The sequence below is a fragment of the Narcine bancroftii genome, chromosome 7 (genome assembly GCF_036971445.1).
Source record: "Narcine bancroftii isolate sNarBan1 chromosome 7, sNarBan1.hap1, whole genome shotgun sequence".
NCBI classification, from domain to species: Eukaryota; Metazoa; Chordata; class Chondrichthyes; order Torpediniformes; family Narcinidae; genus Narcine; species Narcine bancroftii.
The window spans coordinates 208,362,219-208,506,397 of record NC_091475.1 but is presented as its reverse complement, the minus strand read 5'-3'; the positions used below and the strand labels follow the sequence as shown (position 1 = coordinate 208,506,397).

The 144,179-nt window shown below is 43.7% G+C and overlaps 1 protein-coding gene across 3 annotated transcripts; it reads right to left on the bottom strand.

The window, feature by feature from the left end:
- Positions 1-72,860: 72,860 nt before the first annotated feature.
- Positions 72,861-140,307, bottom strand: LOC138739645 (52 kDa repressor of the inhibitor of the protein kinase-like). 3 transcript variants are annotated; one of them, XM_069892119.1, is made up of 5 exons: positions 139,979-140,307; positions 113,983-114,103; positions 102,788-102,901; positions 99,978-100,014; positions 72,861-97,091 (listed from the first exon to the last, which is right to left on the bottom strand). In XM_069892119.1, the coding sequence occupies exons 1-5, from the start codon at positions 140,290-140,292 to the stop codon at positions 93,775-93,777; spliced, it is 3,903 nt and encodes a 1,300-aa protein (XP_069748220.1). In that variant the 5' UTR covers positions 140,293-140,307; the 3' UTR covers positions 72,861-93,774. The 3 variants fall into 3 exon arrangements, with proteins under 3 accessions (XP_069748220.1, XP_069748221.1, XP_069748222.1); XM_069892120.1 differs by lacking the exon at positions 139,979-140,307 and adding an exon at positions 118,979-119,227; XM_069892121.1 differs by lacking the exon at positions 139,979-140,307 and adding an exon at positions 118,272-118,518.
- Between the last annotated feature and the right edge of the window lie 3,872 nt (positions 140,308-144,179).

Here is a 144,179-nt window from a genome sequence, read left to right as displayed (position 1 = left end):
AAAACCTATCCTTCACACACTTTACAAACTCCAACCCATCCAGCCCTTTCACAGAATGGGTTTCCTAATCTATATTTGGAAAATTAAAATCTCCCACTATCACAACCCTGTGCTCACTTCTCTACTGACCAGAAACCTCTCCTCTTGACCAGCACGTGGGTTTTGGGCTTCTCCCTTTCCTTGGGTTAGGGTCTGCCTCAATTTAGCTAGTTCTAGCTCATGTTTCCGTTCTTTCTCTCTCTCCTCCCTTGCGGCTGCCCTTTCCTCCATTTCTGCCTGCCTTACTGCTTCCCGCTCAGCTTTCCTTTCTACCTCTCTTTTTTCCTCTCTCTCTTCCCTTTCTGCCTGCCTTACTGCTTCCCGCTCGGCTTTCCTTTCTACCTCTCTTTTTTCCTCTCTCTCTTCCCTTTCTGCCTGCCTTTCTGCTTCCCGTTCGGCTTTCCTTTCTGCCTCTCTTTTTTCCTCTAACTCTAGTTTTCTCAAAGCCAACTTTACTTCCTCTGAAGTTTTCTCCTTTGGAAACTGTTCTAATGCAGCTTCTTCAAATACCCCCTTTCCTACAAAGAGCTTAACAATTTTTCAGGCAATTTCCTTTTTTTTCATCCCAGCTCTTACTGTAAGAAGTTTTAACTTGCCAACTATAACCATCAGTTCTGACTTTTCAGCCATTTTTAAATTAACCACTGAAGGGTTCGCTATGAACTGGACAATATTCATAGTTGCTGGTTTTCCTGCTGGTGATTTATACACTCACCGTTTATTTTTAATTTCAAGCTGGGGGTTGAGTCAAACTCTGACGACTGATAACTAAGCACAAGTCAATCACCCCTAAAGCTTCCAAATTGGTTTGATCCCAGATGAATCCCCCAAATTATGTTACAAGATCAAACCAGCAACCACAAAGAAGGCAGATCACACAGGGGTAAATATAAACAATTACTTTATTAACAAAAAATTCACCTTCAAACTTCAATTCAAAATCCCTCCTTTTATAACAATGCCCACTGGTTACTATGCAAATCTCTATAACAGTGTAAAACTAATAAATTCCCCAGCCTAAATATAACATATGTAATTAAAGTCTAAGTTATATTTCCAACCAGCCCACAGAAAAACTTAGACACAAAACAAACACAAAACACACAAGACTCACAAAACTTCGATCTCGACCGAAGCAAAGATCATGAACAAAATTCAGTTTGTTTGGTAAACTGAAGCCAAAAGATCTTTGAGAGAGAGAGAGAGAGCACAAAATTCAAAGTTGTCTTGTGTTGTTTGCAGAGAGAGGAACCACTGGCTTGGTCCAGATCCTTCTGGCTGTCTTCAAAATGTTCATCCTTTTTGAAATCCCAACATCCTAAACTGTCCTCCAGACCATGACTCATGCTCTGGGCCTCCTTCCACTCCACAGCACCACCCAGTGGTGGTTTATTGTCCAAGTCCAGAAATTTTAAAATCATTTTCTGCACATGCTCAGTCCACCTTCTACTCTCTCAGCAGTCCACCTTCACCTTGGCTCTCTAAGGCAAACTATCACTTTTTAACATAAAACCACACAACACATAGGCCAATACACAACACAGAACTCTGTAACACCTCCAATTTTATCACCTAAAGCAACGAAATCCAGTAATATTTAGCTGCCAGTCACATCTCTCCTGCAACCATGTTTCACTAATCGCTACCACATCAAACTGCTAAGTGTCTATCCACACCCTCAGCTCATCCACCTTCCTTATTATGCTCCTAGCATTAAAGTATTGTAGCGGTACACTTGGAGGGACTGGGCAGAACCAGTGCTAACACCTCCTGTCTTGTGACAGCTGGACACAACAGCCTCCTATCTACAGGCAACTAGCCACTACAGCCATGAGGCATAGTGACTCAGCAGCACTTGTAGGCTCACTGAGAAGCCCTGGCCTACTCAACGTAGCTACATCATGAGGTTGATAGCACTTCAAATGTCAGGACGCCAGGTCACATGTTGTGTGTCTATATAAAGCCTGATAACACTGTAATCAATGCTTTGCTCTTCACTGGCCGACAACCTCAGGTGTGGTCTCGTTATGATGGCATATGATCACAAACATTACCCACCACATTGATGACCTCGATGGGTCTAGCCAGTGCCTAGACACATCCAACAGCAACGTGCCCAATGAAACAGCCATAAATAACAGACATGCTCAACGGCAACGCTCCAATGAGCCAGGAACAAATGATGGACTACCTGACCCAGATGAGCCTACATTCACACTGCTCCAGCCGACAGTAGCTACGATTGACTGCAAATCAATCAGTGTCACACCACAGGTCAGAAAATAAATTACCAGGAGGCCAGTTGCTCTTTCTTTCATGGTCGACCGAACGAACATCAAGGGACGTCGTAGAAGGTAACTGTTTGGAAATTTGAAAGACTGTTTTGCAACCTAGTCACTCACTTTGGTGACTCGGAGTGAGCTAAGTTGTTGTCTAGTGTGGCTCGTGAACTGTGCAACAAGGCTGGCCAATGAGTTGCAAGGTTAGGGAAGTGCTTATCAGCAACATTTTAAACTGCCTGAAGACGGCAAAAGGCTGCGTGTTTTTGCTCGACACAGCAGAGCATTAGCGCCTCAGTTTCTCCAGAATGTTACCGCACCCCGCACTCCATTACGCGGAAGTGGTTGTTTACCAGCAAGTTATCTGCAGGCAGCGGCACAGACATTTAAAACTTGCCTGTTCAACCTCAGCGGTTGTGACCGGAGGAAACAGCCCCCATATTTCACCAGCCTCCCCCAAAGACCCGGGAACGACTAGTAACCCCTCCTCGAGAGAAGAAGCCCGCGATCGGGGGGGACAGCCACTTACTCTCCCGTGGCAAAATCGCGCGACCCGGGGGGCAGCCAGCCACCCCCCGATGGAAGATTCTGTGACCCAGGAATTAACCTGCGAACTAAAGCATTTAAAAAAAAACACCTGTCGTTGATGCTACTGAGACCTTTTCCTGCCAACCAGGCAGATGGTACAGGTTTTTCAGTCCCAGCACAGCACTGCTCAGCGGAGCACAGCTTACCAGCCTGGCGGCCAGCCAGCACAATGGACAGTCGCTCAGCACAGCGCCACCTACCAGCTCTTGTGTGTCATTGCAGACTTTAGCTGCTTCTTGACTCTTTGCCACTGGACTTTGAGATTAGCGCTACGGATCTCACAATTACCAACAACCTGCTTACAGTATGGACTTTTCAGTTTTGGTAAAAGCATCTCAAATGCTTGATTGACACTGTTCTGATTTTTTCATGTGCCTTAACTGTATTTATCTGCAATCAACTCTGACCTTTTGCAACTGTCTGTGATTACCTTTTGCATACATTAAATGTCTCAAATGGTTCCTACTGTATTTATTCGTGTTGTCAATAATTGTTTGTGGCTTTCTACTAGATTGAGCCCTGTCAGGATGTATGGTACATATCACTTCCTCCTCCAGCAGCCTTCATACACGATGCTCCGACACGGCACCACGAATGGCAAGTCGGTTTCGCTCTCCCTGCTCGGTTCTACGGCAGAACGTCAGCATTAATTCGGAACCGCTGAGCCAGTTGGTCGGTTACCGCTGGTTCTGGGGGGGGGGGCTGTGTAGCATCATCAGGGGCATGAATAAAGTGAATGTTCATCGCCTTTTCTCCAGGGTAGACAATTCTCGGGTAATAACGGTGCTGGAGAAACTCAGCAGGTCAGTGTCCCTTATGTAGCAAAGATAAAAATACAGAACTGACATTTCAGACTTGAGCCCTTCTTCAGGGTATGGAAAAATGTCGGCAGGTGTCCGAATATAAAGGTGAGGGGGGGGGGAGGGGGAGACATGGTCGCAAAGGCAGGAGGTGATAGGTGGAGAAGGGAGGGAAGGCAGGGGGCGGAGGAGGGATGGCTGGGTGAATAGAGAGGGAAGGGGGCGGGGAGCCGACAGGGGGAAGGGAAGGGAGGGGGACAGGAGAGCAGGTCAGCAGAAACCAGAAAGGTTGATGTCATCCGACTGGAGATCACACCCAATTTTCCGTCTGGGCACTCTCCTGCCGGATGGCATTGATGCCGACTTTTCCGGCACACAGGGTTGGGAGGCATCCATGGAGAGAAAGGGCGAGCAAACGATGAGAAGTTGGAGCGATCAGAAGTTCTGTTCGCACATCCGATATCTAATCACCAACAGGTGCAGGAGCAGTGTCGACACATCATTCCGATTATGTTGTGACCTCTGACCTCAGGAGAAAGATTGATGCACGACGGCCACAACAACAAACAAGGAATTAAAAATGCTGAATCCTCAAGAACACACAAGTGAAACAGACTCAATCGCAGCCAGTATTTTAGAACTACTGCAGTCCAGGAACTGGTCCTTCAACCCATCTAGTCTGTGCCAAACTATTTTTTCCCACCTGGTCCCACTGACCTGCACCTGGACTTTGGCCCTGCATTCCCCTCCCATCCTTCGAATATCCAATCTGCTCTTAAATGTCAAAATCAAACCCACATCCACCACCTCTGCTGGAAGCTCATTCCAGACTCACACAACTGTCTGAGTGAAGCAGATCCTCATCAGGTTTCCCTTAAACATATTACCTTTCATCACAGCACAGTACAGGCCCTTCGGCCCTCAATGTTGCGCCGACCTATATATTCCTACCAAAATAAAGACTATTAAGCCCTTTCTACCTCATAACCCTCTATTTTTCTTCCAACCGTGTGCCTGTCTAAGAGTCTCTTAAACGCCCCTAATGTTCCAGCCTCAACCACCACCCCGCGGCAAGGCATTCCAGGTGCCCTCAGCTCTCAGTGTAAAAAGAAATGACCCCTGACGTCTCCCCTAACTTCCCTCCCTTCACTTTGTACACACGTCCTCTGGTGTTTTCTGATCTTGCCCTGGGAAGCAGGTGCTGGGTGTCCACCCTATCTATGCTTTTCATAATCTTATAGACCTTTAGTAAGTTGTCCTCTCATTCTTATGTGCCTCCGGCTCTGCTAACCATAAAGACTTAGACAATAGACAATAGACAATAGACAATAGGAGCTGGAGTAGGCCCTTCGGCCCGTCGAGCCAGCACCGCCATTTTACAGATCATGGCTGATCACTACCATCAGTACCCCTTTCCAGCCTTATCCCCATAACCCTTAACTCCTTTGCCCACTAGAGTCTTATCTAACTCTCTTTTGAACATAATCAGCGAATCTGCCTCTACCACCCTCTGTGGCAGAGCATTCCACAGATTCACACTTCTCTGGGTAAAAAAATGTTTTCTCATCTCCATCCTAAAGGGCCTTCCCTGTATTCTTAAACTATGCCCTCTAGTCCTCGTCTCCCCCATCACTGGGAACAAGTAATCCGACTTCACCCTGTCCATCCCCCTGATGATTTTGTAGACCTCAATCATGTCCCCCCTCATCCTTCTAAACTCCATCGGATACAAGTCCAGTTTTTCTAGCCTTTCCGCATATGTCAACCCCGCCATCCCTGGAACTAACCTTGTAAATCTGCGCTGCACACCCTCTATAGCTAATAAGTCCTTCCTCAAAATTGGAGACCAGAACTGGACGCAATACTCCAGGTGGGGTCTCACCAGGACCCTGTACAACTGCAACATCCAGGCAACATCCTGGTAAATCTCTTCTGCACCTTTAACCCATGTCCCCTCGTTCTTGGCTCATCTAATCTCAGTAGAGAAAAGCCAGTTAGCACTTACTGATACCCCTTCATCATTTTCATATACACTCAAGGAAGCAAAGCTTTCCTTTCCCCTTCCTCCTTTAGTTTGTAGAAAGCGACGCTCTTCTCACTGGCCCGTTGAAATGTCATCAGCTAGCATCTGCTCCTTCAAGGCAAAGCAGGATCAAGTGGTGCACTCAGTGGCACAAGGTCACTTCTTCCCCGCTGCCATCAGATTCCTGAATGATCAATGAACCAAAGACACGGCCTTTCTTTGACTTTTCGTCCACTATTTCTATAGTTACAAAATCTTTTATCCATAATTCTGAAAACCGAACTTTTTTCTATGGATGTTGTCTGTGCACCAAAGCTCGCGTTTGGTACCAAACATAACCTGACGCGACCCACACTCAACTCATGCTTGAATATCCCGCATCGGTCCATGTCGGTAATTAGTGGAACCCTCGGGAATCCTTACTTTATAGGTGCCAGCGGAAAAACCCGCGTCTAGCACCTCCAATTTGCCAAATACAGACAGCCAATTCGTTGTGGACGACCTGACACTTGTACGCGGCCCCCCCCATCCAGCACTGCCCCTACATCTACACCCATCCAGCAACATGTCTCAGTGCCTGTTCTTTTTGGGCTGCCCACTGTCGGTCTCCGCGCTGATCCAGCACCGCCACAACCCCCCACCCTGCCCAGCACCGCCGCCACACCCCCTATCATCATCCACAGACCTTTCCAGTTGAAGTGTGTCTTTGTTTTTGTGGAAATCTGAAATCAGTGCAATCAACGCAATGACTTAACGTACCGCCATCACTATTCTATTATCAGAAAAATTCCGAATTCCGATAAATGTCTGGTCCCAAGGGTTTTGGATAAAAGATTCTGTACCTGTATTTATTTCATAAGGTGCTTTACATAAATGTTTTCACTGTGATGTTTCCGCAAAACAACAAATTTTGTGGCACGTTCATGACGATAAATTCTGATTCAGATTCAGTGTGGCGTGAATACCAGGCTGGGCTTGGCACGGATTTCACGCCAGCAAGAAGGTCCCAGTGATACTAAAGGAGGCCAGATCTGTGCCTGCTGTCAATGCTCAATCACAGTCCAGCCGAGAACTATCCGACGCTGCTTGCTACCCCCCTGGGAAGCTTACCGTGACGAGGGCCTGTCACACACCTCCTGTAACGAACATTTTGAGGAGAACGCAGAGGGAAATGAATTGGCTGTGAGTAAAGAGTATTTCCTGACAGCAACCAAGCAGAAAGCTTTTGTTCTGTGTTCCCGAGCCAGCACTTGACTGCTGCTACAAAGCTGAGCCTCGTGTTCCACCGCCTGTTTGTAATTTGCCGCCTTTCCTGATGTCTATTGACTGTCTGTTGCAAACTGGCATAAACCATGCTCTGGGATCAAGACGTTTGAAAACGTATTAAAGGTCAGCTCTATGACTCCAAGGGGGAGTTGGCAATTGACTAGTAATAAACTCAATGCAGATATATGTGCAAAATCTGAATGTATCTACAAGCAACTGTGAATATTTATAATTATTTGTTTTTATCCTCTTTCCTTTAATATTATGATATTTTTCTCTTTTAATGTATTGTGTGTTTTATCCACTTGGGAAGCTGCAGCAAGTAAGACTTTAATTATAAAAACACAATGCTGGAGAAACTCAGCAGGTCAAACATTGTACTATGGATACAGATTTCAGATTTATTGTCTGAATACTTACTTCACATCACATACAACCCTAAGATTCTTTTTTCCTGCAGGCAAGGCAGAAATAACATTTACTGGCAGAGAAAAAAAATAACTGTACACAGTATACACATGTAAACAAATAAAGAATTGTAAACAGATAGCGAAAGTAAACTGACTGTGCAATACTGAGTAAAAAAAATCAATACACAAGAGTCCTTAAATGAGTCCCTGATTGAGTTTGTTGTTGAGGAGTCTGATGGTGGAGGGGGAGCAGCTGGTGATGCAAGTCTTCCCTGATGGCAGCAGCAAGAACAGAGCATGTGCTGGGTGGTGTGGGTCCTCGATGATTGCTGCTGCTCTCTGACGGCAGCGTCCCCTTTAGATGTTCTTGGTTTATATTTATTTATAGCTTTATAGAGCAAAGATATAAAGATACGTAACCAACGTTTCGGACTTGATCAAGGTGTGAAAAAAATGTAGGCAGGCACCTGAACAAAATGGTGACTTTGATTGTGTTTGAGCTTCATACTGGTGTAAACGAGCGACACAAGAGACTGCAGATCCTGGAATCCGAAGCCACACACTCTCTGCTGGAGGAACTCTGTGGGCCGACCAGTGCCAGTGGGAGAAAAAGAATGGTCAGCGTTTTGGGCTGGAGTCCTTCAGTCAAGACTGAGAGCGCCGAGAGCTGATGGCCAGGAATGGGAAGGGGTTAGACGGGGTCGATAGGGGACTGGTAAATCAGGAAGGGGTGAAAGAAGCCACAGAGGGGGAACAGTGAGAGAGGGACTCAGCAAAGTCCCATCGAAGGGCTAGGGCAGTGGTTCTCAACCTTTCTTTTCACTTACATACCACCTTAAGTACTAACCACAGAGCATCAATGGCATCTGAGAGTGGTAGGTGCCTGGAATGCATGGCTGGGGTGGTGGTGGAGTCTGAAACAATAGGGACACTTAAAAGACTTAGACAAGCAGATGGATGCAAGAAAAATAGAGGGTTATGGGTGCGAGGTGCAGAAGGTTTAGATTGTTGTGGAGTAGGTTTACATACATTGGTAAAACATCCTGGGCTGAAGAGCCTGTACTCTGCTCTCAAATATTTCTACAGGTGTACCACGGAGAGCATTCTGACTGGTTGCATCATTGTCTGGTACGGAGGTGCCAATGCACGGGGCAGGAAAACACTCCAGAGAGTTGTAACTAGGCTAGGACTATCATGGGCATCACTCCATCGAGGACACCTACATGAGGCGGTGTCTAAAGAAAGCAGCCTCTATCCTCAAGTACCCCCACCACCCAGGCCATGCCCTCCTACCACCGGGAAAAAAGGTATAGGAGCCTGAAGACGAGCACCCAGAGGCATAAAGTCAGCTTCTTCCCCTCTGCCATCTGATTTCTGAATGGACAATGAACCACAGACACAACCTCAACTTCTCCTATTTTCTTGCACTACTTGTTTATTTTTGAAATGTAATTAATAGGAATATTTGCACGGTAACGCTGCCACAAAACAAAGAAATTCCAAGACATGTTCATGACAATAAATTCTTATTCCAATTGTAAAGTTCGCTATTTGATATATGTTTTATATTCTATCGAGAGGGGAGGAGAACCAAAGTCAGCATGTCTTTGCAGTTGAGTAGTAAAATGGAGGCACACTGGAGTCTGCAGATGCTGGAACCTGAGGCCAAACAGACGGAGAAACTCAACGGGTGGAGCAGCACCCGTGGGGGGAAAAGATAGGTCGACGTTTCTAGTCAACACTCTTCATCAGGAATGCAGTACAGCTTTCTATCCAGACGGAAGTTTGTCATCTTTACACTGTGTTCTGTGCAATGTTTCCACAGACCTGATGTGGAGTTTCAGCCCGAAACATCGACCATTCTCTTTCTCCCACTGACGTTGCTCGACACGCTGACTTCCTCCAGCAGATTGCGTTTGGAATCGTACCTGTGTGTGTGTGGTGCTACTCCACAGGCTGGCCCGCCACCCTGAACCTGTGAGTCCTCCCTCCCAGATATCCCCATATGCCCAAACCCCGCCCACAGTACCTGCCTTGGAACTGGGCCAGCAACATGCAAGCTGTGCTGACACTTTAAAGTGATTAAAGCCTATTAATCACAATTCTCTGTCTGATTGCGGTTGATTGGTAGGTATATAATGTGATGATAAACTTCAAACTTCAAAGCAACCAGCTGGAAACATCTGGTCCAACTGAATAAAAACTTGTATGGAAAATTAAACTAACTTTATCTTTTGAAATGCCTATCTGGGGAAATAAATGACACATAAATGCCTCCATAGAAATGCTGGAGGAACTCAAGAGGTCTCACAGTGCCCAGAGGAGGTAAAGATATATAACTGATTGTGGATGCTGCGAGACCTGCTGAGTTAGACCATTGGAGCAGAAATAGGCCATTCAGCCCATTGAATCTGCCCTGCCGTTTACTCAGGAGCTGATCCATTTTTCCACTCACCCCCACTCCCCATAACCTTTGATGCCCTGGCTAATGAATTACTTCCTTAAATGCACTCAATGACCAGGCCTCCGCAACCGCCTGAGGGAACAAATTCCACAGATTCACCACCCTCTGGCTGAAGAAATCCCTCCGCATCTCTGTTCTAAGTGGACGTTAAGTGTGAGGCAGCATGCACAGAAAGGGAAACAGTTAACTTTTCTGGTCCAAGTTCCTTCTGCATTAGGAATGGTGTCAGTTGTGTTACAGGTTGCATTAATCTTCAGTCACTACCCCAGCTGCCTCCTCTGGTGGATGTTAACGTTTCAATGGCATGTCGTTAAAAATCAGCAGGGGTCGCTGTATCCTACATCCTGGCTAACGCTCATCCATCAGAGGCCACCAGTGCAACTGACAAAATGGCTATGAATCTTATTTGTCAACTGCGTGATCTTCCTCTGCACCAATTAAGTCATGGAGTTACGGCATCCAAACTGGTCCATCAGCCCAAGCAGGTTTTCTACCTGAGTTAGTCCCATTTGCCTGGGTTTGGCCCAAATCCATTTGAATCCTTCCTATCCGTCCATCTGTCCCAAAGGTTGTAATTGTAACCATATCGACAGCTTCCTCTGGAAGCTTGTTCCAGATGAGGAGTGCCCTCTAAGGGAAAAAGATGCTCCCTCCGGTCTCCCCTCTCATGTTAAACCTATGACTTTGAGTTCTGGAATCATCTAAGTGAAACACGATAGGCTGCAGACGTTGTGATTGTAGTAAACACACCAAAATGCTGGAGGAACTCAGCCAGTCTTTTCCGTGTTCGTAAGAGACAAAGATATATTGCCAATGTTTCGGGCCTGAGCCCCTTCTTCAAGCAAAATTCAGAAAAGGTAGAAGCAGGAGATATCAGAAAGTCTCAGAATTCAAACAATGGGGGAGGAATCCAGACCAACAAAAGGTGTTTATTGGATGTGATAAGGGCCTAGGTAGAATTGATCATGTCTGGGTGAAAGGAGACAGGGAATAGAGAGGTGACAGGGGAAGAAGGGGGTGGGGTTGTTTTCAACAAAAGCCAGAGAGGTCAATATTAAAGCCACCCGGTTTGACGGTGCCCAGGAAGGTGAGGTGTTGTTCCACCAACTTGCAGGTGGTCTCAGTCTGAGGGAGTACATCTACCCTGGGAAAAGGGCATTCACCGGGAATATTGTTCAAATGGGGCTCAGAATTATCGAGGACCCCTTCCATCTATCATACAGTAGGTTTGACCCACTAACACCAAGTAGGCAAAAGAGCATCAAAGTTAGGAGTGGCAGACTGGGAAATAGGCTTTTGCTGCAGGTTGTGAGAGTGATAAAAAACAATGCTGGAGTAACTCAGCTGGTCAAACAGTCCCCTTTATATAGCAAAGATTGTGACGATGTATTATTATTAATCTTTAGGTAATATTTTTTATATATTTATTAGTAAAGTTACTGGGTGGGTTTAAACAGGGAAACACACACAAAGCCACTTACACACAGAGAACACCATTTTGAAAGACACTGTGTCTCCTACATCCAGCTGAAAACAGGCTTGCATCATTGTTCAGTTGAAAGTTGTAAATAGCCATAAAAGGCATAGAATTGTTCTCCTTTGAAAACCTAAGGCAATGAATGTTTGTTAAGGAGAAGCAACTGTATAAACAGAAAACCATTTGCTTGTTGACTCATCTTTCTGAAGAAAATGAAACTTAAGAGTCAGGACTGATGTCATGTCATGTGATTATGACACTCCAAGAAGGCATCTTTAATATTGAAGTGAGAGATGCAGTAACCTTTAGTGAGAAAGGTACTGTTGTGCAATCTCCCTTTTGACAGGAAGGGAACTCAGAATCAGTGGCTTCGAAGAAAAGGGCCACTTCGACTGTCTCTTTGTCAAGAGTGGGCAGTTCTGCATGTAATTTAACCCTTGCTTGGGTTTGTGAAATCATCATGGAAATTCCGTAACCTCCAACGGAAATTGTGGAAAAATCGTTCGTCTGGAGAAACATTTCTCTGAAAGCAACTATACAAGAATTTGTGAGAAATCTGATGCCTCACACACTCCATAATTACTTTTGAACATCAATTTAAAGACTCAAGTTTTCAACACAAGTTGTTTAAGACTGAACTTTAAATTGGAACTTTGAAATTGCCTGAGCTGTAATAGTGGGGTTAAGTTTAGAGTTAAGTACGATTTGATATTATTGACAGTTATAAATAAAAATATTGTTTTGAAGAATCCATTGTCTTGCTGCTGTTCTATGTCACAGCAGGGATAAAAATACAGAACTGATGTTTCGGGCTTGAGCCCTTCAACAAGGTATGGAAAAATGTTGGCAGGTGAAGGGCTCAGGCCCAAAACGTTGGTTCTGTATCTTTATCTTTGCTATATAAAGGTCACTATTTGGCCTGCTGAGTTTCTCCAGAGTTGTGTTTTTATTTCATCCATGGTGCCTGCAGACTTTCATATTTTACTTGTGAGTAACTCAACCTGAACTGTGCGTTGTGTGTGAGTATTACGTGTGTATTGTTGTCTGGAGAAACGCCGTCTTGCTTGGTTGTAAATGTACAGTTGGATGATAACTTCAACTTGAAAGAGTGGTGGTATTTTATCCCATCAATCATTTGGTCTGAAAAGCCAGATTCCAAAGATCTAACATCAAAAACACCATGTGTCCTCTTTCTCCTTTGCACACACTCGTGCATCTTATGTTTTTGGGAAAAGGGCCAAGAGAGGGCCCACATCAGCAATGTAGTCATGGCTACAAGACCCTCAAGAGGTTCAACACGGCCTGTTTGTAAGGGATACCATCTTTTGCCCACCAGCCCCAACTCCCCATCACACACGACCAGATGCCGCTGGGAGGAGCTGAGGCTGTGATGAGCATCACCCTCAGTGCTTCAGTGAAATGAGAGGTTGGCAAGGTGCTGAGCATAAAGGAGGTGTGCTCCATCTCTCCCTCTCTCTCTCTCTCGCTGTCTCTGCCAAGTCCCACATATCGCAACACAGGGCCTCTTTTAGAACCCGCGCTTCCCAGCCAAAATTTCTGCTGCAGAGATCAAAGGCGGCTTGAATCGGAGTTGGCAACTGTCCATCAGTTCTCTTCATGTTTTAGCAGGAGAATAAACCATCTCTCTGGTGACTGAAGCCATAGCATTTTCAAGGCAGGGGAGGATTTTAGTCTCCGAATGGATTTTCCCCACATCCCTCTATCTCTGCTTCTGCATTGCCTCGATTAAATAAAAGCTGCAACAAAATTTAACCTGAAAACAGATTCTTACTTTTGAAGACTTTGCTAATCTAAAGATCCAGGGTGTTTCCCCTTCTCTATTTTGGAAACAACCAATTATCTCCTCAGTCTGAAACATTATGGCTCATAAACAACTGAAACTTATTCCAAGCAATTCAATTTATTTAATCGGCCTTTCTATCTTCCTCTCTCTCTCTCTCTCTGTGTTCATCTCTCCTCTCTTTCTTTCTCTGTCCACCTCTCCTTGTATTTCTCCTTCTCTCTGTTCATCTCCTCGCTCTCCGTTTCCATCTCTCCTTGCCTTTCTCTTTCTGTTCATCTTCTTTCTCTCTCTGTTTGTGGTGCGCTGTTAGACAGAATCAGACACACACAAGGTAAAGACTGTACAACAGGCTTTAATCCACAAAGACTTCCACAGAGCCAGGCTGGCTGTAGCTGCAGTAACTCTGAGTGAGCTTCAGGAGGCCTATATCCCCGGAGGGTGATTGACACCCGACTGGGTGGGGCTTGATCCCTTAAGGCCAACCAATTGACAGCTGGCCAGGTGTTGTCCTGTCCCCTTACACTACAGGTACAGAGGTTTCCCCCTGCAGTAGGCCAGTGGCATACCACCACATTCACCCCCTTCTTTAAAATTGTCCCGGTCGGGTGGGGGGGATTGAGATGATCCAGCAGCCGCGGGGGTCTCTGTGACTGTCGTAGGACTGGCTCCTGGTCACTGGTCAGAGGGGAAGTGGGGGAGCTGGCAGTAGGGGTCTGTGTGGCTGGTGAGGTGCCATGCAGAGGGGTGGCCAGAGGGGTGGGCTGGGGTCGACATATGAGGGTTGTATTGGATGGGTGGGGGTGGGTTCGTCTCCCAAGGCTGAAGCGGGCCCTTGGTGGTCAAGGAGGTCCTGCGTGCCTCATAGCTGCCTGGGGACAGGGACGTATGCCAGGTCAGTGTCATCTTGGGCTGGAGTGTGGCATGGTGTGGTGGGTGCTCCTGCTGGTGCCAGGTCCCTGGTTGAGACGGTGTCCTCCCTGCCAGTGCCGAACCTAACGTAAGCGTAGTTATGGTTCGCATGAATGAGGAAAACCTGCTCTACCAGGGCTTTGGCCTTGTGTGTCCGTACATGCTTACACAGAAGCACCGGTCCCAGGAATGTGAGCCATGCTGGGAGGGACATTCCGGTTGCTGACCTCCTGGGGAATGAGAACAGATGTTCATGAGGGGTCTTGTTGGCAGCTGTGCACAGCAGCAACCGAATGGCATGGAGCGCCTCGGGCAGGACGTCCTGTCAGTACACAACAGCCCACCCTTTTGACCTGACAGCCTGGAGGACTGCCTTCCAGCCCACCCCGTTCTTGCGTTCCACTTGCCCATTGCCTCTCGGGTTATAGCTTGTTGTGCGACTGGTCGCGATGCCCCCTGCCATCAGGTACTGGCGCAGCTCGTCACTCATGAAACTAGACCCCCGGTCGTTGTGGATGAAGGCAGGGTAACTAAACATGGTGAAAATCTCCCCCAGGGCCCTCATGATGGTGGCTGTGGAGGTGTCTGGACAAGGGATGGCAAAAGGAAAGCATGAGTACTTGTCTAATACTGTGAGGAAGTAGACGTTTTGGTTCATGGAAGGCAGGGGTCTTTTGAAGTCCATGCCGAGATGCTCGAAAGGCCGAGTAGCCTTTACAACATGGGCCTGAGGTGGGCGGAAGAAGCGGGGTTTACACTCCGCGCATACCCGACAGGCCTTGGTCATGTCCTTGACGTCCCTGATGGTGTACGGCAGGTTTCGGGACAATGAAATGGTACAACCTGGTGACACCCGGATGGCAGAAGGACTCATGCAATGCCTACAGCCTGTCATCGTGCATCGACGCGCAGGTGCGAGAGAGGGCATCGGGGGGAGTCGTTAAACTTCCTGGGGCAGTACTAGATGTTGTAGCTTTAAGTTTCCAGCTCAACTCTCCAGCGCAGGATCTTGTTGTTCTTGATCTTGCTCTTGTGGGTAGTGTTAAACATGAACGCCATGGCCCGCTGGTCCATGAGGAGGGTGAATCTCCTGCTGGCCAGGTAGTGGCGCCAGTGGCGGACCACTTTCACAATCGCCTGGGCCTCCTTTTCAATGGCGGAGTGCCCTAGCTTGGAGCCATGGAGGGTCCTGGAGAAGAAAGCGACGGGGCGCCCTCCTTGGTTGAGGGTAGCAGCGGGGGCCACCTCAGAGACATCTACCTGGAAGGGGGAGTCCTCATCCACAGCCTGCATCATCAATGTCTTGCCTGATGCGGATGCCTGCGCCTCGGGTGGGAGTGGAAAAGTTGTAGCTTGGGCCAGTGGGCGGACCTTGTCCGAGAAGCGAGGGACCCACTGCGAGTAATAAGAGAACAGGCCCAGGCACCTGCGGAGGGTCTTTAGTGTGGAGGGAGGGGTAACTCCATTAATGGGCGCATCCTTTATGGATCTGGGCCAACGACTCCATGGGCCACGATGTACCCCAGGATGGTGAGGCGGGTGGTGCTAAACACACACTTCTCCTTGTTGTAAGTAAGCTTCAGCTCCCCGGCTGTCTGGAGGATTTTTCCAGGTTAGCATCGTGGTCCTGCTGGTCACGGCCGCAGATAGTGACGTTATCCAGATACGGGAACATCGCCTTCAGCTTGTGCCGGTCTACCATACGATCCATCTCCCGCTGGAAAACGGAGACCCCGTTCGTGACTCCAAAGGGAACTCGGCGGAACTGGTACAGGTGCCCATCCACCTCAAAGGCGGTGTAGGGCTTGTCCTTTGGGTGGATGGGGATTTGGTGATACGCTGACTTCAGGTCAATCGTGGAGAAAACCCGGTAGCGGGCTATCTCATTAACCATGTCGGCGATCCTCGGCAGGGAGTAGGCATCTAGCTGGGTGTACCGGTTAATGGTCTGTCTGTAATCCACGACCATCCTCTGCACGACCATCCTTTGACCACCAGGACTTGGGCTCTCCAAGGGCTGTTACTGGGCTCTATGACGCCTTCTGCCAGGAGTCGCCGCACTTCCGCCTTGATGAAGTCTCTGTTTGCGGCGCAATAGCGCCTACTTCTGGTAGTGATTGGCTTCCAGCCTACCGCAAGATGTGGGAAGAGCAGGGTGATGTGCAGTGTGGAGAGGCCACAGGTTGGCCGGGGCTGGTAGGTTGGCGTGCTGTGTAACGTGAGTGGAGGTTGGGGCCCCCTGAAGGCAAGGGTGACACTCTGCAGGTGGCACTGGAAATCTAGGCCCAGGAGGATTGGGGCGCAGAGTTTGGGCATGTCCAGGAGCCTGAACCCTGTGTAAGTCTCCCCTTCCACAGTTATATCGGCTGAGCAGCGCCCGAGGGTACCAACAGTCTTATCCTTGACGGCGAGGGTGATCGAGCAGGTGGTGGGGTAGACTTTTAATCTCAGGGAGTGGGCCACGCTTGGGTGAATGAAGCTCTCGGTGCTGCCACTGTCGAACGGCACTTCGTGACCTCCCCGTTGACTTGCACGTTCATCATCGAGCACCAGAGGTCATGAGGGACATCACTGGTCAGCATGGTGGCGGCCAGGGCCGTCTCGGAGTCGGAGTTGTCGCTCTCCGGCTGTGCGCAGCCAGAACAGCGAGAACTGAGGAGGTGATGTGGATACTTGATGATTGTTGCTACTCTCCGACAGCGGTTCCATGTAGGTGGTCTAGATTGTGGGGAGGGTTTTGCCTGAGATGTCCTGGGGCTGAGTCCACTACCTTTTGGAGGCTTTATGCTCAGGGGTATTGGTGTCCCTATACTAGGCTGATGCAGCCGGTCAGCATGCTTTCCACCACACATCTATAGAAATTCGCCAGGGTTTCTGCTGTCATGCCAAACCTCTGCAAACTCCTGAAGATGTAGAGGCGCTGATGTGCTTTCTTCATGACGCCTTTGGTGTGTTGGGCCCAGGAAAGCTCAACCTCTCCACCTCTGATCCCCCAATATTATTACAACTGCCTAGACTTTCCCTACTGTATAAACCCGAAACGTCGGTTATGTATTTTTGCTACATAAAGGACACTGTTACTGTTAACAATCAGGCTTTTGAAAATATGGAATCAAATGGGGATTTAAAAAGCTGAAGATTGTTTTGAAGCAGGGAAGTTTTTATATTTCAATCAAATGAAGGAGAAGTTTCAAGTTCCTGATAATACTTTCTTTAGTTATGATCAGGTTAAACATTTTTTTGTTGGAGAAATTAGGCCATAGTTTAAAATTACCTAGGCAATCTGCTTTAGAGTTATTAATCACTAAGGAAAAGATTCAAATAAATTTATCTCTGAGATGTATAAGTTATTACAAAAAAAATGCCTAAATTGAATGTTCATAAATCAAGAATGAAATGGGTTCTTGATTTGTATAGAAAGAGAGATGAAAGTGTTTGGAGAAATTTGTGTAAAGACCGTATGACTAAGGTTATAAATGTACGATATAGATTGGTAATTTTTTACATCAATTGTATTTAACTCCTCAAAAATTAAAGACATTTGAATTAAATTCTTCAGATTTTTGTTTTTTTAGATGTGGACAAGAAATAGGTACTTTTTAAATTCGACTTGGACTTGTTCGAAGGCTAAGAATTTTTGGTCACAAGTTAAATTGTTTTTGGAGCAGGTATTAAAAGTAAGTTTACTGTTTGATCCAATGTTGTTTTTATTAGGGGATATTAAGTCGATTGCTTTAGGGCTGAGATTGTACCAAATTGAATTTTTACGTTTAGCTTTGGCTGTTTCTAAAAAATGTCTGGCTCTTACATGGAAATCTGATTTAGTTTTAGGAATGCAAAGATGGATTACTGAAATGATATCTTGTATTCCTTTAGAAAAGTTAACGTATAATTTGAGGAATAAATATCATTTTTTGGTTAAAGTATGGAGCCCATATTTAAAAACTCTTGGTATTAAAATTTGATCTCCCACTCGCTCCGGTGGACATCTCGGTTTCTAGAGTTAAAAAGTTGATTGAGACTGTTTTTTAGAGATGATCTCCTTGTTTCTTTCTTTGTAGGTGGGTAGGGGAGGAGGGAGGGTGTTAGTGGGGTGGACAAGGGAGGTTGGGGGGGGTGTTTCATTTAATTATATAATGTTTGTATCGATATATTATAACTATTGTCATATGATTTAAAATTGTAAATAAAATATTTTTAAAAATAAAGGACACTGACCTGCTGAGATTCTCCAGCATTTTGTGTTTTTACTCCAATTTCCTCAGTACCTAAGGAGACTGGCTTGTGGGAACCAGGTATAGGAATTGGGATTGGAGAGGGTGCAGAGGGCTAGCAGGGCTCCCAAAGGGCCTCGGGCGCTGAAGGCTTCCTGATCATGTCGGAGGCTTGGACCTGGAGCTCAGGGCGGCCGATGGATCGAACAGGAATCCTTGCGGCTGCAGAGGCCACGGGAGCGTTGAAAGCGAATCCACGGGCACTCAGTGTATCTGAAGGGACTCTCTTTGGCTTCTCTTTCTCTTATTATTGGGGACTCCAGGCAATGCTCCTGGTGAATCTTTGTTTGCCTTTATGACGGCAAAAGTTGACGTATATCTTGCATATTACATCTTTGTACCTTGATTAAGCCAAAGAAGGTACCAAGGAAAAAACAAGCATTGGAGATCTATTGGTACAGGGAGAGACTGGATAGGCTAAGTCTGTTTTCCTTGGACTGAAGGAGGCTGAGAGGTGACAGAATATAATTATGTGAGGCCTAGATAGGGCAGATAGCCAGTGTTTGTTTCCCATGGTAGGGGTGTCTGAAAATAGAGGGTGTTAAGGTGAGATGATGGAAGATTAAATGGGGAATGACGGGCAAATCCTTTGCACAGAGAATAGCTGGTGCAATTGGCACAAAAGTGCTGGAGAAGCTCTGCAGGTCTCGCAGCATCTATAGGAACTAAAAGGTTTCAGGCCTGAAGTCTTCCCCAGGAATAACAGGTAGACAAAGGAGGAGGAGAGGAAAGAGGAAGGGGGCGGGGAGAAGCCCAGGCTAACAGTTAAGATGCAATAGGCTGATACATGCTGGAGGGTAGAAGAGGCTGGAATGAGTGGCCAGAGGGGGTGGTGGAGGCAGGAACAGGAACAAGAATGAAGAGTCATTTTAATCGAAACTTGAATAAGGTTATGGAAGGATATGGTGTTAGTACAGGCAAGTGGGGTTAGTATAGATAGGCAAGATTGCGAGCGTTGACCCAAGGGCTAAGGGTCTCGACATGACTCCATCACTGACATAGTTTTGGTTACTTTCAGTGAATTTGGAGGATTTTGCAGAGACAGAATTGCAGTGACCTGAGGTGTCTGCTGTAGGTAGTCCAGGTCAGGGGAACAGAGGAGAGCCAAGATCACTCGTGCCCATCAGACTATGAAGTTATCATTCAACATTTAAAGCTACAGCTTACAGATGTGAGGAAACAGTTGCTTGCTGGAAGAGATTGGAAACTCAATCCACCAAAGACACTTGACATTGAGTCAACTGTTAAATTTCAATTTGAAATTTTTGAATGAAGTTGCTCCAACCTGAAACGGTGACCATTTTCTTTCTCCATCGGACACTGCTCGACCTGCTGATTCCTCCAGCAGATTGAGTTCAGATTCAGATTCCAGTGTCTACAGTCTCTTGTAGATAACCAGAGAAAGCATCTTATCAGGGTGTATTTCTGCACGATATGGGAAATGCTCCGTTCAAGACCATAGAGGGGTGTGAACACAGCTCAGTCCATCACACACGGTCCCCTCCTCTCCATCGACTCCAACCATACCTCCCACTGCCTTGGAAAAGAGGTCAACATATTAAAAGACTCTCTTCACTCCCCTCCTTAAGGAGAGAAGATTCACCATTTTCAATAACAGTTTCTTTTCCCACTGTTATCAGACTCCTGAATGAACCCTGCACCCAGTAAAATTGTGCTTCCTCTCTCTGTCACTCTTCACTTGCTGAACTATATATGAGATATCCACTGCTCTGCTCACACAACAATCTTTATCACTGTATCTTGGTACAGGTGACAATAACCGATGTCTCTGGGATCTGAGAATGCATCATGTTTCCCACATCAGATCGTTTCAATGGTATTTGATTGACTGGGATCTGGGAGTATTGACATGCTATTGATAGGAATGAGTGATTGTTTCAAAAGTTATGTTCACCCATCTCTTCTAATTCACTCGTTTACTTTGTTTCCATAACTCTGGTCGATCAGTCCCGGAGTCTAATTAATAACCAGCATTGACGATTTATTGGTGGAGGGGTGGGGAGAACGTTTTGGAGTTCCATCCCATCCCACAAGTCCCACTCCACCTCCTCCAGCCAGTGTTTCCCCTTCTGACATTTCCCCAACCTCGATTGACATTTTCAATGACTTTGAGGGTCAGAAATTTGCTCAGGGAGTTCCCTTTTGTCTATGAGTAATCCCACTTAAATGCTCACTTTGTTCTAAGCCTAAATTTTCCTTCAATTAGTTTCTATGGAAACATGCGGTAGGTAATGGACACAATGCATTCTCGTTTAATGGCTCAGTTTTGCATGTTTGCAATAACAAGATCTGTTAATGGCATATCTGACTGAGCAAGTCAACACTTTTTTTATCTATCCATGTCTGCTCTACATATAGAACATAGATCAGTGGGGCACAAGAACAGGCCCTTTGTCCCAGGATCTCTGCAAACATCATCCCACTCATCTAGAAAGGAGGGAGGCAGCAGAAAGAAATGAAATTATAGACCGGTTAGCCCGACGTCAGTGGTTGGGAAGATGTTGGAGTTGATTGTCAAGGATGAGGTTGTGGAGTACTTGGAGGCACATGACAAGCTAGGGCAAACCAATTGGAATTCTTGGAAGAAGTGACCAGAGGCTGGATAAAGGAGATGCGGCGGATGTGGTGCATTTGGATTTTCAGAAGGCGTTTGACCAGGTACCTCACACGAGGCTACTGATCAAGATATAACAGGAAACATACTAGTGTGGGTAGAGCACTGACCGACTGGCAGGAAGGCGAGAGTCGGAATACAGGGATCACATTCTGGTTGGCTGCTAGTGGTGTGCACAGGCGTCGGTGTTGGGGCTTTACGTTATATACGGTATTAATGATTTAGATTATAGAATGAAAGGGCTGGTGGCCAAGTATGCAGATGACATGGAGGTCAGTGGAGGAGCAGGAAGTGTAGAGGGAATAGGGAGCCTGTAGAAGGATTTAGACCAATTAAGACAGGGGTGTCAAACTCAAATTCACAGAGGGCCAAAATTAAAAACTTGGACTAAGTCGAGGGCCGAACTAAATATTTATTGAAAATTTTCAACAACATCTGCATGTTTTCTCTTCTTTCAACATATGTAATGTTAAACTTTTTCTTATTAAAATAAATGTTTAATAATAGTTTTGGATAAACTCTTTCCAGAAGCATTAACAAATGAGAAATAAAATATTCAATAAATAATATTTCTCTATAGAGGATTTGTCAAATGTTGCTAGTGTGCTGTCGAATAGTAAAATCTGAGGGCTATTGAGAATGTGGGAGAATAGCATGATTCCTGAAACAATCCAATGGGTGACTGATTGTGGGCATGAACTCTAGCAGGGTTATTTGCCATGCCCTTTTTCCATTGGTACAGATATCCTTTGATTTACACACTTTTCAAGTTTTATGCCTAATGAGCTTGTATCCAGGTGCAGGGCCATTTTTAACCAGGAATATATTGATCACTGTGACATGAAACTATTGGAAGATCGTTTTATCCTGAGATTAAAGTTCATAATCCTTACTCATATGTGTGCGGGAGGGCGGGGTTTGCAGGTGATCGGGTTGGACAACGACAGTGCAGGGGCATCGGCTCTCGCTGCAGGGCGGCATCTCGGCGGATCAGTGGCCCCGTCACCGTGAGTCGCGGGTCGGCCTGCGGCAGGGAGGGGGAGTGGGCAACGGTCCTGGCGAAGTTAGGCCCGAAGCCTCTGGTTCCGGGCGCTGGGAAGTGGCCTTGGCTTCCCCTGACACCGGCCAGGCCTCAAAGCCAGAGTCCACAGTGAGACGCTGCAACGTAAACAGAGGAAGTGGGGGCGATTAGCAGGCTGACGCCAATGCATTCTGGGATTTGTTGTATTACTGTGCATGCGCTATACTGGAGCGGCGGCCTGTGGGCCACCTCTAATACATTTTTGAAATGATCTTGCGGGCCAAATATAATTATATCGCGGGCCAAATTTGGCAGAGTTTGACATGTGTGAATTAGGAGAATGAACAGGGGTGACAACTGAAGTCAATGTACGGTCATGGACCTTGGTAGAAAAATTAAATGGGCAGAATATTTTCTTTCTTTCTTTTTCAATATTTTAATTAACATTGAAATTTCACATCAGAAATACAGAGTAGTTTTATTATTAAAATTTGATAAATTAGTAAGTCGCCTTCCTTGGGCAGAAATGGAACTGAACTTTTCTAAGAAATCATCGATGTTGGCAGTTTTAGGGTCCGCTTTACCCTTTTACATATGGATATATGTTAAAATTCAAAAAGAATCATATCACTTCATCCAAGGTATTCCACATTTTAATCAAACAGATGACACCACTACCACGAAAGACCGAATTCTTATCAGAGTTATAAATTACCTCATTAGTCAACTCCTCTACTTTCATAACAAATCAGTAATTCAGAAAGGGACCCCCACAGTGTTTGAAAATTTACATTCAAATCAGAAACTGAGCATCTAATCTTCTCGAAATGTTAACATGACATGACGTCACGTAGCCATTGAGCATGAGTAGGTGGGGTAACGGCCCTCCATCTGAGCAACACCGCCCGCCTAGCCATGTGAGAAATAAAAGCGAATACATGCAGCTTAGATGCCATCAACGTAATGTCACTGGGGAGAAAACTGAAAATACCCAGATGCAAAAGGACCTGGGAGCCCTTGTGCAGGAGAGCCTGAAAGTGAACTTCCAGTTGAGTCGGAAGAAGGCATTTATTTGAGGAGGAATAGAATCAAAGAGCAGTTGTGATGGTAAGGATTTATAGGGCACTGGTGAGACTTCGCTTGGAGTACTGTGAGCAGTGTTGGGCTACTCATTTAAAGAAAGGATGTATTGGAGAGGGATCAGAGGAGGTTCATAAGGATGGTTCCGGGAATGAATTGGACGGCACAGTTAGAGTAGCGGTTAGGGCAACGCCTATGATCGGGTCCAAATCTCGCCCTGCCTGTTTGTACGCTCTCCCCGTGTCTGCATGGGCTTCCTCCAGGGACTCCGGTCTCCTCCCACTTCAAAACATACTGGGGGTTGTAGATTAATTGGGTGCAATTGGGCGGCATGGGCTTGTGGGTCGAAAAGCTGTACGTCTAAATTAAAATTTTAAATAAAAAAAAATTAAATGTAAATTAAAAAATGAAAGGGTAATCATATGAGGAGTGTTTGACAACTCTTGGCCAGGACTCTTTGGAATTTATGAGAATGAGGGGGGAATCTCGTTGAAAAATTTTGAATGTTGAAGGGCGTGGACAGAGTAGATGTAGAAAGGTTGTTTCCCATGGTGGGAGAGTTGAGGACAAAAGGGCACAAAGTCAGGATTGAAGGGTGTCCACTTAGAACAGAGAGATAGAGGAATTTCTTCAGCCAGAGGGTGGTAAATCTCTGGAATTTGTTGATCAGGCAGTTGTGGAGGCCAAGTCATTAAGAAGAGATTGATTAGCCAGGGCTTCAAAGGTTATGGGGAGACGACTGGGCAGTGGGGCTGAGTGGAGAAATGGATCAGCTCATGATTAAATAGTGGGCCAGACTCGACGGGCTGAATAGCCTATTTCTGCTCCTATGTCTTATGGTCTGTGCTGAACATCACACCAACTTAAAGTAAATCTCTGCTGCTTCCACATGATACACATCCTTCTGGAAAAACTCAGCAGGTCACTCAGCAACGATAGGTAGTAGAGGGCAACCAACATTTCAGGCCTGGGCCCAATGTCGGGTGTGGAAGTCAGGGTGAAAATGAACAGCAAAGTAGATAAAGTACAGGAGATATCATTGAAAAGCAAAGGTAGAGTTGAGATGCCTTGTCTTTGTAGCCTGGATTGTATCCTTCCATCCCCTGCATGTCTTTGTTCTGATGCGTATATCCAGGGACTATTCTGAAATATGGTGAGGTCAAACCTGGAGTACTGTGTGCTATTTTGGTCATCTAACTACAGGAAAGATATCAATAGGATAGAAAGAGTGCAGAGAAGATTTACTAGGATGTTGCTGGGACTTCAGGAACTGTTACTGGAACAGGTTAGGACTTTATTCCGTGGAGTGAAGAATGAGGGGAGATTTGATAAAGGCACTTAAAATTATGAGATGGATAGACGGAGTAAATTTAGGTTGGCTTTTTCACTGAGGCTAGTTGAGATACAAACCAGTAGACATGGGTTAAGGTTGAAAGGGGAAAAGTTTAGGGAGAATGTCTTCACACAGAGAGTGGTGGGAGTATGGAACAAGCTTCCATCTGAAGGGGAGAATACAGGCTCAATTTTAACATTTAAGAATTTGGACAGGTACATGGATGGGAGGGGTATGGAGGGCTGTGGACTGGGTACAGGCAGAATAACAGCTCAGCACGGACTAGGAGGGCCTGTTTTCTGTGCTGTAATGTTCTGTGGTTCTTTGCTCTACACCCTACTCATATATGCAGAATAATCCCTCTTAATCTGGAATAAAATAAAAGTATTGCCGGAGGAACCCAGATGGTGAGGCGGTATTGACAGAATAAAAGAGGGAGTTCACATTTTGTGTCTGGACTCTTCACCAAGAGCCTCCTCCTTCCCAACGACCTTGGGTGGCTTGGAATTGAATGATCTCTTGTCATGCGTGGAATTGAATGATCTCTTGTCATGCGTGGAATTGAATGATCTCTTGTCATGATGTAGTGATCCAAGTAAGTCAACTCATACTTAAATACACCCTATCCAGGCAAGTTAGTTTTTCCATAGACCTGGCTGGAAGTGCTGGAGGCTGGTGGGATGAGGGGGCGGGGGGTATTATTTGACTTGTACTGATCCCAATCAGGCAAAGGTTCAACCTACACTTGGATCCATGGGACCCAACACACTAATGGCATCATGAAGAAAGCACGTCAGCGCCTCTACTTCCTCGTTAGCTTCCAGGGGTCTTGAATGACACCAGAAACCCTAGCAAAAGTCTAGAGAGGTGTGGCATCACGGTCTGGTACAGGGACACCAATACCCTTGAGTGTAAAGTTCTCCAAGAGGTAGGAGACACAGCCCAGGACATCACAGGCTAAACCCTCCCCACTATTGAGTACATCTATAGGGGACACTGCCGTCAGAGAGCAGCAGCAATCATCAAAGTCCCACACCACTCAGCACACGCTCTGTTCTCACTGTGGCTATCAGAAAAGGGGTATCGGTGCCACAGGCCTCGCACCACCAGGTTCAGGAACAGCTGCTCCCCTTCCCCCATCAGACTCCTCAACAACAAACTCAATCAGGGCTCATTTAAGGACTCGTACTTGTGCACTTTATTGATTTTCTTTTTTATTCTCCCTGTATTGAACAGTCATTTTGCTTACCGTTCTTTATTTGTTTACATGTATATGCTGTGTACAGTTTTTTTGCTCCACCAATTAGTGGAAATTCTGCCGCGCCTGCTGTAAAAAGAATCTTAAGGTTTAATGTGGTGTCATGTACGCACTCTGACAACAAATCTGAATCTGAATCTGATCCTACTGTCGAGCCAGTCCTCACTTTCTCTGTAACTTCCACTTGCCCCAAGACCCTGAGCGACCTCTGAACTCCAAATCCAGTGAAGCGCACTTCATCTGAATAATCGAATAGAAATGAATTGTTTATGGTCATGTGCGAAAAAGTGTATTTTTTTCGACATAAAGCACGGTAACAGGCCCTACCAGCCCATGAGCCCGTGACCCTCGAATACATCCAACTAACCTGCGTCCCCATACGTTTTGGAGGAAACCGGAGCACCCGATGGAAACCCACGGGGAGCACGTACCAAGTCTTTATAGTCGGCACTGGATCCCGGGTCCACTCTCAGAGAACCTGGGTCTCTGGCGCTACAGCAGCATCGCGCTAACTGCTACGCTAACCGTGCCACCCTTTGTTTCTGCCTGCCCTCCGGGTAAGTCAACTCATACTTCACACTTGTGCGAGTAATGGAACAATAAAACAGAAGCGCAGGGATACACGGCGTTCCTTGGAATCTGTACGCAGTTTGTCCACAATCTCAGCCAAGTGCCACTGGTCCTGGGACAGAAAGATCCATCGGAAAAGATAATGAGATAATGAGCAGGAATGATTCCTGGCTGAGGAGTTCAGTATGAGCCATGGTTAGAAAAAGGATTGTGCTCCATCTGGAAGTCCCTTCCAGATGAAAACTATTAAACAATATTTCACACATGTTGACTGTTACTTTTCTATTCTTTCCATACAGTTTATCAGTCATTTAACTGTCAAACACTTGGCAGTGTTTAAACTTCATTCTGTTTTCAAAATTTCCAAAGTTTTTTCTCCCCCTCTGCTTCAGGCTGCTGAGAACTTTAATCAATGAACAGGTCCCAAGGCTCTCCTCTGAGGTAGGACAATGGCAGGTGGGCTCTCCGGATTTTATTCCCATTGCAAACACTTTATGAAGAACTTTCCAGGGGACTGGAAGAACTTCTTTCAGTGGGGTCCCCCTCCCTCCTATTTATGCCATACACTGAGAGCCCAGAGCATCAGTGAGGATTCTGCCCATCCATTCTATAATCTCTCTCATCAATGAAACTTGGCTGCAGGAAGGGCATGTTTGGCAGTAAAATATTCCAGGATTCTGTTGTTTAGCCATGATAGAATGGGGGGGGGGAATAAAAGGTGGAGGAGTTGCATTGCTTATTAGAGAGAACATTATTACAACAGTGCTGTGGAAGGATGGTTTGGTGGGATCGTCCAGCGAGGCTATTTGGGTAGAATTGAGGAATGGCAGAGGCACGAATACATTAATGGGAGTGTATTGTAGACCACCGAATAGGCTGAGGGAATTAGAGGAGAGAATTTGGAAGGAGATTGTGTATATGTGTACTAAACACAAGGTGGTATTTGTGGGGGATTTCCACTTTCCGAACATTAACTTGGACGCCCATACAGTAAGAGGGCTGGATGGGGTAGAGTTTAAGTGTGTTCAGGAAAGTTTTCTTAATCAATATGTAGAAGAACAGATTTGAGAGGGGGGCTGTATTGGATCTCCTATTAGGGAACGAGATAGGTCAGGTGACAGAGGTTTGTGTTGGGGAACACTTTGGGTCCAGTGATCACAAAACTATTAGTTTTAGGCTAGTAATGGAAAAGAATGAGCTTGCAGGCACCTCAGATTGAAGAGACTGCCATCCATGCGGTACCGGATGTAAACCAAGACACAAGAGCAACTTGTCCGTGAACTACTCTTTGCAGACGATGCCGCTTTAGTTGCCCATTCAGAGCCAGCTCTTCAGCGCTTGACGTCCTGTTTTGCAGAAACTGCCAAAATGTTTGGCCTGGAAGTCAGCCTGAAGAAAACTGAGGTCCTCCATCAGCCAGCTCCCCCCATGACTACCGGCCCCCCCACATCTCCATCGGGCACACAAAACTCAAAACGGTCAACCAGTTTACCTATCTCGGCTGCACCATTTCATCGGATGCAAGGATCGACAACGAGATAGACAACAGACTCGCCAAGGTAAATAGCGCCTTTGGAAGACTACACAGGAGAGTCTGGAAAAACAACCAACTGAAAAACCTCACAAAGATTAGCGTATACAGAGCCGTTGTCATACCCACACTCCTGTTCGACTCCGAATCATGGGTCCTCTACCGGCATCACCTACGGCTCCTAGAACATTTCCACCAGCATTGTCTCCACTCCATCCTCAACATACATTGGAGCGACTTCATCCCTAACATCGAAGTACTCGAGATGGCAGAGGCCGACAGCATCGAATCCATGCTGCTGAAGATCCAACTACGCTGGGTAGGTCACGTCTCCAGAATGGAGGACCATTGCCTTCCCAAGATCGTGTTCTATGGCGAGCTCTCCACTGGCCACCGTGACAGAGGTGCACCAACGAAGAGATACAAGGACTGCCTAAAGAAATCTCTTGGTGCCTGCCACATTGACCACCGCCAGTGGGCTGATATCGCCTCAAACCGTGCATCTTGGCGCCTCACAGTTTGGCAGGCAGCAACCTCCTTTGAAGAAGACCGCAGAGCCCACCTCACTGACAAAAGACAAAGGAGGAAAAACCCAACACCCAACCCACCAATTTTCCCCTGCCACCGCTGCAACTGTGTCTGCCTGTCCCGCATCGGACTTGTCAGCCACAAACGAGCCTGCAGCTGACGTGGACATTACCCCTCCATGAATCTTCGTCCGCGAAGCCAAGCCAAAGAAAAAAGAAAGGAAAAGAATAGAGGGGTCAAAGGTTGATATTCTTGATTGGGAGAAAGCAAATTTCAAGGGTATGAGAAAAGATTTGAAGGATGTGGATTGGGATAAGATATTTTCATGGAAGAATGTAGCTGATAAATAGAGGTGTAGTTCTGCAAGCGCAGAGTTGGCCTGTCCCTGTGAGGATTAAAGGAAAGGTTAGAAACTGTAGGGAGCCTTGGTTTTCAAAAAATATTGGGAACTTGGTTCGGAGAGAGAGGGATGTGTACAACAGATATAAACAGCAGGGAAGGGATGACCTGCTTGAGGAATATAAGGAATGTTAAAAAAAAAAACCTTAAGAAGGAAATGAGAACGGCTAAAAGGAGACATGAAGCTGCTTTGGCAGGAAAAGTAAAAATAAATCCAAAGGGTTTCTACAGGTACATTAAAAGTAAAAAAATAGTGAGGGATAAAATTGGGCCCCTTGAAGATGAGGTGGGGTCGGTTCTGTGAGAAGCCAGAGGAGATGGGTGAAATTTTAAATGATTTTTTTTCCTTCAGTATTCACTAAGGAAAAGAATATTGAGCCAGATGAAGTGAAGAAATATAGTAGGGAGCTCATGGATAATGTAGGAATTAATGAGGAGGGAGCATTGGCTATATTGAAAAAGATCAAGGTGGATAAATCTCCAGGTCCTGACAAAATATTCCCTAGGACCCTGAGGGAGGTTAGTAAACAAATAGTGGGGGCGTTGACAGAAATATTTAAAATGTCACTGGCCACGGGAGAAGTGCCGGAGGACTGGAGGGGGCTCATGTTGTTCTGCTGTTCAATAAAGGATCCAGAAGTAAATCTGGTAATTATGGACCTGTAAGTCTGACATCGGTGGTGGGTAAATTAATGGAATGTGTTCTTAGAGATGGTATATACAACTATTTGGAAAGACAGGGATTGATTCGGAGTAGTCAGCATGGTTTTGTACGTGGTAGATCATGTCTATTAAATCTTAGAGAGTTTTTCAAGGAGGTTAAAAAGGTTGATGAGGGGAAGGCGGTGGATGTTGTCTATTTGGACTTTAGTCAGGGTTTTGATAAGGTTCCCCATAAGAGGTTAATAAGGAAGGTGGAAGCATTAGGTATTAATGATGAAGTAGTGAAATGGATTCAACAATGGTTGGATGGGAGATGCCAGAGAGTAGTGGTGGAAAATTGTTTGTCGAATCGGAGACCAGTGATGAGTGGAATGCCTCAGGGATCGGTACTGGGCCCACTGCTGTTTGTCATATATATTAATGATCTAGATGATAGGGTGTCAAATTGGATGAGTAAATTTGCAGATGATACAAAGAATAGCAGTATTGTGGACAGTGAGGAAGATTATCAAAGCTTACAGGGTGATACAGGACAGATAGAAGAGTGGGCTAAAAGAAGGCAGATGGAGTTTGGAGTTTAATGAATGTGAGGTGCTACATTTTTGTAGGACTAATCAAAATAGGATATACATGTTAAATGGTGGACAATTGAGGAGTGCAGTGGAACAGAGGGATTTAGGAGTCATGGTACATAATTCTCTGAAAGTTGAATCACATGTGGACAGGGTGGTGAAGAAGACATTTAGTATGTTGGCTTTCATAAACCAGAGTATACAACACAGAAGTTGGGATGTTATGTTGAAATTGTGTAAGGCATTGGTGAGGCCAGATTTGGAATATTGTGTGCAGTTTTGGTTGCCGAATTACAGGAAGGATATAAACAGGATAGAGAGAGTGTAGAGGAGGTTTACGAGAATGTTGCCAGGGTTTTAGGGTTTGAGTTACAGGGAACGGTTGAGCAGGCTGGGACTTTATTCCCTGGAGCGTAGAAGGTTGAGAAGTGATTTGATAGAGGTATTCAAAATTATAAGGGGGACAGATAGAGTCAATGTGGACAGGTTTTTCCATTGAGAGTGAGGGAGATTCAAACAAGAGGGCACAGATTAAGAATAAAAGGTGAAAAGTTTAAAGGAAACATAAGGGGGAATTTCTTCATGCAGAGGGTGGTGGAGGTATGGAATGAACTTCTGGCAGAAGTGGTACAAGTGAGATCAATGTTAATATTCAAGGATAGGTTGGATAGATACATAGACAGGAGAGGAGTGGAGGGTTATGGGCCAAATGCAGTTCAGTGGGACTTGGTGGGAGAAGAAGTTTGGCATGGACTAGTAGAGCCAAACAGGCCTGTTTCTGTGCTGTAGATGGTTATATGATTAGTTCCATAAGGAATGAGGTACAGGACCATCAGGACCAGGACCCTGCACTCTGTGACTCACTGTAACACCCCACCTTGTTCACTGTGACCCACTGTAACACCCCACCCTGCACTCTGTGACCCACTGTAACACCCCACCCTGCTCTCTGTGACCCACTGTAACACCCCACCCTACACTCTGTGACCCACTGTAACACCCCACCCTGCACTCTGTGACCCACTGTAACACCCCACCCTGCACTCTGTGACCCACTGTAACACCCCACCCTGCACTCTGTGACCCACTGTAACACCCCACCCTGCTCTCTGTGACCCACTGTAACACCCCACCCTGCACTCTGTGACCCACTGTAACACCCCACCCTACACTCTGTGACCCACTGTAACACCCCACCCTGCACTCTGTGACCCACTGTAACACCCCACCCTGCACTCTGTGACCCACTGTAACACCCCACCCTGCACTCTGTGACTCACTGTAACACCCCACCCTGCTCTCTGTGACCCACTGTAACACCCCACCCTGCACTCTGTGACTCACTGTAACACCCCACCTTGTTCACTGTGACCCACTGTAACACCGCACCCTACACTCTGTGACCCACTGTAACACCCCACCCTGCTCTCTGTGACCCACTGTAACACCCCACCCTACACTCTGTGACCCACTGTAACACCCCACCCTGCACTCTGTGACCCACTGTAACACCCCACCCTGCACTCTGTGACCCACTGTAACACCCCACCCTGTGACCCACTGTAACACCCCACCCTGCACTCTGTGACCCACTGTAACACCCCACCCTGCACTCTGTGACTCACTGTAACACCCCAGCCTGCTCTCTGTGACCCACTGTAACACCCCACCCTGCACTCTGTGACCCACTGTAACACCCCACCCTGCACTCTGTGACTCACTGTAACACCCCAGCCTGCACTCTGTGACCCACTGTAACACCCCACCCTGCACTCTGTGACCCACTGTAACACCCCACCCTGCACTCTGTGACTCACTGTAACACCCCACCCTGCTCTCTGTGACCCACTGTAACACCCCACCCTGCACTCTGTGACTCACTGTAACACCCCACCTTGTTCACTGTGACCCACTGTAACACCGCACCCTACACTCTGTGACCCACTGTAACACCCCACCCTGCTCTCTGTGACCCACTGTAACACCCCACCCTACACTCTGTGACCCACTGTAACACCCCACCCTGCACTCTGTGACCCACTGTAACACCCCACCCTGCACTCTGTGACCCACTGTAACACCCCACCCTGCACTCTGTGACCCACTGTAACACCCCACCCTGTGACCCACTGTAACACCCCACCCTGCACTCTGTGACCCACTGTAACACCCCACCCTGCACTCTGTGACCCACTGTAACACCCCACCCTGCACTCTGTGACTCACTGTAACACCCCACCTTGTTCACTGTGACCCACTGTAACACCGCACCCTACACTCTGTGACCCACTGTAACACCCCACCCTGCTCTCTGTGACCCACTGTAACACCCCACCCTACACTCTGTGACCCACTGTAACACCCCACCCTGCACTCTGTGACCCACTGTAACACCCCACCCTGCACTCTGTGACCCACTGTAACACCCCACCCTGCTCTCTGTGACCCACTGTAACACCCCACCCTACACTCTGTGACCTACTGTAACATCCCACCCTGCACTCTGTGACCCACTGTAACACCCCACCCTGCACTCTGTGACCCACTGTAACACCCCACCCTGCACTCTGTGACTCACTGTAACACCCCAGCCTGCTCTCTGTGACCCACTGTAACACCCCACCCTGCACTCTGTGACCCACTGTAACACCCCACCCTGCACTCTGTGACTCACTGTAACACCCCACCTTGTTCACTGTGACCCACTGTAACACCGCACCCTACACTCTGTGACCCACTGTAACACCCCACCCTGCTCTCTGTGACCCACTGTAACACCCCACCCTACACTCTGTGACCCACTGTAACACCCCACCCTGCACTCTGTGACCCACTGTAACACCCCACCCTGCACTCTGTGACCCACTGTAACATCCCACCCTGCACTCTGTGACCCACTGTAACACCCCACCCTGCACTCTGTGACCCACTGTAACATCCCACCCTGCACTCTGTGACCCACTGTAACACCCCACCCTGCACTCTGTGACCCACTGTAACACCCCACCCTGCACTCTGTGACCCACTGTAACACCCCACCCTGCTCTCTGTGACCCACTGTAACACCCCACCCTGCACTCTGTGACCCACTGTAACACCCCACCCTACACTCTGTGACCCACTGTAACACCCCACCCTGTACACTGTGACCCACTGTAACACCCCACCCTGTACTTTTGTTTTATTATAGCTCTACCCTTGTTCTTCAGTCTGGGTTGCCTTGCCTAGGTAGTACGCAAAAAAAAAAACTTGGTACTGTACCCCTGTACACTTTACAATAAACAATTCAATGCAATAACAATTTTGCCCCAGCAACAGTGAAGGGACAGATACTCCAGAACTCTCAATAAGGAAGCAGTCCTATCTATTATCTTCATAGCTCTTGACATAGATTTTTCTGTTCAAGGGATCACAAATGACCCATTGCAAATCCAGAAGCAGCCAATTGTAATTCTGAATGGTTCATCAAAATGACTAACATGTACTTCCCATCTCACGGAGTTTGTAATTGAACATCAATCATCTTGGTGGATGAAATAAGAAGGCAGAGGGAGATATTTATTTTGTGCACCCTCATTCCTGGGATAAAGGAGTTCTCCTTTGAAAAAAGTACAAGCAGAATTTGCCCAATCTTTCTCTGATTTAGAATCGGAGCCAATTCCACTCAGAATAAAAATTATGAGGAGTATAGATATGGGTCTCAATGTAAGCAGACTTTTTCCACCGAGGCTGGGTGAGACAAGAACTGGGGGATGTGGGTTAGGGGAGGTTCAGGGGATTATTATGGGAATTTCTTCACACAGAGCATGTGGAATGAGCTGCCAGCTGAAGTGGTGCATCGGGCTCAAGTTCAACATATTAAAGATATTTGTATAGGTACATGGAAGGGAGGTGCATGCAAGACTGTGGTTTGGGTACATAGAACATTACAGGACAGTACAGGCCCTTCAGCCCTTGATGTTGTGTTGACCTATATATTCCTAGCAAAAAAAATACGAAACCCTTCCTACCTCATAGCCCTCTATTTTTCTTTTGTCCATGTGCTTGGCTTACAGCAGTGGTTTTCAGACTTTTTCTTTGCACTCACATCCCACTTTAAATAATCCCTACGCCATCAGTGCTCCGTGATGAGTAAGGGTTTGCTTAAGGTGGGATGTGAGTGGGAAGGGAAGGTTGAGAATCGCTGCTCTAGACCCAATTGTTACTGAAATATTTGGCTTGAGAAAAATTGCCATTGGCCCATTTCCTTTGGAGATCTGAAACCCTGCACATAACGAGTCCATGAGGGACGATTAAAACAGTGGATTTCAAACATTTTCTTTCTACCTTAAATAATCCCTTACTATTCAAAGAGCACCTATGGCATAGGGATTATTTAAGGTGCTATGTGAGTGGAAAGAATATGTTTGAAAACGACTGTCTTAAAGTGTCTTAAATGCCCCTAATGTTTCAACCTCCACCACCACCCCCAGCAACGCATTCTAGACACCCACAACTCTCTGTGCCAAAAATAAACCTTACCCCTCATGTCTCCCCTAAATTTTCCTCCCTTCACTTTGTATACATGTTCTCTGGTGTTTGCTACTACCGACCTGGGGAAAAGGTACTGGCTGTCCACTTTATCTATCCCTCTCATAATCTTGTGGACCTCTATTAAGTTAACCTTCTTGCCTTCTTCACTCCAGAGAGAAAAGTCCCAGCTCTGCTAACCTCGCCTCATGAGACATATTTTCCAATCCAGGCAACATCCTGGTAAATCTCCTCTGCCCCCTCTCCATAGCTTCCACATCCTTCCTGCAATGAGTTGACGAGAACTGAATGCAATACTCTCTGTGGATTAATTATTTTTTAAATTTAGACATACAGCATGCTAAAAGTCCTTTCTAGACAATGAGCCCAGGCCACTCAAATACCCCAATTTATCTACAAACCCTGTACATGTTTGCAGGTTGGGAGGAAACTGGAGCCCCTGAAGAAAACCACACAGACACAGGGACAATGAACAAAATCCTTACAGAGAGCGCTGGATGTCTGTGCACTTCTGTGCTGCAGTGTTCTAAGGGAAGATGCGGGCAAGTAGCCAGGAATGGGTAGAATCAGTAGTTGACACCAAGGTGCGAGGCACATCACACATGACACCCTCAATGCGACGGAGCAGGTGGGACCTATTATACAAACCCAGTGGCGTCCTCGTGACCAACTGTTACATTGCATGCCAATTTGCACGTTGCAATCTACATGGTCTGCCATTTTTTAACACAGTGTAAGATCCTTCCATCCCTGGCCACACTGAGAGACAATTTGGTGAAGATGGTGTTTGGCACATTAAATGGAACTCTGAGGGGCATAGATATGGTGGACAGTACCTTTTTCTCAGGAAGGAATAGCAAACACCACGAGACATCTCTTCAAAGTGAAGGGAGGAAAGTTTAGGGGAGACATGGGGTGGTGATGGAGGCTGGTACAATAGGAACATTTAAGGCACATGGCTGAAAGAAAAATAGAGGGTTATGGGGTAGGAAACATTTAGTGCTTTTATTTTTGGTAGGAATATGTAGGTCGGCACAATATCAAGGGTGGAAGGGCCTGTACTGGGCCTTTCAACACTCAGGGCAGTGACATTATGTTACAGCTGTACAGGACGTTGGTGAGGCCACTCTTGGAACAGTGCGTGCAGTTCTGGTCACCTTGTCAGAAGAAGGGGGGCAAGGCTACAAAAAAGCTTCATCAGGATGCTTTGAATTTTTTAAAATTTTAACAATATAGCTTGGTAGAAATCCCTTCCAGCCCATGAAACCAGTGCCACCCAATTAACCTTCCAACCCTGTACGTTTTGGAGGATGAGACGAGCACCCAGAGGAAATCCACGCAGGCCATGGAAAGAACATACGAACTCATTACAGTCAGTGCCCGAGGTGAACCTGGGTCACTGGCACTGTAACAGCGTTGCACTAACGGTCTTACCAGGTAACCCCTGGTATCCAGAATTCAAGCAACCAGCAGCCTCAAGTAACCAGCAAAAAGAAATCAAGGAAAATAAATAAGAAAACTAAAATAAATAAGAATAAATTAATAGATAAAAAAGACGTAAGTTTAAAATTCTAAAAGTAAATGCTCTCTAAAGTAACATATAAACCTTTGGTGAAGATGGGAGCAAATATTCAGTCAGCGGAGGGAGAGCCTTGGTTGTAGCAGCTGTTTGAATAAAGTCATGTGAAACAGCGATGGTGTCGGCCAGGATGAAGAGTTGGTTGCTGCCGCTCGTCGTTGGGATGACTCTCTTAAAGTGTCTCCTTATCCCTGCTTAATAGGAGATGCGCTGGTCAGAGGCTTTATCTGTAACTTTGGAGGGGGAGGGGGGGGTTAATTATCTATAATGTTATTGTTCGTCTTTTTGGGCAGCATGGAGGGGGAGGAACCTGCAGATGCAGCAACAGTTAAATGTTTTCAATGGATGCAATTGAAAATAAAAATGCTTTAAGGTTTTTATATTCATACAAGTGAAGTTTGTTCAGAGTAAGTAATAGTAGAGTATTTTTTATCTTTTAAACTGTTTATTCTTAATGCAGGTATACTAGTTAGGCATTGTAAGACTAAGTCTCAAGAAAACATAACATACATTTATCCGGCATCTGCCAATCCCCATAAGTGTTGGATACCAGGAGTTTTACAGCCTAGATAGTTTGGACATTTTTTTCCCTGGAGAGTGGGAAACTGAGAGGGAATCTTCGAGAGATTTATAAAATCATGAGGGGTGTCGATAAGGTGAAGAGTCACAGTGTTTCCCTGCAGGATAGAACAGTCTAAAATTTGAAAGCATAGATTTAAGGTGAGAAGGGAAACATTTAAAAGGGATTTGAGGGGTAACTTTTTCATCAGGAGTGTGGTGGGTTTGCGGAAAGAGCTGCCAGAAGAAATGTTAGAGGTGGGGATAATTGTTGCATTTAGACAGGTACATGTGTAGGAGAGAGTTAGAGGCATGTGGCCAAATGAAGGCAAGTGAGACGAGCCCAGATGGGCAAGTTGCGCCAAAGCGCCAGTTTCCGCTGTGTCCCGAATACACTGCAGGGGTGCTCTTCTCTCTGACACCCGACATCCGCCATCAGATTTCTGAATGGAATCTCCAGATTGATAGGTTCCTTGTCCATTCTTGAACCGATCAAGAATGTTCTTGAACTTATCAAGACACTGCTTTACTTTCTTTTATTTTTGCCCTCATTTATTTATTTTAAAATATAATTTATAGGAATATTTGCAATGTAACACTGCCGCAAAACAGTGAATATCGTGATATGTTCACAACAATAAATTCTGATTCTGACCCTATCGAGTCAGGGCGCTTTATCAAGTTTAGCAAAAAAAAGGTGGAATTATATCTATTTTGGGGGAAAGAAGCTGGAGGAGGGTCCCAGAGGTGATAGGACAGAAAGTGTGAGAGGTGGCGAAATGGAGAGAGAGAGAGAGAGTTAGCCCAGGACTAGGTAAAGAAGAGAGGGAAACAGCAGAACCAGATAGGGGTTGGGTTACCTAGAACTGCATTCTTAGCACCCCCACTCTACTCATTTTACACCTAAGACCATGTGGCTCGGTACGACAATAACACCATCTATAAATATGTCCACAATACCACAGTAGTGGGTTGTATATAGAAAGGGGATGAGTCGGATGGAGATTTAAAACTTGGCTGAATGGTGCACCAACAACAACCATGTTCTGAATTTCACCAAAACTAAGGAGCTGATTGTTGACTTCAGGAAGGGAAAGCCAGAGGTGGACGATCCAGTGATCATTGAGGGATCAGAGATGGAGAGGGTGAGCAAATTTAAGACCTTGGGAAGGATCTTTCCTGGACTCAACATACCAAAGGCATTGTGAAGAAAGCACGTCAGTGCCTTTACTTCCTCAGGTGTTTATGGAGGTTTGGTACGACAACAGAAACTTTTGGCAAATTTCTACAGATGCCTAGTGGGAAGTGTGCTGACTGGCTGCATCACAGTCTGGTATGGGGACACCAATATCCCAGAGCGTAAAGCCCTCCAAAAGGTAGTGGACACTGCCCAGGACATCACAGGCAAAACCTTGAGAACATCTACAGGGAGTGCTGTCGTCGGAGAGCAGTAGCAATCATCAAGGATCCACACCACCCAGCACGCACTCTCTCCTCACTGCTACCATCAGGAAAGAGGTGTCAGTGCCACAAGACTCACACCACCAGGTTGAGGAACAGCTGCTCCCCCTCTGCCATCAGACTCCTCCACAACAAACTCAGTCATTTAAGGACTCTGACTTGTGCACTTTATTGATTTTCTTTTTTGTTCTCTCTGTATTGCGCAGTCAGTTTGTTTACATTCATTATTTGTTTACAGTTCTTTATTTGTTCACACGTACAGTTTATTTTTGCACCACCAATAAGTGGTAATTCTGCCTGGCCTGCAGGAAAAAGAATCTCAGGGTTGTATGTGATGTCAAGTATGTTCTCTGACAAGAAATCTGAAATCCTAAATCTGAACTCGAAATATTATTGTTCATGCTGTCGAATTTAAGACTGTCTGGGAGGAATATGAGGCTTATGTTTGGTCTCATCCTGCCAACGACTGAAGCCGAGGACAGGAATGGTTGGGTGAGTTGAAATGTCTGGATGCAGGAGGCTTGAGATAACTTTACCAACTCAAAAATACAAGTCAAGCTCGTTAATCTTTTAATTAACAAATTATGGCACTACATGAAAATTATAACTGCGCCCTCCCTGCTTTCAGTTTTTTCCCCATTTTTTTTCTCTTTCTACACTCAGCAGAGCAAGATCACAGAGTCTGCCACAATGGGGAAATGGGCTGAATGCCATCAAATGAGACTAGCAGTGAAGGTCAGCATGGAGGAGCTGGGCCAAATGGCCAGTTTCCGGGCTGAGTCAGAGCCTCAACCCTGTTCGCCACCTCCTGCATCTAGACGGGTTGTTCTCCACGTCTCCTTTAATGGTTCCCTGGTGGGTGCATGGGGCGGTGAAGAGGACCACCAGAGGGGGGGGTGCGGGGACCACTTTGGGCCTGGGATGGTGAAGGAGACCACTGGGGGACTGGGGCAGTGAAGGAGACCACCAAGGAATCGGGGCAGGGGATCGGGGTGGTGAAGGAAACCATTGGGGGAGATGTGGGGACCACCAAGGGCCCAGGGTGAAGGGGATCACTGGGGGCCTGGGGTGGTGAAGGGGACCACTGGGGGCCTGGGGTGGTGAAGGAGATCACTGGGGTCCTGGGGAAATGTAGGAGACTACCAGCGGATTGGGGCAGTGAAAGAAATCACTGGGGGCAGTACGGGAATCACCGGGGGAGGTGTGAAGACCATCGGGGGCCCAGAGTGGTGAAGGAGACCACCAGGGGCCTGGGGAGATGAAAGGGACCACTGGGGGCCTGGATGAAGAAAGTTCTTTTTTCACTATCCGAGGATGGCTTGTCTGACTTTAATAGAAACTGCTCAATTGCACCCCCCTTCAAATGGGGCCCGGGTACATGCCAACCTGCCATACCTTAGATATGCCAGTGCATGCAGTACGCAAACACGCTGGAGAAACTTCACAGGCCACGTTGCATCTATAGGAAGTAAAAGTCAACCAACATTTTGGGCCTGGACCCGTCATCAAGGTACATGACCCAGGCCTGAAGTGTTGGTTATCCTGTACATCCTATGGATGCTGTGTGACCTGCGGAGTTTCTACAGTGGAACTCGCTAATCTTATCCACAGGTAATCCAGGATTTGATGTGTTTATTCCGACTCTTTCTCATCCGATATGTAAAATGGAATGTCTACACAGCCTCTGAACAGCAGAAAGGTTTCAGGAAAATTTCTGCTCTAGTGGCAGTGTAAAAATGACGGAACAAAATTTTTTACGCAAATTTCACCCCCTAATTTTTTTCCCTCGGACCCCTACACCTTTTTACGGATTGGCTGCAGTGCAAATTGACCGCAGCCACTCCATAAGAAACAGGCCTAATTAATACGATGTTCTGCTCTGACAAACTCCAGAACACGGAAAGGCTGTGTAAAAGTGCCCCCGTGTAAATGACCACATCGGGCATACCGGAGGTAAGTATGCTTTTTGTTTTCCGAATAATTCCGAAGTTTCTGTGTAGAAATGCCATTTTTCACTCCACCAAACCATGGCAGTGAGTGGGTTGTGCTTGCAAATTCTTTCCCCGTCTCCTTCCTTTCACAACACTGAGCAAAAGTGAGAAGCTGTATCCTTAATAAAATCTTTTGGCATAATAATAAAGATTTCGGTCGCTGATAGTTTTGCAACATACTCTGTTCTGGAACACCCTTGGCTAAACCTTGAATGCAGAGCTACAGGAGTACTGCAAGGTCAGAAGGCAGCTCATTTGGATAAGATTTTAAATCAAGGTTCATTCTGTCTTCTGAGGCAGACTAAAAGCATTTAAAAAAACATCGGAATATAGCACGATCGCAGTGGGGCTTGTGGTAGCATCACCAGTGCTGTAAGCCACTTTACAAAACAATAAATAAAAATAGACACTGAAAGTCAAAGGAAGGCCGTGTCTTTGGTTCATTGATCATTCCGGAATCTGATGGCAGCGGGGAAGAAGTTGTCCTTGTGTTGCTGGGTGCTCGTCTTTAGGCTCCTGTACCTTTTCCCCAATGGTAGCAGAGTGAAGAGGGCATGGCCTGGGTGATGGGGGTCTTTGAGGATAGAGGCTGCTTTCTTAAGACCTCCTCAATGGAGTGAAGTCGGGTGCCCGTGATATCACAGACTGAGTTAACAACCCTCTGGAGTTTTTTCTTGCCCTGAGCGTTGTCACCTACACACCAGGCAGTGATGCAATCAGCCAGAATGCTCTCCACAGTACACCGATAGAAGTTTTCGAGAGTCTTCGGTGTCATACCGAATCTCCTCAAACACCTCACAAAGTATAGCTGCTGGCGAGCCTTCTTCATGATTGCATCAACGTGGAGACTCCAGGACAGATCCTCAGACACGATGACAGCCAAGAATTTGAAGTTCTTGACCCTCTCCACTACCGAACCCTCGATGAGGACTGGATCATGTTCTCCTGACTTCATCCTGATGTCCACAATCATCTCCTTTGTATATGCTCTCGATGGTGGGGAGTGTTTTGCCTGTGATGTTCTGAGCTGTGTCCACTACCTTCTGCAGGGGCATTGGTGTCCCCATACCAGACTGTGATGCAGCCAGTCCACCTCACATCTGTAGAAATTTGCCAGCACTTCCAATGTCACACCCAACCTCAGCAAACTCCCGAGCAAGGAGAAGCGCTGACGTGCTTTCTTCAGTTTCTCCCTGAAGGGTGAGCCTTGCCAAGGCTCTCGTGTGGCTGCTTCAGCAATATTTGAATGTGCTTAGTCTGACATTAAAGTACTATTTATCTTTTTAACTAAAGTCTTCTCAAATACACCAGCAGGAACATTAAAACTTTGAACTGAGATGAGATGAATCACCCATAACACCTCATATACAACAATTTTTGACATTTCTAGTTTCATACACTTGAAACTCATTTGCTCACAACTTCACACTTTTATCTCAGGGAATACTGAAGGATTCCTATTAATAAAAGAGGAATTCAAAACCAGTGCTAAGGCCATAATTAATTTTTTAAAAATTGGACAGCTTAGACTGTGGGAAAGTGTAAAACACGATATAACGTGGCTACATGCAGCTATTTGATAGGGAAGGCACTTTGAGAGAGTGGGGGCTAAACTGTGATCACCAGGCGGTGTAAAGATACAGGGAAGTGGGGGAGATAGGTGGGGAGGGCATGGAACAACGGTCAGGTTCCAGATAGTGAGTTGCAACAATCCAAAAGCAAGACATTCCTGGCCTTCGGCAGTTCACATAATGATTCACTGAACAATGAATGCTCTCTGTGTAAGGTATTACATGCACGCTTTATTGATATTGTTTGGAGCAAGAAGCCATTTCACCCTTAGACTCAATTATAAATGTCCAAGGAACTATCATCCATAGGAAAACATGAAAGTCTGCAGTCACTGTGGTTGGAGTAAAAACACAATTCAGGAGAAACTCAGCAGGTCAAACAGTGTCCTTTATATAGCAAAGTTAAAGATACAGAACCAGTGTTGGGGGCTTGAGCCCCTCCTTCAATTTACATAAATTGGAGGAACAACACCTGATTTTCTGCCTGGGCCCTCTCCAGCCAGATGGCATTAACCTCAACTTTTCCCATTTCTGCTAACCTCCTCTCCCTCCCCCCTTCCCTTCCCCCAGTCTTCTTTCCCTCACCCCCTTCCCTCTCTATTCACAGAACCACCCCCCCCCCACCCCGTTTGCTGCATTACCCTCACTCCCTTCTCCATCTATTACCTTCTGCCTGTGGCTCCGTGCTCCTCCCCCACCACTTACCTTTTTATTTGGACACCAGCTGACATCTTTCCATACCTTGAAGAAGGGCTCAAGCCCGAAATGTTGGTTCTGTATCTTTATCTTTGCTGAGTTGTTCCAGCATTTACTTTATCATCCTTTGTGTGAGGTAGGGTTTCTAATTTCACTCTTGGCCATAAGATGGCAGAATGAGGTGTAATTCTGCTTTATAGTGGCACAGAGGTGCTGCCTCATAGCACCAGAGACCCAGGTCTACCTGACCTGCAGTGCTGTTTGTGTGGAGTTTGCATGTTCACCTTGTGGGTGCCTGGGTTTTCCATGCTCCTCCCACATCCCAAAGACATAGGTTAGTTTGACTGCTGTAAATTGTGTGAAACGAGAAACTTTACAGACGCCGGGATGGAGTGCAACACACAAACGTGCTGGAGAAAGTCAGCATGTCATGCAGCATCTGTAGGAAGTCAATGTTCCTGAGCCCTTTGTCAGGAATCAGGAAAAATAGGTAGACGCCTGAATTAAGAGTAGGGGAGGGGGTGGTGGTGGGGGAGAAGAAGAAGAAGAAGAAGAAGAAAGGGGGCAAGGAGGAGGAGCATAGGATGACAGGTAAGAGGTGGATAGAGGTGGGTGGGTAGAAGAGAAAATTGGTGAGAAGCGATCGGGGTGAAAGGGCAATTCTCTGATAGGAAAAGGAAGGAACACGGGCTAGGTAGACTGAGGAAAGGAGAGAGCGATAGGAAAAGAGAGAGACTCGGTGGTTGGGGGGGGGGGGGAGAGAGGGGAGAGGGGTTTAATGGATGTTGGAGAAGTTGATGTTAATGCCGTCTGGTTGGAGATGCCCAGATGGAATATAAGGTGTTCTTCCTCCAATTTATGGGTGGTCTCAGTTTGGAAATTCCTGAGGCTATAGATGGACTGTAAATTGTTCCTGGTGTGTTGGTAAGTGGTGTAATCTGGGAGAGCTGATGGGAATGTGGGGAAAATAAAGTTTGCAACGTAGAGCAGTAGAATACAGTACAGACCATTCAGCCCACAAAGTTGTGCTGACCTTTGTAAACCTACTCCACATCAATCTACCTTTTCCCTCCCTCACAACCCATTACCCCTTAATATTTTAAGTTTATTTATATTTCCTAGTCAATGTGTGGAAAATTAAAATCTCCTACAATCACCACCTTATGTTTACTACACATATATGCTACCTCCTTATAAATTGGCTCCTCTAATTCCCTCTGCCCATTAGGGGGTCTATAATGCACCCCATGAGTGAAGAGGGTTGTGAACGTGGCTCAGGCTCTCCCTCTATTGACTCCATCTTTAACTCCCACTGCCTTGGAACACCAGCTAACATATCAAAAGACCCATCCCACCCCAGGCCGCACTCTCTTCAACCCCCCCCTGTCAGGAAGAAGACTATATGGACTTCAGTAAGGCCTTCGATAAGGTACCGCATGGAAGGTTAATTAGGAAGGTGCAATCTTTAGGTATAAATTTTGAGATAGTCAAATTGGCTGAAGGGGAGAGGCCAGAGAGTGGTAGTGGATAATTGTCTGTGAGGTTGGAGGCCGGTGACCAGTGGTGTGCCTCAGGGATCTGTATTGGGCCCATTGTTGTTCGTTATATACATTAATGATCTAGATGATGGGGTGGTGAATTGGATTAGTAAATATGCAGACGATACTAAGATAGGTGGAATAGTGGATAATGAAGAAGGTTTTCAAGGATTGCAGAGGGATTTGGGCTGCTTAGAAAAGTGGGCTGAAAAATGGCAGATGGAATTTAATGCTGATAAGTGTGAGGTGCTTCATTTTGGTAAGAAGAATCAGAACAGGACATACGTGGTAAATGGGAGAGCATTGAGGAATACAGAAGAGCAGAAAGATTTAGGAGTGACGGTACATCGTTCCCTGAAGGTAGAAACTCACGTGAATAGGGTGGTGAAGAAGGCTTTTAGTATGCTGGCCTTTATCAATCATTGCATGGAATATAGGAGTTGGGAGGTGATGTTGAGATTGTATAAGACGCTGGTGCGGCCTAATTTGGAGTTCTGTGTGCAGTTCTGGTCGCCTAATTATAGGAAGGATATAAACAGAGTGGAGAGAGTGCAGAGAAGGTTTACCAGAATGTTGCCTGGGTTTAAGCATCTAGAGTATAGGGAGAGATTGGACAGATTAGGTCTTTATTCTTTGGAGCGTAGAAGGTTGAGAGGGGATTTGATAGAAGTATTTAAGATTATGAAAGGGATAGACAGAGTGGATGTGGATAGACTATTTCCGTTAAGAGGAGGAAAGATTAAAACAAGAGGACATGAGTTAAGAATTAAGGGGCAGAGGTTTAGAGGTAACGTGAGGGGGAACTTCTTGACTCAGAGAGTGGTAGCCGTGTGGAATGATCTTCCGGGAGAAATAGTGGCGGCGGAGTCAATTGTATTATTTAAGAAAAGGTTGGACAGGTCTATGGATGAGAAGAAGATGGAGGGTTATGGGCATTGTGCAGGGAGGTGGGACTAGAGAGGGGTGTTTGGTTCGGTGCGGACTAGAAGGGCCTAATGACCTGTTTCCGTGCTGTAAATTGTTATGTTATGTTATGTTATATTTAACCCTTTTATAAAATACTGCGTATAGTGAAAAAGATTCTTCTGTTATTTTTAGCATGTGAGGAGCACCAACAGAGCACAGAATTACAATGAAAAGGAAGATCTATCAGCACTAAGCAAGGGCCGCGTGAGAGCACTGTCGTGGGGTTCATTCAGGAGCCTGATGGTTGCAGGGAAGAAACTGTTTTTAAAGCTATTGGTGCACTTTTTCACACTTAAGTCTTTTTTACCGTAGGATTAGTATAAGAATGGATGGTTGACAGTTAGTATGGACTCGATGGGCAGAAAGGCCTATTTCTCTTATGACAGGGCAGTCCGCTGAGTCTGTGCCCTCATGATTGTCAGATTTTGCATCAGATGGGGATTTGAAGATTCATTCTGCCAAGTGACAGGGGGTTCTGCTAGAGTGATGCTGCCCATCACATTTCACCGGTCTTTGTCTGGTTTGTGCGTGGGGCTTAAATGCAAATGGCAGAGCAGAAGGGTGAAGATGGTATGGTGGTTGACAGAACATTGGCCTTTGGTTTCACGGTTTTAAGACGAAGAGACTTAGGCCATCGAGTCTGCTCCACCATTCAAATCATGGCTGATGAAATTTTCCTCCCAACCCCATTCTCCTGCCTTCTCCCCATAACCTTTGACACCCAGACTAATCAAGAACTTATCAAGCTCTGCTTTTAATATACCCAATGACTTGGCCTCTTCAGCCATATGTGGCAATGAATTCCACAGATTCACTGCCCTCTGGCTGAAGAAATAACTCCTAATTTCCGTTCTAAAGGGACATCCTTTTATTCTAAGGCTGTGCCCTCTGGTCACTGATGGAAACATCTTCTCCACGTCCTCTCTAGGCAGCCCTTTCAATATATCTCCACGTTCTCTCATCCTTCTGAACTCCAGTGAGCACAGGCCCAGAGCCATCAAACGATCCTCGTGCACTCATCCCAGGATCATTCTCATAAACTTCCTCTGCACCATCTACACCCTTCCTCAGATCTGGGGCCCAAAACTACTCTCAATATTCAAAATGTGGTCTGACCAATGCCTTGTAAAGCCTCAGCATTACATAATTACCTTTAATTTCTAGTCCTCTCAAAATGAATGCGCTTACCTTACTAATGACACAACCTGCAAGTTGCCCTTTAGGGAATCCTACACTCGGACTTCCAAGTCCCTTTGGACTTCTGCATTTTGAATTCTCTCCCCAATTAGAAAATAACCAATTTCTTTTTGTTCCTATACTTTACTTTTTTTAAAAAAATGTAGACATACAGCAAAGTAACAGGCCATTTTGGCCCACGAGTTTGCGCCGCCCAATGACACCCCATTAACCTGCACCCTCAGTACATTTCAAATGGTGGGAGGAAACCAGAGATCCTGGAGGAAACCCATGCAGAAATGGGGAGAATGTACAAACTCCTTACAGACAGCACAGGATTTGAACCCTGGACCTGATCGCTGGTGCTGTAAAGATGTTGTGCTAACCGCTACCCCAACTGTGCCGTTTTACAACCACAGGACTTTGAGGAAATGAATATTGGTTCTGAGCACAAGTCTGAGCTAACTTTGGCCTTTATAAAGTGAGATCACTGTGTTTTACAGCACAGAGATAGGCACTTCAGCCCATCTTGTCCATGCTAGTCAATTTGTCTCCCTTAGCTAGTTCTATTTGCTTGCTTCTGGCACATATTCATCGATACCTTTCCTATCTCAATGCCTTTTAATCCATGTAGTTCTCAACTTACAATGGAACTATGTCCCTGTTCACCAATTGTAAGTCGAAAAGGTCCAGTGGAATCAGTGTGGGGACCAACACAGGGCTGTGGGAGAGAGGGGTGGGGGAAGTGAGATCAGTGTGGGCATGGACACAGGGCTGTTGGGAGAGAGCAGGGCAGTGGGATCAGAGTGGGGACTGACACGGGGCTGTCAGGAGAGAGCAGGGCAGTGGGATCAGTGTGGGGACCGACACGAGGCACTTGGGAGAGAGCGGGGCAGTGAGATCAGTGTGGGGACTGACACAGGGCTGGCGGGAGAGATCGGGGCAGTGGGATCAGTGTGGGGACCGACACGGGGCTGTGGAGAGAGAGCAGGGCAGTGGGATCAGTGTGGAGACTGATAACAGGCTGTCGGGAGACATTATAGCCTAGCCTAGCCAAAATTCAAAGTACGTAATGTAGAAAAATCGTAAATTGGACCATTGTAAGTTGGGGACTATCCTGCCTCAACCACCTCTTCTGGCACCTTGTTCCACATATTGTTAGGTCTGCTTTGTTCGAGAATGAGTGAGTCAGACACCAGACTGTCGAAATCAAGGTTCTTTATTACCGGATTGTAACACTTGCAACTAACAGTGCTAGTTGGAGAAGGCGCATTCTAACGATATCAGCAAGTGGTGTTTTTTTTATACCCCAGGACACGCACTTAGTAAATTATCATACCATTACATTGTCCAATGAATAAGCTGTTGCTACCCTTCTCTGTTAGTCTGCTGCACAGCATCTTGTTATTGCCACACTTATCTTGAGTGTACAAGGTCACACCTGCATCCTGTTACTCCTTAGTACTGGTTGACTCCTTCTCCAGTCCCAACTCATGATGTTTTTACCTTACAATACCCAAAACCCAAAGTATAGAATCTGTTGCCACAGGTCCACTTTGAATCTACCCCCCCCCCCCTAGTTTTGGATTCCTCCATCCTCAGAAAGAGACTATGACCATTGGAAACCATGTAGAAGGCACACCAAGAAAAAATGGTGATGCTCCTGGAGCCTCTGCAATTTCAACTACCGCTGGTGTGGATCCAAGGACAACCCCCCATGGGGTTCAACGCCCCATCCTATACCAATGATTCTATAACAGACTTTAAATGGCCTATTAAAGGAACCGATGTTGTTTTATTTTAAAATACTGTGAACACGGGGGTCTGGACCTAAGATGGCAGTAGCTTCGAGGGGTAGCAGACTCTGGGGAAGCAACGGACCGGGGCAGGGCACCAGAACGTCTCTTGTTTGAGAAGGAGGAGCAGAGGAGACGACCCCCTCGGGAAGGTGACCATGGCAGCAGACCAGTGAAGGTCTCTGCAGCTGAAGAACACACAGGAGGGGGATTGTTGGCGACTCGAGGCGAGAAACCATTTAGGCTGAGGGCCTGCTGGCAAATTCGAGCCAAAGGGTTCACACTGGACTGCGGACTGGCTTGAGCTTGGCTGAAGGGGTACCAGATATCAGAACTGGGATGCGACAGGGTGCCGAGGGTAGGGGACTCCTGAGGGGCCTCAGGTGCTGAAGGCTTCCCTATTGTGCCAGAGGTTTGTATCTGGAGCTCGAGTTGCCGATGGTTGGGACTGAAGTCTGTGCAGCTGCAGAGGCTAGATAAGAACCCACGGACACTCCATGACTCTGAAGGAACTGTCTTCTGCTTCTCTCTCTCTCTCTCTCTCTCTCTCTCTCTCTCAGAGTGTAAGGGCCACCAGGCAATTTCTGCAGATGGCTAATTTTTGTCGGTCCTTACGGTGGACGAAACGCAATCTCGTGTTACATGCATATGTTTTACTACACGACAAAAAGTATCTTGAATCTACTTTCCTGAAAAGTCTGAGGAGATTTTGCATGTTGTGGAATAATCTATTTATCGTTTACAGGGGTACTGTGGGAAGTATACTGACTGGTTGTATCACAGCTTGCTTTGGACACTCCAGAGGCCAGGAATGCAGAAGGCGACAGAAAGCCAGCGAGTCCATCTTGGGCACCGACCTCCCGTTCATCGAAGACACCTCTTTTTGCATCACCAGGACGGCCCAAAACAAATAAATGGTCTGTTGGCTATGAAATCCTCTAAATGTTCGGAGAACATGAAAAGCTCCACATGAAAGAACGTCGGTTCTTTCATGGCGAACTCAAGTGTCTCAGCTGGCCATTTGAAGTGAGGATACAATTCTCCGCTTCAATAGCCTCCTCCTTTCCGCACCTTATTTTTAATTCCTGAATAATGACTCCAGGCTGGGGGCCAGACCCCTCCAGTAAGCTCAGCTGCTCACTTACAACTTGAAAACGGGCGCCTAATTGGTCCTCACGAGTCAACTGGGTGAAGGACGTATCTAGGATACCACAGATGTTCCCATGTAGTCTGGAGTCTGAGTGCAATGATAGCTGTTGAAGGTGAAATAAGACCTGACCACCTGCTCAGCTGCATCCAGGAGGGCTGAGATTATAAGCAGGCCTACTTGCTTGACACTTCAATGGATTCTGATCTGTTGCGGGTGACAAGTAGTGTCATAAGGGGTCAGTTTACTGGGAAAGCTGGTGATTTACATTTAGATAAATACAGCAAGGTTATAGGCCATTTTGGTCCACGAGTCCACCAATGAACTCACACCCACGGTACGTTTCAAACAGGGGGAGGAAACTGGAGACCCCGGGGAAAACCCTCGCAGACACGGAGAGAACGTACAAACTCCTTACAGACAGCGTGGGATTCGAACCCCCGGCCCCGATCACTGCTGCTGTAAAGTAGTGGCACTAACCGCTAACACCGACTGTGATGCTGAGCGTTCTCTCGTGTCTGGAAGGAAAATGCAGCTGGATGTTGTGACAGAGTGGGTGGCTCTGTTGTCTGAGTCGGAAGGTCAGGAGTTCCTCTCTTTCCCGGATGAGATGGCTCTGATTCAGTACCTTAGATCTCCCCCATCAATGGGATAATTCTCTCTCTATCCACCTGATCAATTCTTACTCTAACACAACTCACTCATAGCACTAGTTAGATAAATTCAAAAGGTACACATGTTGGAATCTTCAGCAGACAAAGACTCATCTGGTCAGTCAGCATCCACAGGTAGAAAGGGTTAATCAACATTTTGAGTTGGAATCCTTTGTCAAGATATCCAAGGAGAGGATGGATAGGCTAGGACATTTTTCCCTAGAGCAGAGGAGGCCTTATAGAGGAACAGTGCATCTCCATTGTCCAGAATTCAATCAACTGGAGACTCAAACAACTCGCAAAATATATTAGGAAGTAAATAAATAAATAAAATGAATTCAACTGGGCGGATGGACCCTGCAGGGGAGTGTTGAGACTTCATTGGACCCGTGTAGGTTTGTCCCGCTGAACTAGCAATGCCACCTCAATGTGCACGCGATCTTTTTGCTGTCGCCTCTTGGGTGGAGATAAGTCGGGTGGCCAGCACGAGGAAGATGCCTCGAGGGCCTGACTGGGACACTTGCGTGGAGGTGAGCTGGGGGAAGGTGCGTCGAGGGCCTGACTAGGACACTTGCGTGCAGGTGAGCCGGGGGAAGGTGCGTCGAGGGCCTGACTGGTACACTTGCATGGAGGTGAGCTGGGGGAAGGTGTGTTGAGGGCCTGACTGGGACACTTGCGTGCAGGTGAGCTGGGGGGAAGGTGCGTCGAGGGCCTGACTGGGACACTTGCATGGAGGTGAGCCGGGGGAAGGTGCGTCGAGGGCCTGACTGGGACATTCGTGTGGAGTTGAGTCAGGATGCTTTAGTGAAGATGGGAGCAAACATTCAGCCAGTGGAATGCCCAAGTCGTGTCCCACCCACAGCAGGTGTTTGAATAAAGTTTCAATTAAGGTGCGTTGGAATGAAATGGTGGCACCAGGATGAAGAGCCGGGTGATGCCGCGCACCGTTGGGGTGACTTCCCGAAGTGTCTCCCTATCCTTGCCTAGTAAGGGTCTTTATTTTTAAGAGAATTAACATAGAACACTACAGCACAGTACAGGCTCTTCAGCCCTGGATGTGGTACCGACCCATATATATTTTTTTTAAAAAGTACTTATCCCTCCCTTCTCTGTAACTAAGACCACCTGTAAATTAGAGGCACAACACTTGATTTTCCATCTGGGCACTCTCCAGCCAGATGGCATTAACGTTGACTTTTCTAGTTTCTGATAACCTGCTCTCCCTTCTCCCCCTCCCTTTCCTTCCCTTCCCCCTGTCAGCTCTCCAATCCCTTCCCTCACTATTCACCTAGTCATGCACCGCCCCACTTGCTGCTGTGCTCTCCCTCCCTTCTCCACCTAATACCTCCTGCCTTTGTGACCACGCCTCTCCCTTACTCGTTTATTCAGACGCCTGCTGACATTTTTCAATTCCTTGATGAAGGGTTCAAGCCCGAAATGTCAGTTATGTATTTTTATCTTTGCTGTATAAAGGACACTGTTTAATCTGCTGAGTTTCTCCAGCATTGAGTTTTTACTTCAACCATGGTGTCTGTGGACTTTTACTTCAGAGAGGGCCATAGGCCAAGTACAACAAAAATGGACTAGCTCAGAGGGAAAATTTGGTCGGTGTGGACAAGTTGAGTCTAAGTGCCTGTTTCTCTGCTGTACAAGACGACGACTCTATAACACAGACCCTGTCAAGCACAGTCCGCAGTTGGCCAAGAATGAACAAAATATGCAGTTTGGAATTATTTAACTAATTTTTGAGCTATGCTTTGCAGTGTTGTGTTTTGGTTAAGAACCCTGAAGATTTTGCGAGAAATGGGTGCATAAGATCATTAATCTGTCATTACAGAGCCAAGATTTATGGGCAGCAAGGATAAGGCTTGATTCCTGATGGGGCTTTGAAGGATTGAGGTCTTTGATGTTCTAATTTGGGTGGGAGGTAGTACTGTAATCATTTTTTAGGTTGTGGTGATACACCACTATCCTACTGCAGGGGGCGACCTGTGTACCTGCAGGAAGATCATCGGAGGACAGACCACACCTGGCCGGATGTCAATCAGCTGACCTGAATGGATCAAGCCCCACCTGGTCGGCTGCCAATCATCCGCCGGGATATAAGCCAGATCCGGCCCCTTGAGGTCAGTCACACAGAGTTGCAGCTAACTACAGCAGAAGACTTTAAGTAGAATAAAGCCTGTTGTTCAGTCTTTTCGAATCTTGTGTCTGCTTACTGTCACCACAGTGCATCACACAGCTTAGGCTTGAATTGAAAAGACAAAGATGTATGGCCATTTGTGTTTAATTTGCTGGACCGTTTTGTGGAGGTGAAGAAGAACTTTTCAGATTTGCTAATAGAACTCATGGGAGATGGTTCCCAGATGAATGTTCTAGAGATCAACCATTTTAAAGGGTTCATAGAAACATAGAAACACAGAAGATAGGAGCAGGAGTAGGTCATTCGACCCTTCGAGCCTGCTCCGCCATTCAACGAGATCATGGCTGATCTTAAAGTTCACTACCCCGTCCCCGCCTTCTCTCCGTAACCTTTAATACCCTTATACTGAAGAAATAGATCTAATTCCCTCTTAAATATATTTAATGAACCTGCCTCTACTGCCCTCTGTGGCAATGAATTCCACAGATTCACCACCCTCTGGGTCAAGAAATTCCTCCTCATCTCGGTCCTAAATGGTTTGCCTATTATCCTCAAACCATGGCCCCGGGTTCTGGATTTTCCTGTCCTTGGAAACATCCCATCTGCATCCATTCTGTCCAGTCCTGCCAGAATTTTATAGGTCTCTATGAGATCCCCTCTCAATCTTCTAAACTCCAGCGAGTACAATCCCAATTTGCGCAATCTTTCCTCATAAGTCATTCCTGCCATTCCAGGAATCAGCCTGGTGAATCGCCTCTGCATTCCCTCCATTGCAAGAACATCCTTCCTTAGATAAGGTGACCAAAACTGCACACAATACTCCAGGTGGGGTCTCACCAAGGCCCTGTACAGCTGCAGTAAGGTATCCTTGTTCCTAGACTCAAACCCTCTTGATATGAAGGCCAACATACCATTTGCCTTTTTAACCGCCTGCTGTACCTGCATGCTCGCCTTCAGAGACTGGTGTACAAGTACCCCTAGGTCTCTCTGCACTTCCTCATCTCTTAATCTATTGCCATTCAAATAGTAATCTGCCCTCCCGTTTGTATTACCAAAGTGGATAACCTCCCATTTATCCACATTGTAGTGCATTTGCCATGGATCTGCCCAGTCCCTCAATTTATCCAAATCACACTGGAGCTTCCTGACCCCCTCTTCCGTGCACACAACCCCTCCTAGCTTAGTGTCATCTGCAAATTTGGAGATATTACATCCAATCCCCTCATCCAGATCATTAATGTAAATTGTGAACAGCTGGTGTCCCAGTACAGATCCCTGTGGCACCCCACTGGTCACCGCCTGCCACTCAGAAAATGAGCCATTTATCCCAACTCTCAACTGCCAGCCAGTTCTCTTTTTTTTAAAAATTTTTTATTTTTCACACCATAAATCACAATAGCCATGATATACACTTTTTCTTTTTCACACATTTACAGTGACTTTTTCTCCCCCCCCCCCTCCTCCCAAGACACCCCCCCCACTCCCCCCCCCCTCTCATCCATTTTAGGTATACAATCTAGGTTGCATTAATTCAGTCAGACAATGTTGTCATTCAACAAAAATACACCAGAAATTCTACAGAGTCCATTCTTTTCTTTCCTTCTCCTTCCATCAACTTAGGTAATGTTTGTCCCCGGTAGGTTTTCACTATTGTATTTAATGTAAGGCTCCCATACTTGTTCGAATATTTCAATATTATTTCTTAAACTATATGTTATTTTTTCTAATGGAATACATTTATTCATTTCTATATACCATTGTTGTATTTTCAAATTATCTTCCAATTTCCAGGTTGACATAATACATTTTTTTGCTACGGCTAGGGCTATCTTAACAAATCTTTTTTGTGCATCTTCCAAGTCAATTCCAAATTCTTTATTTTTTATGTTACTTAGGAGAAAGATCTCTGGATTCTTTGGTATATTGTTTTTTGTTATTTTATTTAATATCTGATTGAGATCATCCCAAAATTTTTCTACTCTCTCACATGTCCAGATTGCATGAATTGTTGTTCCCCTTTCTTTTTTACATCGAAAACATCTATCAGATACTGTTGGGTCCCATTTATTTAACTTTTGCGGTGTAATGTATAGTCTGTGTAACCAATTATATTGTATCATACGCAGCCTCGTATTTATTGTATTTCTCATCGTTCCAGAACATAATTTCTCCCATGTTTCCTTTTTTATCTTTATATTTAAATCTTGTTCCCATTTTTGTTTAGTTTTACCATTTGTTTCCTCATTCTCCTTTTCTTGCAGTTTAATATACATATTTGTTATAAATCTTTTGATTAACATTGTATCTGTAATCTCATATTCAAGGTTACTTCCCTCTGGTAAACTCAAATTGCTTCCTAATTTATCTTTCAAGTAGGATCTCAGTTGGTAATATGCCAGCGCTGTATCTCCAGTTATATTGTACTTATCTCTCATTTGTTCAAAGGATAAGAATCTACTTCCTGAAAAACAATTTTCTATTCTTTTAATCCCTTTTTTTTCCCATTTTCTAAAGGAAAGGTTGTCTATTGTAAAATTATTTTGCATCAATATTAGTTTTGGTATTTGATAATTTGTTTTATTTCTTTCTACATGAATCTTCTTCCATATATTGAGGAGATGGTGTAATACTGGAGAAGTTCTATGTTGTACCAATTTTTCATCCCATTTATATATGTGTTCAGGTATCTTTTCCCCTATTTTATCTAATTCTAGTCTCGTCCAGTCTGGTTTTTCCCTTGTTTGATAAAAATCTGATAGGTACCTTAATTGTGCGGCTCTATAATAATTTTTGAAGTTTGGCAATTGTAAGCCTCCTTGTTTATACCATTCTGTTAATTTATCTAGTGCTATCCTCGGTTTCCCCCCTCTCCATAAAAATTTCCTTATTATTTTCTTTAACTCTTTGAAGAATTTTTCTGTCAGTTGTATTGGCAATGCCTGAAATAAGTATAGTATCCTTGGAAAAATGTTCATTTTAATACAGTTTATCCTTCCTATCAGTGTTAGTGGTAGCTCTTTCCAATGCTCTAAATCGTCCTGTAATGTTTTTCATTAGTGGATTGTAATTGAGTTTATATAATTGGCCTAGATTTTTGTTTATTTGTACACCTAGGTATCTTATTGCCTGCATTTGCCATCTGAATGGGGATTCCTCCTTAAATTTTGAGAAATCCGCGTTATTCAAAGGCATTGCTTCACTTTTATTTACGTTTATCTTGTATCCCGACACTTCTCCATATTCCTTCAATTTCTTATATAGTTCTTTTATTGATAGTTCTGGTTCTGTTAAGTACACTATCACATCATCCACAAATAGACTGATTTTATATTCCCTGTCTTTTATTTTTATTCCTTTTATATTATTATCTATTCTTATAGATTCTGCTAGTGGTTCTATAGCTAGCGCAAACAATAATGGTGATAGTGGGCATCCCTGCCGCGTTGACCTGCTTAAGTTAAATTGCTTTGATACATGTCCATTTACTGTCACTTTCGCTAACGGTCCCTTATATAATGTTTTAATCCAATTAATATACTTCTCTGGTAAACTGAATTTTTGCAATACTTTGAACAAGTAATTCCATTCTACTCTGTCGAAGGCCTTCTCTGCGTCTAAAGCAACTGCTACTGCAGGTGCTTTATTTCCTTCTACTGCATGAATTAAGTTAATAAATTTACAAATATTGTCTGTTGTGCGTCTTTTTTTGATAAATCCAATTTGGTCTAAATTTACCATTTTCGGTACCTGTTCTGCTAATCTGTTCGCTAATAGTTTAGCTATTATCTTATAATCTGTGTTTAGCAGAGATATTGGTCTATATGATGCTGGTGAGAGTGGATCTTTCCCTTGTTTTAGTATCATTGTGATTATTGCTGTTTTACATGAATCTGGTAAGTTTTGTGTCTCATCAATCTGGTTGATTACATCCAGGAGGGGCGGTATTATTAGATCTTTAAATGTTTTGTAGAATTCTATTGGGAGTCCATCCTCTCCTGGTGTCTTATTATTTGGTAATTTTTTTATTATCTCTTGTATATCTACTGTTCCAAATGGTTCTGTTAATTTATTTTGTTCCTCTATTTGTAGTTTTGGTAGTTCAATTTTAGTCAAAAATTCATCTATTTTCCCTTCTTTCCCTTCGTTTTCAGTTCGGTATAATTGTTCATAGAATTCTCTGAAGTTTTCCTTAATTTCTTTTGGATTATATGTAATTTGTTTGTCTTTTTTCCTTGTTGCCAATACCATTTTCTTAGTTTGCTCTGTCTTAAGCTGCCATGCTAAGATTTTGTGTGTTTTTTCACCTAGCTCATAATATTTCTGTTTTGTCTTCATTATATTCTTCTCCACCTTATATGTTTGTAATGTTTCATATTTTATTTTTTTATCCGCCAATTCTCTTCTTTTGGTTGTATCTTCCTTTATTGCTAATTTTTTTTCTATGTTTATTATTTCCCTTTCCAACTGCTCTGTTTCCTGATTATAGTCCTTCTTCATCTTGGTTGCATAACTTATTATTTGTCCTCTAATGAATGCTTTCATTGCGTCCCATAGTATAAACTTATCTTCCACTGATTCCGTATTTACTTCAAAGTACATTTTTAATTGTTTTTCAATAAATTCTCTAAAATCCTGTCTTTTAAGTAGCATGGGGTTTAATCTCCATCTATACATTCTTGGAGGGATGTCCTCTTGCTTTACTGTCAGCATTAAGGGTGAATGGTCCGATAGCATTCTCGCTTTATATTCTGTTTTTCTTACTCTATCCTGCATACTAGCTGATAACAAAAATAGGTCTATTCTTGAGTATGTTTTATGTCTAGTCGAGTAGTATGAGTATTCCTTTTCTTTTGGGTTTTGTTTCCTCCATATGTCCACAAGTTTCATTTCTTGCATTGATTTAATTATAAATTTGGTTACTTTGTTCTTCCTGTTAATTTTTTTCCCCGTTTTATCCATATTTGGATCCAAATTCAGATTGAAATCCCCTCCTATTAGTATGTTCCCTTGCGTATTAGCTACCTTCAAAAAGATATCTTGCATAAACTTTTGATCTTCTTCGTTAGGTGAATATATATTAAGTAGATTCCAAAGCTCCGAATATATCTGACATTTTATCATAACATATCTCCCTGCTGGATCTATTATTTCCTCTTCTATTTTAAATGGCACATTTTTGCTAATTAATATAGCCACTCCTCTTGCTTTTGAATTATACGATGCTGCTGTTACATGTCCTACCCAATCTCTCTTTAATTTCTTGTGCTCCAATTCAGTTAAGTGTGTTTCTTGGACAAATGCTATATCTATTTTTTCCTTTTTCAGTAAATTTAGTAGTTTCTTCCTTTTAATTTGGTTATGTATTCCATTAATATTTAAAGTCATATAGTTCAATGTAGCCATTTTATATTTTGTTTATCTTCTCTTTCCGTTTTTCCATCATTACCTTTCCTCCTTTTCCATTTCTGTTTTCTTATTTTCAACTCTTTACCAGACAACATTCCTACAACATCCAACATTTTCCTTATTCTCCTATTTCTATCTTCTTTATCCCCAATCTCCCCTTCCCCTCCTGAGTTGTCCTTTATCCCTTGTCGGACAACCACATCTCCCCTCTCCATTTGGATTTGCGAATCCACTCGCAAGCGTCAACTGATTTTGCAGTGACCGCTCTTTTCCCCCACCCAGCCCCCCCCAGAAAAGATTTCACTTTTCATATGTCACAAAGGTCACTCTTTTAATTCCCTCCTTATTCTCTCTATTCCATTACCTTCCCTTATTAATTCTTGTCTATACTATCTATGTTTTCCTCTAATTACAGATACTTTCACGTATGCCCATTGTCTCTATTCACTCTTATACCTCTTTACCCGCATACATATCAATCGTGGTCATTTTTACCCTCATTACCCATCTTCCTCCCTCAGTCTATTTTTGTCTTTACCCACATACATATCAATCGTGATCATTTTTACTCTCATTACCCGTCTTCATCCCTCAGTCTATTTTTGTAATTGTTCTGCAAATTTTCGTGCTTCTTCTGGATCCGAGAACAGTCTGTTTTGTTGTCCTGGAATAAATATTTTCAATACCGCAGGATGCTTCAGTGTAAATTTATATCCTTTCTTCCATAAAATCGCCTTTGCTGTATTGAACTCTTTTCTCTTCTTTAGGAGTTCAAAACTTATATCTGGATAAATGAAGATTTTTTGCCCTTTATACTCCAGTGGTTTGTTGCCCTCTATTACTTTTTCCATTGTCTTCTCCAGTACCTTTTCTCTTGTAGTATATCTTAGGAATTTTACAATAGATCTTGGTTTTTGTTGTGGTTGTGGTTTAGGGGCCAATGCTCTATGTACCCTTTCTATTTCCATTTCTTGCTGTAGTTCTGGACATCCTAGGGTCTTAGGGATCCATTCTTTTATAAACTCCCTCATATTCTTGCCTTCTTCATCTTCCTTAAGGCCCACTATCTTTATGTTATTTCTTCTGTTATAATTTTCCATTATATCTATTTTTTGAACTAGTAATTCTTGTGTCTCTTTAGTTTTTTTGTTAGATTCCTCCAATTTCTTTTTTAAGTCTTCTACCTCCATTTCTGCTGCTATTGCCCGTTCTTCCATCTTGTCCATTTTTTTCCCCATTTCTGTTAAGGTCATATCTATTTTATTCACTTTCTCTTCTGTGTTATTTATTCTTCTTCTTAAATCATTGAATTCCTGTGTTTGCCATTCTTTAAATGACTCCATGTATCCTCTAACAAGAGCAAGTATATCCTTTACCTTGCCTTTCCCTTTATCTATTTCACTGTATTCTTCCTCTTCTTCTTCCTCTGGGTTGGCCATCTGTTGTTTCTTTGATGCCCTTTCCTCCTCTTCTTTCTTGTTTCCATTGTCTTCTGTGGTCTCTTCTTGCTGCAGGTGTTCTGCAGCTGTCGTTGCCGGCTGTGGAAATCGACTCCCCAGCTGGTCCCCCCTCCCGTCGGTGTGTGCGCGGTTGCGCACTTTTACTCGGCTCTGTGAGCCATTGTTGTAGTTCTTTTTCTACCGACCTGAGGTAGTGGGCTCCTCTCTCCACAGCGGGCCTCTTCGGACAGGTAAGGCCTTCACCTTTTTCCTCCGTTGTCTTCTCTTCCTCTCTTCTTTCCGTTGATTTTGATTTTTCTCCCTTTGTCGCCATCTTCTTTCCACCTTTATACTCACTTTTCTTTAACTTGTATTTCTGTGCCTTTGTATTTTTTCTTGTTTTTCCCGACTTTTCTGGAGAGGGCTGGAGTTCACCGTCCGGCCACTACTCCATCACGTGACTCCTCCTGCCAGCCAGTTCTCAATCCACATCAATACTTTGCCCCCAATCCCATGAGCCTTGAATTTGGAAGCCAGTCGTTTATGCGGGACCTTATCGAAGGCCTTTTGGAAGTCCAGGTACACCACATCCACTGGCTCTCCCCCATCTATTTTACCTGTCACCATCTCAAAGAATTCCAATAGATTTGTCAAGCACGATTTACCTTTTGTAAATCCATGTTGACTCTGTCCGATCCCTTCTCTGCTAGTCATATGCTCCGCTATTACATCCTTAATAATGGATTCCATCATTTTGCCCACTACTGATGTAAGGCTCACCGGCCTATAATTCCCCGCTTTTTCTCTACCCCCCTAATAGTGGGGTAACATTAGCTACCTTCCAATCCACGGGTACTGATCCTGAGCCTATCGAGTTCTGGAAAATAATTAATTCTTAAAGCATCTGCTATCTGAATGGCCACTTCCTTGAGTACCCTAGGATGTAGATTATCAGGCCCTTGGGATTTATCTGCCTTCAATCCCATCAGTTTCCCCAAGACCATGTCCTTAGAGTTACTGATTTATTTCAGTTCCTCCCTTGCATTAGTCTCTGTTTCCCAACATCCTTGGGAGGTTATTTGTATCCTCTCTTGTAAAAACAGAACTAAAGTAAGAATTTAATTGGTCTGCCATTTCCTTATTCCCCATTATATATTCCCCTGATTCCGACTGCAAGGGACCTACGCTGGATTTCACTGATCTTTTCCTCTTGACATATTTATAAAAGCTTTTGCAATCGGTTTTTATATTTGCCGCAAGCTTACTTTCGTAACTTATTTTTGCTCTCTTGATTAATCCCTTTGTCCTCCTTTGGTGCATCTTGAACTGCTCCCAGTCTTCGGTTGTGGTATTTTTTTTGGCCAATTGATATGCTCTCTCTTTGGACCTAATGCTGTCTCTAATTTCCCTTGTTATCCATGGTTGAGTCACCTTTTTTGGTTTATTTTTATGCCAAACCAGTATAAACGATTTTTGCAATTTCTCTATTAGATCTGTGAATGCTTTCCATTGTCTATCCACAGTCAACTCCCCCATAAACACCACCCAATCAATCTTACTCAACTCCCGTCTCATACCATCATAATTCCCTTTATTTAAATTCAAGACCTTAGTCTCGGTTTTCATTTCATCACTCTCCATGTCGAGTGAGAATTCGATCATATTGTGATCGCTCCTACCCAAAGGGCCTCGCACAACAAGATTGTTGATTAGCCCCTTATCATTGCATAATACCCAATCTAAAATGGCCTGCTCCCGAGTTGGTTCCTCGACATATTGGTCTAGATAACTGTCCCGTAAACATTCAAGGAATTCCTCCTCCTCTGTATTTTTACCAATTTGTCTAGTCCAATCTATATGCAAATTAAAGTCTCCCATGATAACAGCTGTTCCCTTATTGCACGCTTTTCTAATTTCTCTTTTAACGCCTTCCCTCACCTCTACACTACTATTCACTTCGTATTGTTCAAGGACTGCTACTTGCAGAACAATACACGTTCCAATGTTTATTTTATTGTCTTTTAACTTATTTGCATGTTTTTCCAGGATTACTAACTGTCAGAGTCATTCAGTGTGGTAACAGGCCATTCAGCCCAACTTGGCTCTGACGACCAAATTGTCCCATCCTCACTCGTACCACCTGCTCATATCTCTCTAAACCCATTCAAATGTTTCTTAACGTTTCAGTAGAATCTGCCACAACCAGCTCCTCTGGCAGCCCATTCCATACACCCACCCACCACCCTCTGTGTAAAAAACGTTACCCATCAGGTACCTGTTCAATCTCCCCCCCCCCCATCTTAAAACTGTGTCCTCTGGTTACTGATTCCCTCTCTTAGCAAAAGGCCCTCTGTCTTCACCTAATCTATTCTTTTCATGATTTTGTGTAACTCTCAAAGGAGCAACTAAATCATCTGGTTCAGTGTTGTTGGTTGAGAGATGAATGCTGGCATCAAACACTGAAGAGGTCTATTATTTTCTTCAAGGTCATGCCTTTGTTATCTTTCTTGGGCATATGGGATCTTAGATGGGATTTTGGTTAAACATCTCATTCTGAAAAAGAGTTTTTGATAAAACTGGACTCCTTTAGTTTCAGCTCCAGTCTGGCATGAGGCGCAAAACTTTAACTTACTGAAAGACGTGTCAATGTGCTGAACGGGTTGCAGTAATGAAATCTGATAAGATGCATTATGTCTCAGTAATATGTTGTGTAAATTGATTCATGAATTGTTTTGTGTGTGGAGTGTGCTTGGGAGGTATATGTCTAGTTGAAAAAAAATTATTATTCTGGAAATCTGAAGAGTTTGCAACTTGAAATGCCAACTGTTCTTTTTCCACAGATGCTGCCCGACCTACTGAGTAATCCCAACAATTTTTGCTTGTATTTCATGATATATAATTTCCAAAGCACTGCACCCCCCATGGTTCCTTGTGTCGAGTCTAATTCAATTGGTCTCTAATTGATAGAGCCATACAACATTGACGATTGATGACAGAAGCAAATTAGATGAAGCCCATTCTTTAATTTTAATTTAATTTAATTTTTAATTAAAAATTTTAATTTTGACATACAGCATGGTAACAGGCCATTTTAGCCCATGACACTTTGCCACCCAATTATACCAAATGACCTCTAGTGCGTTTTGAACGGTGGGAGGAAACTGGAGCTCCGAGGAATCCCCGCAGGGAGAAGGTACAAACTCCTTCCAGACAATGTGGGATTCGAACTATGGTCTCAATTGCTGGCACTGTAAAGATGTTGTGCAAACCGCTGCGCCAACTGTGCCACCAACCATTTCCCTTACTTAACGTTCCTATGTTGCTAAGATTACATAAAGATTGGAGGTGTTATGGACAGAGAGAAAGGCTTTCAAAGTTTGCAGAGGGATTTGGACAGCTGGAAAAAGGGACTGAAAAATGGCAGATGGAATTTGATGTGGGCAAATGTGAGGTGTTGCATTTTGGAAAGACAAACCAAGGTAGGACATACATAGTAAATGGTAAGGCATCGAGGAGTGTGCTAGAACAGAGGGATCTGGAAATACAGATACATAATTCCCTGAAAGTGGTGTCATTTGAGAACATTTGGTATATATGCCTTCATAAATCAAAGTATTGAGTACAGGAGTTGGGATATTATGGTAAAGTTGTAAAAGACATTGGTGAGGCCAAATTTGGAGGATTGTGTGCAGTTTTGGTTACCTAACTACAGGAAAGATATAAATAAGCTTGAAAGATTGCAGAGGAGATTTACTAGGATGTTGCCAGGACTTCAGGAACTGAGTTACAGGGAAAGGTTAAACAGGTTAGGACTTTATTCCCTGGAGCACAGAAGAATGAGGGGAGATTTGATAGATTGCAAAATCATGATGGATATAGAGTAAATGCAAGTAAATCCACTGAGGTTAGATGAGATAAAATTAGAGGACAAGAGTAGAGAGTGATAGGCAAAATGTTTAAAGGGAACATTAGCGGGAACTTCACACAAAGAGTGGTAGCCAACTCCCGGGGAAAGCGGAGATTCCAATGAGAATAGAAACACCAAAGGATGCCCGACAGCTGTGCCATGCCCTAAATGGCATAACCTGCTACAAAAACAAATCTGGTGCAATAAGAGACACCAAAGCTTCACTCATGGATGAACTCGATGCCTTTTGCATCCGATTTGACCACCTAAACAAGAAAGATCCACTGTGCATACACATGTCCATGATGATCTTCTACTGTCAGTATCTAAGGATGAGGTGCGGCCTGCCTTCAGTAATTTAGTAATTTATTACTAATAACTTAACCTAACTTAACCCCTTTCTAATTCTAAGTGCACATGTATGTAATGTGTATGTAAGTTTAAAAGAATTCTTTGATTCACGGTCCAATCTCATGTTTCACTCCTCCAAGTTCATTGGTATCAGCAATTCTTATACTGTGCACAAAATTTAACATTTATGAATTTCACCAGGCTTTGGTACTCGAAAGGTAAATGGTTACCGCTCAGGAAGGTTCTTGTTGGTTTTCAGAGATAGATTTGTTGCTCATGGACACCCACAACAGATTCCTTCTGATCAGCCATGTCAGTGTCTTGCCAAAGAAACTTGCCGCCTCAGGGTTTTCTAGATGATAACCTCTTTCTTTCAGGTCACCACAGAGTTCCTTTTTGTTTCTCTTATTTCAAGTGAAACATTATGCAGCCTGTCCTCTCCTCTTGTATGGACCACAAGGGCTTTGACCAGGCTGAAATAAGAACTCACAACCTGTCTTCAAAATGGGGTTTTTCCATAAGCTTGCCAGCTTGTCATGTTCCAGTCCCAACTACTGTTTCTGAACTTAGAACTGAATTCTCTCTCTCTCTCTCAACGCTACCCCTCTCCATTAAATGGGTTGTGGCAAATGCCACAAAAAGCACACATGACTTGATAGTAGTCAGTCACCCCCTACCCCCAACACCTTGGATGTTCACCAGATGTTTGTTAATCATTCTTTCATATACAAAAATAATATTTTAATTAAACCAAAAGAAATAACTATGTGTTAACTTAGTCACTCCACTGGTTGGGCATTCAGCAATGACTCCACAAACTCCTCTGCCCGGTCACTATCCGAGAAGAATTTTCTTCCACCGTTTGGCAAGAAGATTTTCAAACTGGCTGGATGACAGTTTAAATCTATATTCTTTTTGCCAAAGAGAATTTTTAACCTGGTTAAATTCTTTCCTTCGGTTCAGCAAGGCTACACTGATGTCAGGGTAGAACAAAACTCTACATTCTTAATAATCAAGAGGACCACTTCTTGCTTTTGCTCCTTCTACCACTGCAGACAATATCTTCTCTCTGTCTTGATATCTCAGACATTTTATCAGTTTAGAGCATGGATTTTGATCTGGCTGTGGTCTGAGAGCTCTGTGAGCTCTCGTAATTTCAATAGTTTGCTCAAACTTTTCCACTCCCAAAACTTCAGGTATCCATTCGTGGAAAAAAAATGGAATCAGGTCTTGACCTTCAATACTCTCCCTTAAGACCAACAATCTTAATGTTATTTCCTCTACTAAAATTTTCTAATGTATCCACCTTTTCCCAAAGATTTTTTCCTTTCCATAGTCCATGCTAGTATTTCATTCTCCACTCTTCCCTATACATCTTCCACATTTTTGACTCTTTCATTCATATTGTTCAAAGTAACTTGCATCTTATTCACAACAGCAAAAGTATTTTTAAATTCTCCTTTCAATTCTCTCAACAAGTCTGCAGTAGAGTATTCAACTTCCTTTTGTTCCTTAGATTTTTTACCTTTACCTTTAGCAGAAACTTTTACTTTTTCTTGTGTTACGAGCCCAAAGGACCCCAAAATCCAGCAGCAATAGACATTCACCAAGACAAGTAGTTACTGAAACAAAAGTTGTTTTTAATTATCTTTAAACATGAAAACAGAATCAAACTTTAACTTATCTCTATACTTAACTAACCCAAATTAGCCCCCTTCTAATTCTAAGCACACGTGTATGATGTGTGAGTAAATTTAAGAAAAACTCTTTGGTTCACAGTTCAATCTCACTTCTCCTTCTTCCAAGTTCTCTGGATGCAGGCAATTCTTATACTGTGCACAGAATCGAACATGGATAAAGTTCACCAAGCTTTGGTGCTTGTAAGGTAAATGTTTACTGCTCAGGAAGGTTCTTGTAGGGTTTGCAGAGAGAGATATTTTGTTCCAGGATTTCCACAACTGAGGTACCTCCATTAGTCACCTTAAGGTCTCGCTGATGAAAGTTGCCCCATCAGGGTTCTCCAGATGATAACCTCTTTCTTTCAGGCCATCACAGAGTTCCTTTCTGTTCCACTTATTCCCAAGACAGATAGCACTTCCAGCCATCCACTGCTCTGGAGCTTTCTGTTTCAACCAGCTCTTCCTGGCTTGCCCTGTTCAGCTGCTTTCAGTGTCACACCACACTAGCTGAGAGAACTTGTTGAACTTGTCTTTTCTCTCTCTCTCTCCAACTGCCAGAAAGCCCATGTGACTCTCTCACTTGCAAAACCCCCCATCTTCTTCAGCAAACAACAGGAGTGGATTTGAATAAAGCAGTATGAGAGATTTTGTGGAAAGGTAAATTAGCTCGAGTAGCGTTGCACAAACTTACTTGGAAATATGCATTGGGTGGCTTACAATTGCCACATTTTCAAAATTATTATGAGGCAGCTCAGTTGAAGTTTATTAGTAGACTGATGGATTTGGATCAACCTCCTAGTTGGGCTAAGGTGGAGATATCATGTCTACCCTAGAACGGAATGAATTATATGAATTTATATTCTGTTGAAATTTGATTTTAATACAGGAATATGATATGCCAATACTGAAACACTTATTAAAGATTTGGATATTAAAAAAATAAAATCTGGGGGTCGAAAGATAAATTATCAATTTTAACTCCATTATACAATAATCGGCTTATTCCTTTTTCAATGTTTAATAGTTATTTAAAGATTTGGAATTCTAAAAGTATAAAGACAATACAGGATGTTTTGTAGAGGGACAATTTCTTTCTTTTATCCATTTGAGAGAACGATTTGAAATACCTTTAAATTCTTTATTTGTGTCTTATCAGCTCAGGGCTTTGGTAAAAGATAATTATGGTAGAGAGGTGTATTTACCTACTTTGTCGAAATTTGAATCTTTGACTTCTACTATACCAAAGAAGGGTTATGTTTCAGTTATGTATAATTTATTACAAGACAATATGGATAAGTCAGATTGGGAAAAATCTAAACTTAAATGGGAGACTGATTTAGTGTTTACTTTTCCTGAAGATGACTGGGCGAACATGTGTCAGGACAATGTAATTAAATTGACTAATGTAAGATATGGTCAATTATAATTTTTTACATCAATTGTATTTGGCCCTGGAAAAGTTAAAAAAATATGGATTTAGTAATTTGGATTCTTGCTTTAGATGTGGTTTATGTACTGGTACTTTTTTACATGCTGTTTGGACTTGTGTAAAAATCCAACCATTTTGGCAAGAAATTAAAATAGTTTTGGAAAAATTGTATAATTTTAAACTACCCTTGGATCCAACGATTTTTTTGTTGGGAGATTTGTATTCATTAAGGGGAATGGGTTTGGATAAAGTTCAAATTGCTTTTGTAGATTTGGTGTTATCGGTAGTGTGTAAATGCATTGCTAGTACTTGGAAAGATGATGTAGAAATTAATATAATACACTGGCATAATGAATTGAAAGCTTGTATTGTTATGGGAAAAAATACTTATAATTTACATGACAATTATTCTTTTTTTGTTAATAAGTGGTCTCCGTATTTGAAATATATGGAATTGGATGTATTTTGAACTGTTATTAACATTTATATATTTTTTTATATATATATCTATATGATTTATATTTTTGGCTCCCCTTAAGGGAGTTATCTGAAGGGGTGGGTGGGGGGAGGGTTTTTTAAAATATTGTTTTTGTTGTATTTTTAATTTTTTTTATGTTTGTTGTGTTTTGTTTTTTTTATATAAATCTTTGTAAAATTACTTTGTTTGATACTTAGATTGTATGTTATACTTTTTACTTATCTTTTAAATAAAGTTAAAAAAAAAGCAAACAACAGGACTTATCCTTCTGCTCCCATCTGTTGTCTTAGATAAACAAAACCCAGGAGTGATCTTTCAGTGAGCGACCTTTCTGTGAGCACACTATAGGTACTTTTAAACAGCCAGTTTGTCTCCTCCAAACAATGATGTATTCATTTCATGACGTAATTTCAATTAGCATCTACTTGTGAAATGTGCGTAACATTCTCCATAGATTCTGCAATGTTACTGAATATGAATTCTTCAGTATTTCAAATAAGATCTGTTTTAAAAAGTGTGTATGTATGTAACCCACTCTAATTTTACAAAATTCCTCCCAATATTTATCCATTACACTTGTATAACTTTTTGTTCCTCTTCATCCTCTTCACTGTCCTCTCCAACTTCCTGCTGTAGAGGCCTGTATCTGCCACCACTAGCAAAAACGCTACTCCAGCTGCCTCCAGAGCCTCTTTTAATCCATGCATGCGCAATTTCCAGTGTGAGCATGGTAAATCTTCTTCAACGCCATCTCCCTGCTCCAGCTGCAGAGATGCACCTACTGACGTCCCAGTGGGGACACGGTTTACTTGGGAGGTGGTTCACATTCCAGCCCCAGGCTTCGTTTGGACACGAGGCCTCTGATCGCGATCTTCTTGCTCCAGTCGTTAGATTCCAAATGGTCCAGTGAGAGGTTGGTTTCTTTTCGGTGACATATTTAAAATGTTCTTACGCAGTTCTAATTTTATTTTTCCTTCAATTGGTCTATTGTTCTTTACTTAAAGAGCACTTTTTAAACTAATTTTCCAGGAGGGTCAGGCTCCTACGTCCTGACTCTACCACATCATCTGATGTCCATCCCAATTTTGACATTTAAGAAAAATTTGGACAGGTACATGGATGGGAGAGATATGGTCCAGGTGCAGGCAGAAAATGGGACCAGGCCGCAAAAGGGCCTACTTCTGTGCTGTAGTGTTCTTTGGTTCTACAGAATAAGACTAGGTGAAAATAAAACTACATACTGTGGAAATCAGAAGAGTTTGTAAACTGAAACACCAACTATATCTTTTTCCACGGATGCTGCTCGACCTACTGAGCACTCCCAACATTTTTTGTTTTTATTTCATGATACAGTTTCCAAAACTGCAGCTTCATAGGTTTCCTTATGTCAAGTCTGATATGATTGATCACTAGTTGACAGAGACTGATTATCATTATTCCATACAAAAAGCAAATTAGACGAAGCTCATTCTTTCTCTAATTTAATGTTCCTATCTGCCGTGGGAGAGCAGCAGCAATCATCAAGGATCCACACCACCCAGCACATGTTCTGCTTTCGCTGCTGCCATCAGGAAAGAGGTATCGGTGCCACACGACTCGCACCACCAGGTTCCGGAACAGTTGCTACCCCTCCACCATCGGACTCCTCAACCACAAACTCAGTCATGGACTTGTTTAAGGAAGCTTACTTTTGCACTTTATTGCTTTTTTTACTCTCTGTACTGCAGTCAGTTTGTTTACATGTGTATGTTGTGTACATTTTTTTTTGCACAATATGTGGGAATTCTGCCTCGCCTGCAGGAGAAAGAATCTCAGGGTTGTACGTGATGGTGTCTACGTGCTGTGACAATAAATCTGAAATCTGCTCAGAAAGACTGTGAGGAGCAGAATTATGCCATTCAGCCCATCAAGTCTGTTCTGTTTTTCAAATCATTCTTCTTTTCAACCCCATTCTCCTGCCTTCACCCCTTAAGGTTTGAGGCCCTTGCTCAGCAAGAATCAATGAACCAATGCTTTAAGTCTACACAATGCTTGGCCGACTGTGGTAATGAATTCTACGGATTCATCCCCCACCCGACCCCATTCAGACTAAAAATAAAAGATCCTCAGCTCTGTTCTAAATTTAATTAAAAAAAAAATTAAAATAAAAATTTGGATGTACAGCACGATTACAGGCCATTTTGTCCTGCTGCTACTCTCCGACGGCAGACAGGAACTTCAAAGTAGAGAAAGAAGGAGCTTCATCTAATTTTCTTTCTGTCCTCCATTTGGGTCTCTGTCAATTAGTGACCGATCATATCAGACTTGACACAAGGGAACCCATGGAGCTGCAGTGTTTTGGAAACTATATCTCATGAAAGGACTCCCCTAAAGGCAAATACTTTTTCTCGGAGACTGTGCTCTCTGGTCCTCGATTCTCCCACGAAAGTCCTTCAAGGCAATTAGCAGGAGAGATATCGAAACAAACACTGACACGGAGGCACATTTTAGGGTTGGTGAACAAGATCCTAGTTAGAGTAGTAGCACAGATATTAAAGGAGGAAAGCAGAAGCTGGAGGTAGAAACTCAGGAGTTAAGACCTTTATGGGCAAACAATTGTAGAGCTGATAAATTCTTGGATGAACAAGCACAGGTAATTCTTGAATTACTGAATGCTCACCGAAGCGAGAGAAATCAGACCACATGCGGATTTGGAAACAATAATTTTGAAATCCCATTATCTTGCAATGCTATTACAACACTAGTGATCCGGGTTCGAATCCGACGCTGTACATTCTACGGGTGCACGTTTGTGTGCGAGTTTCTTCCCACTTTTCAAAACCGTACAGGGGTTGTAGGTTAATTGAGTGTACTTGGGCGGCGCAGGCTCATGGGCCGCAAGGGCCTGTAGCCGCGCTGCAGGTCTACATTTAACAATTTAAGACGCAGCTCATCTCTAACCCATCAACCCAACTGGGGTAGAGGGATAAAACTTGGGATAGGTTAGGATGTGTACTGATGAGTTTTGGATGGGTTTAAGTTTATGGAGAGTATGTAAAGGAAGCTAACACAAAGGCATCAGTATAGTCAATTCTAGAGAGAGAGAAAAGGCATGAACAGGGTATTTTGCAGCACACACTTGATTGATGGTGGCAGATGTGCATCAGTGATGTCATGGCACCCTCCTGTTAGAAGTATGGTCATGCATCCTTTAAGACACTTTGCCTCATGATCCTACATCTTTAACCTTTTGACCACCTTTAAGTTTGAAGATTTTAGCTTGTGCTTTCATCCTCAGCGGGCAGTCCCACTTACACACGGCGAGAGCAGAGTGCAATGGCTCCAACCTATTCCAGGTGTTGTGTGGTCTGGAACATAGCCTGTGTGCTGAGCCCATGTCTTCACTGGATCAGCTTTCTCACCTGCTGTGCAAACACTTTCAAAATGATACGTGCCACTCCCCTGCTGTCTAATGCCAGTTGACATCAACTGGGAGGTCAGAAGTTAACAGCCCATCTCTTTCGATCCAATATTCATGCAAAACTCAGATCCTCCTCGGGTTACCAATAATCGACACCCCGTCCATCGTATCAAGTGTTTGGGAGATCGACGGAATGGATGAGGAAGGATTTGCTGCCAGTCGCTCTCCCCATGCCAGCTTCTTCTCCCATCCCAGCTGTTTCCATGATGTGCCTCCACACAGTTTTAGACCATAAAAGATAAATTTGCCATTTTTTTAACTTGAGCCGACTATTATGTGCAATTTAGGCAATAAAAAGGGTTAATCCTAACCCTAATACTGTCCGCAGAAGATTTAATGAACAGAAATACAAAAGCTACATCACAAGATGAAAATCACTAGTTCACCACAGACATAGGATGGCCAGATTACAGTTTGTCAAGAAGTATTTAAAAAAGCCTGCAGAATCCTGGAAGAAGGTCTGGTGGACAGATAAGATTAAGATGAATCTGTATCAGAGTACGGAGCCATAAAGAAACAGCCCAAGATCCAAAGCTTACCACCTCATTTGTGAAATGTGGTGGGAGTGTTATAGCTGCCACTGGTACTGGTGCACTTATCTTCATTGGTGATGTAACTGCTTATGGCAGCAGCAAAATTAATTCTAGAAGTATCTTACCTGCTCAAGTTTGAACAGATGCCTCTAAACTCATTGGATGGCGCATCATCCTTCAGCAAGACAATGATCTCAAACGTACTGCTCAAGCAACAAAGGAGATTTTCAACGTTAAAAACTGGAAAATACATGAATAGCCAAGTCAATCACCCAATCCAAATCCAATTGAGCATGCCTTCCATATGCTGAAGAGAAAGCCCCTGAAATAAGCATGAGCTGAAGATAGCTGAAGTGGAGGCCTGGCAGAGCATCACCAAAGATACTCAGCACCTGGTGATGTCTATGAATCATTGCACGCAAGGTACATGCGACAAAGCACAATCGTGACTACTTTAATATACATACCATTGCTATATCCCAGATATTATGGTGCCCTGAAATGTCTATGTATAAAAAGTGTTGTCATTTCGACATGGTCAAACCAAAATCTACACCAAAACCCTAACCCTTGAATAAAACCTGAAATATGCACTTTAATCGCATGTGAATTGTTTGATTACAAATTTAAAACTGTGGAGCACAGGGGCAAATAAAGGAAAAAAATGTCTTTGTCCCAAACATTATGGAAAACAGGCAACAGTTATAGCAATTCAATGATTTGTTAAGTGATGCTTTTATGTTTAAAAATCCTGTAGATTTACCTTTAAAAACTCAAGAACAAATAGATGTTAAAGAGACTGATTTCAATTTAAAATTGGTTGCAACATCGGGGAATGTAATATCTTTCCATTCTTCTTCTTTGGCTTGGTTTCGCAGACGAAGATTTATGGAGGGGTAATGTCCACGTCAGCTGCAGGCTCGTTTGTGGCTGACAAGTCCGATGCGGGACAGGCAGACACGGTTGCAGTGGTTGCAAGGGAAAATTGGTGGGTTGGGGTTGGGTGTTGGGTTTTTCCGACGTCCTGTTTTGCAGAAACTGCCAAAATGTTTGGCCTGGAAGTCAGCCTGAAGAAAACTGAGGTCCTCCATCAGCCAGCTCCCTATCATGACTACCAGCCCCCCTACATCTCCATCGGGCACACAAAACTCAAAACGGTCAACCAGTTATCTTTCCATTACAGATATATAAAGTGATATTTAAAAATAAGCAAGAAAAATAGATAAATGTGGATTCATAAATCAAACAAAAATAATGTGTAGTATTATCGACTTGGCCAGATTGGTGATGAAATGCTTTGAGAGGCTAGTCGTGGCCAGAATTAATGCATACCTAAGCAAAGATCTGGACCCACTGCAGTTCGCCTATCGTCACAATCGCTCCACACCAGAAACAATATCGTTGGCTCTGCACTCGGCTCTGGATCACCTTGAAAACAGCAACTCAAACACATGGCTTCTCTTCATCGACTACTGCTCTGCCATTATTCCCTCAGAGCTGGTCGAGAAGCTACAAACTCTAGGTTTCTGTACCCCTCTCTGCAACTGGATCTTTGACTTTCTCAATGGAAGACCACAATAAGTATGAATTGGAAACAATGTCTCCTCCTCACTGATCATCAACACCTGCGCACCCTAAGGATGCGTGCTTAGCCCACTGTGCTACTCATTATACACCCATGACTGTGTGGCAAGGCACAATTCCAATGTCATTTACAAGTTTGCCGACAACACTACAGTTGTTGGCAGAATCCCAGACAGCAATGAGGAAGTGTACAGGAGGGATCAGCTCGTTGAATGGTGCAATGATAACCTTGCGCTCAAGGTCAGCAAAGCCAAGGAGATGATTGTGGACTTCAGGAGGAAGTCAGGGGAACACGACCCTATCCTCATTGAGGGCTCAGTAACTGAGAGGGTGAAGAGCTTCAAATTTCTGGGTGTCAACATCTCCGAGGATCTGCCCTGGAGCCTCCACATTGATGCAATCACGAAGAAAGCTCACCAGCAGCTAAAAGTATAGGCATCTGAGGAGATTCAGTATGTCACCAAAGACTTTAAAAACTTCTACAGGTGGACCGTGGAGAGCATTCTGGCTGGTTGTATTATTGCCTGGTACGGCGGCGCCAACCCTCAAGACAAGAATAAACTGCAGAGGGCTGGTAACTCGGCCTGCAACATCACAGGTACCAGACTTCACTCCATCGACGACATCTATGCCTCTATCCTCAAAGACCCCCCCCAGCACCCAGGCCGTGCCCTCTTCACTCTGCTACCATCAGGAAAAACGTACAGGAGCCTGAAGACGAGCCCTCAGCAGCACAAGGACAGCTTCTTCCCCGCTGCCATCAGATTCCGGAATGATCAATAGTTTTATGAATCAAAGACCCTGCCTGACTTTTTTCTTACAGTGAGGTAGTAAGATGGTATAAAATGAATGTACGAGTATGACGCTGTTGCAAAACACCAAATTTAATGACTTGTTCATGACATTAAACTCTGATTCTGAGATTTCACACGCCATTTTGTTTACAAAAAGGGCACATTCAAAGTCACTGTCTGATTACAGTTGGGTTCTTTCATGATGAATGCTTTCCATTTGCCTGACAGCTTTGATGTCATGTCTTTCTTTGATCTGCTCTACACAATGCTTTGCCAGACAGAGGGGATGATCCTGGAAACTTCAAATGAGGAACATAAACGGCTGAGCAAACGGTTAACCATAGACTGTTTACACTAACCTCTACACCTAGTGGTATCATAAAAGTCCATGTGTAATACAGTGCGACTTTACACTGCAGAAGCACAAGAGAGCGGCTGGATGGGAAAGGGCCATTTAAGCAATACCAGTTCTCAACCTTCTCAAGGCACTTACTGCTGTAATATTGAGAGGTGCACCAGGGTCTTGGGTTATGAATGCCTTTCACTGATGCAGCTGGGGGATCAGATTTATTGTCAGAGTACATACATGACATCGTATACAACAGATTCTTTTTCCTGTGCAAAAGAAATTGTACACAACATATACATGTAAGCCAATAAAGAACTGTAAATAGATAATGAAATGTAAACAAACTGACTATGTAAAACAGAGAGAATAAAAGTATTCAATGAAGTGGAAAAATAAGAGTCCTTAAATGAGTCCCTGATTGAGTTTGTCATTGAGGAGTCTGCAAATTCCAGATTCACCATCTCCTGGGAAAAGCAGTTACTCTTCACCCAAGTCCTAAATCTACTCCCCTGAATCTTGAGGCAATGTCCCCTAGTTCTGGTCTCCCCAACCAATGGAAACAAGTTACCTACATCTATCTGATCTATAATGTTATACATTTTATAAGATCCTCTCTAATTCATCTAAATTCAAGCAAGTACAGCCCCAAACAATTCAATCTCTCTTCATAGGTTAATCTCTCTATCTCTGGAATCGATTTGATGAACCTCCTCTGCACCACCTCCAAAGCCAGTGTTACATATCCAGAGGGCCCCAAAACCCAGCAGCAATAGAAATTCACCAAGACAAATGGTTACTGAAACAAAAGTTGCTTTTAATTTTCTTTAAACATAAAAGCAGGATCAACATTAACTTATTACTATGAACTTAACCTAACAACCACCTTCTAATTCTAAGTGCACATCTATGTAATGTGTATATGTTCAGGAAAGTTCTTTGATTTACAGTCCATTCTCATTTCTCACTCCTCCAAGTTCACCAGTATCAGGCAATTCTTATACTGTGCACAGAATTTAACATTTATGAAGCTTCACCAGGCTTTAGTGATGAAAGGTAATGGTTACCGCTCAGGAAAGTTCTTGTTGGTTTCAGAGAGATATTTGTTGCTCATTGGACACACACACACTGATTCCCTCCGATCAGTCACTTCAGTGTCTTGCTGAAGAAACTTGCCCCATTATGGGTTTTCTGAATGATAACCTCTTCTTCCAGGGCACCACAGAGTTCCTCTTGTTTCCCTTATTTCAGGAGAAATGCTCTAACCATCCATTTCCTCTTGTAAGGACTATAAGGATTTTCACCAGGCTGAAATCAGAACTCACAACCCGTCTTCAAAATGGGGTTTCAACAAGTTCCCAAAAAGCCACTGCAGAAGAGAAAGCTTGTTTGGTCTTTTCTCTCTCCCTCTGCTTGCAAAAGCACATGACCCCTCTTAGAACAGCAAACTGCAAACAGACAGATTGTTGGCACCGGAATCAGCTTCTGAACTTGTTCATCTGTTGCTTTAAAGACAATAGTCCATTTACTCCACAACATCAGTCCAATTAACACCTCCTTGTGAAGTCTCCATAAGCATTCTTCAAAGGTTCTGCCAAGTCACTGTGGACATGACGTCTCCCCTTATGCATAGCTCTTTCATTTCAAATGAGATCTCTTTTGTGAAGTGTTTCTCTGTTTCTGAAGTGACCTACACACTAAACCCTCCCACAATCTATTTCTTTTAAAGACATATTTGTATATAACCCATCATACATCCTTCCTCAAGTAAGGAAACCAGAACTGGACGCAGTGCTCCAGATGCGGCCTCACCAGTACCTTGTCCAGTTGCAGCATGACCTCCCTGCTCCTAAATTCAATCCCTCCAGCAATGAAGGCCAACGTTCCATTTGCCTTCTTGACAGCCCGCTGTCCCTGCAAACCAACCTTTTGCGATTCATGCACAAGCACTCCCAAGTCCTTCTGAACAGCAGCACGCTTGCCATTTAAATAATATTCTGATCTTCCATTCTTCCTCACATTTGCCAACATTGTACTCCATCTGCCAGACCCTTGCCCACTCACTTCACCTATCAATATCTCTCTGCAGACTCTCCATATCATCTGCACAATTTGCTTTTCCACTCATATTCTATTACTTTATTACACTGAATGACTGATCGCATAAAACCCTTTGAGTCTCTATTTATTTAAACATTTAATTATTTTTACATGTATACATGTACTGCATATGAATCATTTGTCTGTATATGTTTTTGCATGTTTCTGTACCAAGGACCGACGCTTGGACTGTACTCACTGGAGTACAGAAGGATGAGGGGGGAAAGTCAGAGACATTTTGATTGCTGAAAGGCCTGGACAGAGTAGATGTAACAAAATTGTTTCCCACAATAGGGGAGTCTAGGACAAGAGGCCACAATTTCCAGGATAAAAGGGCGACAATTTAAAACAGAAGTGCGGAGAATTTTTTTAGCCAGAGGGCCGTGAGTCTGTGGAACTTGTTGCCACAAGTGCCAGTGGAAGCGAGGTGATTGAATGTTTTTAAGACAGAAATTGACAGGTATTTGATTAGTTAGAGCATCAAAGGTTACAGTGAGAAGGCTGGGGACTGGGGCTGACTGATGAGGATCAGCTCGTGATTAAATGGCAGCGGAAAGCTGATGGGCAGTTTGGCCTACTTCTGCTCTTATATCTTGTGACCAAAGGAAGAAGTTTCGTCCAGTTGTACTTATACAATCAATTGATAATAAACTTGAACATAAGAAACAGGAGCAGGAGTCGGCCATCTGGCCCGTCGACACAACTCTGCCATTTAATAAAGATCATGGCAGATCTGGCCATAGGCTCAACTGCACCTATCTTTTACCCATAACCCTCCATTTCCCTATTATGCAAAAGCCATCTGTGTCTTAAATACATTTAATGAGGCAGCCTCTAGTCAGATTTCTTGTCAGAGTACATACATGACATCACATACAACCCTGAGATTTCTTTTTCCTGCAGGCGAGGCAGAATTACCACTTATTGGCAATGCAAAAAAATACTGTACACAACATACACATGGAATAAAAAAAGAAATGTAAACAAACTGAGTGCAATACAGAGAGAATTTAAATAATCAATAAAGTGCAAGAGTCCTTAAATGAGTCTCTGATTGAGTTTGTCGTTGAGGAGTCTGATGGTGAAGGGGTAGCAGTTGTTCTTGAACATCGTGGTGTGACCCTTGTGGCATCTAGACCGGCAGCGAGAACAGAGCATGTGCTGTCTCACCCAGGAGTGAAAACAACCTTATTGCCCTAGCTATCACATTCATAATTTTGTTCCTATAAGAAAGACAAACCAGGAAAGGATGTACATGATAAATGGTAGGGCACTGAGGAGCACGGAGGAGCAATGTGATCTGGGAATACAGATACATAATTCCCTGAAAGTGGCATCGCAGGTAGACAGGGTTGTAAAGAGAGCTTCATAAATCAAAGAATTGAATATAAGAGTTGAGATGTTATGGTGAGGTTGTATAAGACATTGGTGAGGCCAAATAATGGAATATTATGTGCAGTTCTGGTCACCTAACGACAGGAAGATTAGAAGTAACCTTGACAGAGTGCAGAGAAGATTGACTAGGATGTTGCCAGGTCTTCAGGAGATGAGTTACAGGGAAAGATTAAACAGGTTAGGACTTTATTCCTTGGAGCGTAGAAGAATAAGGGGCGTTTTGATAGAAGTTTACAAAATTATGAGGGGTGTAACAGAGTAAATGTGAGAAGGTTTTTTCCACTTAGATTAGGCTGGATAAATATTAGAAGGCGTGGCTTTATGATGAAAGGGAGAAGGTTTAGGGGAAACATTGGGGGGAACTTCTTCAGTCATAGAGTGGTGGGAGTGTGGAATGAACTGCCATCTGACATTAATGCGGGCTCACTTTTAAGTTTTAAGAATAAATTGGATAGATACATGGATGGAAAAGGTCTGGAGGGTTATGGACAGGGTGCAGGTTGATGGAACTAGTGGAATATTTCAGCACAGACTAGAAGGGCCAAATGGCCTGCTTTTTGTACTGCAGTATTCCAATTGAGCTACACTAACTGTGCTGTCCCATTAAACTTCCCTACAGCCATCATAAAAATGAAGAAAACCCCATAGGGTCCATTACGCTACTCCACCATTCAGTAAAATAACTGGAGATCGCATTATCCTTCCTGTGGCCTCTCTTTGCAAATACAAATCTGTTGATCTGAGCCTCAAATCCACCTGTTGTCTTTTACAACCTTTAGTCTGAAGAAATCTATGCTAAACTTATTCTTAAATATTAATCCCTTGCCCTAAATCTCTGCTTCTAAATTTTCCAGCCAAAGGAAACAGCATTATCACAGGGATCCAATTAATCGCTCTCTGATATGTACCTCCAATGACCCTCCAAAATGGTGCACATGCCAATTATATCACCTTGCCCATCCTCTCCTTTCCCCCTCTTCTAACATCCCATTAACTTCATAGAAAATGGTGTGATGGAACTTGATACAAAGAGCTTCCTTTTCTCGTGTTTTGGAAATACTCAATACCACTACGCAAACTGCAGGCGGCATGGTTAGCGTGGCGAAAGCTGTTATAGTGTCAGCGATCGGGACCAGGGTTCAATTCCCGCACTGTCACCCTGTGTCTGTCTGGGTTTCCACCAGGGGCTCCAGTTTCTTCTCACCATTCAAAATGTACCGAGGTTGTAGGTCAATTGGGTGGCACAGGCTCATGGGCCAAAAGGGCCTGTTACCGTGCTGTATGCCTAAATTTTTAAAAATATATAAATTTTAAAAGATATTTTTTTAAAAATTGAAGTTTAAAATTATCTGCCAATGTAACAACCCAGTCCTCAACATTCAAGTCTGGCTCTCAGCTGCTGAGCTGGAACCAGCTACCAGTTGATTACTCCACCACTAACCAATGTAGCAGGATTACAAAACCACAAATATCACTGAAGCAAGTGTATAATAATCATGAAGGGGTCATTCGGTAACAGTTAAGGTTCCTTTGGATTTGAAAGAATCCAATCTAGAATTTACAGATGAGAGGAAAAAGGGAGTCGGTCTCCTTCAAAGACCCATGAACTAGCAAAAACACAAAACAGTCTTTTGTGTTGTAAACTTTCTACAATTCATCTCCAAACGGCTGTCCAGAATTGTTCAAAAATTACAGAAGAATGGAGTCTGAGAAAAGAAATCAGAGTACAAAAGTTAACTCATTCATCCAGAAATATGGATATCAATCTCCACCCATTTGTTCTCCATACTTTTATTCAAATACAAAATTTTAAATTTAGGCATACAGCCTGGTAACAGGGCCTTTTGGCCCATGAGCCTGTGCCGCCCAATTACACCCAATTGACCTACAACCCCCTCATGTTTTGAATGGTGGGAGGATACCGAAGCCCTCAGGGAAAACCCATGCAGAGTTGGGGAGAACGTGCAAACTTCTTACTGACAGCATGGGATTTGAACCTCGGTCTTGATCACTGTGCTGTAGTAGCATTACGCTAATCGTGCCATTCATATCCAAAATAATTTGAAATCTCTCTCAAGAAATAGACTAGTACCCAAATGGGTAACCTATAAGAAAATGAACAAATGGATATAAATGATACTCCCTGGGTTATGTAATTGCAAGGTTAGTGACCAGGAGTATATCAAAAATCTGTCATACAAAATGTTGCACACAAACAAACAAAAAACATACCCCATCTTGCAAACTTTGCCAAGAATTCATTGGGTCTTATCTCTTCTTACTGAATCTCTTTGGGATCCTTGTTCCATATGTAACGTATTGATGCATGTGGAGCTAGGAACCCAAAGAGGTTCCCAGTTTTTTTATCTTGGTTAACCAATCATAAATATATGAAGAAGTGTATCATTTTCTTTCATAGTGTGGCTTTCAGAGTAGAGATTAAGTCGTATTACAAAAAGGGGTCACTCCTTTAAATGCCCACCTAAAGACCAGAGAACTTATTGGCTCATACAGTTAAACCATTTGGGTAGTGTGCTGAATGAGAAAAAAATTGATAACATCCAATTTATGATTGAACTAGTATGTTTAGAGATCAGTCTGGAGTGCATCAGGTCGTCAAAAGGTAATAATATGAATGAAGGTTACAAGAGCAGAAAGGTCAAGACAATGGGAAGAGAGAGGGAATGGTTCTTGAGTGTTATGTCCCTGTCGACTTTGTTTGCGAGAAGTTAAGGAATTAGAACTGGAGTTGAACTCCGGATCATTCGGGATGCTGAGGGGATGATAAACAGGAGTCACAGGAACACTAAACGGCAGGAGGAGGAGAGGAGATAGCAATCAGGAGAGAGAAAAAGAGTAGAGGCAGGCAGTGCAGGGCACTCCTCAATAATAAGAATAACATTTTGGACACTGTTGTGATGGGGAACATGACCTACCAGGGACAAGCCATGGCCATCAGGTCTCTGGCATGGAGTCTGGTCCTGTGGCTAAGAAGGGAGACGAAGAGGCGAGTTGTAGTGATAGGGGATTCCTCAGCTAGGGGGCCAACTAAGAGGTTCTGTGGACTAGTTTGAGTATCCCGGATGGTATGTTGCCTCCCTGGTGCCAGGGTTCAAGATATCTCAGATAGAGTTCATGGTATTCTGAGGAGGGAAGGTGTGCAGCCAGATGTCATGGTCCATATAGGGACCAATGATGTTGGTAAGAAGGGTGAGGAGGTCCTGCAAGGAGAGTTCAAAGAGTTAGGTACTAGGTTGAAAAACAGGGCCTCCAGGGTTGTAATCTCAGGATTGCTATCTGGGCCACATGCTAATGAGGTTAGCATGTGGAGGATAATGTAGTTTAACATGTGGCTAAAGACATGGTGCAGGAAGGAGTTTTTGGATTATTGGGCTCTTCCAGAGAAGGTGGGACCTGTTCTGGTGGGATAGTTTGCTTCTGAATCAGAGGGGGGACTAATATCCTCGCAGGATGGTTTGCTGGTGCTGCTCTAGTGGGTTTAAACTAGATTTGCAAAGGCATGGGAACCAGAGTGCCAGAGCAGATAGAGTGGAGGAGGGAAAAGATGATGCATAAATTGCAGGTACAGTTAGAAATCAACAGGTAGAACGTGGTGGACATGTTCTCAGGTGCATCTATTTCAATGCAAGGAGTGTTGTAGGAAAGGCAGACGGGCTTAGAGCGTGGACGAGCACATGGAATTATGTAATTGGACCATTAGTGAAACTTGCTTGCAGGAGGGGCTGGAGGACTGGCAGCTCAATGTTCCGGGCGTCGATTGCTTTAGAAACAATAGAATGGGGGTGGGAGGGGATGAAGGAGGAGGTATGGTATTGCTCATCAGGGAAAATATCACAGTTGTGTTCAGGCAGGAGAGACCAGAGGGCTCATCTGTTGAGGCTATATGGGTGGAGCAGAGGAACGGGAAAGCTATGACCACACTCATGGGGTTGTATTAAAGACACCCAATAGCCAATGAAAATTGGAGGAGTAAATCTGTCGAGAGGTAGTAAATAGCAGAAAGTTTCCTAAATCAATATATAGAGGAACCAACTAGAGAGAATGGAATACTGAATCTCCTATTAGGGAATGAGACAGGACAGGTGACAGAATTATGTGCAGGGGAACATTTTGGGTCCAGTGATCATAATACTATTAGTTTAAGTTTATTATGGATAAGACTTGGCTTCGTGTTTGAGATTCTAAATTGGAGAAAAGGCAATTTTGAGGTAATAAGAAGGGATCTAAAATGTGCGATTGGGATTTTTTTTTGGGCAAGGATGTGCGAGGTAAATGGAGGACCTTCAAAGGTGAAATTTTGAGAGTAGAGTTTATATGTTCCTGTCAGAATTAAAGGCAAGGTTAGCAGGCATAGAGAACATTAGTTTGCGGAGGATATTGGGAATGTGATTTGGAAGGAGAGAGAGGTGTATAGCAGGTATAGGCAACATGGAGAAAATGAGGTACTCCAGGAGAATAAAAAATGCAAGAAAAACCTCAAGAAGACATGAGGTTGCTTTGGCAGACAATGTGAAGGAAAATCCTAAGAGTTTCTACAGGAATATTAAAAGTATGGTAAAGGGATAAAATTGGTCATTTTGAAGATCAGAGTGGTTGGCTTTGTATGAGCCAAGAGATGGGAGACGTTTTAAATTTTTTTTTCTCATCAGTATTCACTCAGGAAAAGGACATAGAATTGTGAGAAGTAAGGAAAACAAGCAATAAGGTCATAGAACCTATACAGAGGGGTGCAATGCCTCCATACTGCCACTCCTTAACTCATCAGGGCTGCTCTGGCATCTCATGGATCTGGTCAGGGTGGCGATGGAAGTGGCCCATGGCCCCCCTCCCCATTCTGGGCATAGCTGTTACTTTCATGACTGATCGTCCTACTTCATAGTGCTAGTTCACTGTCAATTAAACAGCACCAAATACATCGTGGCGGCCATCAAGGCCAGGTCTCACAAGACCTCCTTGTCGTTATTTGGATGAACTCTGGCACCTAAAAAACTAGAACTGCACCCATGCCTATACAGATAGGAGGAAGTGCTTGCTGCCTTAAAGCAAATAAGGGGGTGGATAAATCCCCAGGGCCTGATAAGATATTCTCTTTGACCTTGAAGGAGGCTAGTGTAGAAATTGCAGGTCTGGCAGAAATATTCAAAATGTGCTTAGACATGGGTGTGGAGCCGGAGGATTAGAGAGTAGCTCACATTGTTCCGTTTGTTCAAAAAGGTTCCAAAAGTAATCCTGGAAATAATAGACCGGTGAGCCTGACAACAGTGTGTTGTCAGGAGGGTGTTCTAAGAAATCGGAAATACAATTAATTAGATAGCCAGACACTGATTAGGAACAGTCAATGTGGCTTTGGGCATAAAAGGTTGTATTTAATCAATCTTGTAGAGTTTTTTGAGGTTACCAGGAAAGTTGATGAAGGAAAGGCTGTCTACATGGACTTTAGAAAGGCCTTTGACAAGGTCCCACATAGGAGGTTAGTCAGGAAGGTTCAGACTCTAGGTATTCATGATGAAGTAGTGACTGGATTCAACAATAGCTGGACAGGAGAAGCCAGAGAGTAGTGGTGAATGATATCTTCTCAGACTTGAGGCTTGTGACTAGAGGTGTGCCTCAGGGATTGGTGCTGGGACCATTGTTGTTTGTCATATCAATGATCTGGATGATAATGTAGTAAATTGGATCATCAAGTTTGCAGATGACATTAAGATTGGAGATGTTGTGGACAACGAAGAAGGATTTCAAAGCTTGCAGAGGGATCTGGACCAACTGGAAAAATGGCAGATGGAATTTGATGCAGACAAGTGTGAAGTGTTGCATTTTGAAGGAGAAACCAAGGTAGGACATACATGGTGAATGGTCGGGCACTGAGGAGTGCAGAGGAACAAAGGGATCTGGGAATACAGATACACAATTCCCTGAAAGTGGTTTCACAGGTGGATAGAGTTGTAAAGAGAACTTCTGGCATCCTCATCTCTCTAAATCAAAGTATTGACTACAGGAGTTGGGATGCTATGGTGAGGTTGTATTTGGTAAGGCCAAATTTGGAGCATTGTGTACAGTTTTGGTCACCTAATTAGAGGAAAGATATCAATAAGATAGAAAGAGTACTGAGAAGATTTACTAGGATGTTGCCCGGACTTCAGGAACTGAGCTACAGGGAAAGATTGGATAGAAGTATTTAAAAATAAGAGGGGGATAGACAGAGTAAATGTAGATAGGCTTTTGCAACTAAGCATAGATGAGATACCAACGAGAGGACATGGGTTAAAAGAAAGGAGAAAGGTTTAGGGGGGGGAATTTCTTCACATAGAGAATGGTGGTAGTATGGAACGAGGTGCCAACTGAAGTGGTGAATGCAGGCTCAATTTAATATTTAAGAAGAATTTGGACAGGTTCATGTATGTGAGAGGTATGGAGGGCTATGGACTGGGCTCAAGTCAGTGGAACTAGGCAATTTAAATGGTTTGGCACATACTAGAAGGGCTGAAGGGGCCTGTTTCTGTGCTGCAATGTTCTATGGTGATGGCAAGATCAGAATGAATGGAATAGCAAGGTGGCAGTCTGTCATCAGAATTAGACACTGGCATGCCTGAATAGGGTTTAGCAGATAATGGCTCTGATTTGTGAGTAATTAAACAGAATAAATTTCTACTCACCCCATTCTTCACACCAGCCAAGTAAAACTGACCAAAGAAAGTTCGTGCAAGATAATGTCATGCACAACTTTCTTGGAATTTATCAGACCTGGACAGATTGAGCTTTTAATTGGTTAATGGACTAGTTCATAAAATAAGGGTCTCTTATACAAAATACGAAACTGCGTTGAGTTCCATCATTTCAAAGACAAGAACCAAGAGAATGAAGAGGGAGGAAGTGATTTAAGCTTTCAATTTATTGTAAAATACTGGACAGATGCACATAATATGTATGTAACATCTAGACTGCAGAAATAAGCCCAAATAGCTATAATTTTTGCAACAGTGAACTTAAAACTGGAACACAAAAGTATCTTAATCTATTGAATTTATGTACCACAAAAGCTAACAATTCTGACAAAGTTTTCATAATTTAGAAAAAAAAGTTACAAGTGCAGGTTCCTTTCTCAAGTATTTATAATCCAAGGGCCAGTGGTGCACTGAAGTACAGAACCTGTAACAAAGCAATGACAAGAAATGTCCTTCACAGTGTATAAAGAACTGATCAATTTACTAACTACTCAAAAGTACCAGCACAGATAAATCACTATTATTTGTACCAGGCACTGTATGCTTCTGAAATATTTTCTTCTAAAAGACAGAACACAGCACCAAACATTCCCAATAAGCTTTGAAAATATAAGCTCTTCATTTTACTTTAGCTAATTGTGTGGTGTAGAGGAAAAGAATCGGCCATTCTTCAAGGCAGCACGTTGTGCTTAGGAGAGGAAGACAGAATCTCATTCCAATGACATCAGAATTGATTGAATTCCATGTTTTTTTTACATGCAACTCCTTTCAGTATGGCTGCTGGAGAAATTGTGTGCACAAATACGAGATAGAGTGAGTGAGAGAGCAAGAGTGTGGGATACAAGAGTGAGAGAGATATATTTTAATGCCTTTTATTCCCTCCAGGATTTTTTTTCCTTTTTCAGCATTTTTTCTTGCAACTAAAATCAGCCTTACATTTATTAGAAGTAAACATGTCAACCTTCTTCCAGTTAAGGTGGCTCTATCTAGAAACAATCAGCAAATATTTCTTCAAAGACCCAGCATCATCATACAGCCTGTCCCCTCCCACCCTCACCCAACCCAGCCTGAACAGGGAGTATTTACATACACAAAAATTCAGAAATGATGCCTTGTCCTGAAATTGATAAATTAAACACCATTCAATTATTCCTTTTCACAAATGGTCTTCGTTTGAGCTGAAGTTTTAAAGGTGTAATAAAGCTGATTAGCATCCATTAATCACTAACTAACTAACAGCAAATATAGGTTGTACCTCTTTCATCCGGCCGACATTGGGACCTGGCCAGAAATTGCCAGAAAACAGAAATTGATCCCTAAGGGAACCCCCTATGTAAACATATCAAAGGTAGAACAAAGCTTAAAACAGTAAATAACACTGTGGGGCGGCACGGTTAGCGCAACATGCTTATTCTCCCTTTTGCATTGATCACTTCTTTACATGTTGCCACACATTAGCTGTCAAAGGTGCAGTAGGTGCCTTGATTTGACCCATTATCAAAATCCAGGTTAGCATAGGAATCGGGACTGGGGCTTGAACTGCACGCTGTCTGTAAGGAGTTTGTATTAATGGCGACAGATTCAAAACATGCCGGACCACAGAGCGCCAGATAAGAGAGGTTCAAGCTGTAGAAGGAAGAGTCTGAACTAAACTAATCCCCATGCTTAATGCAGAGGAGAATGCAATGGTTGTAGTTCTCCTGCTGGAACTATAGTCAACTAACTTAGCAGAGACTGAGAGTACGTATAAAGCAAGAGCTTTCCTTGTGGGTTTTCACCAGAAATGGTGCCTTGACCACGAAGCCACTGTGGAAGAAGCAGTAAATACTTGTATAGTTCAATTTAAATAATCTTTACCAAGTATGCTGTAAAGTACATAACAAAATAGTCAGTCCAGTAACCAATCTGCTTAGGCAGCTTACAAATAGGACTCTGCTTTATAATATAAATTTGATGTGTCGAACAAGGAGCCTTTCAACAGCATTTAAAAAAAGCAAGATTAAGTTTGAGGAAATGGGTTTCTAACATAATAACCAGTTAACAGGAAACCAAGTATCCATGAAACTTAATACATTAATAGTTAATTAAGCTGCAAAACTGAATGTTTTTGAATATCAAAACTTTCTGCAACACCACCGACCAATGAAGTGAAATCTGATGATAGAATGAGGTTAATAAATTAAATGAAGCATTTTGGAGTGGAATGAAAGAATCAACTACAAAGACCCATGTTAATTGAAATATAATTAAATTCTCCACACCACCTGGAGCATGAACAGAGCCCCCTCTTGTGGCCAAGAACATAAAGGAACCGCACAATGTAAATCTTGGTCCCAGGTTCTTTCATACCCCGCTCCACCAATTAACTTCAATTTGGAGAGCCATTGAAACTTTTACAGTCAGGCTCCATACCTCCTTTTAAAAGCAAGGCAACTTTGCAATTGACAATATCAAAATGATAGGATCAAATTCACCAATACAGTCTGCAGCACTAGGCTCACACAGAAAAACAAGGTAAAGGGGTTTCCAAAAAGGACATCCAATGTGCCTCTATTCCCTTTCCCTTATCCTCTCCCCACCATGCCCAGCTCCCTAATTCTGCAGAAATGGGCCTGATAGATATGACATTTATTTGAAGCTAGTGTTTATAGCCCTCACACTCCCATCAAGGAAAATACTCCAAAGCAAATGTCGCTACATTGACATTAAATTCCCAAGGATAAAGAAGACACGTCTCAAGATCCAAATAACTGCGGATCACTGAAAAACACTAAAATATGGTAAAAAATTACTATTTAATATAAAAATTACCAGGATTGCTGAGATCTAAACCTAATAGCCCACTTTACAGTTTGAGTTAGCCAGTGGTCCTATAAAACTAAAAAGTAGAGGAATTGGTACAATCCATGTGCTATATGGTGGGCAATGCTCAAAAGCCCTGACCAATTTCATTTCTGTACCTTCTCATGTCATCCCCAATGCTCTCACCTTTTCTTAGCTCAACACATGGAAGTTAATTATAATGTTAACTCATCAGAATTTTGGCCATCAAGAGGGCTCAGTTGTGCACTGCTCTTGCTCTGAAACAATGTGAAGAAAGCCTTAATTAAATGGATCATCAAAATAACTGAACATTGTTCGCGATACAATTAAACACTAAGACAAAAAGTGAACAAAGATCCAATTTTCCAGAAAACTTGATCATTCAATTAAACTTCATAAAATTACTGAATGTGTATTTGTTCTCAGAGCAAGTAGTATTTCTCCCAGCAATAATAATTCAATAGATGTGGTCATTTTATATTCTGATGTGAAATTCAATTAAAATTCAATCTTAGCAGCAGATTCCCCCTTTCTCTGAATAAGCCATTCCTCTCAATCACTTTACTTTTGAAACAGCAATGAAATCCAAACTATGAAGCAACTCTTTTATGCTTCTTTTAAGTAATGAGACCTTGTACATGAAAATCAAATGCCAGTGATCAACATTTTAACAAAACGATCTTGGTTATCTTGAGATATTGAAGCACGATTTAAATGCAAAATTTTCTAAACCATTAAATGGATGGCTCTTCTACAGATCAAGTAGCCTTTTAACCTCACTTTCAATAAAGTGCCACATGTTGCGGGGGAGGGGGGTTGATAACATGGGCAAAGTAGAAAATGAACTAGATTACTTCCGAAACCATTCAGGAATTTCCAACATGTCTAAGTGTGAATATGGACACCAGGTTTCTCTACTGCATCCCCTGTTTTAATGTTCGATGCAATGCAGTATCCCCAAAAAAAATCTATGGTTAATAAAATTAAATATTTAAAATACCCAATTTAGAAACATTTTGTGAGGAAAATAAACTTCATACATCAAATGATTGCCTTCCAAAAACACTACTGAAATCCAGAGCATAGCGACCAAAGGTTCAATCAGATGATGCATGCTAATTGGACATTGAGAAGGGGTTGGAAAGAGAGAAGAGCACCAAAATTGCACCAATTGTTCAGGAGTGTTGAGGAGGTTTGATAGTTCACAAAATGAGCTCAAAGCAATGAAGGAATATCACACATCCATTCTCAAGGGCAGTCAAATTCAACATCATGTTCTGAGGCAAGGATGCTAAAAACTTTAAAACATTAGATATTTCACACAAACATCACAATCAGGTATCACAATCGATTATGTAGTTTCTTATCTGCACAGCAACTTTTTAAAATGTAAACTAAACACATGCAATTTCAGCCAAGACCACTGCTACGTTTAAACAAAGCACACATTCCTTTAAATGAGCAGAGGACAGGCTTTACAGGTGGATGGGTCTTTGGCAAGATTATCTTTTTCCTTTTGACCACAGCAAAAATGCTTAAAATGAGAAGTAATTGGGGATGGACAGTAAAATTGAGTACTATGGCAAGGGGAGGCACAAATAACATTTTGGGGCTGGGAGCAGAGTAAATATTCCATCCTTCCTATAATGAAGTGACCAGAACTGAACACAGAATCAGTTACATGACCTCTCTACTCTTGATCTCAATCCCCCTTTTAATGAAGCCCAGCATCACATAGGCCTTCTTAACTATCCTATCAACCTGTGCAGTGACCTTGAGGGATGTATGGATTTGCACTCCAAGGTCCTTCTATTCATTCACACTCTTAAGTGACCATTAACCCTGTACTCAGCCTTCTGCTTCGTCCTTCCAAAATGCATCACCTCACACTTATCCGGATTGAACTCCATCTGCCACTTTTCTGCCCAACTTTGCATCCTGTCTACATCCTCTTGTAACATTCGACAACCTACAGCTCTATCTACAACTTCTCCAACCTTCGTGTCATCTGCAAACTTACTAATCCATTCTTCTGCATCTTCATCCAGGTCATTTATAAAAATCACAAAGGGCAGGGGTCCCAGAACAGATCCCTGCAGCCCCTCCACTAGTCACTAACCTCCAGGCAGAGTACTCTCCTTCCACTACTTCTCTCTGCTTTCTACCTGCAAGCCAATTTTTTATCTACACACCCAAGATTCCACTGACCCGTGCCCCATGACTTTCTGGATGAGTCTTGTGGGGGACCTTGCCAAATGCCTACCCTCATCAATTTCTTTTTGTTACCTCTGTAACAATATTAATATTTAGGGAGAATTTATAAGATTTAGAGTAGGTCACAATACATACACACATTTTAAAACAGATCTTATTTGAAAGACTGAAGAATTCACATTGCAGGATCTCTGGAGAATGGAAGCACCTTTCACAAGTAGGTGTTAATTAATCTGCCAAATCATAAAATGCTTGACCATTGTCTTGTTGGAGTCATGCTGTCTATCAGTACCCTTTCTGCAAAGTGCTCATAGAAAGGTCACTCCTGGATTTTATTTATATAACAGATGGGAGCAGAACTCCTGTTGTTTTGCTCAGGAAGATGGGGTTTTGCAAGACATGAGTCACATGCTCTCTTTGGAGTTTCAGTTAGAAGAGAGAGAGAGTTGAGTTAACAGCTCAGAGTGTGGGACGGACAGGTAACTGAAAAGTGCAATCCAGGGAAAACTGTGTGAAACTGATGAAAGCAAGTTCCAGAGCAGTAGATGGCTAGAAGTGCTATCTGTTTGATGTTTCTCTTGAAATAGAGGAAGGAATGGAACTCTGTGGTAGCTCAAAGAAAGAGGTTACCATCTAGATGGGGCAAGTTTCATCAGCGAGACCCTGAGGTACCTCAGTTGTGGAAATCCTGGAGCAACAAATATCTCTCTCTGCAAACCCTACAAGAACCTTCATGAGTGGTAAACATTTACCTTTCAAGCACCAAGCCTGGTGAACTTTATATGTTAAATTTTGTGCACTGTATGGTGATTGCCTGCAACCAGAGAACTTGGAAGAAGTGAGATTGAATTGTGAACCAAATAACTTTTCTTGAATTTACACACACATTATATACACATGCGGCTTGAATTAGAAGGGAGTTAAGTTGGATTAGTTAAGTATAGAGTTAAGTTAATGTTTGAATCTATTTTCATGTTTGAAGTTGATTAAAAATAACTTTTGTTTTGAAAGCCACTTGTCTTGGTGAATGTCTATTGCTGCTGGGGTTTGGGGTCCTTTGGGCTCGTGACATCTCCTCAAAAAAACTCAGTAAGGCTCGTGAGGCATGACCTTCCCTTACAAAGCCATGCTGACTATCCTTGAGTAGACTGGACTTCTCCAAATCCTCATAGATCCTATCCTTAAGAATCTTCTCCAATAGTTTGCATACCACTAATGTAAGACTCACCGGTCTATAATTCCCAGGATTCCCCCAATGCTTTTTTTTTAAAACAAGGGGACTACGTTTGCCATTCTCCAATCCTCCGGCACCTCCCCTGCAACCAAAGATGATTCAAAGATCATTGCTACTGCCCCAGCTATCTCTTCTCTCACTTCCCACAGCAACCTGGGATATCGTGTCCAGCCCCGGAGACATCAATCTTGATGCTTTTAAGAAGATCCAACACTGCCTATTCCTTGTTCAGCACACAGGGTTGTTCTATTTCAACCTCACCAAGATCAAGGTCCTTTTCTTTTGTGAATACTGAAGTAAAGTATTCATTTAGGATCTCCCCAACCACATGTTGCCTCCTTTATCCTCTAGCAGCCCCATCTTCATTCTCCTTATCCTTCTGTTCTTCACATACGCATAGAACGCCTTGGGGTTCTCCTTAATTTTATGTGCCAAGGCATTCTCATTCCCCTTTCGGGCTCTCCTGTCCTTTCTTAAGCTCCTTCATGGCTACCATATATATCTCACGAGCCCTTCCTATTTCCTGCTTCCTATATCTAATATGTGCTTCCTTCTTCTTCTTGACTAATTGCCTCACCTGTTTAGTCAGCCATAGTTCCCATTTCCTACCATTTTTTCCTTCCCCCAGTGGGATAAACCTATCCTGAGGCCAGCACAAGTGGTCCCTAAACTTCCTCCACATTACTTGTGTGGTTTCACCCATGAACATCCGTTTTTAATTTATTCTCTCTAGTTCCTGCCTCATCCCTCGTAATTAGCCCTTCCCCAGTTAACTACTTCCCATTTTGTTTGTTTTATCCTTTTCCATAGCTATGCTGAAGCTAAGGGACTTGTGGTCACTCTCACCAAAGCGCTCCCCCACCAAGAGGTCTGCCACCTGACCAGGTTCATTAGAACCATAGAACACTACAGCACAGAAAACAGGCCATTCAGCCCTTCTAGTCTGTGCCAAAATAGCATTCTGCTAGACTCACTGACCTGCACCCATTCCACAACCCTCCAGACCTCTCCCATCCATGTATCGATCCAATTTATTCACAACTTAAGAGCCCACATTTAGCGTATCAGATGGCAGCTCGTGCCATATTCCAAGCACTCTGAGTGAAGAAGTTCCCCCAAATGTTTTCACCCTAAAGCCACGTCCTCTCACATTTATCTCTCCTAATCTAAATGGAAAGAGCCGACTCACTATATCCGTCATAATTTTGTAAACCTTTATCAAATCTTCCCTCATTCTTCTATGCTCCAAGGAATAAACTTCTAACCTGTTTAATCTTTCCCTTTAACTCATCCGAGTAAATCTTCTCTGCACTTTTTCAATCTTACTAATATCCTTCCCATAGATTGTCATCCAGAACTGCACACAGTACTTCAAATCTGGCCTCACCAATGTCTTATACAACCTCTTAAACACACCTGACAAATCCAGCCCCATCTGTCCCTCCTGTAGTCAGGAAGTGCCAGTCAATATTTGGGAAGTTAAAATCACCTAAATCCAGCACCATTCCAAAATCTGCCTGCTTATCTGCTCCTCAGTGACCTGAGGGCTACTTGGGAGTCTATAGACTACTATAGCTCCCTTTCTATTTCTGATTTCCACCCACACCGACGCAGTAGACACTCCCTCTGCATTGTCCTTTCTTTCTATAGCCATGATACTATCCCTGCTCCCATCCTATTCTTTTTAAAACACCTAAAACCTGGTACCTGCATCAGCCAATCCTGCCCTTCCTCTGGTTCATGGCACAGGCAGCCACGAGATGACCACCCTTGAGGTCTTGCTTTTAACTTCTTTCCTAACTCCCTACATTCCCTCTTCAGGACCTTATCCCTACTCTTATCTATGTCATAGCTCTCCACGTGGACCACGACATCTGGCTGCTCACCCGCCCCCTCCAGAATGCTATGAACTCAATCAGAGACATCCCTGATCCTGGCATCTGGGAAGCAACTTACCATCCAGGACCCTCGATCTCATTCAACAAACCTCCTATCTGCTCTCATAACTAATGAATTCCCAATAACTATAGCTCTCCTCTTCTCCCCTCTTGCCGTCTGAGCCAAGAGGCCAGCCTCTGTGCCAGACGTGACCATCATGTCTTGGTCCTGGTAGATCATTCCCCTTAACAGTATCCAAAACAGTATACTTGATGTTGAGGGGAAAAGCCACAGGGGTACTCTGTACTGTCTGCCTCTTCCCTCAGTTAACAGTCACCCAGTTACCTATCTTCTGATGTTTAGGAGTGATTTCCTCTGCCTCCCGAATGATTCTGAGTTCATCCAGCTCCAATGCCTTAATAGGGTCCCCCAGGAACTACAGCTGGATGTACCTCTTGTGGGCGTAGGCATCAGGGACAATTGTGCGGTCCCAGATTTCCCACATCCTACAATGAGAACATTTAATTGCCCTAGCTGCTGTCTCCATTAACCCCTCCTAATTTAAATTCAAAGGACTTACCTTATTGGAATCAAGCTCATCCTTAGCACTCTTGATTCCCATGCTCCTCTTCTACCAGTATGTCTGAGCTTTTCATATCTTGCCTCCAACTGCTTAGGTCACCTGACCTTCATTGCCCAATCAGCTGCTTTCTGCTGAGCCCGAGCTTTTCAAATCTTGTCCCCAATTGCTTGGGTCACCTGACCTTGATTGCCCAATCGGGGGATTTTACATTACTTACACTAGAAATGTTCATTTCTGAATCGTTTTCTTCTGAATTTTTAACTTCCCAAATCTTTATTCCTTCACCATCAACATCCTGAGTGCAAACACTCATACTGTTCACTTCCATTGTGTCTTCTACTAGATGGTCCTGAAATTCCACTATCTCTGAACAGTTCTCTACTAGTTCCACAGTATTGGATTCCACAATCCTTGCAACTGATGGTGCTCTAATTCCACTGTGGATAACTCTCAATCACTGTATCAGATGCCAGATGAGCCTGTAACTCCCAATACATTAGGTTTGGGGTGAAGGTGCACCAGCCTCTGTGTGATCCTGCGCTTTCATAGTGACAGGCTCAGGGTGCTGCTGGATTAGCAAGACACAAGCCACAAGACGTTTATGCATATTTGCAATAGTACATTCTGGGTCATGTTGAATTACTGTTAAAGTTGTAATGGATTTGTGTTAACCTTTAATTTAATTTAATATACTTTTCATATATAAATGTCTTCGTAGATGTATTCTTAGTGAGTTAGTTTTGGTGGTTACAGGGGTACAAAGACAACATATTAATATTTTAAACATACATGGTTCTTTTAAGATAGAAGACAGCTTGAGAAGAAAATGGATGCTAATTGAAGTTAGAGTCAAGATGAAAAGGATTTATGATGGTTATTGATATTGGAGACATTAAATGTTATTTCAGAAGCACCAGTATAAATGCACAACCATTTTAGTTTTGAGGAAAGCAAACTTCCTGGAGACATAAGTGAACTTAAACGCTTTGTGTCAAAAGACCTTTTGAGCTTCAAAGACAGAAATGAAGTCACATACCATGTGACATGAGAAATGGGAGCAATATATTATCGAAATGTGAGACAGTTCAGTTCAGCTTGGAGTTTACTTAAGTCAAAACCCTGTGACATACAGGGGTTGAGATCTTGTCAAAGACAGGGTTGAGTTATAGTAACTAGAATTTGTGCTGTTGTCTGTGTTACTCCTGGGAAAAGAGGAACACAGAATCAGTGGCTTTTGAAATAAGGAAGACCATTTTGCTGTCTCTTTTGAAAAGATGACAGATTTCTACTGGGTCTATTTTTGTAGGGCCACTTCATTTAACCCTTGTCTGGTTTGTGACTTCATCATGGAAGAAAATAGCCATATTGTGAGTAAAGAGGCCTGAAGATGATATTTAAAAGCTTTTTAGAATTATTTTTGAAGTGAGAATTTAAGACCCTCAAGCAAGACTAAAATAATGCTAAACTTTTAAACAGTGACTTTTCCGAGTGGGACTTTAATTATATACACGCACATTTACGTTTGCACATAGTGGGGTTAAATTTAGAGTTAATTAAGTTTAGAGATAACAAATGTTATGTGGTTCATAGTTTAATTAAAAAATGATTATTGTGAATATACCATTGTCTGATGAATTTTCCATTGCTGTGTTAGTGCTAACAAAGTCCCTTTAGTCCCAAAAATAATTAAAATGGTTGTTAGTTCCTAACACATTAGACCCTGGTATCTGCGTAGTAACAGGCTGAGGATGCTCCTTTTTCTCTGCAGTGATAGGCTCAGATTGGCTCTGGATTACAATGGCACTATATTCCTTTGCAACAGGTTCAGAATAGTGCTGGATCTCTGCAACAACAGTCTGTGGATGGTTCTGAATTACTACGGCACTAGGCTCGGAATGCGGTTGTATCTCTGAAATGGCAGACTCCACCTGGAGCTCTCTTTCTGAAACGACAGGCTCTGAGCAGTGCTGGGTTGTTACCATGACATTAGGCTCAGGATGGTGTTGTATATCTGTACTAGGAGGCTCTGGATGTTGATGCATCTGTGAAATGATAGGTTCTGAGTTACGCTGGATTTCGAAGGCATCAGGGTGTGGATGATGATGCACCTCTGCGTCACTTGGCTGCGGAGGGTGTTGCGACTCTGCCTCACCAGGATCTGCAGGGTGCTGCACTTCTGCGGCAACAGGTTCCAGGCTGTGCTGCACTACTTCCACCGCTCCAGGTTCTGGGTGGCACAAAATCTCTGTGGCAATGGGCTCTGGTTGAAGTTGATGTTGTAGTTCTATGGCACTGGACTCCAGATGTTGCTGCAAGTCTGTGGTACTTGTCTCGGAATAATGATCCACCTCCATAGTGCTCTCTTCTGCATGGTGGCTTAGCTCTACAGCAGTTGCCTCAGGACGATGCAACTCCACGGTGCTGCAGTCAGGATGATCCTGCAGTTTCACGGTACTTCCTTCTATATGTTGCTGCAATGTCACAGCAACTCCTTGCACGTGGTGCTCCAATTCCACAGTCCTGCCCTCCAACTGTGTCTCAAATTCTACAGCTCTCATTTCCGAATGATGGCTCACCTCAATCACTTCCTCTTGATGATGTTCCAATTCCATGCCATTTATCTCAGAGCAAGGCTGTAATTCTACACCGTTCATCTCTGGATGGTGGATCACCTCTATCACACTTCCCTCTATGTGGTGTTGGATTTCAACATTGCTTCCGACTGGTTGCTCAACCACATCAGGATGATGCTGCAATTCCACACTGGATTCTGCGGAATGCTGAGTCACAATTACAGCGCTGCTGACGGGAAGCTGTTGCAGTTCTACAGTGCTCCCCTCTGGATGCTGGGCCACTTCAATGATACTCTTGCTAGCATTCTGGCAGGCCTCCAAGATACTTCCCGGCGACTGGTGGTGTAATACAATCCCACTCACCAGTGTGTGACTCACTACCTCCATGCAGTCACTGCCGACTTCAAACAACGGACCAGTGCTTGTATCTATATTGTTTATTTCTACACTGCTTCCATCATGGTTGTTTACTTCCACATTATCTGAATCGGACACATGAGGCAACTGCATTTTCTCTGGATACAACGTAGCATAGGTATGGACCATCATATCATAATCATGTTTTGCATCGCAATTGATATGGATCAGCGCTAAACTGCTTGTCCTTTCCTCAACTGGAGTGACTTTCAAATAAGCTTTGAGTCGTTTCCTTCCAATATCATATTTGTCCGTTTCAAGTTTCATAATTGGAAGATTGGAGACTATTTTAAGCAAAGTATATACATTGGGAAAGAACTTGATGTCGGGATGACGAAGAGTATCAAATATAGTGCTGGGTAGTTCGACATCTCGACTGCGGTGCTTCCATTTTATCTTCCAACAGTGCAATTCCGCAGAAAGGGTATCTGGATTTGGGAGATCATCTTTATATAAATCAGCCATGTTTTCCTCTCCAGTGTTATATTTTAACTGCGCCATAACAGAAGGCACCAATGACAAGCACTTGAGGGCCTTTAACTGCTGCTCGGAGAACATGTCCTCGATTTCTAAAATAATGTGATCCAGAAACGGCGCAGTGATTGCTTCTTTGTAGTAATTTTCTGGAGACTCTTCCGACACCTCTCCATTATGAGATTGCCTACGGCATCTCCACGGCAATTTTAATTCAATCCCCATTTTTAAGGACAAGATGGTGGCTTCTTCCAGCCAGAACTTGTGGTGCACTTCAATATTGTCCCTCATTTCATTCAACGAATGGAGAACAGCAGTCAAAGAGCTTGAAGCAAAATAGGTGTCTGAAGCCTGACCCTGGAGGTTTTTGCCAAAGGCTCTTGTATAAGAAAGGACATTCTTCAGGACCATAAGTGAGACGACGATTTCAAAATCTCGCATGGTGGATGACAGCATATTGGCCCGGGTTGCGATTTCAACATTCCACCTACCGCACGTATCGTAGCTGATATCATCCAAGCAGGTCACCAACACTTCATAAAGATCAGCCAGGATCTCAAAAGTGTCATGTCTTTCAGACCAATTTATTTGGAAAAGCCTTTTCAGCTCTTTTACCTTTTCCTCATTTGTCTGATAGATGTTTTCGATGCTGCCGTCAAGAACTTTTTGGAGGTGAGGTGATAAACTGAAGAATGACACTATGTTTTCCATCAAGCTCAGTACCATATTGATACCAAAAATCAAACTGGACTTTGCCATCCATATATTTAGTGGGTAAGAGGAGCACGGAGTGCATAACGCCTTTGGACACTGTTGCAAAATACTAGCCACAACATCTTGGTTTTTGTAAGACATCATCCCGGAGCCATTATAAGCCTGTCCACGGCAGAAATACAGATTCAGCCCCCATTTTTCTGTCAGGGTCTCATGGATCCGATTTGCTAAAAACTCTCCGTCTAGGTCACATGGCACGAACCCAATAAACTCTTGCCTCAGTGAGTCAGATTCATCTAAGAATCTAATCAAAAGAGAGACGTGGTCAACCCCTGCTATGTTGATCACGTCGTCGGTTATAATTGAGAAGAAATTGCCGTCACGTACTTCTCGGAGAACTTCCTCCCGAATGCTTATCTCGCAGATATCCAAAAGGTCTTTTTGCAAATTCTTCGGGCAATACACTGCATTCACTGCAGTTGTCTCAAACCTCTTCCGAAGAATTTCATCACCTGCATTCATTCTGAACTCCAGCAGGGCTTGAACATTATCTGGAGTATTGCATAAATTATTGATGTTTTCAGTGGCAGATCCTCCCAATGGAACATTCTGCCTCCCCAAAAGCAGGATAGTTTCAAATAAAACTTTGAGAAATTCTTTATTCCCTTTCTCTTCAGGGGTCAAATTCAAAGATTCTTCCAGATGAGTAGATTCCTCAAGGCTTTCTGTTGCACCCTCCAGATCTGTTTTCTCTGATTCGTTGACTGTTTCTTGCTTGCACTGTAGACCTCTCAAGACATCACCGTCAGCTTAGAGATTAAAAAGAGACGCATAGTCTTTAATACAAATATATGCATAAAAAGCAGGCATAGACCACTCAGAACCCAAGCCAGCTCCAATATTTAACAAAAGTCACAAATGATCAGATTGTAAGCTCAACACCAAGCTCCACCTTACCTCTGATAACCATTCACCTACTGCTTATCAAATCTCTGTCCACCCTGTCTTACAGAACAGTAGAATCTTGGCCTATTTTTGAGGAAGAAAGTAGCCACCTGAATAAAATCCTCACTCCTTGTCCTTTCACCTTTCCTACCAAGATGGACAATGGGATACTTTCTGACATTTTCACCATTTGTCAAACATTTCAGTGTACCTCTATCACTTCTATTGACATATCAACAGGGAACCAAAGAGGAGAGTTGGTGGCAAATGGACTCCGTAAACTTTTCATGGAATGAGTAATTTTTATAAAAACATATAAACCAAAAGCTCTTACCTATCTTCATTACTCTTTATAATAATGGGGGGGGGGGGGGGGAGAGAGTTGAGTGAGGGTGGTAACCTGCACAATTAAATTTCTACCATAGCTTCAATTTTTGTCAATCTTCATTTCCAAACCGAAAACAATGAAAGCAAGGCTGCATTGAAAGAAAGTGATTTAAGACTGAATTATTATTACTTCACACAGGTTTAAAGTTGATAAAGTAGGAACAATTTAATATCAATAAATACATAAATGCACTGAAGAAATTAAGATGAGGAGTATTTTCCTCTCAGAGAGAACATCTATTAAATTGTTTACCCACAGAAAGTCCAATCATAAAGTTTAATTCATACTGAAATAGTTTTGTTTCATGTGGAAATCAGGGGCCAAGGAGATCAGACAGGCAGTAGTTAGGGAAAATACATTAATATTGTACTTGAAAAAATAAATATAGCAGTGCATTCAGAAAGATTAGAGTTTTTGACCAATTTTATATACGTGGCCCACAAAAGTACAGCACATGTACTGGCCCTTCAGGCTGCAATGTTAATGCCAGCCATGATGCCAATTTAAACTCATCTATTCATAGTTTCTCCCTCTCAAACCGATCTAAATGCCTCCTAATTGCAGCTATCTTATCCGTTTCCACCACTTCCCCAGGCAGCACATTCCTGGCACCACTCTTCTGTGTAAATAAAACTTGGCTCGTGAATCTCATTTAAATTTTCCCCCTCTCATCTTTAGTTTACTGAACATTTCCAGAAATAACAAAGATCCCTGCACAGCACCAATTCTTGTGGAACACTCCTGGACATTCCGACTTCCAGTCGGAATAATTTCCCGATTTGTCCCAATTGCCCATCTTAAACAAACATTCCGTTCTCAGGGAAGGAGTCCAACTCAGAGCGCCCACCAATCTTTTTCTCCCATTGATTCTGCACGATCTGCTGAGTTCTTTTAGCAGTGTGTTTTTTTACTCTTCATTCTACAGTCTCTTAAATGTTGGTTATTCTATAGTTCTCTGGGATTACACTTGTGACTAAAAAAGCATGCACAGTTCCCTGTCGAGGACCCAGTAGTCTTCTATCTTGCTTTTATCAATAACTTGGGATAGATCTCATCCACCTCAATGTTTTTCAAAAAGACCCATGCTGCCAGCTTCATGCTAGGAGCGTGCCCTGGTATATCACATACTCCTCTCCTTGGTGAGCACTAATGGAAAGTACTCATTTGGTACCTCACCACTTCCTCTGGCTCCAGGCATAAATTCCCTCCTTTGTTCTTGAGTCGTTCTCTACCTAGTTACTCTCTTATTATTAATCACTGTTTTAAAATGCCTTGGGATTCTCTTTAGTCCTACTCGTTAAAAACATTTCATGACCCCTTTTAGTCCTTCTGATTCCTTGTTTCTTTCCTTCTTCCTTTACATTCCTCAAGGGCCCTGTCTGATTTCAGGTTGTTAAAACTTGCAATCCTTTCTCTTTTTGTGTACATTTTCAGAAATTACTTAAAACATGAAACTTTGCAAAGTTACATCTGGGATAGTAAACTGTTATAGTACAGCAGGTTCAAAGCAATAACAGTCCGATAACAGGAAATTATTTCTCAGGGAGAGGGATAAGTACCTGGATTGGACCTGGTATGGTCAGTAGAGAGAAAAACAATAGAACAATTTAAGATCCAAAAATAGTTGCTCTATTAGCAGTCAGGCGTGTTTAGCAATATATTCCGATAGACCAAATGGTCTCCATCTTTTGTAATTATCCTGTGTGACCTGCTATATTTGAAAACCATTTGGGTAAAAGAAGTTGTGGGAACTATAGACAGATCTTTCAAAGGTCTATCAGCACAAAGCACCTATCAAGGAAATCAAACCAGAAAACAAATACCCTGTACTTGGGGAGCTATGTATAAAAGCATCAATCCTTCCAAAAAAATTAAGTAGTCATCAATTATGATCTCTGCCAATTCCCTCAGACCCATACTAAGCATTTCATTATGATGTCTACATTATCCAATTCCCTTTTCCTGCTGCTCCATCATTCCCCTTATTCTTACACTTTATGCAAGTTCTTACATTGCTTAATGTTGTCCTCTCTTTTAGTCACACTACGTCATTATTTATCAAGTCTCTTTAAATCATATCATTCCCATCACATGCACATAAAGTTCCCAAGCCAAGTTACCTTATCACTAGACTAAAAAGTGCCACAAAGTAAATGACTATTCTCCAGATCATTGGGCCTAAACTTCCAAACTATAAGTAAATACCTACATTGCAGAAAATTATAAAATATCCCAATAAATGACATCAATCCTAAAAGCCTTGTAAATAAGAAGTCCACCACAGAACTAATTATTTAAAAATATATAGTCCACCCATATTACTCCATGGGACATCTGCCATATTCATGCAATGGGTACTTACTTCTAGGTGCTTTCACCTTCAGCAGATCTTCCTCAGTCTAGACAAGGGAGGAAAATTTTTTTAAATTGTGTTTAATAGATCAATCTCTATGCACATGGTCTTCTAGTTAATAACATAAAACAGATCATATCATATGCATTTTATCCAAAATTAGTATTGAATAAAAATAGATAAGATACAATTAAAATCACATTAAAAAAAGGTATTGTCTTATTTTGAGATATGATCCATAATAATCTGCACTTAAACCCATCATTATCTAATTATCTCTACTAACAAAAAAGAAGAAAATAAAGGGGGAAAAAATTTTCCTCCACTAATCTAACCCCCTCCCTCTAAACAAGATTAACGTATAAATTACAAAGATATGAATCGAATAACAACCTTCAGAGTCTCCGGAGCATCTGTATCTCTTAAATCTTCAAGTTGTGATAATAATCCATGAATGGGCCCCACATCTTATCAAATTCAAACTTTACATCTCTAATGTTTTATCTATTCTTTTTTCTAAACTTAAATAAGATATAATGTCATTTAACTATTGAATTATGAGAAAGTGAAGAGTTATCTTTCCATTTCATTAGAATTGCTTGTCTAGTTATTAATGAGTCAAATTGTTATCTTAACAAGTTTAAATGTTCACTTGATATTTATTATTGAATATTTATTTTCTGAATTGCAGAGTTTGATTGCACTTGCTTCTTGTTTACATTTCTTTCTTTTGGATATGCATCTTTTCTTGAGTACAGTTTTTTGCTCTACCGATCAGTAGAAATTCTGCCTGACCCATAGGAAAAAGAATCTCAGGGTTGTATGTGATGTCGTACATGTACTCTGATAATACATCTGAACTGAACAAATGTTGATCACCATTCTGAACCACATATAACTATATAACAATTACAGTACGGAAACAGGCCATCTCGGCACCTCTCATCTGTACGGATTTAAGTGATCTCCTCTAGTCCCACTTGCCTGCACCCTGCCCATAACCCTCCAATCCCCTCACATCCACGCACCTATCCAACTTTTTCTTAAATGACAAAATTGACCCTGCTGCAACCACCTCTTCCGGAAGATCATTCCACTCAGCCACCACTCTCTGAGTGAAGAAGCTGTGTTTCATGTTACTTCTAAACTTTTGCCCCCTAACCCTTAGCTTATAACCCTTCATTCCAATCACTCCTACCCTCAAGGGGAAGAGCCTTTTCATATCTATTCTACCAATCCCCCTCATAATTTTAAATAACCTCCATCAAATCCCCCTTCAACCTTCTACGCTCCAATGAATAAAGACCCAGTCTATTAATCTTTCTTTGTATTCTAGACACTGCAATCCAGGCAACACTTAAGTAAATCTTCTCTGTACCCTCTCTACCTTATTGATATTCTTCCTTTAATTTGGGGACCAGAATTGCACACAGTATTCCAAATTTGGCCTCACCTTGAATAATCTCAAAATTGCCTCCCAACTCCTATATTCTATGCTTTGATTTATAAAGGCCAGCCTATCAAAAGCCTTCTTTACCATTCTATCCACATGAGATTCCACTTTCAAAGAATGATGAATCATTATTCCAAGATCTCTCTGTTCCTTTGCATTCCTCAATGCCCTCCCCTTCACTACATGTGACTTGTTTTTATTCTTCCCAAAATGAAGCATTTCACACTTATTGGTATTAAACTCCATCTGCCATCTTTCAGCCCACTCTTTCAATCAGTCCAAATCCTTCTGCAGTCTCTGAAAACCATCTTCACTTCCACAACTCCCCCTATTTTTGTATTGACCACATATTTACTAACCCAATTTACCACTCCATCATCCAAATCATTAATGCAAATGACAAACAACAAGGGACCCAACACTGATCCCTGAGGCACACCGCTCGTCACCGGTTTCCATCCTGACAGAAAGTTATCCACCATTACTCTCTTGCATCTACCCTCTAGCCACCATTGAACCCATCTGACTATCTCAACATTAATACCTAGCTCTTGAATCTTCCTTACCAACCTTCCACGTGGAACCTTATTGAAGGCCTTACTGAAATCCATATAGACTACATCTATTACTCTACCCTCATCAACCTTCCTAGACACCTCCTCAAAAGATTCAACAAGATTTGTCAAACATAACCTTTCCCGCACAAACCCATGTTGGGTGTCCCTGATCAGTCCCTGACTCTCTAGATACTTATACATATTATCTCTAAGAATATTCTCCATTAGTTTACTGACCACCAACGTCAAACTTACTGGCTACTGAAGACCCAACTGAGCTGGGTGGGTCACGTCTCCAGAATGGAGGACCATCGCCTTCCCAAGATCGTGTTATATGGCGAGCTCTCCACTGGCCACCGAGACAGAGGTGCACCAAAGAAGAGGTACAAGGACTGCTTAAAGAAATCTCTTGGTGCCTGCCACATTGACCACCGCCAGTGGGCTGATATCGCCTCCAACCGTGCATCTTGGTGCCTCACAGTTTGGCGGGCTGCAACCTCCTTTGAAGAAGACCGCAGAACCCACCTCACTGACAAAAGACAAAGGAGGAAAAACCCAATACCCAACCCCAACCCACCAATTTTCCCTTGCAACCGTGCCTGCCTGTCCCGCATCGGACTTGTCAGTCACCAACGAGCCTGCAGCAGACGTGGACATACCCCTCCATAAATCTTCGTCCGCGAAGCCAAGCCAAAGAAAGAAATTATTTTACACCTCCTACACTTGGAGCCCTTTTTAAACAAAGGAACCACGTTTGCGATATGCCAATCCTGCAGCACCATGCCCCTCCCCCACCTCTTGTGACTTACCAGCTCCTTTATCATCTTGTGCTTTCTGTGCTTGCCTTCAGGTTTATTGAAATGACTTGCAAAGTCAAACAAGGTTGGCACCGCAGTATCCTTAAGAACTGTTTTAAAAGGGTTCTGGGGAAAAAAATGTTTTGATTTTAAATCAGGTTAAATGGTTCATTTGGTGTCAAATCACTTTTTTTTGTTCTGTAATTCTTATGCTCTCCATTCACAAACTCCAAAATCTTTAGTGATATTTTTTGTTTTGCAGCCTAATGAGAACTGCAAGCTATTCAATAAATCCAGACATCACAATTATAATATACTTCGTAATTATAATGTTCAGCAGAAATAAAACTGAAAATGATATTTAGTCAAAACAGTACACTGAATTTACTACCTTATGTTAATGGTATCTTTTCACACATGGAAATATACAAAGTTCTGAATGGTGCAATAGCAACTAAGCAACATTTGAAAAGATACCGAAGCAGAAGTATAAAAGACAGCAATTACATAATTTATTTACTACAGAAAATTGAAGCTTCACGTCAATTAGAATTTTTACTTCAGGAAATGGACAAAGTAGTCCAGGAAAGAATGTGTTATTTTAACCATGGCAATAGAACCAGAAGATGTGCCTTTCCGTGCATTTCCTTGCAATATGGAAGGAGGCCTCTTCAGTCCATGAATATATGCCAACACCCATATCAATCCTATTCTCCCACTTAACCTATTTTTTTCCACATTCCATTTATTTCTCCAGATTCTACTAGCTATCGACAGTTTAGTGTTTTACACCTCAACCAGCAACAATATGGGACACAATACAAAGAGGGTTAATTCTAACTCTATTTTATTAATAACTATTAACACTACAAATTCTTATCCAAATTACCCCCACCATATGCCTCTATTAACAATGATACAGAAATTATAAAAAGTGTGTACGTGAAAAAAACCCCAGTCCTTTTTAGTCTGTGTTCATAAGTGAAAAACAAAGAAGGAACAAAAAAAAAAATCCCCCAAACCTCAGGTCAGTCCTGTCAGGTAAAGTCAGCCCAAAAACACAGTCCACAGAATTCATTCTCCAAGTTCAATGCCCCAATTCAGTTCCTCTACTGAATAAAAAAGGACTCCATCCAAATGTGGGAGAGAGAGAGAGAGATGACTGATGTTGCTTGGCGGTAAATTTACGAACCCTTTACAGGTTTCTTCACCATGGACTTTTCCTGGTTCAAGTTGGTTTGGTTTAACAACCTCGCTTAGGAAGCCTGTGGCTTTAATACAGCTTCCCCACAATTTCCTTCTTTGCAGCAGACAACCAAGTGACCTTTCTTTGTCATATTCTCGAATTCAGTCCACCAGTAAACCATTCTCAACACAGTGTGAGATCTCTGCGTATCTTTTTGGCTCCTCTACCAAACTCTCTGTCTCTGCTGTCACCCAGCCCAGACTCTCTCTATCTCTCTCTCCTCTCCCCAGCCCCCATCCCTTATCTGCCTAGCTTGACCTTGGTAAACCAGCACTGAGTTTCACAGTTCTTCAATAGAGACCTAATTCCTTAAAGTCACAGTCCATGGTCCTTAACAATAACAGTCAACAAACCTACCAGCTGGCAAGTCTCTGCAATCTGGGAAGAAACTTAGGGAGAACATGCAAACTCCACATTGACTACATCAGAGATCAAGATCAAACCTGAGTCATGGAAGCTGTGAGGCGACAGCTTGACTTGCTACTCCATGTTCCACCCATGTAAACTCAAAATTAATCCACAGAAAAAATGGGCTGAATCTTGACAGCAGCAGGCTGCACAGACAGGGGAGGAGGTAGGAGGACTGACTGAGCTTCTTTATGAAACAAGCGAGTTCCAGTTTCACTAGTTCAGTGTAGTAGCCATTCTCAATCTTTTTTTGTTAGCTAAGGCCTGCCCTCACCCCCACCTCTATAAAATACACAATGATTTCAGTCCATGCTCTCCTCCTTAAATGTGGTGTGATCCCCAAGGGGGGCCATGTGGCTTCCAGGGTTGGCTGCAGTAGATTTGGTTCATGGAATGGATACTTGGTACGATCATTATCCATAGGACAGTTGAGGGTCTTGGTTTATAAGTGCGTGGAGTATTGTAGAAGGCCACAGCTAATTTGGTCCCTGATGGTAACAGAAGCATGGGGTCTGATCACCAACCCCACTGTTGTGTAGGGAAAGCATCATCTCTTTTCACAATTCTCTCCTTAACTCAGGTACTACAATCCCAGCGAGACAAAGCTAAAACAACAAAACTGGCCACATCAGAAGCTGACCGTCTCTGGGAAATCTTTAATTGATCAACACAACTTATCAACAGGACAGACTCCTAATCAATATTAGAATTTTATTGTCATGAACAAGTCATGAAATTTGTTGTTTTGCGGCAGCGTCACAGGGCAAACGCTCATATTATAACCATCTTACAACGTTACTCTAAAAATATTTAAAAAGTGCACGAAAACTAAGGCAGTGCCTTTGGTTCATTGATTATTCAGCAATCTGATGGCAGCAAGGAAGAAACTGTCCTTGTGCCACTGAGTGCTTATCTTTAGGCTCTCACATGGTGGCCAAACCACAGCTCTCGAGCCACATGCAGCTATGACATATGATGTTCAGCTCACGGAAACCTATTGGCTGAGACACGAATCGTACGAGCTGGCCCTCACAATGATAGGGTTAGTGGGTATGGCTTGCGATTTCGTGATTGTGGTGTGGTTAGCTATGAAATAGTGGAGTGCAACTGTGATCCAGGCTGCCTGCCATCATGAGCTCCCATCGCCCCGAATGCGGATTTGCTACCTGGTCCCGCCCACCTGAAGCCCTGAACATCATGGTCAAAAGTAGTATGTGCAATCGTTGTCACCCTAAATTTGACCATCAAAATTAGTCCACAAAATTTGACTATAACATGAATATATGGGGGAATGTCATATGATGCCGTGGGATCAACATACAGGCTCCTGACTTCCTTGGGAAATGAATTTTAAAAGTTTTAAATAAGCACTGTTTAAAGTTTTAAAACAATTTTAAAGTGTATTTAAACCCTCCTACCTCACTCTCATGATGCCTCCAAAAAAGGAAAAAGCAGAACCAACAACTTCTGGAACTCGACGGAAAAACAAGAACAAAAAAGAAATGAGGTCTACCTCCCAATCTGGTGAGGTCTCCTGCTGGCGACTCTCAGCCATTAACACAGAGAGGTAACGAATCTGCGCGTGCGTGGCACATCGAAACTCACTACTTAGGGTGCAACAACCTCCTGCAGAAAAGCAGGGACATCAGTTTCAGCATTGAAGGAGGAGAAATCAGGCTCAGGAGGAGGTTCATCAACTGAAGATGAGGAAGAAGAGATTCAAGAGGAGGAGGAGGTAATGGAAGAAATTAAATGTAATCCTCAGATTAAGTCAGAGGAGTTATCTGTAATGACAATGAAACAGATTAAAGGAATGAAGGGGGAAATCAGAGAAGATTTAAAGAAGTTAAGGCTGAAATTAAAGAGATGATAGAAGAAACTGACAAAGTATTGGAAATTGTACATAAAATGAAGAAGAAATGAGAGAAAATAGAATAAAAAATTATTCGAGTGCAGGATGATGTACAGCATGTTGAGGATAGGGTGTCTAATGTGGAAACTACAACTACTGGTTTAATTACAGTAAAAGCTTTCTGATAAAGTGGATATTTTGGAGAATTTTAGTGGAAGAAATAACATTAAAATAGTAGGTTTCTCCGAAGGGAAAGAGAGTCCAGATGCTATTCACTTCTTTCAAGATTAGATTCCTAAAGTATTGGGAGAAGGGAACTTTGAAAACAAAATTGAAATTGAAAGACCTAAGCCTTTCCCCAATCAAAAGCCACTCTCTATATTAATAAAATTTCTACACTATCAAGACAGAGAAAAAGTTTTAAGTCTTGTTGTGAAAGGATCGAATGAACAAGGTCCTTCGTTATGGGAAGGGGACAGAATCTCGCTTTACCCTGATTTGAGTGAAAACCTGTTGAGAAGGAAGAAAGAATTTAATTCAGCTAAGAAATTTTTACTTGACAAAGTTTATAAGTTTGTTCTTCGATATCCTGCAACATTGAAGATTTTCAGTCCGGGACAACAGAACAGTTCTTTACAAATTTCACTCAAGCGGAAGAATATGCTCGGAGTCTTCCTCAAGCTCAACCTTCAGTGATTACTATGAATTTGAACTTCATAACTGAAATGCAAGAATTTGACAATGTATTTTTTAATTATTATGTCATTTTCTTTTGATTTTTGAACTGTTATTATTTATCATGATTAATTAATTAGTTGATTAATTTTATTAACTAAATTCTGTCATTTAAGAGAAGGTTAGATGAGTCCATGGATGCGAGGAGGTTGGAGGGTTATGGGCAAGGGAGTGGGTAGGTAGAACTAGGGGAGTTTCACGTAAATCGGTGTAGACTAGAAGGGCCAATATGGCCTGTTTCCGTTCTGTAAGTTGTTATATGGTTAAGTGATTAAAGCTTACATATTGAATATACCAAGGGAGTTGGGAGGAATGGGAGGTGTGGATTTCTGCAGGATAATGTTTGTATTTGAGACTTAGGACACAACCCGTAAAATGGAGGGAGTTAATGTTGTATTCGACAACACTTATTGGAAAGGTTTTTTTCTATTTTGTTTATAAATATTAACTTCTGTGCATATATTATTTTGTATTATTGCCTTTTCATTTTTCTTATTTTGGATTGCTGGAGGGAGTACGAGCAGATGCACAGATTTTTGTTGGATCTGGAGGAGGCCTGTAGGACAGAGTGAAAGAAGGGATTGATGAATATTTGCTTTAGTTGAATAAGGTATTTAAGTTTGTAAATTTTAATGTTAATGAGGTAAACAGACAAATAAAAAAAGTGTTAACATAGATTAAGAAATTGGGAGTGGATAAAGATTTTCTTCAAGAAACATATTTAACTGAAAAAAAGCTTTTGAAATTAAAAAGAGATTGGGTGGGATATGTAATGTCATCTTCATTTAATTCTAATGCAAAAGGGGTAGCAATTTTGATTCAAAAGAATCTTCTGATTAAGGTTCAGAATATCGTTACAGATCCTGTAGGTAGATATGCGATGATGCCTCATCAAATATTTTCAGAAATGTAGACTTTTTTGAATTTGTATGCTCCGAATATTGATGATGAGAGATTTATTCAGGATTCTTTTTAAATTTAGCAGAAGCACATAAAAATATTTTAATAGGAGGGGACTTTAACTTTTGTTTAGATGCATTGTTGGATTTTTTTGAAGCGGATTATAAGATGAGGATTTTATCTGATCATTCGGCTTTGTTAATAAGTATCGAAATGCCTGATAAGGAGAAGTTGATATATAGATGGAGATTAAACTCTTTATTGTTAAAAAGAAATTTTTTTTTGATTTTGTTTGAGATCATATGAAGATATTTTGTGATATAATCTTGAACTCAATAAGTGATAAATTTATCATATGGGTTTCCTTAAAGGCATATTTATGAGGGCAAATTATATTTTACATCTAAAATAAAAAAGATTATATGAGAGAGGTAGGTCAATTAGAAAACAAATTACAGATTTGGAAAAGGACCTTCAAAAATGTGTTTCCGAAGATAAGCGTAGACAATTGATTAATAAAAAGTTTCAATACATTACAAACCTATAGGACTGAAAAAGCCATCATTAGGGACAAGGCAAAGGTATTATGAATTAGGTGAGAGATCGCATACAATATTAGGTGAGAGATCGCATACAATATTAGGTGAGAGATCGCATACAATATTAGGTGAGAGATCGCATACAATATTAGGTGAGAGATCGCATACAATATTAGCCTGGTAATTGAAAGTGGAACAAATCTCGAGAATAATTAATGTAATTAAAAATAGATACTAATGTAATTACTTATAAACCTAAAGAAATAAATGAATCTTTTATAAATTTTATATGAAATTATATACATCGGAACCTTTAGGAGATGAAGCTAAAATAAATGATTATTTATCACAGCTAACATTGCCAAGGCTAAGTTTAGAAGAACAGTCTGAATTTGATGATCTATTTATGGAGATAGAAGTAAGAGAAGCAATGAGCTCTTTACAAAGTAACAAATCTCCAGAAGAAGATGGTTTTCCACCTGAATTTTATAAAGTATTTTAGGATTTATTAATTCCAATATTTATGTAACTATTGGATCAAGCCTCTCAAACTTATACCCTTCCAGAATAATTTTCAATGGCTAAAAAAAGAGAGAGACCTTTTAAAACCCACATCTTATAGATCTATTTCGCTATTAAATGTGGATTATAAAATAGTAGCAAATTTTTTGGCAAATAAAATGAATAATTTGTTACCTAAATTAATTAAAATGGATCAGACAGGATTTGTTTAAAAAAAAATACAATCTTCTGAAAACGCAGCTAGATTGCTTTGCATAATTCATTTATTGCAAAAAAGAAGTGATTTGAGTGTTGCAGTGGCTTTAGATGCAGAAAAGGCATTTGATAGATTAGGGTGGGACTTTTGATTTAAAGTATTACAAATGTTTGGATTTAGATTAAATTTTTGAAGTTGGATTAGAATATTATATAATAGTTCTAAGGTTAAAATAGTAACAAATGGGCCAGTGTCTATGCCATTTAAGTTAGAGAGCTCTCCTTTGTCACCAGCTTTATTTGTTTTAACCATCATTGAACCACTTGCACAGGTATTCGCTCTGATTTGCAAATTAAGGGTTTTACAGTGGGTCAGGAGGAACTTAAAATTAGTTTATTTGCAGATGATGTTTTAATATATTTGACTGATCCAGAGTCATCTTTATGGAGATTACATGCTCAACTGGAAGAATATAGAAACATTTCGGGACAAAAAATAAATTGTGATAAAAGTGAAATTATGCCTTTGACAGCCAGGTAATTATATTCAGTGCCAAAGGGACATTCAGTTTAAATGGCCAAAAGAAGCTATTAAGTACTTAGGAACACATATGGATAGTAATTTGAACAATTTATATAAATTGAATTATTTATCTTTATTTAAAAAAGATTGAGGAAGATTTTAAAAATGAATAAATTTACCCATAACTTTAGTTGGAAGGGTGAATTGTATAAAGATGAACATATTTCCACAGATTCTGTTATTAATACCACATCATTTTTTTTTCAAGAGTTAAATAAACAAATGGGGAATTTTCTTTGGAAAGGTAAAATGGTAAGAGTCTCTATATAAAAATTAATGTGGAAATACGAATTGGGAGGATTACAGCTTCCCAATTTTAAGAATTATTATTGAGTGGCACAGATGAGGTAACTGGCTTATTTTTTTTTTAAATAGAAAACTAGCATGGATTAATACAGAATTGAATAAAACAGGAGAAAAGAAAGCAGAGGAATTTAAAACAGTTGGTTGCTGATAAAGAGATCCAATTATTGAAGCATTTACTTAATGTTTGGAATAAATCAGGATATTGGAGGAGGGCCTATATCACCTGGAATGCCACTGATTAATCCAGTTTTGGTCTTTTCAAGAGATAATCAGTTTTTAAATATACGTGGCCATAAAGAGATTGTTAATGTGGAAGATTGCTACGAAAGAGGTAAATTAATATCATTTGAGCAATTGAGAAGCAACTATGGTTTCAGTTAAGAGCATATTTGAGAAATAAGTTGGGACTAACAATGTTTCTGTCTAGCTGTACTAAGGTAGAACTTCTTATTAGGAGGGGGATTGTTAAAAAATTATTTCTTTGATATATTCATTATTACAAGCAGGAACTCCTAAATTAGGATTATATAGATCTAGGCAGAGATGGGAAACAGATTTGAATATTACAATACTTTTTTTTTTAAAGCGATTTCTTGTCATATTTTAAATCTACTAGTATATTGCCCACAAAGCAAACTGCTTTGGTCAGTCAATTTTATTGTCATTTGATTGTACAAGTTCAACCTGAGGAAACAGTGTTTTCTGGTCCTCGATGCAAAAACATGCAGACACACAACCAGACATAACACACATACATACAAGTAATGCATCTGAACGACAAGTATTATAGCTATAAAAATAAATATTATTTAATACAAATGAGAGTCTTGGATGTTGAGTGTGAGCAGTTCCTTTGGTCGTTCAGCATTCTCACTGTCCGTTTGAAGAAGCTGTTTCTCAGCCTGGTGGCGCTGGCTCTGATACTCTTGTCTCTTACTGACAAGAGCACCCGAAAGATGCTGTGTGCAGGGTGGAAGGGGCCCTCAGTAATTTTGCATCGCTCTCTTCCAACAACGATCCCGGTAGATCATGCCAATGGTGGAGGATGGCAGAGGGAGATTCCTCTGATCATTTCTGCCACTCTTATGGTCCTGTGATTGACCTTGGATCCATTACTCTGCAGCAACTGTACCACAGTGAAATGCAGCAGGCCAGGACACTCTTGGAGGAGCTCCTATAGAAGGTTGATATAATGGTAGCTGGTACCCTTGCCTGCTTCAGTCTTCTCAGGAAGTGTGGTCAATGTTGGACCTGTCTCTACTCTCTGAGTTGTTGATGTTCAGCGGAAGATGGTCGTTCCTTGTCTTCCTGAAGTCCACGATCATCTCCTTCATCTTGTCCATGTTGAGACGTGGGTTGTTACTCTTGCACCATTTCACAAGATTTTCCACCTCTCCTCTGTAGTGTGACTCATCGTTGTTGCTGATCGGGCCGACGACTGTTATCTGCAAACTAGATGACTCTGTTGGAGCTGGATATGGCAAAGCAGTCGTGGGTCAGTAGTACAAGCAAGAGCAGCTGAGCACTCAGCCCTGAGGTGCACCAGTGCTCAGTGTGATGGTGCTCGATATTTTGCTACCGACCCAGACAGACTGTTGTCTTTCCATTAGGAAGTGCAGGATCCAGTTACAGAGACAGTTGTTGAATCCCAGCAAGGACAGCTTCTCCACCAGCCTCTGGGGAATGATTATATTAAATACCGAGCTGAAGTCAATGAACAGCCTGACATGTGAGGTGTCGTCTCCAAGTCGACTAGAACAGAGTGAAGCAACAAGGCTATAGCATCATCTGTTGAACGGTTTCTTCAACAGATGCTCAAAACATTTCATAATGGTGGAGGTCAGTGGCACAGGGCGGTAGTGATTGAGCCCTGTTATTGTCTCCCTCTTGAGTACCAGGATGAAGGTGGCTGTCTTGAACCCTACAGGAACAATGGACTGCTGCAGTGAAGTATTGAAGATGTCCATGAAGATATGTCAATTGGTCTGTGCAGTCCTTCAGTATCTGACCAGGTATGTTGTCTGGTTCTGACGCCTTCTGTGGGTTCACTTTGGATAGGGTCCTCCTCACCTCAGCCGTGGCTATGTATGCCTGGGGATGCAGTCAGTGCAGGTGCTATGTAAATGTTGTTTTTGGCCTGGCAAGCTTGGAAGATATTTAAAGATATTAAGAATTTTCTTTTGCAAAGACAGAGCACCAAACTACATCTAGCTATTTGACAACATGCTTCAAACATACAAAACTATGAAGTGCAAAGTGTCATTGAAAATTCATTTTCTGCATTTGCACTTGGACTTCTTGCTGCAGCCAGTGATGAACAAGGTGAAAGGTGTCACCAAAGTATTTGTGACCATGGAAAAGCAGTATCAAGGTAACTGGAATCCATCAATGCTGGCCGACTACTGTTGGACACTAACACAAGAGGGATCAGTTGCTAAGTACAAATGAAAATCAGTGGCAAAACATTTTTAGGTCAGTTATACTAACACAATGTTTCGGCATCATTATGCGATTAGACATGCTTATTTAATATTAATTACTTTAAAGTTTCTCCATCTTCCTATGTGATGTAGCAGATCTGAAATTATCTTTGTGTTCAGCTTGAAGTTGTCTAATCATGATCCCCAATTTTCTTTCAGGAAGCAAACCTTTTGAAAAATATTGTTGTCCTGTGTTATGGCACATTTATAAAAACATAAAACAAAGTCGACTTGAATTTATGAAGCCGAATAACATTTGTTTTTGTGCGAATGTAACTGGTAGAATGGGTATCAGAGAACCAGTAAATTTGGTATTTAGATTTTCTTTGATGGCCATTGAAGGCAGGCAGGTGCAGCGAGCACTTGTGATAAAGCAACAAGCATTTCTGCTACATGGCCAGGACAAGACAAACCTGGAGAACTGTTTAGAGTTTGGTCTACTAATCTAAAAGTCAAAGGGAATGCTTGGATAATTCACCAGACTAATAGCTGGGATGGCAATGCTGTCATATAATGAGACATTGGGTTAATTGGACCAGGATTCAGAGTTTACAAAAAGAGTAAATCTTATTGATGTGTACCAAATACTGACACAACACAGCACTCTGGATGCACCACGTTTCCCACAGCCAGAGCAGCTGAAAACACAGATCAATGTTTCAGGATACAGAATCAGTCAGAAAGGACCTAAGAGGAGAATTTTGTACTTTGAGGGTGGTGGCAATAATGGAATTTTCTGTTGCAAAAGGCTTTAGAAAAACAAGCTGTCAGTTATATTCAAGGAGAGAGATTGATTGCTAGATATTCTAGGTATAGGCAGAAGGGATCTTTAGTATCGAGATGGTTCACCTATAATCATATTGAATGGCGGAAAAGACTATAAAGGTCGAATGCTTCCTGGTTTTCTTTTTCTCTCTGTGATACTGATTACTTTTTCTCCTCCCTAACATGAAACAATGAGGTGAACGGAAATATTCCTACTGTAGAGCATCTTTCTGACTGCCAATTTGTCTTTCCCAGCTAAATGAGGTCACTTTTGCTTTACCTGCTTGTCTGAACCTGTGAGTGTAGATTGTTATAAAATATTAGTGGTCACTGTCAAAGTTACATTGTGGATTGAGTTCTGAGTTTTTGAAACATTACCGAAATGACACAGGACGAAACTGGATGAATTGCACTATGAATTACTCAATTCTTGTACTTCTATGGCAATTCTGAAACCAGAAAGCATGAGAACATTGGGCAGTCTTCTGAAGAAAGGATGGTCTGATCCTTTTTAAAATTTCTGTAACCTTTGCCTTTCCTACTACCCATTCAAAATACCAATACACAAACATGATAAAATTAGAACATTACAACGTAAGTAACTTTATTAGTTCTACACATTTAATCCAAGTATTTTTTACCATTTAAAACTTTACCAAAGTACATTCCAACTTACATTTGAAGACATTAGAGATTGTTCAAAGTGTCTCGCACACAGCCTGTACTGTTTGTTAAGTTGCTCTGCAGAACGGTTTTCTAAATCTGCTCTTCCACAGTTCTCCACCCATTTCTGACACCTACAAGAGTAATTTTTTCATATTAACCAACATCTGAAAGAGGTCTCAAATTACTTTATTCACAGTAGATAACCCCATTGTTACAAATATTTACCATTTAGTTTTTAAAAAAAAATATCAAACAGGTGTTTCAAAAGTTTAGATGATCTACGTTAACTATTGACTGAAATACCTTGTGTACAAGGTAATATACAAATCTAGCATTCTCTCCAGTGTGATAGTCTGCAACCATTCAAAATAAACCAATCCAGACTTTTAACATATATAATTCACTTGGCTCTTGGTTGGTTCTTGATCAAAATATTCCATGTAGAATTTAAACTGAAGGTGGGGGAGGGTGTGCTTAAGGAGATTCTTGAAGAAGAGCTGTCTTAAACTTAATTGGGTCTGGTTGTGCAAGTATGGTCAGGTGAAGATTATTCCACACTTTAATTGTATGGGGGAAGAATGAATTGCTGTACACATCTGTCTTGGAAGATAGCACTACAAATTGGATTGCATGCCTTCGTCTGCTCTTAGCAGGCTTGGGTTCGGTTTAGAATTGGTCGTCTATATCGAGCTGACAGTTTAGCATCTGGTAAAAACAGGTCAGGCGATGTTCTTTACGTCTGTCTTGGAGAGAGCTCCACTTTAATGAATCCAAGAGCTTTGTAACACTCGCTTCTCTGTATTTGTGACAAATCGGGCTGCCTGTCTATGGACTCATTTGATGATAGCAATGTTTTTTTAAAAGACACTTTAAAAAATATCAGTTTATGCTGTCATCCATTTTGGAACATCTCATCCTAAAGACAAATGAAAGTTTGTGCTGTTGGCTTCTATCAGAAATGAACACCATCCTGACACACTCTTGAAGAATAGATCGTATGCTCTCCATCCATTTATCTGACTGCCTCCTACCAAATCCCAAAATGTTGCATATGGATATCCCGCCGGCAAACTCACACAAAACGAAGATGGGGGTAAAAAGGGAGGACAGAAGCAACCATAAATAACTATGAAATGCTAGAGACCAAGACCTGTCCAATGATAGGCATAGCCAGTGCCACTGCCTTCAGTAGCCTAACTAGAATCCAGGGAAACCATCTCTGAAAGTTTCAATTCATCAATTAATACAATTCATTTTAGGCTCATTTATCCCTTGGATATAGAAAACAAGAGCATCTCATGTCCCCCGTTCCCTCCACCGAATTATATTTTCTAACTGTAATCAGTGAATGTACATAAAGCATCGGCCAATCAGTCTCCCAGCCACAAATATGACATTAAGGTGAAAACCAAGATCTTCACCAATTCCAATCAATGGAAAAAGATTCTTTAAAAAAGACCAGCTACTTTAGAAAAATTTTGGAAATATTTTTCAAACATTATCAGTGATTCTTAAGGTCAAATTAGAACCTTGGCCTTTAATTGCTCTATTCAGACTATTTCAAGAAGATGAATTCTTATGGATTGCAACTCAAAGTTGAATTTTATCTTTTACTTCTTTGTTAGATGGAGATGCAATTCTGATTAAATGGAAAGACATTACTTCACCTTCACACACAAGGGCTAAATGATATTATCTAAGTTTAGAAAAAATTAGATGTACTTTAAAATTAACTTTCAAAAGACCTGGGCCCATTTATATGGACTAGTACTAAACTCAAAAGAGTTAAAGTGCTTGGGTGCTATGTTGTCGAGTTCCAGGTTGATGTCACTTGATTTCCATGTATCATTTCCTGACCTTGCTTTAGTGGTTAGGGTTTTGTGCTTTTTTTATATTAGTTTAGGTTTCCTTTTTTAAATTGGATACTATAACAGATAATGGCTTTGCTCAACCACGAATAATACAACTTTGATCAAAATTCTTACAGAATGAGAAGACAATTGTATACTTTTTTTTTAAAGAAAGGAATTTATAATTTATTGGAAAAGAAGTTTTAACTTTATTTTTTTCCTTTATTTCTCTTTCTTTTTGTTTCGTTATATTTTACTATTATTACCAATATGCGTTGTTCATATTTGAAATCTTTTTCCTATATTTTTAAATGTATTACACATTGTATAATTGTATCATTCAATTGTTTATATATTAAATACCAAAAGAAAAAATAGCTCAACTGCATCCTGGATTTGTACAATCCAATGGAAAAAGATTGCTTAAAAATAGCTCAACTGCATCCTGGATTTGTACCATCATGTAAATTGTCATTTCTTGGAAAATCACAGAGAAAATGTTGTTAACGCACCATGGGCACAGAATGGTGGTGAATAGACCCAATCAGATGCTGTTAAGTCATTTGCAATCCCATCTCAAAGGCTGAAGGTTATGGGTCAAAGCCCTTTTCAGATAAGTGGTTCTCAACTCTTTTCCCCACTCACATGCTGCCTTACGTAATCCCTAACCAACCACAGAACACGTATGGTATAGGATGCCATTGGAACTCTGTGGTTAGTAAGGGATTACTTAAGGTGATGGGTGAATGGGGAAAAAAGATTAAGAACCACTGGCCTAAGGGCAATTAGGAATAGGCTCTGAAATCTAAATTAATTAAAACCGTCTACTAATATTCCAGTACAACAGTTAAAATACACCTCATTAGCTGCAGAACATTTTAGAGATTCGTGAGGCAGTGATAGCTCCAAGTCAACTAATATATTCCTTCCAAGGAAATATTAATTTTGTTCATTATGAGATTCAAGTGTTGCGAGCAAGCCCAGGGTTTATTGCACATTCCCAAAAGCACCAAAGAGGGTGATGGGAAACCATATTCTCGAACTGCTGGAGCCTTTCAGCAAATGTCTCCTGTACTGCTGTTGGGTAGGGGGTGTGAGGACCAAGACATTACCAAATTAAGGTGTGGCTTGCAAGTCACAGGTCCTGGAGATGCATATGGTTTGATGAACTGGAATCTCTGGATGGTAAGGCTCCCCGTTTTTAAAAAAAATCATATTTAAATTAGATTGACAAAACAGTAGAAGATGATTCCAGCCATTGAGACCTGTGCCCCCAATTAACATATGACCCTGTAGTTCTAGGAAGGTGAAAGGAAACTGGAACAGCTGGAGAAAACCCATGTTGGTCATGGAGAGAATGTACAAACTGCTAACAAACAGCATTGTACTTATACCCAGGTCACTAGCACTGTAACAGCATTGCACTATCTGGTGTTAAGATTATATCAATGGCTAATAGAGGATATTTCATAGGCTGAACACACTGAATATTTCAGCTCAATTGGATGCTGATGAAGCAGGTTTCTTTGTCTTAGATTGCCTCGAGCTTCTTAAATGGAGCTTCACTCATCCAGGGAAATGCAAAGTATTTCATCTCAGCCACAAAATATGAAGGTGAAAATGTGTAAAGAGCACAATGGCCCAAAATGTTAGGCATTATTATTAAACACTATTATATTATTTTAACTGTCAATTTCCAGTCCTGTTTTTGCAATAACAATTTAAAAAAATGGCAGCTCTGCCGTTGGTGTGGACCAACAGAGACACAGCGCTCCCAAAGGATCCAACTGCCCAGTCTGACTGCTGTTAATTCCATACGGGCTCTGAATGGTCTGTTAAAGGAGCCAATGGTAGTTGCCTCAAGGTCTGCGCCCAAGATGGTGGCGCCTATGATCAACAGCAGCCACGAGGGGGAGCAAACTCCAGGGAACTAGATCATGGGAGGACACCCACAAACCCAACCCCCCCACCCCCCCCCATAGGAGAGGTAGAAGCAGAGGAGACAACCCATGGGACAGTGACCATGGCAGTGGACCACTGAGTGGATCAGCACCAGAAGGACCCACATAGGCGGACTGCTGGAGACTGGCTGAAGGGGCACCAGGTTATGGAACCAGGATGTCAGAGAGTGCCAAGGGCGCTGAAGGTCTCCCATCGTATTGGAAGTTCAGATCTGGAGCGCGGGTTGCCGATGGTCCGGATTGGGCTCTGCATGGCTGTGGAGGCAGCGAGACGCTTTGGGGGAGAGTCTCTGTGATGGTATGGATTGTAGGTATTAATTGGCCAGTGAAGGCTCGGGATGGCCTGTCCTCCCTGACAACACCCTCATCTGGACTCCTCCCCAGGACCCGGGCATAAAGGTCGGGCCATCTCTAGCTTCCCGAGCTTGGTTACAGGCCCAGTCAAGTCTTCTGTACAATAAAGCCTATCATTCCCCTCAGTCTCTGACCTTGTGATTATTGGGGCAACTGGTCGTGCCCCAACACTCTCTTTCGCTTCTCTTTCTCTAAAAGGCGCTTCAGGCAATTTCTTACAATCACGGGCAATGTGACACTTGCTTGGAAATAAAAGGCATGACCAGGAAATCGAATTTAACAGTGCGTCACAACTCAGTCCAGATGATGGAGTCTGGAGGGAGCAGAGACTCAACGGGTCAGGGAGCAGCCAGAAGAGATATGGTGCGGACTCCGGCCCACCACTCTCCCGCCCCCCGACTCCCCCGTCCACCCACACACCCGCCCCACCCCCCACTCCCCCGCCCCGCCCCCCACTCCCCCGCCCCGCCCCCCACTCCCCCGCCCCGCCCCCTCCCCGCCCCCCATCCCCCGCCCCGCCCCCCACTCCCCCGCCCCCTCCCACTCTCCCGCCCCGCGCCCCACTCCCCCGCCCCGCCCCTCCTCGCACGCCCTCCTCCCACTCCCCCGCCCCCCACGCCCCGCCCCCCCCCCCACCCCGCCGAGTGCCTCCCGCTGCCAGAACTCTCGGGAGAGAGACCTCGTGGCCCTGGCTGAGCGCCAGTGCGCCTGCGCCGATCACTCCCGGCGCGCCCCCGCCCCCGCGAGACCTGCAGCCGGAAGGTGGGAAGGACAAGGCCGCAAAGCCTTGGCTTCCAGGGAGTGACGTCAAAAGCCGTTGAGGACAAGAGCGGTTCCTCACCTTTCGGGATCTCGGGGGAACCGGAAGAAAGGGAGGTCCGGGTAATTGGTGCTGCCCCGGCTACAGTTGGGGGCCGCGCAGAAATTCGGCATGTTCCTGACCAAGGGTCCCCCTCCCTCCCCCCCCTCTCCTCCCCCCCCTCTCCTCCCAGAACGGAGGGGGCGGGAGTCGCAGGCAGCGACGACGTCTTCCCCCTGTCACCGCGTCGCCCGCTGCGGAGGCGGCGGCGGGTCCTCCCGCGGCCCACAATGCACCGCGCCACCCTCCCGCAGAACGAGAGGGGAGGGGGGTGGAGGAGGAGGAGAGAAGATGCAACAGCGCCTCCAGGACCTCAAGTGGCAAGTTCAAGGGGCACGAGGGTCCCCTCCTTGGGGCTCCTGCACCTGCTGCAACCTGCAGCCTCTCTCTCTCAGTCTTTCTGAACCATATTCTGACTCAACACAGAGACTATGTGAATATGTGGGGACACGGTCCCCTCCTTGGGGCTCCTGCACCTGCTGCAACCTGCACCCTCCCTCTCTCAGTCTTTAACCATATTCTGACTCAACACAGAGACGATGTGAATATTTGGGGACAGGGACCCTCCTTGGGGCTCCTGCACCTGCTGCAACCTGCAGCCTCTCTCTCTCAGTCTTTCTGAACCATATTCTGACTCAACACAGAGACTATGTGAATATTTGGGGACACGGTCCCCTCCTTGGGGCTCCTGCACCTGCTGCAACGTGCAGCCTCTCTCTCTCAGTCTTTCTGAACCATATTCTGACTCAACACAGAGACTATGTGAATATGTGGGGACACGGTCCCCTCCTTGGGGCTCCTGCACCTGCTGCAACCTGCACCCTCCCTCTCTCAGTCTTTAACCATATTCTGACTCAACACAGAGACGATGTGAATATTTGGGGACAGGGACCCTCCTTGGGGCTCCTGCACCTGCTGCAACCTGCAGCCTCTCTCTCTCAGTCTTTCTGAACCATATTCTGACTCAACACAGAGACTATGTGAATATTTGGGGACACGGTCCCCTCCTTGGGGCTCCTGCACCTGCTGCAACCTGTCTCTCTCAGTCTTTCTGAACCATATTCTGACTCAACACAGAGACTATGTGAATATGTGGGGACACGGTCCCCTCCTTGGGGCTCCTGCACCTGCTGCAACCTGCACCCTCCCTCTCTCAGTCTTTAACCATATTCTGACTCAACACAGAGACGATGTGAATATTTGGGGACAGGGTCCCCTCCTTGGGGCTCCTGCACCTGCTGCAACCTGCAGCCTCTCTCTCTCACTCTATCTTAACCATATTCTGACTCAACACAGAGACTAAGAGAATATTTGGGGACAGGGTCCCCTCCTTGGGGCTCCTGCACCTGCTGCAACCTGTCTCTCTCAGTCTTTCTGAACCATATTCTGACTCAACACAGAGACTATGTGAATATTTGGGGACACGGTCCCCTCCTTGGGGCTCCTGCACCTGCTGCAACGTGCAGCCTCTCTCTCTCAGTCTTTCTGAACCATATTCTGACTCAACACAGAGACTATGTGAATATGTGGGGACACGGTCCCCTCCTTGGGGCTGCTGCAACCTGCACCCTCCCTCTCTCAGTCTTTAACCATATTCTGACTCAACACAGAGACGATGTGAATATTTGGGGACAGGGACCCTCCTTGGGGCTCCTGCACCTGCTGCAACCTGCAGCCTCTCTCTCTCAGTCTTTCTGAACCATATTCTGACTCAACACAGAGACTATGTGAATATTTGGGGACACGGTCCCCTCCTTGGGTATCCTGCACCTGCTGCAACTTGCATCCTCCCTCTCTCAGTCTTTAACCATATTCTGACTCAACACAGAGACTATGTGAATATTTGGGGACACGGTCACCTCCTTGGGGCTCCTGCACCTGCTGCAACCTGCAGCCTCTCTCTCTCAGTCTTTCTGAACCATATTCTGACTCAACACAGAGACTATGTGAATATTTGGGGACACGGTCCCCTCCTTGGGGCTCCTGCACCTGCTGCAATCTGCAGCCTCTCTCTCTCAGTCTTTCTGAACCATATTCTGACTCAACACAGAGACTATGTGAATATTTGGGGACACGGTCCCCTCCTTGGGGCTCCTGCACCTGGTGCAATCTGCAGCCTCTCTCTCTCAGTCTTTCTGAACCATATTCTGACTCAACACAGAGACTATGTGAATATGTGGGGACACGGTCCCCTCCTTGAGGCTCCTGCACCTGCTGCAACCTGCACCCTCCCTCTCTCAGTCTTTAACCATATTCTGACTCAACACAGAGACTATGTGAATATTTGGGGACACGGTCCCCTCCTTGGGGCTCCTGCACCTGCTGCAACCTGCACCCTCCCTCTCTCAGTCTTTAACCATATTCTAACTCAACACAGAGACTATGTGAATATGTGGGGACACGGTCCCCTCCTTGAGGCTCCTGCACCTGCTGCAACCTGCAGCCTCTCTCTCTCAGTCTTTCTGAACCATATTCAGACTCAACACAGAGACTATGTGAATATTTGGGGACACGGTCCCCTCCTTAGGGCTCCTGCACCTGCTGCAACCTGCAGCCTCTCTCTCTCAGTCTTTCTGAACCATATTCTGACTCAACACAGAGACTATGTGAATATTTGGGGACACGGTCCCCTCCTTGGGGTTCCTGCACCTGCTGCAACCTGCAGCCTCTCTCTCTCAGTCTTTCTGAACCATATTCTGACTCAACACAGAGACTATGTGAATATTTGGGGACACGGTCCCCTCCTTGGCGCTCCTGCACCTGCTGCAATCTGCACCCTCTCTCTCTCAGTCTTTCTGAACCATATTCTGACTCAACACAGAGACTAAGTGAATATTTGGGGACACGGTCCCCTCCTTGGGGCTCCTGCACCTGCTGCAACCTGCAGCCTCTCTCTCTCAGTCTTTCTGAACCATATTCTGACTCAACACAGAGACAATGTGAATATTTGGGGACACGGTCCCCTCCTTGGGGCTCCTGCACCTGCTGCAACCTGCAGCCTCTCTCTCTCACTCTATCTTAACCATATTCTGACTCAACACAGAGACTAAGTGAATATTTGGGGACACGGTCCCCTCCTTGGGGCTCCTGCACCTGCTGCAACCTGCAGCCTCTCTCTCTCAGTCTTTCTGAACCATATTCTGACTCAACACAGAGACTATGTGAATATGTGGGGACACGGTCCCCTCCTTGGGGCTCCTGCACCTGCTGCAACCTGCACCCTCCCTCTCTCAGTCTTTAACCATATTCTGACTCAACACAGAGACGATGTGAATATTTGGGGACAGGGACCCTCCTTGGGGCTCCTGCACCTGCTGCAACCTGCAGCCTCTCTCTCTCAGTCTTTCTGAACCATATTCTGACTCAACACAGAGACTATGTGAATATTTGGGGACACGGTCCCCTCCTTGGGGCTCCTGCACCTGCTGCAACCTGTCTCTCTCAGTCTTTCTGAACCATATTCTGACTCAACACAGAGACTATGTGAATATGTGGGGACACGGTCCCCTCCTTGGGGCTCCTGCACCTGCTGCAACCTGCACCCTCCCTCTCTCAGTCTTTAACCATATTCTGACTCAACACAGAGACGATGTGAATATTTGGGGACAGGGTCCCCTCCTTGGGGCTCCTGCACCTGCTGCAACCTGCAGCCTCTCTCTCTCACTCTATCTTAACCATATTCTGACTCAACACAGAGACTAAGAGAATATTTGGGGACAGGGTCCCCTCCTTGGGGCTCCTGCACCTGCTGCAACCTGTCTCTCTCAGTCTTTCTGAACCATATTCTGACTCAACACAGAGACTATGTGAATATTTGGGGACACGGTCCCCTCCTTGGGGCTCCTGCACCTGCTGCAACGTGCAGCCTCTCTCTCTCAGTCTTTCTGAACCATATTCTGACTCAACACAGAGACTATGTGAATATGTGGGGACACGGTCCCCTCCTTGGGGCTGCTGCAACCTGCACCCTCCCTCTCTCAGTCTTTAACCATATTCTGACTCAACACAGAGACGATGTGAATATTTGGGGACAGGGACCCTCCTTGGGGCTCCTGCACCTGCTGCAACCTGCAGCCTCTCTCTCTCAGTCTTTCTGAACCATATTCTGACTCAACACAGAGACTATGTGAATATTTGGGGACACGGTCCCCTCCTTGGGTATCCTGCACCTGCTGCAACTTGCATCCTCCCTCTCTCAGTCTTTAACCATATTCTGACTCAACACAGAGACTATGTGAATATTTGGGGACACGGTCACCTCCTTGGGGCTCCTGCACCTGCTGCAACCTGCAGCCTCTCTCTCTCAGTCTTTCTGAACCATATTCTGACTCAACACAGAGACTATGTGAATATTTGGGGACACGGTCCCCTCCTTGGGGCTCCTGCACCTGCTGCAATCTGCAGCCTCTCTCTCTCAGTCTTTCTGAACCATATTCTGACTCAACACAGAGACTATGTGAATATTTGGGGACACGGTCCCCTCCTTGGGGCTCCTGCACCTGGTGCAATCTGCAGCCTCTCTCTCTCAGTCTTTCTGAACCATATTCTGACTCAACACAGAGACTATGTGAATATGTGGGGACACGGTCCCCTCCTTGAGGCTCCTGCACCTGCTGCAACCTGCACCCTCCCTCTCTCAGTCTTTAACCATATTCTGACTCAACACAGAGACTATGTGAATATTTGGGGACACGGTCCCCTCCTTGGGGCTCCTGCACCTGCTGCAACCTGCACCCTCCCTCTCTCAGTCTTTAACCATATTCTAACTCAACACAGAGACTATGTGAATATGTGGGGACACGGTCCCCTCCTTGAGGCTCCTGCACCTGCTGCAACCTGCAGCCTCTCTCTCTCAGTCTTTCTGAACCATATTCAGACTCAACACAGAGACTATGTGAATATTTGGGGACACGGTCCCCTCCTTAGGGCTCCTGCACCTGCTGCAACCTGCAGCCTCTCTCTCTCAGTCTTTCTGAACCATATTCTGACTCAACACAGAGACTATGTGAATATTTGGGGACACGGTCCCCTCCTTGGGGTTCCTGCACCTGCTGCAACCTGCAGCCTCTCTCTCTCAGTCTTTCTGAACCATATTCTGACTCAACACAGAGACTATGTGAATATTTGGGGACACGGTCCCCTCCTTGGCGCTCCTGCACCTGCTGCAATCTGCACCCTCTCTCTCTCAGTCTTTCTGAACCATATTCTGACTCAACACAGAGACTAAGTGAATATTTGGGGACACGGTCCCCTCCTTGGGGCTCCTGCACCTGCTGCAACCTGCAGCCTCTCTCTCTCAGTCTTTCTGAACCATATTCTGACTCAACACAGAGACAATGTGAATATTTGGGGACACGGTCCCCTCCTTGGGGCTCCTGCACCTGCTGCAACCTGCAGCCTCTCTCTCTCAGTCTTTCTGAACCATATTCTGACTCAACACAGAGACTATGTGAATATTTGGGGACACGGTCCCCTCCTTGGGGCTCCTGCACCTGCTGCAACCTGCAGCCTCTCTCTCTCAGTCTTTCTGAACCATATTCTGACTCAACACAGAGACTATGTGAATATTTGGGGACACGGTCCCCTCCTTGGGGCTCCTGCACCTGCTGTAACCTGCAGCCCCTCTCTCTCAGTCTTTCTGAACCATATTCTGACTCAACACAGAGACTATGTGAATATTTGGGGACACGGTCCCCTCCTTGGGGCTCCTGCACCTGCTGCAACCTGCAGCCTCTCTCTCTCAGTCTTTCTGAACCATATTCTGACTCAGCACAGAGACTATGTGAATATGTGGGGACACGGTCTCCTCCTTGGGGCTCCTGCACCTGCTGCAACCTGCAGCCTCTCTCTCTCTCAGTCTTTCTGAACCATATTCTGACTCAACACAGAGACTATGTGAATATTTGGGGACACGGTCCCCTCCTTGGGGCTCCTGCACCTGCTGCAACCTGCACCCTCCCTCTCTCAGTCTTTAACCATATTCTGACTCAACACAGAGACTATGTGAATATGTGGGGACACGGTCCCCTCCTTGGGGCTCCTGCACCTGCTGCAACCTGCAGCCTCTCTCTCTCACTCTATCTTAACCATATTCTGACTCAACACAGAGACTAAGTGAATATTTGGGGACAGGGTCCCCTCCTTGGGGCTCCTGCACCTGCTGCAACCTGTCTCTCTCAGTCTTTCTGAACCATATTCTGACTCAACACAGAGACTATGTGAATATTTGGGGACACGGTCCCCTCCTTGGGGCTCCTGCACCTGCTGCAACCTGCTGCCTCTCTCTCTCAGTCTTTCTGAACCATATTCTGACTCAACACAGAGACTATGTGAATATTTGGGGACACGGTCCCCTCCTTGAGGCTCCTGCACCTGCTGCAACCTGCAGCCTCTCTCTCTCAGTCTTTCTGAACCATATTCAGACTCAACACAGAGACTATGTGAATATTTGGGGACACGGTCCCCTCCTTGGGGCTCCTGCACCTGCTGCAACCTGTCTCTCTCAGTCTTTCTGAACCATATTCTGACTCAACACAGAGACTATGTGAATATGTGGGGACACGGTCCCCTCCTTGGGGCTCCTGCACCTGCTGCAACCTGCAGCCTCTCTCTCTCACTCTATCTTAACCATATTCTGACTCAACACAGAGACTAAGTGAATATTTGGGGACAGGGTCCCCTCCTTGGGGCTCCTGCACCTGCTGCAACCTGTCTCTCTCAGTCTTTCTGAACCATATTCTGACTCAACACAGAGACTATGTGAATATTTGGGGACACGGTCCCCTCCTTGGGGCTCCTGCACCTGCTGCAACCTGTCTCTCTCAGTCTTTCTGAACCATATTCTGACTCAACACAGAGACTATGTGAATATGTGGGGACACGGTCCCCTCCTTGGGGCTCCTGCACCTGCTGCAACCTGCACCCTCCCTCTCTCAGTCTTTAACCATATTCTGACTCAACACAGAGATGATGTGAATATTTGGGGACAGGGTCCCCTCCTTGGGGCTCCTGCACCTGCTGCAACCTGCAGCCTCTCTCTCTCAGTCTTTCTGAACCATATTCTGACTCAACACAGAGACTATGTGAATATTTGGGGACACGGTCCCCTCCTTGGGGCTCCTGCACCTGCTGCAACCTGCTGCCTCTCTCTCTCAGTCTTTCCGAACCATATTCAGACTCAACACAGAGACTATGTGAATATTTGGGGACACGGTCCCCTCCTTGGGGCTCCTGCACCTGCTGCAACCTGTCTCTCTCAGTCTTTCTGAACCATATTCTGACTCAACACAGAGACTATGTGAATATGTGGGGACACGGTCCCCTCCTTGGGGCTCCTGCACCTGCTGCAACCTGCAGCCTCTCTCTCTCACTCTATCTTAACCATATTCTGACTCAACACAGAGACTAAGTGAATATTTGGGGACAGGGTCCCCTCCTTGGGGCTCCTGCACCTGCTGCAACCTGTCTCTCTCAGTCTTTCTGAACCATATTCTGACTCAACACAGAGACTATGTGAATATTTGGGGACACGGTCCCCTCCTTGGGGCTCCTGCACCTGCTGCAACCTGCAGCCTCTCTCTCTCAGTCTTTCTGAACCATATTCTGACTCAACACAGAGACTATGTGAATATGTGGGGACACGGTCCCCTCCTTGGGGCTCTTGCACCTGCTGCAACCTGCACCCTCCCTCTCTCAGTCTTTAACCATATTCTGACTCAACACAGAGACGATGTGAATATTTGGGGACAGGGACCCTCCTTGGGGCTCCTGCACCTGCTGCAACCTGCAGCCTCTCTCTCTCAGTCTTTCTGAACCATATTCTGACTCAACACAGAGACTATGTGAATATTTGGGGACACGGTCCCCTCCTTGGGGATCCTGCACCTGCTGCAACTTGCATCCTCCCTCTCTCAGTCTTTAACCATATTCTGACTCAACACAGAGACTATGTGAATATTTGGGGACACGGTCACCTCCTTGGGGCTCCTGCACCTGCTGCAACCTGCAGCCTCTCTCTCTCAGTCTTTCTGAACCATATTCTGACTCAACACAGAGACTATGTGAATATTTGGGGACACGGTCCCCTCCTTGGGGCTCCTGCACCTGCTGCAACCTGCAGCCTCTCTCTCTCAGTCTTTCTGAACCATATTCTGACTCAACACAGAGACTATGTGAATATTTGGGGACACGGTCCCCTCCTAGGGGCTCCTGCACCTGGTGCAATCTGCAGCCTTTCTCTCTCAGTCTTTCTGAACCATATTCTGACTCAACACAGAGACTATGTGAATATGTGGGGACACGGTCCCCTCCTTGAGGCTCCTGCACCTGCTGCAACCTGCACCCTCCCTCTCTCAGTCTTTAACCATATTCTGACTCAACACAGAGACTATGTGAATATTTGGGGACACGGTCCCCTCCTTGGGGCTCCTGCACCTGCTGCAACCTGCACCCTCCCTCTCTCAGTCTTTAACCATATTCTAACTCAACACAGAGACTATGTGAATATGTGGGGACACGGTCCCCTCCTTGAGGCTCCTGCAGCCTCTCTCTCTCAGTCTTTCTGAACCATATTCAGACTCAACACAGAGACTATGTGAATATTTGGGGACACGGTCCCCTCCTTGGGGCTCCTGCACCTGCTGCAACCTGCAGCCTCTCTCTCTCAGTCTTTCTGAACCATATTCTGACTCAACACAGAGACTATGTGAATATTTGGGGACACGGTCCCCTCCTGGGGGTTCCTGCACCTGCTGCAACCTGCAGCCTCTCTCTCTCAGTCTTTCTGAACCATATTCTGACTCAACACAGAGACTATGTGAATATTTGGGGACACGGTCCCCTCCTTGGCGCTCCTGCACCTGCTGCAATCTGCACCCTCTCTCTCTCAGTCTTTCTGAACCATATTCTGACTCAACACAGAGACTAAGTGAATATTTGGGGACACGGTCCCCTCCTTGGGGCTCCCTCCCTCTCTCAGTCTTTAACCACATTCTGACTCAACACAGAGACTAAGGCAATATTTGGGGACAGGGTCCCGTCCTTGGGGCTCCTGCACCTGCTGCAACCTGCAGCCTCTCTCTCTCAGTCTTTCTGAACCATATTCTGACTCAACACAGAGACTATGTGAATATTTGGGGACACGGTCCCCTCCTTGGGGCTCCTGCACCTGCTGCAACTTGCATCCTCCCTCTCTCAGTCTTTAACCATATTCTGACTCAACACAGAGACTATGTGAATATTTGGGGACACGGTCCCCTCCTTGGGGCTCCTGCACCTGCTGCAACCTGCAGCCTCTCTCTCTCAGTCTTTCTGAACCATATTCTGACTCAACACAGAGACTATGTGAATATTTGGGGACACGGTCCCCTCCTTGGGGCTCCTGCACCTGCTGTAACCTGCAGCCCCTCTCTCTCAGTCTTTCTGAACCATATTCTGACTCAACACAGAGACTATGTGAATATTTGGGGACACGGTCCCCTCCTTGGGGCTCCTGCACCTGCTGCAACCTGCAGCCTCTCTCTCTCAGTCTTTCTGAACCATATTCTGACTCAACACAGAGACTATGTGAATATGTGGGGACACGGTCTCCTCCTTGGGGCTCCTGCACCTGCTGCAACCTGCAGCCTCTCTCTCTCTCAGTCTTTCTGAACCATATTCTGACTCAACACAGAGACTATGTGAATATTTGGGGACACGGTCCCCTCCTTGGGGCTCCTGCACCTGCTGCAACCTGCAGCCTCTCTCTCTCAGTCTTTCTGAACCATATTCTGACTCAACACAGAGACAATGTGAATATTTGGGGACACGGTCCCCTCCTTGGGGCTCCTGCTCCTGCTGCAACCTGCAGCCTCTCTCTCTCAGTCTTTCTGAACCATATTCTGACTCAACACAGAGACTATGTGAATATTTGGGGACACGGTCCCCTCCTTGGGGCTCCTGCACCTGCTGCAACCTGCAGCCTCTCTCTCTCAGTCTTTCTGAACCATATTCTGACTCAACACAGAGACTATGTGAATATTTGGGGACACGGTCCCCTCCTTGGGGCTCCCTCCCTCTCTCAGTCTTTAACCATATTCTGACTCAACACAGAGACTATGTGAATATTTGGGGACACGGTCCCCTCCTTGGGGCTCCTGCACCTGCTGCAACCTGCAGCCTCTCTCTCTCAGTCTTTCTGAACCATATTCTGACTCAACACAGAGACTATGTGAATATTTGGGGACACGGTCCCCTCCTTGGGGCTCCTGCACCTGCTGCAACCTGCACCCTCCCTCTCTCAGTCTTTAACCATATTCTGACTCAACACAGAGACTATGTGAATATTTGGGGACACGGTCCCCTCCTTGGGGCTCCTGCACCTGCTGCAACTTGCACCCTCCCTCTCTCAGTCTTTAACCATATTCTGACTCAACACAGAGACTAAGTGAATATTTGGGGACAGGGTCCCCTCCTTGGGGCTCCTGCACCTGCTGCAACCTGTCTCTCTCAGTCTTTCTGAACCATATTCTGACTCAACACAGAGACTATGTGAATATTTGGGGACACGGTCCCCTCCTTGGGGCTCCTGCACCTGCTGCAACCTGTCTCTCTCAGTCTTTCTGAACCATATTCTGACTCAACACAGAGACTATGTGAATATGTGGGGACACGGTCCCCTCCTTGGGGCTCCTGCACCTGCTGCAACCTGCACCCTCCCTCTCTCAGTCTTTAACCATATTCTGACTCAACACAGAGACGATGTGAATATTTGGGGACAGGGTCCCCTCCTTGGGGCTCCTGCACCTGCTGCAACCTGCAGCCTCTCTCTCTCAGTCTTTCTGAACCATATTCTGACTCAACACAGAGACTATGTGAATATTTGGGGACACGGTCCCCTCCTTGGGGCTCCTGCACCTGCTGCAACCTGCTGCCTCTCTCTCTCAGTCTTTCTGAACCATATTCTGACTCAACACAGAGACTATGTGAATATTTGGGGACACGGTCCCCTCCTTGAGGCTCCTGCACCTGCTGCAACCTGCAGCCTCTCTCTCTCAGTCTTTCTGAACCATATTCAGGTTCAACACAGAGACTATGTGAATATTTGGGGACACGGTCCCCTCCTTGGGGCTCCTGCACCTGCTGCAACCTGTCTCTCTCAGTCTTTCTGAACCATATTCTGACTCAACACAGAGACTATGTGAATATGTGGGGACACGGTCCCCTCCTTGGTGCTCCTGCACCTGCTGCAACCTGCAGCCTCTCTCTCTCACTCTATCTTAACCATATTCTGACTCAACACAGAGACTAAGTGAATATTTGGGGACAGGGTCCCCTCCTTGGGGCTCCTGCACCTGCTGCAACCTGTCTCTCTCAGTCTTTCTGAACCATATTCTGACTCAACACAGAGACTATGTGAATATTTGGGGACACGGTCCCCTCCTTGGGGCTCCTGCACCTGCTGCAACCTGCAGCCTCTCTCTCTCAGTCTTTCTGAACTATATTCTGACTCAACACAGAGACTATGTGAATATGTGGGGACACGGTCCCCTCCTTGGGGCTCCTGCACCTGCTGCAACCTGCACCCTCCCTCTCTCAGTCTTTAACCATATTCTGACTCAACACAGAGACGATGTGAATATTTGGGGACAGGGACCCTCCTTGGGGCTCCTGCACCTGCTGCAACCTGCAGCCTCTCTCTCTCAGTCTTTCTGAACCATATTCTGACTCAACACAGAGACTATGTGAATATTTGGGGACACGGTCCCCTCCTTGGGGATCCTGCACCTGCTGCAACTTGCATCCTCCCTCTCTCAGTCTTTAACCATATTCTGACTCAACACAGAGACTATGTGAATATTTGGGGACACGGTCACCTCCTTGGGGCTCCTGCACCTGCTGCAACCTGCAGCCTCTCTCTGTCAGTCTTTCTGAACCATATTCTGACTCAACACAGAGACTATGTGAATATTTGGGGACACGGTCCCCTCCTTGGGGCTCCTGCACCTGCTGCAACCTGCAGCCTCTCTCTCTCAGTCTTTCTGAACCATATTCTGACTCAACACAGAGACTATGTGAATATTTGGGGACATGGTCCCCTCCTTGGGGCTCCTGCACCTGGTGCAATCTGCAGCCTCTCTCTCTCAGTCTTTCTGAACCATATTCTGACTCAACACAGAGACTATGTGAATATGTGGGGACACGGTCCCCTCCTTGAGGCTCCTGCACCTGCTGCAACCTGCACCCTCCCTCTCTCAGTCTTTAACCATATTCTGACTCAACACAGAGACTATGTGAATATTTGGGGACACGGTCCCCTCCTTGGGGCTCCTGCACCTGCTGCAACCTGCACCCTCCCTCTCTCAGTCTTTAACCATATTCTAACTCAACACAGAGACTATGTGAATATGTGGGGACACGGTCCCCTCCTTGAGGCTCCTGCACCTGCTGCAACCTGCAGCCTCTCTCTCTCAGTCTTTCTGAACCATATTCAGACTCAACACAGAGACTATGTGAATATTTGGGGACACGGTCCCCTCCTTGGGGCTCCTGCACCTGCTGCAACCTGCAGCCTCTCTCTCTCAGTCTTTCTGAACCATATTCTGACTCAACACAGAGACTATGTGAATATTTGGGGACACGGTCCACTCCTTGGGGTTCCTGCACCTGCTGCAACCTGCAGCCTCTCTCTCTCAGTCTTTCTGAACCATATTCTGACTCAACACAGAGACTATGTGAATATTTGGGGACACGGTCCCCTCCTTGGCGCTCCTGCACCTGCTGCAATCTGCACCCTCTCTCTCTCAGTCTTTCTGAACCATATTCTGACTCAACACAGAGACTAAGTGAATATTTGGGGACACGGTCCCCTCCTTGGGGCTCCTGCACCTGCTGCAACCTGCAGCCTCTCTCTCTCAGTCTTTCTGAACCATATTCTGACTCAACACAGAGACAATGTGAATATTTGGGGACACGGTCCCCTCCTTGGGGCTCCTGCACCTGCTGCAACCTGCAGCCTCTCTCTCTCAGTCTTTCTGAACCATATTCTGACTCAACACAGAGACTATGTGAATATTTGGGGACACGGTCCCCTCCTTGGGGCTCCTGCACCTGCTGCAACCTGCAGCCTCTCTCTCTCAGTCTTTCTGAACCATATTCTGACTCAACACAGAGACTATGTGAATATTTGGGGACACGGTCCCCTCCTTGGGGCTCCTGCACCTGCTGCAACCTGCAGCCTCTCTCTCTCACTCTATCTTAACCACATTCTGACTCAACACAGAGACTAAGGCAATATTTGGGGACAGGGTCCCGTCCTTTGGGCTCCTGCACCTGCTGCAACCTGCAGCCTCTCTCTCTCAGTCTTTCTGAACCATATTCTGACTCAACACAGAGACTATGTGAATATTTGGGGACACGGTCCCCTCCTTGGGGCTCCTGCACCTGCTGCAACTTGCATCCTCCCTCTCTCAGTCTTTAACCATATTCTGACTCAACACAGAGACTATGTGAATATTTGGGGACACGGTCCCCTCCTTGGGGCTCCTGCACCTGCTGCAACCTGCAGCCTCTCTCTCTCAGTCTTTCTGAACCATATTCTGACTCAACACAGAGACTATGTGAATATTTGGGGACACGGTCCCCTCCTTGGGGCTCCTGCACCTGCTGTAACCTGCAGCCCCTCTCTCTCAGTCTTTCTGAACCATATTCTGACTCAACACAGAGACTATGTGAATATTTGGGGACACGGTCCCCTCCTTGGGGCTCCTGCACCTGCTGCAACCTGCAGCCTCTCTCTCTCAGTCTTTCTGAACCATATTCTGACTCAACACAGAGACTATGTGAATATGTGGGGACACGGTCTCCTCCTTGGGGCTCCTGCACCTGCTGCAACCTGCAGCCTCTCTCTCTCTCAGTCTTTCTGAACCATATTCTGACTCAACACAGAGACGATGTGAATATTTGGGGACAGGGTCCCCTCCTTGGGGCTCCTGCACCTGCTGCAACCTGCAGCCTCTCTCTCTCAGTCTTTCTGAACCATATTCTGACTCAACACAGAGACTATGTGAATATTTGGGGACACGGTCCCCTCCTTGGGGCTCCTGCACCTGCTGCAACCTGCTGCCTCTCTCTCTCAGTCTTTCTGAACCATATTCTGACTCAACACAGAGACTATGTGAATATTTGGGGACACGGTCCCCTCCTTGAGGCTCCTGCACCTGCTGCAACCTGCAGCCTCTCTCTCTCAGTCTTTATGAACCATATTCAGACTCAACACAGAGACTATGTGAATATTTGGGGACACGGTCCCCTCCTTGGGGCTCCTGCACCTGCTGCAACCTGTCTCTCTCAGTCTTTCTGAACCATATTCTGACTCAACACAGAGACTATGTGAATATGTGGGGACACGGTCCCCTCCTTGGGGCTCCTGCACCTGCTGCAACCTGCACCCTCCCTCTCTCAGTCTTTAACCATATTCTGACTCAACACAGAGACGATGTGAATATTTGGGGACAGGGTCCCCTCCTTGGGGCTCCTGCACCTGCTGCAACCTGCAGCCTCTCTCTCTCAGTCTTTCTGAACCATATTCTGACTCAACACAGAGACTATGTGAATATTTGGGGACACGGTCCCCTCCTTGGGGCTCCTGCACCTGCTGCAACCTGCTGCCTCTCTCTCTCAGTCTTTCTGAACCATATTCTGACTCAACACAGAGACTATGTGAATATTTGGGGACACGGTCCCCTCCTTGAGGCTCCTGCACCTGCTGCAACCTGCAGCCTCTCTCTCTCAGTCTTTCTGAACCATATTCAGACTCAACACAGAGACTATGTGAATATTTGGGGACACGGTCCCCTCCTTGGGGCTCCTGCACCTGCTGCAACCTGTCTCTCTCAGTCTTTCTGAACCATATTCTGACTCAACACAGAGACTATGTGAATATGTGGGGACACGGTCCCCTCCTTGGGGCTCCTGCACCTGCTGCAACCTGCAGCCTCTCTCTCTCACTCTATCTTAACCATATTCTGACTCAACACAGAGACTAAGTGAATATTTGGGGACAGGGTCCCCTCCTTGGGGCTCCTGCACCTGCTGCAACCTGTCTCTCTCAGTCTTTCTGAACCATATTCTGACTCAACACAGAGACTATGTGAATATTTGGGGACACGGTCCCCTCCTTGGGGCTCCTGCACCTGCTGCAACCTGCAGCCTCTCTCTCTCAGTCTTTCTGAACCATATTCTGACTCAACACAGAGACTATGTGAATATTTGGGGACACGGTCCCCTCCTTGGGGCTCCTGCACCTGCTGCAACCTGCAGCCTCTCTCTCTCAGTCTTTCTGAACCATATTCTGACTCAACACAGAGACTATGTGAATATTTGGGGACACGGTCCCCTCCTTGGGGCTCCCTCCCTCTCTCAGTCTTTAACCATATTCTGACTCAACACAGAGACTATGTGAATATTTGGGGACACGGTCCCCTCCTTGGGGCTCCTGCACCTGCTGCAACCTGCAGCCTCTCTCTCTCAGTCTTTCTGAACCATATTCTGACTCAACACAGAGACTATGTGAATATTTGGGGACACGGTCCCCTCCTTGGGGCTCCTGCACCTGCTGCAACCTGCACCCTCCCTCTCTCAGTCTTTAACCATATTCTGACTCAACACAGAGACGATGTGAATATTTGGGGACACGGTCCCCTCCTTGGGGCTCCTGCACCTGCTGCAACCTGCAGCCTCTCTCTCTCAGTCTTTCTGAACCATATTCTGACTCAACACAGAGACTATGTGAATATTTGGGGACACGGTCCCCTCCTTGGGGCTCCTGCACCTGCTGCAACCTGCAGCCCCTCTCTCTCAGTCTTTCTGAACCATATTCTGACTCAACACAGAGACTATGTGAATATTTGGGGACACGGTCCCCACCTTGGGGCTCCTGCACCTGCTGCAACCTGCAGCCCCTCTCTCTCAGTCTTTCTGAACCATATTCTGACTCAACACAGAGACTATGTGAATATTTGGGGACACGGTCCCCTCCTTGGGGCTCCTGCACCTGCTGCAACCTGCACCCTCCCTCTCTCAGTCTTTAACCATATTCTGACTCAACACAGAGACTATGTGAATATTTGGGGACACGGTCCCCTCCTTGGGGCTCCTGCACCTGCTGCAACCTGCAGCCTCTCTCTCTCAGTCTTTCTGAACCATATTCTGACTCAACACAGAGACTATGTGAATATTTGGGGACACGGTCCCCTCCTTGGTGCTCCTGCACCTGCTGCAACCTGCAGCCCCTCTGTCTCAGTCTTTCTGAACTATATTCTGACTCAACACAGAGACTATGTGAATATTTGGGGACACGGTCCCCTCCTTGGGGCTCCTGCACCTGCTGCAACCTGCAGCCCCTCTCTCTCAGTCTTTCTGAACCATATTCTGACTCAACACAGAGACTATGTGAATATTTGGGGACACGGTCCCCTCCTTGGGGCTCCTGCACCTGCTGCAACCTGCAGCCCCTCTCTCTCAGTCTTTCTGAACCATATTCTGACTCAACACAGAGACTATGTGAATATTTGGGGACACGGTCCCCTCCTTGGGGCTCCTGCACCTGCTGCAACCTGCACCCTCCCTCTCTCAGTCTTTAACCATATTCTGACTCAACACAGAGACTATGTGAATATTTGAGGACACGGTCCCCTCCTTGGGGCTCCTGCACCTGCTGCAACCTGCAGCCTCTCTCTCTCAGTCTTTCTGAACCATATTCTGACTCAACACAGAGACTATGTGAATATTTGGGGACACGGTCCCCTCCTTGGTGCTCCTGCACCTGCTGCAACCTGCAGCCTCTCTCTCTCAGTCTTTCAGAACCATATTCTGACTCAACACAGAGACTATGTGAATATTTGGGGACACGGTCCCCTCCTTGGGGCTCCTGCACCTGCTGCAACCTGCAGCCTCTCTCTCTCAGTCTTTCTGAACCATATTCTGACTCAACACAGAGACTATGTGAATATTTGGGGACACGGTCCCCTCCTTGGGGCTCCTGCACCTGCTGCAACTTGCAGCCTCTCTCTCTCAGTCTTTCTGAACCATATTCTGACTCAACACAGAGACTGTGAATATTTGGGGACACGGTCCCCTCCTTGGGGCTCCTGCACCTGCTGCAACCTGCAGCCTCTCTCTCTCAGTCTTTCTGAACCATATTCTGACTCAACACAGAGACTATGTGAATATTTGGGGACACGGTCCCCTCCTTGGGGCTCCTGCACCTGCTGCAACCTGCAGCCTCTCTCTCTCACTCTATCTTAACCATATTCTGACTCAACACCGAGACTATGTGAATATTTGGGGACACGGTCCCCTCCTTGGGGCTCCTGCACCTGCTGCAACCTGCAGCCTCTCTCTCTCTGTCTTACTTAACCATATTCTGACTGAACACAGAGACTATGTGAATATTTAGGGACACGGTCCCCTCCTTGGGGCTCCTGCACCTGCTGCAACCTGCAGCCTCTCTCTCTCAGTCTTTAACCATATTCTGACTCAACACAGAGACTATGTGAATATTTGGGGACACGGTCCCCTCCTTGGGGCTCCTGCACCTGCTGCAACCTGCAGCCTCTCTCTCTCAGTCTTTCTGAACCATATTCAGACTCAACACAGAGACTATCTGAATATTTGGGGACACGGTCCCCTCCTTGGGGCTCCTGCACCTGCTGCAACTTGCAGCCTCTCTCTCTCAGTCTTTCTGAACCATATTCTGACTCAACACAGAGACTGTGAATATTTGGGGACACGGTCCCCTCCTTGGGGCTCCTGCACCTGCTGCAACCTGCAGCCTCTCTCTCTCAGTCTTTCTGAACCATATTCTGACTCAACACAGAGACTATGTGAATATTTGGGGACACGGTCCCCTCCTTGGGGCTCCTGCACCTGCTGCAACCTGCAGCCTCTCTCTCTCACTCTATCTTAACCATATTCTGATTCAACACAGAGACTATGTGAATATTTGGGGACACGGTCCCCTCCTTGGGGCTCCTGCACCTGCTGCAACCTGCAGCCTCTCTCTCTCAGTCTTTAACCATATTCAGACTCAACACAGAGACTATGTGAATATTTGGGGACACGGTCCCCTCCTTGGGGCTCCTGCACCTGCTGCAACCTGCAGCCTCTCTCTCTCAGTCTTTCTGAACCATATTCAGACTCAACACAGAGACTACCTGAATATTTGGGGACACGGTCCCCTCCTTGGGGCTCCTGCACCTGCTGCAACTTGCAGCCTCTCTCTCTCAGTCTTTCTGAACCATATTCTGACTCAACACAGAGACTGTGAATATTTGGGGACACGGTCCCCTCCTTGGGGCTCCTGCACCTGCTGCAACCTGCAGCCTCTCTCTCTCAGTCTTTCTGAACCATATTCTGACTCAACACAGAGACTATGTGAATATTTGGGGACACGGTCCCCTCCTTGGGGCTCCTGCACCTGCTGCAACCTGCAGCCTCTCTTTCTCTGTCTTACTTAACCATATTCTGACTGAACACAGAGACTATGTGAATATTTGGGGACACGGTCCCCTCCTTGGGGCTCCTGCACCTGCTGCAACCTGCAGCCTCTCTCTCTCAGTCTTTAACCATATTCAGACTCAACACAGAGACTATCTGAATATTTGGGGACACGGTCCCCTCCTTGGGGCTCCTGCACCTGCTGCAACCTGCAGCCTCTCTCTCTCAGTCTTTCTGAACCATATTCTGACTCAACACAGACACTATATGAATATTTGGGGACACGGTCTCCTCCTTGGGGCTCCTGCACCTGCTGCAACCTGCAGCCTCTCTCTCTCTGTCTTTCTGAACCATATTCAGACTCAACACAGACACTATGTGAATATTTGGGGACACGGTCCCCTCCTTGGGGATCCTGCACCTGCTGCAACCTGCAGCCTCTCGCTCTCAGTCTTTCTGAACCATATTCTGACTCAACACAGAGACTATGTGAATATTTGGGGACACGGTCCCCTCCTTGGGGCTCCTGCACCTGCTGCAACCTGCAGCCTCTCTCTCTCAGTCTTTCTGAACCATATTCTGACTCAACACAGAGACTATGTGAATATTTGGGGACACGGTCCCCTCCTTGGGGCTCCTGCACATGATGCAACCTGCAGCCTGTCTCTCAGTCTTTGTTAACCATATTCTGACTAAACACAGAGACTATGCCAATATTTGGGGGCATGGTCCCTTCCTAGCGAGACACTGTGCCGCCATATGCTCACGCAGTATGGCCCCCCCTTGCGAGGTTCTGTGCCCCCTCCTTGCGAGTTGCTTGGTTCCCATACACGAGCATGGCATGGTCCCCTCCTTGCAAGATGCTGTGGCTCCATACACTAGCATCGCATGGTCCCTTCCTAGCGAGACGCTGTGCCCCCAAACGCTCATGCAGCATTACTCCCCTTGTGAAATTCTGTGCCACCATATGCTCATGCAGCATGGCCCCCCTTCCAAGGTGCTGTGCCCCCTCCTTGTGAGATGCTTGGCTCTCATACACTAGCGCGGAATGGGCCCCTCCTTGCAAGATGCTGTACCCCCAAACGCTCATGCAGCACGGCCCCCCTTCTGAGGCACTGTGCCCCCATACACTAGTGCGGCATAGCCCACTCCTTGCGAGCTGCTTGGCTCCCATTCACTTGTGTGGAATGGTCCCCTCCTTGTGAGATGCTGTGCCCCCAAACGCTCATGCAGCATGGCCCCCCTTCTGAGGCGCTGTGTCACATAAGCTCACGGCCATCTCTCGCCGTCAGACCCACTCCTGCCTGCATCACGAGTGTTCACCTTGACGCATGCTAGTGACTCTCCATTCAACAAAAGCAAGCGCTTTTGGCTTCTACATCAGAGGGACAGAGGAGGTTGACGTCTGTACGGTAGGTGGGCTGCCACCAGCAAACCCCCGCTGACTAAGTATAAGACTGTTGCACTGTGCCTCACCCAGTTACCCTAATGCCCTCCTCTAACATTCATTCTGGTGCTAACCCTGGATAAACAATACTCGAGGTGGAGTTAATATGAAAAAAATATCACTATATGACATCATATGATATAACATATTGTGTTACACAATTGAGGAATATGTTCTAATCTCAAACTAAAATCTTCAAAAAAAAAAAGAAAAAATTTATTATACATAACCCCACTTAATCTTAGAAAACAAAACCAAAAAAAAAGGATGGAAGTCGATCCTGAAATTTATTAATAAAAATTAATCGTCTGGACTTCACCAATCAAAGAGAAAGAAATAAAAATAAATATAATCCAGAAGGGAAAATAATTATACTAAATCATGTGGAAATAATTTATAGAAATCTCTTAAAGTTTAACAGAAGTATCAAATGTACGACTCCTAACTTTCTCTAAACCTAATGACATATTTTGAGAGAACCATTGAGTCAAAGTAAGTGGATTAGAATGTTTCCATTTAAAAATAGCTCTGGCAAAAAAAACCTTTCTGTCGTGATGGAGTGCTAGTGATCCTCCTGACCACTAGAGGGAGTCAAAGACGAGTTGGTGGCAGCTCTGGTTGCATTCAAGATGGATGCCTCCACTCAGCCTTGAATCTATAGCTAATAAAGTATAGTCGTTTTAAAAGAACTGGTTTTTTAAAAAATTGCAATTAAAGAAACATGGTACCAGGAGTGTGCAGAGTGTGTATCAGTCATTATCAGCAGAGATATGGAGAATGTAAAGGCTCCTGATTGGACTGGAAATTTCGCCCATGAGTAGAGTTTGTTCAATCACTGATTCGTGCAGGGGGCGTGGCGTGATGGCGTAGGGGAGAGAGGTGAGTGGTCATCTCTCCCAGCAGATTTGAATGAAACCCTTTTTAAATGCCCTCTAAATATATAAAGTTTTTAAGGTTTGTTTTTACAAGTAATTATATATAAGAATGAAAAATTGAAAGCCAAAACGATGAAAAAAAAAGATTTTAAAACAATCTGTAAGTTTAGAAGAAGTTCGGCCTACCTTGGAGTTGGAACCAGGTTCCTTGTGTTTTCCCTCTCCTCTTGTCCAGTGCCGATAGTTGGCGATTCCCGACGGTGATGCCGGTGCCTGGGTTGTAGAGCCCTGGTCGAGATGGAGCTGAAGAATCTGTGTGCATGCACACTATTCCGAGTATCTTCCACCCAAACGGGGGGGGGGGGGGGGGGGTTAGGGGGCTGGTGCTCATCGATCCAGTGAGTCGGGATCGGCAGAGGACAGGCCCCAAATCCGAGGGGGGGGGAGTTACAGTAGTTGAAGAAGTTAAATGAGTTGGTGAAGTGAGGGAGGAGAGGCATCAAGAAACCAACTCTGAAGAGGATCTGGTCAGTGAAGAAGAAGAAATGTATGATGGTCAGGGTAGGCACTTCTTTAAAGATAAGGATTACTTTGAAGAACAGATTCAAGCAAAGTCACAGCAGATTTCCACAACTGTTAATAGTAAATTAGCAAATGTAATGGAAGATAATTCAACTGTTAAAACTGATGTAGCAAATTATGCAAAAGTGGTGGATAAAGTTCAAGAAAAAGTTAAAAAGATGTTAAGTTGGAAGATTGTGTTTGTGATATTGAACAATATCAACAAAAATTTGACATGTATGCTGATTCTTTTATGGGATGGAGGATTGAGAAGGATGATTTATTGAAGAAAATTGATTCATTGGAGAATCAGACCAGTAGAAACAATGTGAAGATCGTGGGGTTACCTGAAGATTTTGAAGGGTCGGAACTGGTTAAATTTTAGAAGCCTAAATGTTTCCGAATGGTTTGGAATTGGACAGAGCACATATAGCTTTGAGAAAAAAATCGATGCCTGGACCACCACCCCAATCTGTTTTTATCAGGTGTCTGAGATAGAGAGTTAATTTTAAAATTGGCAGTTCAGAATGCAAGGCAACATGGAGGTCCTCTGATGGTTCAAAACAGAAGAGTTTTTTAAATATGCGGATCTTAGTCAAATTATTAAAAGACGTAAGGAATTTAATTCAGCGAAAGCTATTCTTTGACAGAAAGATATAAATTTGCTTTCAGATTTCCTGCTGTTTTAAGTTTTTTTATGGGGAATATGAATCTCATCTTTTGATGACGAGGGAGATGCTTTGGGTTTTGCAAACTCCTTGACGGATCTTAAGAAAAGTCGGTCTTTGTCTTCTCAAATGCTGAAATCGAATGGAGCTGTTAAAAAGAATGGTAATGGTAAAGGGATTCAGAAGGGAAAAAAGAAGAAAGGGAAGAAAGATTGGTTAGAAGAGATGCAGCAGAAAGACTCAAATGATGCTGAAGAAATTTTGATGGATGATGATCAAGTGAATAACTGAATGGAAGAAGCTTTTCATACATGAAGCTGTGGACTTGTATAATGTGATTAATCTGTCTGGGAGAGATGCAAGATCTCATTGCAGCTCAGCCGACACCGTCACTCACTTAGTGGCCTACGCCGCTACCAATATTTCAGGGGGAGTAGTACTTGGTACTTAAAAGGGGAGGGGGAAGGGGAGGTATCTTTTTTTTCTATTTGAGAAGTGTTGCTTTATTTTGTGGAGATGGAGATCCGACTGCATGGATTATGGTGATTACATTGTAATTGGCTAATTTAATGAGAATGGGCTCAATAATTTGATTAAACGCAAGAAGGTATTAACTTATATTAAGAAATTTAAAGTTGATATTGCATTTTGGTAAGAAACTCATTTGACGGAAATTGAACATCAAAGGTTGAAAAGAGACTGGGTAGGACAGATTATGTATTCTTCTTTTTATTCTAAAACTAGAGGAGTGACTATTTTAATTCATTAAAATTTACATTTTACTTTGGATTCAGTGTATGAGTCAATTGGAAGGGTTTTGATAGTTAATTGTAAATTTTTTTCAGAATCTTGGACTTTGGTGAATATTTATGCACCAAATATGGATGATGAGATGTTTTTTCAGGATGTTTTGCTTAATTTATCATATTCTAATGATCAAATTATGATAGGGGGCGACTTTAATTGTTGCTTGAATCCTTTGGCTGATAAATCAGGTAAAGTGACACTTAGGAATAAGATGGTCAAGAAATTGTTGTTTTTGATGAAGTAATTTAATTTAGTTGATTTATGGAGGAAGTTTAATCCAAAAGAGAGAGATTATTTTGTATTATTCAGATCAATAGGATACTTAATCTAGAATTGATTTTTTTTTTTGCTGTCGACTCAATGATTGACTAATGTAGTTTCGATTGAATATAAATCTAGGATTTTGTCGGATCATTCATTGGTTTTATTAATATATGTGGGAATGGATAAGATGGTTTCTTCTTATCGCTGGAGATTTAATTCTTTGTTGTTGAACAAATTCAGCAGTTTTTTGACATAAATTTGGATTCGGTGAATAGTAAGTTTGCATTGTGGGATGCTTTAAAAGCCTTTTTAAGGGGTCAAATTATTAGTTTCATCTTGAAAAAAATCAATATTTAGTGGAAATAGATAAGTTGGAAAAAAGACAGTATTTTGGAAAAAGAGTTACATAAGGGTATATTAAATAAGGAGAAAAAAGCTCATCTGGATTCTATGAAATTGAAATATAATACATTACATACATATAGGATTGAACATTTATTACAAAGATCTAAACAGAAATATTATGTTAGGGGAAAAAGCACATAAAGTTTTGGCATGGCAATTGAAATCTGAACAAATGTCTAAAATGATAAAGGCAGTTAAGAAAAATTCTAAAGTTTCTTATAGACCTCAAGATATTAATGAACAGTTTAAAGAATTTTATAAAAATTATATACTTCTGAAATGCAACAAGATGATGATAAAATAGAGGGATTTTAAATAGATTGCAGTTACCTATATTGAATGATTGAACTAGGGAACAATTGGAGAAACCTATTGATTTGAAAGAGATTAAGTCAGTTTTGAATTCAATGCCGAATGGTAAATCTCCAGGAGAAGATGGTTTTACTGTGGAATATTATAAGAAATTTCAAAATTTATTGCTTTCAGTGTTTAGTGAAGTTCTACAATAAGTTTCGGATACACAATCTGTACCGGAATCGTTTTCACAAGCTATTTTTACGGTGATTCTTAAAAAAGATAAAGATTCTTTGAATCCTGGTTCTTATAGACCAATTTCGTTATTGAATGTTGATTATAAACTTTTGACTAAGACTTTGGCTAATAGATTGGCGCAGTATTTACCAAAGTTGATTCATATTGATCAGATGGATTTTATTAAGGGTAGATATTCTGCAGATATGTATTTAAGTTAATTAGCTTAATAAATATTTCTTGGGAGGAATCCAACTTACCAATGGTACTATCATTGGGTGCCGAGAAGGCGTTTGATAGGGTGGAATAGAGATTTTTATTTAAAGTGTTAGAGAAATTTCGGTTTGGATCAATGTTTATAAATTGGATTAAGGCAATATATAAACAACCCAGAGCTAGAGTTATGACAAATGGGGTATTGTCAGTGTCTTTTATTTAGAGAGATCTCCGAGACAGGGTTGCCCTTTATCACCAGCATTATTTGCATTGGTGATTGAACCTTTAGCTCAATTAATTAGACAGGAAAGGAATATAAAGGGTATTAAATTAGGATTGGATGAATCTAAGATTAGTTTATTTGCAGATGATGTATTAATTTATTTAACTGAACCATTGGAGTCGTTGAAGGTGTTACAGAAAAAAATTAATACAGTATTGGGAATTATCCGGTTATAAAGTGAATTTGAATAAAAGTGAACTTATGCCACTGACTGAAGCTGATTATTTTGTTTGTTTTGGAGTGGTAGGTTTTAAATGGACAAATCAAATTAAGTATTTAGGTATTAAAGTAAATAAATATATAGATCAATTATTTGATTTAAATTATTTATCATTAATTTCTGTAATAAAAGAGGATTTAAATAAATGGAAGGATTTACCGATAGTCTTGGTGGGTAGGATGAATTGTATAAAAATGAATATATTTCCTAGGCTTCAGTATTTTTTCAAAGTGTTCCTTGTAATATTCCTAAAAAGTTTTTTTAAAGGACTTGAATACAATGGTTAGGAAATTTTAATGGAAGGGAAAATTAGCATGAATTTCTATGCATAAATTAACATGGAAAAATGAGTTAGGTGGTTTGCAACTTTCAAAGTTTAAAAATTATTATAAAGCTGTTCAATTAAAAATTATAAATAGAATATTTGATTTG

Excerpts from the sequence above, each read along its gene's own strand:
- LOC138739645 (XM_069892119.1), bottom strand. The coding sequence starts at position 140,292 with ATGCCTCTCCTCCCTCACTTCACCAACTCATTTAACTTCTTCAACTAC. Across the intron at positions 114,104-139,978 it reads AACCTGGTTCCAACTCCAAG|GTGTCAGAAATGGGTGGAGA; the intron begins GTAGGCCGAACT and ends TTACTCTTGTAG. Across the intron at positions 102,902-113,982 it reads AATCTCTAATGTCTTCAAAT|AACCCTTTTAAAACAGTTCT; the intron begins GTAAGTTGGAAT and ends TTTTTTCCCCAG.